The 119724-nt window shown below is 50.3% G+C and overlaps 2 protein-coding genes and 1 long non-coding RNA gene across 8 annotated transcripts in view; all 3 read right to left on the bottom strand.

Moving 5' to 3' along the window:
- Positions 1–3563, bottom strand: part of Hdac7 (histone deacetylase 7) — a 36376-nt gene extending 32813 nt beyond the window's left edge. For both annotated transcript variants that reach the window (XM_055626847.1, XM_055626848.1), the window contains exon 1: positions 3413–3563. In XM_055626847.1, the coding sequence (XP_055482822.1) occupies positions 3413–3431 (19 nt within the window). In that variant the 5' untranslated portion in view covers positions 3432–3563. The remainder of the gene's footprint in view (positions 1–3412) is intronic.
- Positions 3564–26558: 22995 nt separating this feature from the next.
- On the bottom strand, positions 26559–73838 carry Vdr (vitamin D receptor). The gene is made up of 10 exons (XM_055627052.1): positions 73770–73838; positions 55653–55727; positions 52747–53028; positions 44815–44945; positions 38550–38734; positions 38235–38343; positions 36965–37133; positions 30749–30900; positions 30431–30547; positions 26559–29271 (listed from the first exon to the last, which is right to left on the bottom strand). The coding sequence occupies exons 3-10, from the start codon at positions 52962–52964 to the stop codon at positions 29012–29014; spliced, it is 1341 nt and encodes a 446-aa protein (XP_055483027.1). The 5' UTR covers positions 52965–53028; positions 55653–55727; positions 73770–73838; the 3' UTR covers positions 26559–29011.
- A 20527-nt stretch (positions 73839–94365) lies between these two features.
- On the bottom strand, positions 94366–102371 carry LOC129691209 (uncharacterized). 5 transcript variants are annotated; one of them, XR_008722418.1, is made up of 4 exons: positions 102111–102371; positions 99985–100207; positions 95688–96075; positions 94366–95553 (listed from the first exon to the last, which is right to left on the bottom strand). It is a non-coding gene; the product is annotated as an uncharacterized LOC129691209 (long non-coding RNA). The 5 variants fall into 5 exon arrangements; XR_008722419.1 differs by having other exon boundaries at positions 95688–96071; XR_008722416.1 differs by lacking the exon at positions 99985–100207.
- Positions 102372–119724: the final 17353 nt, after the last annotated feature.

Below are 119724 nucleotides of genomic sequence, written 5' to 3'. Positions count from 1 at the left end.
AAAAAAAAAAAAAAAAAAAAAAAAAAAAAAAAAAAAAAAAAAAAAAAGGACAATGCACTTTATACACATCTGGACACCTGTGAAAAGCAGCTCCTACATAGGTACACTTGCTCTGAAACCTATCCATAGGCTCTATACACCTCACACAGAACCATAACTTACAAAGGTGCCCATGACACAGAGGACACACATCTGTGCCACATGTGTGCACAGCCCCAAACACTCCACAGGGCCAGCACATGGACCACAGATCGCCCCAGAAGCACCGCATCGATACACGGTGCCCTGGGCAAACACAAGACGCCCACCACATACCCAGTGCGCACACACATATCACACGGAGGCGCACGCTAAACAGATGCTAGCCTGAATTTATTTTGCCTCTGGGAACAAGCCCAGAACCAAGGGAGCTACGCTGTGCTGATGAAAACATCCCTCCTGCCTCTGCCCCCCCACAACCCGTCCTCCACTACCCCTTGAATAACTGGAGGAAGGCAGTGGAGAAAAAGATGGGATATGAGGAAGCAGAGGCAGAGGAAGGGGCTACACTTGGTGTCTAAATCTGTGTGGAGCCTTCCCCAAGCCCAGCCTACCCCTCTCCCCTTGCCCCTTGCGCGCCAGGAGATAGTATGGGGCGGCTTCCACTCAGCCCGCTAGTCAGTGCTTGGTCAGGCCGCTTGCCTGGATTCCCAGGCCCTGGTCCTACAGAGCCGAAAGGGTTGGGGAGTAGCTAGATGTGGGGGCTCCCAGTGCGCGGGCCACTAAGGAAAGGGCTGTCTGGAGCACCTTCCTGCAGCCTAAGGCCTAAGGCCCCCATGGAACGTTACCACAGAAACAAGGAAAATATTATAAGTAAGACAATACCCGGCGGGGTCACCTGCTCCCCAGGCTTCCTGCTGTGTTACCCACCCCCCATCTCATGGCACTCACAGCCTTCTCCAGCCTCAACCTGGGCCTCCCGGTCCAGCCGGTGCTCTCCTTCCTGCCTCCCTTGGATTAGGGAAGCAGCCTCAAGCAAAAGCTCTGCCCTTCTGTGATTCCAAACAACATCAGGGATGGCCCGGTGGGCCCCCCACTCCTAGTCCCTGCCACCACCCCCCAACACAGGAAATCAAGGCTTCCTGCCCCAGAGGAAGCGCCACATCTAGTGAACAAATCCAACATATACAAATGCACAGTCCTGGAGCTGGTGGTGCCTCCAGGGGGATATGCCTTCGAGCCTTGCATACCCTGCACTCCTCTGGAGGCTCCAGACCACAGCTGACGAAGGAAAAGCTTGGGCAAGGATAGGCAGGCACTGGCAGAGGCACAGGGTCTGGCTGGAGCCATTCTTGGCTGGGTGACCCTGGGCCCTGCATTAGTAGCTTACCTTCCTCTCTGGGTTCGGTGAACTTTAAAACTACCAGTTCTTAAAGAAAGGCCAGGGGGAAAGAAGGCAAAAAAGACATGATGGGTTTCAAAGGTCGCCATCTTCCCGGTCCTGGGAAACATGCCTACAGCTGCAAAACGGTCCCCGTTCTCCATCACAACTGAGCCACCAGGCGTTCTAGGTGAGGTCCATTACCCCGGAGGCAAGGACCTAGTATTCTCTACCTGTCCCCTACTTTCTACTGAACACTGATTATTTGTGGTCAGTCCATCCAGTTCTGAGCTCTGCGAAGTGGACTCAGAATCCCTCCATGCCACCTCCTATGATGTTAACTGTGGGAAAAGCAAGCTTAAGTGAGGTGACCAGCTTCAAAGAGAAACCTTCTCTGCCACAAAGCTCAGCCTATGCCCCTCATAGGAAGAGAGAAGAGAGAGACCCAGCCACGGGGCTGAACTGAGGGACAGGGGGTTCAGGTGCACACGGCCTTCCCAAAGCCCAGCTCTGAGCTCCTAGCTTGGGAGGGACATCAGAGGACAACAGAGAGGGGGACAAGGATCAGCCCCGGCCGGTTCTGGACCTGGTCCAATCTCAGTTGTCTGGATACCACACAGTGGAACTGCTCTGTGCCTCAGTTTCCCTCAGGAGTGACTGTAAAGATGAAAATTACTTAGTTACTGAGGGGAGATGTCAGGGGAATCAGAGAGCAAGGAGGTGGGAGTGAGTGGATGGTTTGCAGCAGCTGGAGAAGACATTGGGAAGACGTGTGAGGGTTGGCACGGAGGGGAGGGGAGTGTGGCAGCCTACTGGGTCCTCTTGGGAAGAAATGGATCACCTAAGTACAAGTTAGAGGTAGAAACCAACCAAAGTCATGGTCTCCAATGGCTGGGCAAGGAATCTGAGCGAAGTCTCCTAAGACTAGGTAAGTCTGGAGGATGGGTTCCTGATTCCAGATGCTGAGCTCCCATCAGGGCCACCGAGGGCCAATGTCCTATTATCACCCTAAAAATTTGGCAGGCAGAGCTGGGCCTCAGGCAGATGCTGAGTTGGGATGTGGGAAGGGATAGTTTGCAGCAAGCCAACCAGCGCCAGATGCAGAAGGCTTTTGGAAATGCTGGACAGCCAGCAAGGACAGTTCAGGGCTCAATGGCCAGCCCCAGGTCGGCCCCCAACCGGCAGCCAGCGGGAAGGAAGTGGGCCGCATTAGGTGACCTGCAGGACCCAGTTTTCTCTTCCAACTTACTGGCCGAGTAATTGTAGTGGAAAGACAGCTCAGTTGCCAGATTTGCCCGGGTTCTCATACGTCTCAGCACTAACAGACCTGGGGCTGGGGGGCGGGGGGAGAACACACATGCAGCTCCCTAGAGCTCGGTACTCAGCCTGCAGCCCCCAATTTCCCGTACCCTTAAGGGTCCAAGCCCTCCCAGTTCAGCTGGGCACAGGTGTCTGGCTCTCCCCTCTGATGGGTGGTCAAGGAAAAGGGGGTGATGCTCAGAGAAATCTCCCAGCCCAGTGTCCCTCGAGGGGACGTTTGCCCCAGCCACGGGATCTGAGTAGGGCCCTGCCCGGTTCCACGAGATGGGGGCGCTGATGTCCAGCCCCACAAGTCCGGCCTCAGTTCAGTGGGTCCTACCCTTTACCCTCCCGCTTCCAAACCTTCCGCCCCGGAGCACCGCCCCCTCCCCGGGCCTCAGCGGCCGGCCGTGCCTCCGGGATCTCGGGCAGGAGGGTGACGACGGGACGTCCAGCCCTTGCACAGGCGGCCCCGGGCCTCCCGCTGCCTCCCCGGGGCCTGTCGCTGCCCGGGAGCGGGCGGATGTGGGCGCCCCGCAGGAGGCCGGAGTCGTCCGGCCCCGGAACCAGCCCGGGCGGCGAGAGGGCTACAGCTGGGCCGAGCGGGCGCGGTCGGGGACGCACGGAGGACCCGGCCAGCCGGACCGGCCGGAGACCCAGCCGCATCCGCAGCAGCCGGAGCCCGGGCGGGCGGCGCAGGGTGCCGCGCGCAGGGCGGGGCGGGCGGGGCGAGGGTGGCCGCCCGGTACTCACCCGCGCCGGGGCTGTGCATCCAGGGGCCGGGGCCCTCAGAGCCGGGGGCTCATGGCGGGCGGGGGGCCGGGGCGCCGGCCTCACATCCCCCCCGGTCGCCGGAGGCTGCAGAGCGACTGTGAGACGGCGAGAGGAAGGGAGGGGGCCGGGAGGGGGAGGGCCCTGGCAGCCTGGCCGGCCGGGTAGGATGACAATGGAAGGAAATGCTTTATCTGAGTCTGAGAGCGGGCCAAGGGGGAGGGGAGGGAGGGGGCCGGCGCTCGCGGCCCTGGGACACACCACCCCGGCAGGCTTTGCTCAGCCGCACTCGGGCTGGCGGCGGGCACCGATCGCGGAGGGGCGCGGCGCACCGCCCCGGAGGCAGCGCCGAACCCGGAACGCGGGACGCGGCCGGACCCGCGCGCGGCCGCCGAGCCCCAGCCGCGGCGCGGCGCTGCACCCCGCGCACAATTCCCGGAAACCCAGATACCTGAGAGCGTGCACCCGTGCCTACACAGCGTACAGGAGCGTGCATCCATGTTTACACAGGCCGGGGTGATTTACACCTCGGGGGAGGACTCCCGAGCACACATCTACGCACATAAGAAGTCCACGCGGAGAGAGCCTACACGTAGGGAGAGCAGGACACGCTTGGAGTCCCGAGCAGGGAATCCCAGACGGACACCCCCGCCCCATCCTAACCCTCACACACACAAGCGGGACTCGCCTCAGGAAAACTTCAGGATCTGATTTGAATCACTGCCCAGTCCAACCCCAGTGGCACCCCCCGCCCCCCAATGTCTGCTGAGGGGAGCAGAAGGGTCCAGCCTGTTCCTATTAAAAGGAAAAAAAAGGGGGTGGTGGTGCAGTTTTTGGAACTTTTCTTTTTTAAAGAGAAATTCCTCAAGGGATTTCCTTCCATCCTCTCCTCTTCCTCTTCCACTCCTCTCCCTCCACAATGACCCTCCTTTGCACCCCCCCCACGCTGGTCCCTATGAGTCAAACTTCAGCAATGTGCCCAGTGTCCCCCAGTGCATTACAGCGGATCACAGAAATGTTCCAGTCTGTGAGTCGGAATGCAGACGCCTCCAGCCCTCCCTCAGCTAATAAACTCAGCGGAGGACTGGCTTTGCACGGTAGCCCTCCCTGCCTCTCCCCCAGTCTCCTCTTAGATGGTGGTGGTGGCGAGGTCAGATTCAAGGGTCAGGGGCTGAGGACCCTCCCACTGTGCTTCCTGGCCTGGCCTATCAGCCCTGCTGCCTCCAGCAATCTGCAAGGTCAGAAAACTGGGAAGGGAAGAGGTCATCCACCAGGAACGCTGGGCTCCACTGCTTGTGGGGTGCTGGCCGCTGAAAAGCAGCTTCCTTCTGACCCCATTCTACTCCCTGAGTCCTAGGAACGCCAAGAATCTTTAGAAAGGGAAACTGAGGCGGACCTAGAGATGTGCTATCATGGAAGCCAGAGTCTTGGGTGGCCTAGAGGGACGGTCACCAGGCTGCTGCTGAGCAGCCTCAGTCACAGGTTTGGTCTCTTGATCTTCCCTTGATTTTCAGCTGCTAAGTTTAACCCCTTTGTACCCATTAATGTGTGCCACAGACTCCTTCCCCAGCACCCACGGCCTCGTTCCATGGGTGCCACTCCCATCCCTGCCCATTGCTTCCTGGTACCTTGCTCAGTGGTAGTTACTGTTACTACCACTTCAGCCAGCTCTGTCTGCTAATTGTTCCCCATCACGTTCTCATTCTTACCCACTTCCCTGCCTTGGCCCAAGATGCCCTCTACAAGGTAAATGCCCTCTGTGCCCTTTCTCCTGTTGTTGAAATCCCTTCGCTTCTCAATACCGCCTCCTTTGAAGTGTTTTGAGATTCCCTCAGCCGGAAGGGTTTTCCTCTTCCTTGAAGGACTCCTCCACAGCCACCCTGAGGTTCTTCTCCACACACTGGCCCACCTAGTCTACCAGTCTTGATCTCTTCTTCCTCACAAGCATTCAAGAAGAGAGACCTAGCTTGAGTGCAGCACCTCTGCCATGGCTGCGTTTCCCACAGTGCTTTGCACAGAATTCAGACTCTGTGAGTTCTTTTTTGAATCGTGACAGATAGTCACCACCTTCAGGGATCGTACAACTTCTGTCCAAGGATTTACCGGCTCTGAGTCTGCAAGACACCTGCTCATCTCCTGAGCCGTCTTAACAAACAAGAACAACAATTTCCAGATCCTTCTTTGGGGCCTGTAGCTTCAGAGAAACCATTGTTTACACAAGACCCCCAATCTCTCTCGTTATTTCCCTCCTCCCGTAACTGTACACTGGCCCCGCATACCTGTCTTCCTTCCCTACAGCTGTTTCTGTGCTGAATTTGAGCCTTTGCTCATTTCCACAGGCGTAGCACTCATGTATTTGTTGGTGAGTCTGCCCTTTCTTTTTAATCCAGCCACGGATTTCTGAACGAGTGGAATAAAGATGTGTAACCACTTCTCCATGCTCACAGCACCCAACCTGTGGCTTTCTGCTCACACCAGGACTCGCTACCCCTAAAAATCATAAGCAGAGAGGAAAACACCTGAGCCTCGTCTGTCTGGGAGGCTGAACCGGACCTCTCCGTCTGCTGACAGACAGACCTCTGACTCCCATAGCCCGGCCTCACCCAGATTCCCAAGCCAGTTTCTAAGCCCTGCGTTCCCTAATGGCATCTGTTAGCCTCCAGGAACCCCTAGAGATAAAAGAAAAATGCAGGCTACCTCCTTCTTGCTATGGTAGTTACCATGGGAGGTTTCTAAAGAGCTCTTGAGTCCAGACTTCTCCCAGCCTGCTCAGCTGAACACGAGCTATAAGAGCCTGGCTCTGAGCCTAGTGGTGGAGGAGCACGCCTTTACTCCCAGCAGAGGCAGGTGGACCTCTGTGAGTTCAATATCAGCCTGGTCTACACAGCTAGTTTCAGGACAGCCAGGGTAACACTGGGAAACTTTTGTCTCAAAAAAAAAAATCCCCCCAAACCAAACAAACAAAAAACAAAGGGAGGGGGAGAAAAGGTGGGGAGACTGGCTCCAAAGGCTCTGCCTTTACCGGGGTCTCTGGACAACCAAAATCCTGCAGACATCCCTTTCTGTTTTCCTTTGACCTAGGGCCTACAGTCCTTTTCTTTCTCCCTTTCCTTTTCTTCTTGCCTTGGAAAGCTACCTTTTACCAAGTATGTACCAAATAGCCCGATTCTAGCCTTTGGACAAATACCAGATTATTATTCTTTTTAAGATTTTTTAAAGATTTGTTTATTTTATATTATGCATGTGAGTGTTTGGTCTGCATGCATAAATGCATACTACATGCATGCTTGGTGTTCAAAGAGGGCAGCAGACCTCTGCTGCCCTAGAACCAGGGTGCGTGTGTCAGAGCTGCTGGATCTACCAGTGGTTGTGAGCTGCCACGTGGGTGTCGGGAACTGAACCCAGGCCCTCCGCAAGAACAGCAAGCGCTCTTAACCACTGAGCCATCTCTCCAGCTGCCAGATTGTAACAATCCTTGTTATGCTCATAAACGGAGTATAGCCCATTAGGGTGAAGAAACCTGACCAAAGCTGTTCAACGTCACAGGCCATTTGCTCATTCAATAAATACTACTGGGGGCCTCCTTAAGGCCGGGGGTTCAAAGCTGCAGAAAGGTATGGAGTCTGTTGGGGCGTTAGGGACCACCCTCTATGCTGACTGGAGCTACAAGTCTTCCCCCAATCAGCACTTACTCTCAGGCATGCCTCACAAAGCCAACCCTAGTGTGCTCATTCTCCAAGGCCCCCAGGGGACCTCAGAGGACGGCCCTGCATGGAATTGGGTTGAGCCTAGGATCAAATACCAACTATTTTTAGACTTTCAGATTAACAGGAGAGATTAAGTCCTCAACTCCAAATAAAAGGTTTCCTGGTACGAGAAATAAGAAGTAGAAGGAACAGGTGGATGACTTGATGTGCAGGCACGAGGACGAGAGTTCGAATCCCCACAACCCATGTAAAAGCTGGCAGGTGTGGCTGCCTGTAATCCTAGCACTCTGGAAGCAGAGACAGGATTCTGGGGGCGGGTGGCATTTAGCTAGCTAGCTGGCTCTGGGTTCAACAAGGGTCTCTGCCTCAGTACATACAAGTAAAAAGCAATTAAGGAGGACATTCATGGCAACTTCAGCCCAACACGTGCCCCTACACACATATGCACCACATACCCCCAAACCCCAAACACACACACAGACACCAAGCAGATACACACGTACACACGCACACGCCCAAAATAGAATAAAAGTAATAAGGGGCCAGAGATTCAGTAGTTAAGAGTGCTCAGTGTTCTTGCAGAGGTTCAGTCCCCAGAACCCACTCAGGTGGAGCACAGCTATCTGTAAGTGCAGGTCCAGGGGTTCAGAAGGTACTCTACACAAATACACATGCACACACACACACACACACACACGTAAATAAAAACAAATCTCAAAGAAAATAAATAAATAAAAATAAATGATTATTTAAATAAATAATTCTCAAAGGGAAAACGCCCAGTGCAATGGCACACACACCTTTGATTCCAGCACTTAGGGAGGCAGAGGCAGACAGATGAATGAATCGAGTTCCAGGACAGCCACGGCCACACAGAGAAACCCTGTCTTCGAAAACAAACAAGAAAAAAAAATAGAAAGAAAGACAGGAAGGAAGGAAAGAAGAAAAGAAAGAAAGGGAAGGAGGAAAGGGGGGAGAAAGGAGACTAATTTAGGTTTTACTGAGCACCTTCTTCGGTGTATCCTGAGTTGTTCAGGGCCTTTTCACTTATATCTCACGATCACACCATTGTTTAGTGAGCAAACTATAGTTCAGAAAGAGGGAACGATTTGCTCAGCACCACAGAGCCCGAGAGTGACAGGATCCCAGCGCATCTGGTACAGAGCCTGTGTAATTTCCCCAGTAGGCCCGAACAGCAGAGAAGCCATGGCAGGGTCTCATGCGCTGGTGTGGCGTGGGTACCTGAGGTTTCTGGTGCTCATTGTACGTCACTCCAGATAACCAGTTTCCCACCTCAATGAAGCCAGACACATGGACTCATCTTTGTCCTCCATCTTTCTTTCTCTGTTACATTGCACAGGGAGGATCAACAGGCTAGGTGAATATTCTGGGTAAAGCTGGGGTTGTGGCTTTGGGGTGCAAGCATGCAGGCAGACCCCACTCTATGAGTTCAAGGTCAGAGACAAGAAGTGTTACATGTTTCTAGGCTAGAGTTGAATGGGTGGATTAGACACTGAAGCCACAGCTACCAGTCCAGATAGCTCAGGCTGGGAGGGCTAAGGACCGTGGGGAATGGGACGGGCTGAGAGCTACCCAGGTCTCTTCCCTCATCCCCTTCACCCCCTCCAGAGTTAACAAAGGTGATGTGGTTTCTCTTGTGGTCTGTTGCCCTAGACACCTGCAGCTCTGAACATACGTGTGTGTGTGTGTGCGTGTGTGTGTGTGTGTGTGTTCGCCAGCAATGTGGTGGGGAGACACAGGGAAAAAGCGCTAGGACAGGAGGGGGAGGGGCAGGAAGCCAGGGACAGTCTCTTCAGCCCCTGATGTGAAGACAAAATGAATGCAAACGTTGGCAGAGGCCACCCCTTGACAACCCCAACAAGGAGCATAAGGAAAAAGGGAAACACTGTGCATATTACAATCCTAGGCCGAGAGGGGGGAAATTTAAGTTCCAGGTCAGCTCAGCCATGAACTTCTTGGGTGCTGTCTAAGTCTCAATTTCCTGCTCTATAAAACAGCAAGATCTTGGCTACCCACTTCACACAGCTTGTCAGAAATCACATGAATAATGTATGCAAACGTTCATACCACTGACTTGTGATTTGTGTCTTTGGGTGGCTTGGACAGTACCAGCATAAGCTTTAGAATCTTTGTTTCCATAGAGTATGAGCTAGTATAATTGTTTACTGTAATTCCTGGATAAATCACACACACACACACACACACTGGAATGTGGACAGAAAGAACATTAAATATAAAAACAAAAACACAATGTGTTGAGGAAACCAAACAAACATCGAAAGCTTGAGAACCTCTCACAAAGCCAGCTATTTGAAATCGCTCTTGGTCTACATGATCTTGGCTCAGTCACAGCCTTTTTGGCCTCAGTTTCCCCCTCTCCAGGATGAATGGGTTGCTTTGGATCATCACTCCTTTTCTCTGGATCTGAAGTCATTTTCAGATCCTATTATCCCAAGTGTTAATGAGTGCGTGGCAGAAAGGAGAGGCTTCAGGCATGAGGAGATCAGAACTGAAAGCAGCCTGGATAAAGGAAGCAAGTCCTGAGCCGTGCTGGGTTTTGACAGGGCCCAGAAGTGTAAATCAGTGCAGGAGAGCAGGGAGGAGGGGGGAGGGGACATTCCAGGTAGAGAGAATGGCATGTGCAAGGGCGAGGCTAGGAAGCTGAGGGTGGCAAACAGATTAGTGAGGCTCAAGAATGAGGTTGGCAAGGGCTGGAGGGAGCCTGGGGAGGAAGTCGGGAAGGGGCAGTCCCCAGGCTGAGCAGTTAAGCTGGGAAAGTGGGGGAGGAAGGTGGGTGGGGGAAGAGACTCAGCCCAGAAATTGGTGCCAAAGAGCATCTAGCCAAACTCCAGTCACCCCTGCCAAGAGGACCCACCCACCAAGAAGGCCCTTCCCACCCCTCCCTGCTCTGCTCTCCCAACCCCACCCCTGGCACCCCCGAGGTGAGCCAGGACCCCTGAGGCCAGGGCCTCCTTCACCAAGAAACAGATGGGGCACCACCCCAGCCTCAGGACAATAATGCAGCAATAAAATAATAATCATGGCTAAGGATGATGACAAAATAAATTGTCTCCTGCCTGCCCTCTGATCAAATAAGTCCCAGAACAACAAAACTTCATGGTGTGACTATTCTACTTACTAGAATCTGCTTCTTTGAACTACAGGAGATTTATAAGGTCACCTAATATACAAAGTTCTCTGACCGGACATGACCTCAAAGCTATGGAATACTCCTAGCCCCCCTTGTATACTCTGAAACTCTCAGGCCTTTGGAAGGTATGCTTCCCTTCGGGGTTCCTTGCAGACAAGGAAACTGAGGCCCGAGGGGAGACGGCTTGCCAGCAGCGACATGGTTAAGGAGCGGTGGGGCAGGCAGAGGACTCCTGCTCCTCCTGCCTTCTAGGTCAGTACTCCTTCCCCAGGGCAGCGGCCCAGTGCCAGCAGTGATTACAGTCAGGGAGGCAGCCACTGGGCCATACTCTAATCAGGAGAAGAAATTCATCTGAGTTGCAAAATGCCTTTCTGCATCCAGTTTGCAATTACTCGCTCCAATGGGCCCCTACAGGGACACTGTGGTCCACCCACCCGCCGGCTTGACACTGGCCTTGTGGTATCTCCCGGTGTGACCCTCTGCTATCATGGCTGCATTGGCTGGAGAAGGAGCCCGTTCTGGACATATGTCCTCTTTGTGGGGCATGGCCTCAGAATGTCAGAGGAGAGAAGGTCTTGGCCAGTAGGGGCCCTCTCTTTACTCCCCTAGAAGTATCTTCTAAAGTGAATCTGAGTTGCGTTTGGATGTGTCAGTGGAGCGAAGGCAACAAGGAGACCATGGAGTTAAAGGTCAGAGGGAAATGGAATTGATGATGACCAAGCTGGGATGAAAATAAAGGTGTCCATGATAAGCTCTTATGACGCCTCATCTAAGCAGAGCCCCCCCATCTCTTTACAGAAAAACCTACCGCTGCATACTTCAGGATACCCTCCTAGGGGCAGGATAAGCTACCGTGGAGGAAGCCACCATAACCTGGAGAGAACACAGTACAGTCTAGGACAAGAACCTGGAGCTCAGAGGAATGCCCAACAGGGACACCAACAGCATGGGCTCTAGAGCAGGTGGTGACTTACAGAGGCCTCAGCGCTCCCAGGGGAAAGGGCTCCACCAGGAGGCCATCAGGCCATTGTGGGTTGGATCGGAGCAAGAATTCTGTTTTTACTTGCTCCTGCGGCCTTGGTTATTGGAGGGAGGCTTCACAGTGAGTCTAGCAGTCCCTGCCCTGCCAAATCCCCTTCTGCTGGGCCCAGGGGTCGGGGTAAGAGAACAGCAGGAGAGGCTTCGTATTGGCAGAACCTCTCCCCGTTAGGAGCCCTGTGGCCACAGCTCCAGGGTGTTCCCTGAGCGTTTGAAGACATGTCGCGGGATGCAAGGACTGGAGGTATCTCAGTGTGGCTAAGAGTAAAGATTTGGAGTCGGTCTCTTCCCCTGTGTAAGGCATATTGTTTAACCTGGAGGAGGCTTGGCTCCCTGTCCGCAGACCGGGGCCAACAGTGCTGCCATATTAGGGCTGCGGGGAGGCCTTGGCGATCAGGACGTGCAGTGCTGAGTTCAGTGCCTGATGCTTGTTGTGTTCTGCTAGGGCTGGAGTGCGGGCGCCAGGAGCAGAAGACAGCCTCCTGTCTCTTCTGTCTCCCTCCGTCTGTGTCTCCCCACAAACCCTGTCTCAGATGAGGACTGACCTAATTTTTGCAAGTGAATCAAGTTGGGTGTGTAGGGTCCTTACTCCAACACCCTTCTGAGGCACACAGGGTTCCCTCGCAGGGTTAGGGAAATAGAAAAATGGGTGTAGCATTTCTGACCCTCCTGAGATACTCAGGGATTTTCTTGGCCTTGAGGGGAGAGCCTGGGACAAACTCAGAGGACACCACGTGAACCACAGAAGGGGCCTGGCCTCTTGTCCAAAATGTGGCACTGCACATCTGGAGTGGCACTGCACATCTGGAGTGATCTGCGCATCTGGCTATATCCCTGGGGCAATGGCCACAGCTGCTGACATTTGAGGGAGGAGAGGGCTGGTTCCTCAGCAGGGCCTAGGGGGCTATAAATAACCAGCTAAGAGGGCCAAGGGAACCAGGTTGACCTTTGGGGGGCAGGAGCTACAGGCAGTGTCCCCCTCCCACTTGGGTCTAGAGCCAGAGTTTTAGCAAAACAGGAAGAGGCAGTGGCAGTTGCTGGGAAAGGAGGAGTGGCGTCCCTTCCCCCACTTGCCTGGAGCCTTAGGATCCCAGCCAGGACCTGGGAGAGGTGGAGTCAGCTAAACTGGAGGGAGGGGCAGGCGTCGCAGGCCATGGGCCTAGTCCCTGCCCTCCTCAGCTGGGCACAGGAATGAGGAGAACTGGCAGAGAAGGGCAGCCTGATGGCAGCCTGTGCTCCGCCCCGCCTCCTTCTCTTCCCTATCTCTTCCCCACCAGCGGATGAGAAGGTTAGGCACGGAGCAAAAAATGTGCCTAAGATCCAAGTCATGTGTTAGGAGGCCCAGGGTTAAGGTGAGCTCTCCTGCAGCTCCATCCTCAACAAGTTTGTAGGAAGGCTGAGCCTGGGTTCCAGTGGGTGAGGAGGGGCACTCCAGACAGGAAGAAAGACAACCTCCAGCCTTGTAGAAAGGAGGCTGATGAGGGGCAGAGGCTGGTCTGAGAGGAATGGCGGAAAACTGACCTGAGAGCTGCGAGGTCCTTTGAGCTATACACAGCACAGACTCCAGGAGGCTAGGCCCCTGCTCTGAAGCAAGAGGGGCTTGAAGCACTTTTCCAGGAAATGTGTGGCTCTGCTTTGTGTAGGGGAGAGTCTGCAGGCGTCTCTGCTGCAGTGGCTGCTCTATCTGGACCTTGGTACCCACATCTACTGGGGTTGTCACTGGCTCCTCGGCCTTTAGCCCGTGTTCCCCCTGCTGGACAGTCTAGACCGGGACCATCCAACGGAAGCCGAGTAAGGGCAGCACGTGCAACTTTACATATTCCAGTTGCCATGTCAACGAATTCAGAAGTAGATGATTAATTAAATAGTGTCTTTACTTAATACCTGGGAAACATCATTTCAGGTAATCAGAAGGGAAAATTGTCCTCTTTTGTTCATACCAAGTCCTTGAAATCCCCGGGTGTGCGTTTCACTTGCAGCACGTTTCTGTTCTGACTGGCCGCTGTGGCCTCGGCTCCTGTAAGGATAGCACAGGTTCATGACTGTGAGCTAAGCCCTTTGTCCTTTCTTAGTAGAAAGCCAGGAGTAGCCAGCAAGGTCTGTGTCATAGGTGGATTTGCCTCAGGAGAGTGGGCGCTCATCTGGCTTTCAAGCGTGTGTCTCTAGACCCGAAATTGGTTCTAACAGATATGTAGTCAGGGAGACTGAGTCACACAGAAGCTGGCATTCTCCTCCCCTTCCCAGGCCTCTTCCTCTGGGCTGAAGATTGGTAGGATCTCACTTCCTCTTTAAGAACACTAGCCTGGGGCTGGAGAGATGGCTCATCCGTTAAGAGCTCTCACTGCACCTGCTGCTTTTCCAGAAGACCCTGGTTTGGTTTTCAGCACCCACAGGACAGCTAACAACCACCTTAACTCTAGGTCCGGGGAACCCAATGTCCTTTTCCTAACCTCACATGCACCAGGCACTTACATATACGCAGGAAAACTAATTTTAAAGAATCTTTAAAGAGGAATAGTAGCCTCTATTTCCTTTTCCCCCATCTCCAAACAATCCAAAGCCAAAGGCATTCAGGGGAATTAGGGAATGGGGGTGGGTGGGAGGCAAATTTGTAGGGAAATGAAGAATCAAGCTAAGGACAGGTTTGAGGTGCTGGCAAGGCAACCAGAAGACATGGAGGGGACAGTCCTTCTCGGGAGCTCAGAAGGAGAGACTGAATAAAGCAGTGGGCCGAAGAATGGCAGCTGGGGGAGGCTGAGAGGAACAGGCAGAAACAGAAATAAAGCAAGTAGTGCCCGGTCAGCATCCCGGGGGGAGGGGGAGGGAGAATGCACATGAGAGATTTGCAGTCACTTAGCTGACAGCTTTTAAAACCTTTCCCACAGAGAGAGCACCCACATTGATAGGCAGCCCCAAAGCATTAGCAGACTGAAGTTCAAAGCACAGAAAGAAGACTCCCCAGGCAAAGAGGAAACACAAAGTTAGGGGGATGCTCAGCTCGAGGGCGCACTAAATAGTGCCAACCAGCAGAGAAGGCAGGTGCTGTTTCAAACGCCATCGAGAAAGGCGGCAGGCACCCACTGTCAGCGGTGGCAGAGTGCTTTTGAAGTCAGCTTGGCAGTAGAGGGTGAGATCTAGGAGATGTTTTTACCCCTTTGCTGAGCTACCCCACCCAAGCGTACTCTAAAACAAACATGTATACTCAAAAGCTAGGGATGGAGGCAGAATTTGAGCACAGTGACGTTCCCCGTCAAGCTGTTTGTAACACGGAAAAATCAGAAAGAATTTGAATACACAATTGGAAAATGATGAAGTAAAGTGTGGTATTTCCACTCAGTAGAAAATTATGAAGCTGTTAAAAAAAAAAAAAAGACGTTCATGAATGCGATATGGCATCATGGGAGAATAAGGGGCTGTGCGTGGCCTGTGATGGAAACTGTGCAAGAACATAGCGGAGGGAGGGGTGAAGAGGACGTGTTCTGAGCTGGATATGGTTGGTGCAGACCTGTAATGTCAGCACTGAGGAGGCTGTGTCAGGACAGTTCCACGTTCAAGGCCAGCCTTGGCTACATGGAGAGACTGTCTGAAATGGAGAAAGAGAATACATGTTAATTAACTAATAGGAAACATGCACAGTAGCTAATGGCTGCGGGGCGGTCTGAGTGTGCATGGTTTCCTTATCGGTTAATAACTGAAGGGCTGTGGAAGCAGGATGAAAGCCCGAACCAGAGGTTATGGGTTCATTCATCCAGAAAGTCTGTTTCTTCAGCCTAATCCTCGTGTCCTAGCACTGTGGATACGAGCTTCACTTTCCTGATGGCAGAAAGCCCACAGCAAGGGGGACCGGGCCAGGACTCACCCAGACTCCCTGCCTGGGTGCTCTGACCATAGGCAGAAAATGGACCGCCACTGTCTCCTCTACTGCTACCGAGGACAAGACCATGGGCTGAGCTGAGAGGAACAGGGCAGAGGGCCCCCAGAACAGGTCCTGTGGAAGGGCGTGTCATGTGTCCGAAGTAGCAGCGACAGCAAGATCAGGGAAGGGTTGGGGGATTCACAAGGAGAGGAGGGGATGTGAGGGCTGCAGTGGAGGGGAGGTGGGGCTGGTTGTGGTTGACCACCTGCTGTTTCACCTCACCCTGAAGGTGACAGGAGATGTGTGTGAGCCATCCCCTCACTCTTCCCCACAGGAACCCTACCTGGGCCCCCACCTACAGACACCATCCGGCCTGAGAAGCCCTGGGTTCCTCCCTGTTCACCCGCCTTCTTACGACAGACACGGTGAGGCCTTGAAATAACACATCTTCATTTTCGCCATTATTTCCACATCATTTGCCTATGATTCATTTGTTGTCAAGAGGCATTCAAACCTCCAACCTCCAGCTCCCAGGCACCCACTAGTCCCTGTCCCCTCTCTCTATGTCCCAGTGCTCTCCTCCCTGCAGTGTCTTACCAGTGCCAACACTTCCCACGGAAGCCCCTCTTCCCACATGCAGGCAAGGTCTGCACTGGGGGACAGGCTGAAGGGGCTGAGGCCGCTCCAGGTTGCAGTCACCTAACTTCCCTGCCCTAGGCTCTGGCCTCCACCCGGGTCTCAGGTACCTCCAGCCTTTGAGCTTGAGACGGCCTCACGGATGCAGGAAGTTCTGGGAAAGGGACAAAACATGGCTTTCCCTAGAAGCAGAAACCCCAGGCCCCTCCCAGCTCCAGAGGCTGAGGTGCCTGAGAGTCCCCGCCCCCTCACTTTATCTGGCTGCTTTTCCTTCGTACCTCAAGGCCCGGCCGAGGCCCCTTCCCCATCATTATTTCCAGTGTACGCAGAGTACACATTTCCCTGCCCTGTGCACAGGCTGAGCACGGCTGACTCACACACCGTCCTTTCCCGCCAGGGCTTTGAGCCCCCTGGATCCTCTCTAGGGCTATGGAAACATCAGAAGCTAGAAGGGGTAGAACAGCCAGGGGAGGAAGAGGGTGAGGGGTGCGGAGAGGTGGGGGAGCTGAGGGGAGAGAGTGTGGTTGGGTTATCTGATGTGGGAGCCAGGTGTTCAGGGTAGGAAGAGCCGCCTGAGACCCTGCAGGAGCAAGAGAAAGGAGGCAGAGGCGAGGACGCTGGAGTGCAGAAGAGGACAGCTCTTGGATAACTCCTGTCAGGGACCCCTGCCATCCTGGTCCTCGGTCTCCTAGACACCGAGATGCCCCCTTCCTCCCCAGCTTCTTCACCTCCCAGAGAGACAGTCAGCCTGTTCTCAGTAAATGCGGCCAAGGGAGGGGTGACCGTGGAGCGTGTGGCAGTGGGGACAGGGTCTAGCCTTATCCTGAATCAGAGCAGTTGGAGACAGTTGCCCGCCTGTCATCTCAGTCAGGGGTTATGGGTGGAGAGGGCTTTGCGGGAGGAGATAATGGCGCCGAGATAACAGCGCCCAGGGTCACGTCCCTCTCAGCGAGCCCTCTACCACCGGGTCCTCTGGCCTCTGCGGAGGCTGTCCCTGCTCAGCCCTGATTCTGGGGGGCAAGTGGCATGGCACTGGCTGGGTCCAGCTTCCAGGTCTGATAGAGTATCCACCTAGGGTGTTAGCGGGTGGAACTTGGGAGCTTCAGCTCCTGCCTCCTCCAAGCCTGGTTTGGGGGAGGTGCTTGTGGGAGCTGGTTGGAAGGAAGACATAACTGGGTAGAGAGGAGCAAGCGTCCCTGGAGAAGGAGGAAAACATCACAATAAAGGCTGACCTTTCTCAAGCACGTACTGACAGACTAGGCACAGCTCTCAGCCATTTAGTCATCGCAGAACCTTTCTTCAGAGAACAATCACTCTTCACAGAGGAGACAGAGACCGTGCCCTGAGTACAGGTGGGGCTGTATGCTTTTCTGCTGCCCTAGACAAAGCCCGACCAGGCATCATGCCACAATGCTTCCCTATGGTGTCTTTATAAAGACTCTGTGTTGCCATTCACAGGTGAGGAAACTCAGGCGCAGACAGCCCAAGCCATTTTCCCCCAAGGTTACTTAGATGCTACCAAGATAACCACCTCTTTTATTTTTTAATTGTTATTATTATTGTTATAGTTCTGGTTTATTTGAGACAGGGGTCTCATTGTAGCATTGGCTTGCCTGAGGCTCAATATGTAGACTGTAGACACTTTGGCCCGGAACTCACAGTGATCCACCTGCCTCTGCCTCTCTGGTTCTGGGATTTGTTTGTGTTGGGGTGGAAGAGAGTGGTTGGGCGGCAGGTGTGTGTATGTGTGTGTGTGCATGTGTGAGCAGGCGTGTGTGTTACAGTGCAAGTATGGCAGCATGCAACTTAGGAGAGTCTGTTCTTTCTTCTTCTACCATGTAGGTCCCAGGGACATGGAGGCCACCAGTCTTCATGGCCATTTTGCTGGCCTAGCCAGGAAGACCAACTCTTGCAGCCGATGCCCTTATTCACGAATTGGCTTTTCTGACCCAGCCTGGGGAGACAGGTGGAGAAGGGGGTGATAAGAACGCAGTGCTCATCTGCCTAAGCGGCCCGCATGGCCCAGGACCATGCTGAGTCTGCTGCAGGGAGAGCTGTAGTGGGAATTTACCAAGTAAACCAGCGAGCAACCAAATGAACAACGACTGGCGATCTTCCAGGGCAAAGGATTGTACCGGTGCGGTACATCCGTCTCCTCCGAGATTAAAACGTTCCATCCTGCAGGGAGCTTCTCAAGCAGAAAAGTAAACAACAACAGCAACCACAAAGTAGCTTCAGGAAGTCCCGGAAACTGACTAGACTCACTAGGCCCCTCCCTGCCAGGGCATAAAGGCTACCAGGAAGAGTCGGTAACTGTTAAGAGCTGCTTTGAAAAGATTAGACCAACTGAGGCGCCTTTAAAGGACACTCTCTAACTTGTAAGACAGCCTGTAGGCTGTACCACGTGCCCCAGATTCCCAACTTTGTGAGCTGTCACCCACGCTAGGGTGGGCTTTGGGGATGCAGTTGTCTTTGAGCTGTTTCTGCTCCTGCAAGTAAACCCCTCACTCATATTCCTGCGAGTAACTCCAATAAAACTCACTGGCTCACCAAGCTGGACTTCGGTGGGATCTGTACTTTGGTCTGTTGTGGGCTGAGGAGACGTGTGTGAGGCATCTGCCAAGAAAAGTTCTGTGACACAACAGTAGGGGTCACTACCTCCCTGTCTGCCACCCTCTTCAGTTTCTGCTCCAGCGCCTCAAGCCCTTCTCTGTAGACACAGCAGAAAGCAGGGAGTCCCTCAGGGTGGGGTTCCTATCAGGGAGGAAGCGGAGCTGGCTTCTCCCCATCTCTCTCTCTCTCTTTTTATCATTTCCCCTCACTCCCTTTTTATCACCCAGGGCTGATTCAGAATCCACTCCCTTGTGCCGCTAGGACTCCTGGGTGAGAGAGGGCACTTGCACTGATGTCTGCAGGACGGGGGTGGAGCAAACACAAAGGACACCGGCCTCTCATGCTGGCCCAATGGCCTTCAGCTCCCAGACCTCGCCAGAACAGGCGCTGGGGTCTCCGATCAGGATCTCTTGATCTGTGTAGCCATGCTAGAAGACAGTGGGAGAAATGGCAGCCAGGTGCTGGCTGACCAGGGCAGAGCGCTGCCGCCCCTCCGCCCAGTTGCCTTAGGTGTTCCCAGATGGCTGCAGGAATTTCAGTTACGTGGGTTTGGGTGAGGGCGGTGTGGGCCCTGCAGAGTCCTGGGAGTGAAGAGGAGAGAAAGGAGAAATCTTTTCCTCCAAAGAGGGAGTAAGGGCTGTCCAGATGGTCGTTCTCCTCTGGGGTATGGATGTCGAATAAGAGCACTGCCCAGCACTGCGGGGCTCCCTGGATTGCCCTCCGTCTTCCTTTGCTCAGTTTAGGACCTAGGAGGCTATGCCTGTCTTCCTGGAGTCCAGCTCAGAGGCAGTTTGCAGCTGGGAAGTTGATACTTGATTTTCCCCTTCTTCAGGGTCCTGACCCTGGGCTCAGATCTGGTCTAATTCTGCCGGTATCTGTATAGACTTGGGGTGTGGCGGTGGGGCCCAGAGAGCATTGACAAGCTCCCAACATTCCTGCAGAGGACCTAACCTTTCCGAACATTCTCTTTACCCACTCTTTCCTCACCAGTGCTGTCTTCAACACTGAACCACAAAAGAGTTCCCAATGAGCACACCAGGGCTGACCTGCAGGAGGAGCCTTGGCTCCTTCGACATCCATCTAAGTTTTGGAAGATTCGAGGCTTGGAAAGATATCATGGATATTAGATGAGGCTGGAGAGCTAGCTTAGGCTTTACGGAGAGGCAGCTGGCCTGTGGGCTTTCAAGCCACATGGTCTTAACTGTTTAGTTTCCCAAGTTCAAGGGAAGGACTTATGTTCCATGAGCATTTTCATTTCATTTTCTTGCAGGGACCCCAGTAAAATGTTTTTTTCTTGGTTGGTTGGTTGGTTGGTTGTTTTGAGAAAGTCTCTTCATTCAAAGCTCTGGCTGGCCTAGTCCTTGGAGTCCTCCTGCACTTGCTCCTGGAACACTGGAATTACAGACCTGTGACATGAAATTATTTTTATTTTTATTTTGTAATTTCTGGCTGAGGACCAAACTCAGGACCTCTACCACGGAGCCAAATACAGCTTTTTAAACTTCATGTTTATTGTGAGAAATAGCTGTTCCCAACACTCACAAGAACTGGGCGGCTCTTGTGTTACATCCATCCGTCTGCTGGATCCATTCAGCTGGATCTATGGAAGCCCCGCCTTGTTCCAGTCTGGAAAGCAAGCTTGAAACAGCCACCATACTTCTTCTATAGCGCAGTGAAAGTGTGATTTTACCCAAATGGGCAGGTGGGCTGGGTGGGAGCACTGGCTAGCAAGGGTCAGAGGAGAATCTGGGAAAGCTGTGAAGTCCGAGCTGGAGATTAAAGGGCAAAAGGAGGTTTGTTTGTTTGTGTTTAAGATTTATTTATTATGTATACAGCATTCTGCCTGCGTGTACGTCCGCAGGCCAGAAGAGAGAGCCAGACTTCACTATAGATGGTTATGAGCCACCATGTCGTTGCTAGGAGTTGAACTCAGGACCTCTGGAAGAATAGACAGTGCTCTTAACCTCTGAGCCAACTCTCCAGACTAAAAGGAACTTGTCTTATTGGGAAACCACAAGGGTAAAGAACAAAAGGGCTCTTTGGGTGGGGGGTCAGTGTGAAGAAGGCATGCCGCATGGGCCCCAAAGTCTAGTCTCAGGGCCTTTGTGGGTCTTGGAGAATCTGCAACAGCAACTGATTTTGTAATAACACTACCCAAACACTATTTACCTTTCTATTCCTATTCCTAAATATACAATGCCTCCCCTCCCCCAGAGAGGCTTCTGTTAGGTCCAGCATTACAGAGCTTTGGAAAACAGTGTTCTTTGTCACTTAACTGGTGCTGCTCGGAAGAACGGTCATTTAAATAACAATTGCTTAATATTACTGTCCAATAGATTCATTTTATTGTATTTAGAAAGTTAATAATATGTACTTTAAATTTCTCAGTTTTGATTTCTAATGTCATAAATATTGGTAGATTTTTATTTTTTGAGACAGCCTCTCACGTAGCCCAGGTTGGCCTTGAACTCTTGATTCTTTTGCTTCCATCTCCTAAGGGCTGGGATTCCAGCCCTAAACCATCACACCGGCAGCTAGATATAATGGATATAAGTGAAAGATCTTAGGGCTCCTTCTTATGAGGCAAGGGAGTCCTCTGACTAAGCAGCCCAGAACTGCTGGACTGCGGGACCGGCAGGCTCTGCCAGGCACACGTAGAGAAGCTGCGACCTGTGGGACCAAGCAGTGGTTCAAATTTCAACACGGCACAGGGACACAAGAATCCTGGGGAGGGGAAGGTGGGGTTCACACCACACTCTGAGATATGTGAGTGTGGAAAAAGTGGTGCAACCAAAGCCAATTGGCCAGATCCGATTCTTGAATCCTGCACCAGTCTCCTCTCTCTGAGCATGTGCTCCTGTTCACCTCAGTCATGAGTGAACGTGTCATGAAGTCAGGAAATAGGGGGTGCTGTTTTTTTCTTTTTCTTTTTTGTTGTGGGGATGAAGTTGGAAAAGAAAGGCTGCAGCTGGAAGAGGTTGGGCACTTAGATTCCTTCTCCAGCCAGCCCCCAACAGCCTCGCTTGGTTGGGTTCAATTTAGCTCATTAAGTGGCTCACCTGCCCTCTGGTGGCCAGATGGCCCAATGTCACCTTCTTCAGACGCTGCTAATTAAGGCTGAGCTCTGATGAGGCCACAATCATCAGTCTGGGGACAATCAAGTGACCAAAGAAGAACCAGTGATCAGAGCATGGGAGCATTGTCACCTAGTTAGTGCACATTTATTTGACCACCCTGTGGCCCAACAGTGATGCCGGCAGGCCTTTATGCTTGATGGCTTCATGCCAGGCACTGTGACGAATTCTCTCTCTTTCTCTCTCTCTCTTTTTTTTGAATTCCGTGATGAATTCTTTACACAGGTTGCAGTATCGCAACAGCAACCTGTCAAGGTCGGTACTGTTACTGTTGCCAATTTATAGAGGAAGAAGCCAAGGCTCAAAAACATTGTGCAACAACCTCAGGACTGGGTGTAGTTTCCGCCCTGAACTGTTACACTGTGGCTTCCACCGCTACTATCTTCAGTGGTCTGTTTGTGGGTCTGTGCTTATAAACTTTAGAAAAAAACATGCAGTGAATCCTGTGTGTGGCCCGGGGCTTCTATCATTCTCAGCACAGGCGGGTTCAGAGGTCACAAGGACAAGATCTTGACCTGAGGAGGCTCCAGTTTGAGGTGTCCAGCGTACTGGGGTAAGGGAACGGGGATACCATCAGGTGCCCTTAGCAGCCGAACCTTGGGCCTGGCTGTAGGGTAGTAACACCCCCTAGTGGTACAGCTCAGGCTAAGTCTCTGCTGAGATTTCTCTGCTGAGAAGAGGCTCTCAGAACGGGTGGAGGAGGTGTCTCCTTCCCTGGGACCACAAGGAAGCCGCTGGGATACTTCTGTCTTCTCTCCAAGCCCCAGTAGCTCTAAGGGAAAAGGTCCTGTCTGGGAAAGATAAAACGAAAAGAAATATACTCTACTCCTACCAGCCTTTGGCATATCTCAAGGTTGTGTCAAGGTCAGCCCTGATTCTGGGGACAGCCCTTATCTAATGGCTCATTGATGTAAACGCAGAAAATCCACCTTTCTTAATTTGAGGTCAAAGGCCAGCCCAGCTCCAGGCTCCCCTCGAGAGGCGTTGGGACCTTCATGGGGATGTTTCTCAGCCCAGCTTTTCCCTCTGTCTTGTGCTACACCAACAGGGCTCTCTCCAGTATGGAGAAGACCTCTCTGGCCTTCAAGCTACCTTTTAGGGTCTACATCCCTTGAACCTCACTCAGAGTGTGATTCTGTATCTGACATGCGTGTGTACGGAGACTCGGAGCAGCTGTCTGGAGCAGCGCGCCCCACGCCTCTCTCCCACTACATTGAGTTTGACATTAGTCTGTACCGTATAGTAAGGTCCAGCCTGTGCGAGATGGCAGGACTCTGTCTCTAATAAGACACTAGGGGAGACTGCTTGGGGTAGACCGTCCCTGCCCAGTGGGACACTGTCCCTAATGGTAGCTCTGAGGCCGCTGAGCACTGGAGCCTCTGAGAGCTGCAGTTTTTCAAGTTGGAGGGTGGAATATTTTGGTTTTCTTTCTTTCTTTTCTTTTTTTTTCACAGTTACAAGACTGTTTTTTGAAATGTATACTAGAAATGCCTTTGGTTGTTTTGTTTGTTTGTTTTGCTGTGTGTGTGTCAGGGTCTCACTTTGCTGGCCTTGAACCCACAGAGATGATCTTGCTTCTGCCTTCCGAATACTGGGGTTAAATGCATGCACCACCACACATGGCCTTTGGTTTGATTTTTGTGTGTATGTGTGAATTTCTTGATTTTTTAAAAAAAAGTTTAACTTTTGTTTGTTTGTTTTGGTTTTTGATTTTACAAGACAGAGTGTTTCTGTGTAGCGTTGACTGTCCTGGAGCTTGCTCTGCAGACCAGGCTGGCCTCGAACTCATACTTCTTCCCAAGTGCTAGGGTGAAAGGTGTGCACTACCACCGCCCACCTTGATTTAACTTTCTATTGGTTCTTTATGAATCTCACAGCACACACTCCAATCCCACTCATCTTCTGTTCCTTCATATCTACCCTCCGTGCTTGCAGTCTCCTCCGCCAAAGAAAACAAACAAACAAAAAACCAGAACAAACAAAATCTCACCGTGGAAGCTTCAGTGTGTCACGGCGCGTCCCACAGTCTACCCTTCTGTCTACACATCTTCACTTGCAAATGTTCGTTGGTGTGGTTCAAGGCCTCTGGCTTCTACTACACCATCAATGCTGGATTCTCACCGGAACTCCTCTCGGATACGCTGCTGTTGCCCTGGGTCATGGAGATCCTGCAGCTTTGGACCTACAGAGATGGTGGTTCCTCATGCACTCCAGCATTTCATATATGAGGTAGGCATTGGGGCGGGTGTTGGTATATAATGCTCTTGTGGAATGTGTACACTTTACCCTTGTTCATTCACATGCTGATTTCTCTCCCCCACTCTCTGGTTTCAATCCGGATGTTGCATTGTGATACTTTTTCTAAGCATCACCTGTCTCAACTTTGTGTAAACATGCTAAAATAAAACAAACTGCCACAATGTTGAGCAGTAGAGAGGAAGGAGTAGCTGGGAGAGGAGAGGAGCCAGAGGACAGGAAAGAGAGGGGAGAAAGGCAGAAGAGAGCTGGGAGAGCAGAGCTAGCGGAGATCTTGGAAAGACATGGAGAGATGGACTGGACCTAATATATCACTAAAAGCAAGTATAATGTGGGAAATCTAAATGTTAGGAAACTATGAAGGCTTGAAGTTTTAGGATGGACTAACTATTGCCCAGCATTGTGTTCTAGGTTAAGTAAATAAAACCCGGTCTCTGTGTGGTGTTTTGGGTATACAGCTATTTAGGACTAACAGCAGCATTACTAAAAGATAATTAATAGTAAATTTTAACAGCAACCTACAACAGGTAGGTCAACTCAGAGCCCTGGATCTGGGCCTGGGTGGAAGCTGCACCCACTCCTCCAGGGCCAACTCTCTGCTTTGCCCAGGCAAGGGGTGAGGACAGCTCTCTGGCTCTCGTGACCTGGGTGGAAGGGTTGGCTCACCTGCATCCCCGACACAAGGGCCAGCTCCACTGTGCTGTCCAGGTAAGGTGTGGGACCGCTCTCCTGAGTGCTTGCTCAGGCTGCTGAGGTGAGGAGCAGGGTCAGCTGACACAGGCATCGAGGGGAGGGGCCAGCTTAGCACTGTGCTGGAACATCAACATGGCCTTAGGTGGCAGCCCAGACTAGGAACATCTTCATGGCCTTTGGTGGCAACAAGGGCCTTGGACATCAACACAGACCCTAGCAGTAGGACCATGGACTTGGATATGGCCGCTGGCAGTAGCATGGGCCTAGATGTCACCATGGCTTCAGGTGGCAGCATGGGATACTCAGATCAGTATGTCTCCTTGCGTCAGCATGGTCCTCAGACATCCACATGGTCTCAGGGAGCAGCCCAGACCGTAGACATCCACATGGCTGTTGGAGGTAACTCAGACCACGGACATCAACACATACCTCAGCTGCAGAGGGACCATGGACCCAGCCATGCCCCTCAGTGGCAGCCCAGGCTAGGATATCACCATGGCCTCAGATGGCGGCACAGGCCCTTCAGATCAGTTTGGCCCCTGGTGTCAGTAAGGCCTCCGGCCATCAACAGACTCAGGCAGGAGCCCAGACCACTGACATCCGCATGGCCCTCGGTGGCAGCTCGGGCCACAGACATCAGTACAGACCACAGCTGCTGCTGCGATAGGGCCACAGATCAGACAGGGCCCTTGCTGGCAGCAGGGGCCTGGACCTCACCACGGCTTCTGGTGGTTGAGCAGGCTTCTAATCTTCACCTGTTCCTCATCACCACTGCATCTCCAGTTCTGCCTCTCTCCACAGCACAGAAACCACTGGGCTTCCCTCTCTCCTCCCTCTTTCCACTGTGTATTCCATCTTCCCCTTCTTTCCGTCACATACTCGCTCATCGAAGTGGTACCCACATGGAGCCAGGATGGGTGCTTTGGTGTCTTCCTTTAATTTGATTTTAATGATTTTAAGTTTAAGTGATCCATAGGGGCGGATAGGGATGCATGGCTTTAATCCCAGCACTCAGGAGGCAGAGGCAGGCAGATTTCTGAGTTCCACAGAGTGAGTTCCAGGACAGCCAGGGCTATACAGAGAAACCCTGTCTTGAAAAACCAAAGCAACAACAAAATTATGTGGTCCAACAGTGCAGGTAGAGAACAAAAGAAAGGCTTGGAGTGTGAAAACTCAGAATCGCTCTGCTCTGGTTTTCATGCTCCCTAGATGGTGTGTGCTCCTGCATGTGTGAAGCCACTAAGGACCTGTGGAGTCACTTCCCACTTTCACATCCCACAGTGACGGGCCTGACTCAGGCAGCTCTGGTCTCTAAGTCGGCTTGTTTTTAATGCCGAAGCCCCCAGCCTGGTCTCTAGTTCCTCTACAGACATCTCATTCCACCAGGACATCTTAGCTTGTTGTCTGAAAACTTGGCAGACGTTTCTGCAAATTAAAGTAAATCACATCCCCAGGTTTCTGAACCAACTTTTAAAAAAATACACAAGCGGGGCATGACAGTGCTCTTTGCAATCCTCAGTCCTGAGTCTTCCGTTGGGAATTCTTGCTTGCTATGTCTATCTTACTCCTCTGGGCCCTTAGGGAGTCATATTTATGCACAGGGGTTACTGTTGGCCTAGCAGATGTCTCTAGTGAAAGAGGAGTCACGTGGTTTCCATTCTTGATGTTCCTTGGCAAGTGCCACACCTGATGAAGCCGGACACATTAGGCCAAATACTTCTAGCTGGCAGATCACTCTGTGGTCCAGCACCTCCACTCTCCCCATCGAGGACCGAGGACCGGAAACCTCCCTAGTCCCCTCCTTAGGGGGGTGGCAAGACTGCCTATCATTTGTCACACCTCTTAGCTCTCTAGGGGGCAGTAGAACATTACAATTAATTAAAGGCTTCCGGAAAGACAGCTGCCCAGGTCTAAAGGCCACCTCTCACTCCCCACCAGTGTAGCTTTGGGCAACTAGGCCCCTCCACCACGTGGGGACAACAATGGCGCATCCTTCACGGGAACCTTATAAAGATCAAGCAAGTGGCTTTTCACGAGGCGTTTATTTACAGCGGTGTTTGTCACAGGGTAAGTGCTGTGTGACTATGAGCTGCTTCTATTACCATCGGCAAAGCTTTTTCATTGGTTTATTTGACAAGCTCCTGGAAAAACGTTTTCTTTCCTCTTTGGAAATCTCTTGGGAAGCTCATCAGAGCCTTCTACTGATGCTTGATGTCCAACCTCGCCAGATTTCTCTATCCCCACCACCGTTGTTGGCCTGGTTTGGACTCGGCTTTCTTCCACTTAGGCAGTAGGGGGAGCCTCCTATCTCATGAAATCCTGCTGGCTTTTCATGGTGGTGTCCGTTTCCCTTCCGGCCTAATAATACACCTCAGAGGTGTGAGCTCTTTCAAGGCCCACCTTTGTACATCCAGAATAAACAAACGAGACAATGCCCTTCCCTCTCAGTTCAGCTTCTTGGATGCAACTGGCCCTGTTGTCTTTTCCTCCCAGCTTCTGACCCCCTCTGGGCTCTGCCTCAGTGGTGGGGGGCCCTTGGGCGAAGTAACTGATAGTCTCTGGAGGCGCTAATATCCAGGGCCTCCTGACATCCCGGCTCAGCTACCAGAGCAGTGGAAACAGGTCCAAGACCGTAAGCTGAAATTTTCTCCAGGCCTGGGTCTATTTCTCATTGTAAGAGCCTGGGTAATCCACGCTCTCCTCTAATGTCAGGTTCTCATTATCAAGGGGTTGAACTAGCTTAGCAGTTCAAACTTTCCCTTCCATGAATAATAAGCTGGATCAATGTGTCCTGCAGTTGAAATCAAAGGTCTCTCTCTATTGCTTTGTGCAGTAACAACAGTCATTAATGTACAGTGTTTTCACACACACACAGGCGCGCGCACACACACACACACACACACACACACACACACACACACACACACCAATTCTGAATCAGGCGCTGCCACCCTCAGCGTTAGAACACAGTACAAGGTGCAGTCTAATTCTGAAAACAACTCTGATCTAAGCCTTCTGTAGGCCATTCTGAAATACGGGAATGAGGCTTTCAGATGTTTTTCCATTTGAATTCTGGGAACCATGGGGCCAGGTGGATGCCAATGGTTCTTGCAAGGTTACATCTGTTTTCAGGGGATAAAAAATGTGGATAGAAGGACACAGCTGGGGCTCACAGGGCCATGTTCCCACTGACCTCAGCACACTATTGGTGCATGCAATACAGCTGTGTCCCCCAAATTAAGCATTCATTTGAAGGACATTCTATGAGTCCCCCTATGAAAAAACCATTTCTGTAAGGGTCCCCCGCACCCACAACCCATAATCAGCATGTTTATCTGGTGTAAGTGAGATTGTGGTTCCAAGGACCTGGGCTGGGCTGCTACAGAGGAAGAGATGGAGTTTGAAGCTATGGACCTAGCATCACCTGCCCACTTCACAGGCCTCTGTTGACAGGTGGGGGGTGGGTGGAGAAGCTGAGATGGCTTCTGGGATACTCTTGGTGAGCAAATTGTGAGGCCCTGGGAGGCCAAAGCAAAAGGGTTTTCCAGGATAGGTGGTAAGGCACTGGCAGGGTAGGGGTGAAGACAGAGCTGGGGTGTTCTCAAAGTTGGGGACAATTTGGTCCTGACACAAATTGTCAGGTGAGGGGAGAGGTCCCAATAGCTCCAGGCTTCGGAACCCTCGGCTAGGCGGCAAGGACAGATGGGCCTCCGTTCATTGCCCTGCTGGGAGGCTGGCTTTCTCCGTTCTTCATTGCTTGGGCCCTGCATTCCCTGGTTCTGGGGACAGGGAAGAAACCCAGTGTGCCAGCGGTACTGGCCCTGTGGATGACCATGGCAGAATCTCAGGGAACTGTAGGGCTAGGCGAGTTCTCCTCGGTTAGCGTGGCAGTGTATTTGGTCATCTTGGCAGTGAATGAGTTTAGAGTATAATAGCAAAGGAAGGAGACCCCATAGTGACCTACTACCCTGGGACGGAATAGCACAGACTGGCAGCAGGATGAGATGGGGCCAGGGGGGGGGATTGTGGGTAGGTTGTGTACCCTTTGTAGGCGGGGGTAGGATTTCCCAGCAGGCTCTGAGCAGGTAGGGCTAGAATTGGGGGAGGTGCAGGTACCTATCCCTGAGGAATGGGCACATCTCTCCTGCCTGCCTCCCTTGACACAAGCAGCAGCCCCTTGTGGTAGGGGCATCCCTGGGCCCGTCTCTGCCTTCAGCCTCTGCCCTCTACCCCCACTTGAGTTTCTTTGTCAAATAAGCAGCAGGCCTCTCATAGCAGAGGTCTCAAGGAACAGGCAGGACCTGTGGTCTGCAGGAGGAGAGCTGGTGTCTGGCTGGGCAGGAGAAAGGATGGGCCAGAGGGAGGACTGAACTCTGGAAGGGGAAGGAGGCACTGCTGAGCTGCCATCAGCCGAGGGCCTGGGCACAGGGCCCTGGAGGAGAGGCCCCACCCAGGCACCACCTCGGGCCACCCTGGTCAGGAGATCTCATTGCCGAACACCTCCAGCACGAGGGGCGTGAGCTTCATGCTATTCTCCGGCTGGAAGGAGAGGGAGCGGTACTGTTTGGAGTGTTCCTCGTTGAGGCTTCGAAGGTCAGCCAGCTTCTGGATCATCTTGGCATAGAGCTGGTGGCTGCCTGGGGGTGGGTGGCGGCAGCGGATATAGGTCTGCAGAGTGTTGGATAGGCGGTCCTGGATGGCTTCAACCAGCTTGGGGTCCTGTACCCCAGGCCGGTCTGCGTCACGGGAGATGGAGGAAGACACAGGGATGCTGTTTCACAGTATCCATTCACACAGGCACCCCAAGTCAGCACCCCCCCCCCCCGATGACACCCTCTGCATTTGGGACCAAGTCCTTTCATGGGCTCGTCTGGTCCAGTCTCCCCTCGCCTCCCTCCTTCTGTCTCTAGGTTCTGTCCTCGCTTTGCTATTCAGGTCCTTGGTACTCAGCAGATCTCCCTGTTGCCTGGACATCAGCTCTTATCTCTTTCGCTGCCTGACTGATTACCAGGGAACAGACTCAGAGCCCCTCCTGAAGAGGGCAGCTCCTGACATCCGCCATGCCCCAGGGCCACATCAGGGTCGCTCCTGTATCATCCTGCCATCTTCACACTCAACTCTCTCGTCATACTGCAAACGACTTGATACCAGCATTCGTCCCCCGCTAACCTTCACGGGAGAGAGATCTGTGCCATGTGCTGTGACTCCCTGTGCCTCTCCCCACTGTCCAGCCATAGTAGCTGCTCAGTAAATCATTCCTGCGTGTGTGACTGAGTGAGGGCATGCCAGCCGGGCAGCAGAAGGGAAGCTTATGCCTACCCTTTGGCCTTCCACCTTGGCACTCCTGGGCACAGTCCCACTAGTTTGTCCCCTGTGGACATATAGTCCAGGCTGAGTTAGGGCCGAGTCCTTTGGGGTTTATCACCAATATAGCATCTCCAAGACTACAACAACTTCCTTCCCAGTCTCTTCCCCACACTGGGTCACAGCCCACAGCCTCCAAAGTCAATCCAGGCAGAAGCAGCCACTATTCTCCAGGGGTTTCTGGCCTGCCTGGGGGTGACTGGAAAGTTCACCTGAGGCCACACGAGAACAGAGTCTAAGACTGGCAGCACCCAAGGCCTATATATGGTTTGTGGAACCCTGTTCATCTGGTTTCTCAAAGCGCTATGATGAATCACCTTGGCCTCTGTGAGACAAAGCCACATGTGTTGAGTGACCCCTCCACATGCCACACAGCCTGTGCAAGCCCAGCAAAGTGAGCACTTCCTTATTGGCCTCTCTTGTTCGCTTCTCCTCCAGAAAGTCCTGCTGTCTCTGAGCAGGCCTTTGTCTCGTACGGTCAGTCCCTGGCATGTCCCAGGTTTCCCACTCCCTCCCTGCTGGGCTCCGTACCTGGAGAGACGATGCAGATGGCCATGAGCAGGACGTGTTCTTCCTCATGGAGGTCCAGCTTCTTCAGCCCCACCTGGAACTTTATGAGGGGCTCAATCAGCTCCAGGGTGTGCCCAGCTGTGAGAGAGAAGAGCCAGGGTGAGGGCCGAGGCATCCACCCTACCTGAAACCACCCCTGGGAACTATCCCTTCCCTTCTCTGTCTTTGCTGTTGCCCAGGTCCCCCGTCAGAGTGCCTGGTCACAGCCCCAGGAGTCCAGAGGCAGGAGAGAGCCAGAGTCTGGGAGCTGGGGAAAGAAGAGGTGAAGCCCAACCGCACCTCTGGTGACATCGGAGACATCATACTTGTAGTCCTGGCTGCCACAGTCCCAGGACATGTCATCCATGGTGAAGGACTGATTGGAGCGTAACATGATAACCTCGATGGCGCTTGACTTAAGCAGCACAATCTGGTCTTCAGAAGTGAGGTCCCTGGTGGGGAAGGCAGGGAGGGAGAGGTCGGTCAGGGAACCAGTAAAAACCTTCAAGTCACAGGCACCTGTGGCCTGTCATCAAGGCATTCCAGCCTGGCTGGAAGGTAAGAGAGTGTGTCTGGATGGGGGAGAACTCAAGGCGGGTCCAGTGGCTCTCTGGCTGATAGCTGAAGCTACGGTGGACAGGGAGGGGCAGCCAAAGGAAGCTCCATCAACGCCTCCTGTGTGGGCTTCTCCTCCTCCAGTCATCCAGCCCTCCTCAGCAGCAGCCTTAGCCAACTCTGTCTCCAGGACACATCGAGCCCTTGACTTCACTCCTGCTCCCCGCTAAGACTGCTCTGGCCGAGAGCTCCATCGTTTTTGTTTTGGTTGTATGTGTAGGTGTGGAGGCCAGAGGTGGATGTCCAGTTTTTCTACTGGACGTCTTGTTTGGGGGCAGGGTCTCTTGCTGAATCCAGAGCTGGCTGTCTCAGGCTGACTACCTGGCTGCTGAGCTGGCACTGGGGTTCTACATGTGTCCTACCACATCTGACTTTTGGGTGGGTGCTGTGGACTCAGGTGGGTGTCTGAGCTCAGTACCTCATGCTTGCGCATCATGCACTTGATCTACTGAGCCGGCTCCATAGCTGCGGAGGTTTGAATGAGAACCGGTGGGCTCATATATTTGAATGCTTAGACCCTAGGGAGTGGAGCTGTTTGGGAAGGATTAGGGGGTGTGGCCTTGCCGGAGTAAGTGTGGTCTTGTTGGAGAAAGTGTGTCACTGGGGGTGGACTTTGAGGTCTTAAAGAGCCCAAACCAGGCTTACTGGTTCGCTGGCTGCCTGCTGCTTGTGGATCAGGACGCAAAGCTCTCAGTTACTGCTGCAGCATGCTTGTCTGCTTCCTGTCATGGTGATTATTGACTCATGCCCTGAAACTGTAAGCAAGTCACAGTTAAACGCAGGAGTGACCTTGACCACAGAGTCTGTTCATAGCAAGAGAAACACTAAGACAATGTCCCTCTCCATGGTTTGTGCAACAGCCTTCTACTTAGAAACCCGGACTCAAGCCTCTCATTCATCTTCCCTGTTGCTGCTACAGGGCAATGTTATTCTTGTGCCCAAGATCCTCCTTAGGATCAAACACTCCAAGATCAAGCCCAGACTCCACAATTTGGCTCTGGTTGGTCTTTCCAGGCCTCTTTCCCATCACAAAGGCCACCACGCCTCCATGGTTGCAACACAGGGCCACTCTGCATCCAAATGCTCTGCACTCCCACACACCAGGCCTTTGAGGATGCACAGTTTCAGTGAGGAACAGCTCTTTCTTTTAACCTTATTTTTACATTATTTCTCTTGTGTGCACGTGGAGGCGTGCATGAGCCGTAGCGCATGAGTGGAGGTCAAAGGGCAACTTGGGAGTCTCTTCCCTCCTTTTACCATGTGGGTCCCCTCTGGGGTTGAACTGAGGTTTTTCTTGTGAACCGTCTCACCAGGTTCAGAAACACCTTCTTTTAAGCTCCATGACACCTTTCTGGTCTTCAAACCAGTGTGTTCTCCTGTGGAGCTCTCTGCCCCCAGCAGTCTGGCTGAATCGGCAGGCTCAGTTCTTTCTCCAGCACCAGGGTATCTCGATGGTGCTCAGCTTCGACCCTTCCCTTCCTGTACTTGCCTCTGCCTCTGCTGGTTTTGTGCTCTGGATCCTGGGGTTCTCCGCAGCCCGGGGTGGCTGGAGTTCCCGCTGCCTTCTGGGAGCTGGGATTACCACTCCCAGCTCCAGCTTCTGTTTGTAAGCTACCTGGGAGCCAACACCACCTCTTAATTGCCTTATTGTTTCCCAGAGAATGATCACTGAGCCCCAGGTACAAGAGGATCAATAAACATGTTGATGTGACTTGCGCTGTTCTGAGCAAGAGAAGGGCTTGTCTGAGCAATGGCAGGGAAAAGCAGGTTGATAGGCCAGCTTGCTTCTGGCTTTCCCTCCTTTTCCTTTCCTGACTGTCTAGACTCCCCTGTAGGAGTCTTCCGCAGACAGGCTAAAATGCTTTCTGCAGCACTCTCAGTACGTAGACGCAGGAAACAGTTGATAGATGACGGGAGGGAGAAGGCTTCCATGGCTAGATGGCTGGCCAAGGATCAGGACGGAGAAATTCCACAGGTACCATGGTTGCAGGACTCGCATTGGAGACTTCAGGGCCAGCTCCACTTCTGCATGCTTGATGAATGACTGGGATGCGGCCTCTGTAGATTTCTCTAAGAGCCACACTCACAGCCTCTGGGTCCAGCTGTGAGGCCGTTAGCTAGCTCCTACGTCTTCTCCTGAGCTACAGCCAATCGGGGCAGACACTTGTGCCTGTCCTAGCAACACACGGAGCCACGGGATTCCTCCATGGTCTATGAGAACTCCCAACTGTGTGGGTTTTTTATTATTTTTAAAAATTATTTATTGTTACTATTACTATTGTGTGTGAGAGAGGGGAGGTGCTCATGGCACACTTGTGGAGGTCACAGGGACACTTTTGGAGAATCAGTTTTCTCTTCTTTCCTTTCACTTTGGATTCTGGGAACCTGACCTCAGGGTATCAGGCTTGGGCTGGCAAGCACTTTCATCAGTCTTGGATTTTTTTTTTAAGAGAACTCCTGTGTTCTTCTTTCATCTTTTTAATCTTTGACAAACAGATTAACAATATGGTATCTAAATGCTCTAAATACTCAGTGTACATTCAAAAGTAAAAACTAACGAGGTGTAGTGATAGCATTCAGGAGGCTGAAAGAGGGGCATCATCATGAGTTTGGGTCCAGCTTGGCCTACACAGGAAGTTTCCGGCCAGCCTAAGCGTGGTGAGCCCCCCTGTCAGACACAAACAAATGCTAACAACCGTCTCCATTTTAGCTCACTCTTAAAATCTTTGTAAATTAAGAAAAAGTATAAAAGCGAAAAGATAAACCCAGCTCATTTCTTAACAGGCTGTATAATATTGATCACAGCAGCCTGCTGTCTGGAAAGCTGGATTTCAGTGGGATCAGGGTTTCTCGTGATCCGGGCACGCTACTGCTGTGAGGGAAGTGATGGTGACCCAGCATTACACCCATAGCTGGGAAACGCAGGGGCTTTCTAAGTAAGCATCGTTCCCAGAAAACTGGAAAGGGAGCCTGTTCTCCTGAGGCGAGTACCGGCTCAGGGTCTGGCCAAGTCCTGTGTCTCCCAGCCTACCCTGAGTCTCTACTCACAATGTGGCCACTTCCGGGCCCCTGAGGTGTTCCCTGGAACTATGTTGCTGTCTGGCCCCTCCCTGCACGGTGCTGTACCTCCAGCAGGTTTCCAGCATCGTCCTTATCTGTTGGCAGCCATTGTTCACATGTCTATCTCTCCCATCAGACACTGAATCCCTGGAGGCCAGAGATGGTGTTCTAATCGACTCCTGTCCCTCACAGTTATACAAGAGAGTGGCTGGATCGAAGGTTAAACAATTGTGTGGGGAAGAGCAGAGGGCAGGTAGGGCACTGGGCCTCCAGGCCTGTGACTAGATAAGGAGCCCCCGGAAAAGGAAGCGGCAGTGAGGCCCCTGAAGCTGCGCTGGAGCAACGGCACCTTCCACTGCTCGGGACAGCAGCCGTATCCATGGCTGCTCCTGGCTGACACCACCTCCTCCATGTATTTCATTCGCACAAGGAGAGAGGCTTGTGGGGGAGCCGGAGCAGACTGAAGAATGGGAGGTATGACGGAGCAGGGCCAAGGGCGCGCTACTGTGCAGTGCACGCCCAGAGCAGCCTATCCTGTCCTGCCCTAGGCTGGACCCGTGCCCACGCTGCAGTCCCATCCCATCCCCACTCCCCTCACCCACACAGAAGTCTCACCCTGCCTCTCCCCACCTGTCTCCCTCACCTTCGGGCAACAAGATCAAAGCTGCCAGGGATGCAACTACTGTTCTCAGAAAAGCACAGCCCTGTCGTGTGGAAACCGCAGACAGACCCAGATTGCTGCCGGGCTGGCTGCTGTCCAGGCACAGCATCCCTCTGTCTACTCAGGGTATCCGAGCTCATGTCCTCCAGCCAAGGCCTGGTCCATTTTTTGTTATAAGGCACTGTGCTCTGAGGCTTCTCAGGCCGCCATGAGGAAAGAGAAGCCGACTGGCCCTCTCCCACACTATTGTGAGGAAAGACAACCCTAACAGAGGAGAGTGCCCCTCAGAATCCGGTGGAAGGCAGCTGCTGCCAGAGGTCTTCAGTACCTCAGGAGTGTTTTGTTTTATTTCTAGTTATTTACACAAAACAAGACTTTGGAAGGCATGGAGTTTGCAAAAAGCAACACGAAGCATGATAGATAGAAGGAGTCGGAACTTGTGCTCAACAGAACGTGTTTGCCAGATCCATGTCACGGCTCTGTGGATGAACCAGGCCTCATCCCGCACGGGATGCTCGGTGTGTCCACCTGGCTGACGGAGAGGCCCTTGCCCCCATTGCCACAGCTGAAAGCCCAGTGTAGTTGGTGTGTGTGTGTGTATGTGTGTGTCTCAATACTGCTTGTTGTGTTTCTCTTCTGCATGTGAGACTCACTGATCCAGTCTGAGTTGGTGAGAGGTATAAAGCAACACACAGCCAGTCGTTTCCTGGCAGAAACCAACTGGGAGGGGCTGCCTGAGCCCTGTGAACCACCATTGTTGAGAGGTAGTGTGGTAATTTAGACAGGAACTAATTGAGTGCTTTCCCTCACAGTGAAAGGTTGACAAGACCAGGAGAGGCACCTCGTGTTAGCTTCTAGCTAAAGGTAGCCAACGCCGAATCACTTCCAGCTCCGGGGACTCAGAACTGGACTTGAGTTTCAGTGTCTAGGAAGCAGTCTGGCCTCAGCTGTTGCTACCTGGGGAGTGATGATGCATCGCTTTGCATTGACAGGGTTCTTCCTGTTTCTTGACCACATGATGTGCGGGTTTTATGGAAGTGTTCCCATTGATCTTTTGGAAACTATGAAGGTATCAAATATACATAAATATAGATCTAACTATACTTCAATATATATATTAAAAGTGACAGTGCTGTATTGTTGTAAGACTATTTAACACTGAATGGATATTCAAATATAAGTAACAAACATGGCAGAATGTTATTTTTATGCATGTGTGTATATGTAAATATATATTTTCATATATGTGTGTGTATATATATATGTGTGTGTATGTGGTGTGTGTGTGTGTGTATTCAAGTATGTACAGATATGTGTGAGCATGTGTGAAGGTCAGAGGTTGATGACACTAAATATCCTTCTCTATCTCTCATCATTTTATATATTGAGGCACGGTCTCTCTGAGCCCTAGGGCCAGCTGATATGGCTAGTCCAGGTAGGCAGCTTGCCCTGGGGATCCTATCCCTCTATGAATGCTGGGATTACAGGACTACCTCACTTACCTGGCTGTTTTTTGAACCTTTATTTTTATTTTGTATGTGTGGATGTTTTGCCTGTGTGCATGTTTGTATATCACGTGCACACAGTACTTGTGGGGGCAAGGGTAGGGTATTAGATATCCTGAAACTGGAGTTACAGATAGTTGTAAGCTACCATGTAGGTACTGGGAATTGAACTTTGGTCCTTTGGAAGAGCATTAACCGTTGATCCAGCTCTCCAGTCCCGATCTGGATCTCTTATGTGGGTACTAAGGATCTGAATTCTGGTCTTCACGTTTGTACAAGTGTTCTTAACCACTGGGCCATCTCCCCAGCTCCGTATGCAATCATTATTAAAACAAACGCTGGCAAGAGTGAGCAAAATCTGCATGAATGAATCTGTAAGGCAAAATGCCTACTGTAGTAGAACTCTTTGTGCCTCCTTATGCTGGTAGGAAGGGCTTGGTGTGATTAGGAGGGGGCATTTTTGCAGATTTGAGTGAAGCATGGTCAGGTCATGCTCTCAGCACAGTGCTGGAGAGCTAAGTGTGCTAAAGTATGGTGCTGGCCTGGTCCAGAGCTTCCTGTGTGGGGGTGGGTGGGCCTGAGGCTGTGTCTGGGGGAAGCAGAAGAGGGCTGCAAGCACCTTCTAGGTCCATGTGTGACTGTGACAGTTTCCCACACCTTTCTGGAGCCTCTTACCTGAATCCTGGGATCATCTTGGCAAACCCGATGACCTTCTGGATGCTGTAACTGACGAGGTCAGCCAGGTGGGGCAACATGGAGAGCTGGGACAGATCCAGAGTCACAGAAGGGTCGTCAGCGTCCTCTTCATTCAGATCCAGGTTGAAGTTGGATGGTTCCATCATGTCTGGGGAAGATGGGGAAAGAGAGGGAACTGCTGGATGACAGGCACAGGCCAGGCTCTCCCGTGAGGACCTTGTGGAAGCAGAGTCAGCTGATTATCCAGCAGTGACTGCCTTTTCCCAGGGTCACTGTTCCTCCTCAGGCGCCCCCTGGGTCTCTCCCCATCTCTTATCTTAGCTATTTAAGACAGTAAAACCAAGCAGCCAGACATAATCAGGAAAAAATACTTCTCAGCTATAATTTCACAAAGCATGCAATTTTCCCAATAATCTCAATTTAAAAAATGTGTTTGGGACCCCTCAGCCCACGGGGCCAAAAGCTCCCTTTGTTATGGTCAAGTAACTACAAGGCAGAGAATATCTACATTTTCCAACGATACATTGGAATCAAGTAAAAAGCAGATACTGGTATTTGCAAAGACGGAAGCCTCAAAGACACTTATGCACCGACGGGCGCTGCAGAAGATGTATAGCTATGTGTGTGATCTAAGAAACTATTTGAGCTGAGCACAGTGGCGCACGCCTGTAATCCCAGCACTCAGAAGGCAGAGGCAGGCAAATCTCTGTGAGTTAGAGGTCAGCCTGGTCTGCTAACTGAGTCCAGGACAGCCAAGGCTACACAGACCCCACCACCACAACAAAACAAAACAAAACAAAACAACCAACCAACCAAAACTCTTTGAAACTCAGAGTGAAAAGCCTCCAGTTGCTGCATGAGGTCATGCTCTGTAATACCAGCTCTCAAGAGGTGGAGACAAGAGGTGGATGGACATTTAGATTTTTTTTTTTTTTTTTTTTTTTCTGAGACAGGGTCTTACTTTATAGCCCTGGCTGTCCTGGAACTCACAGAAATCTGCCTCCTGCTAGAGTTCAGTGACTAAGGGCGTGCCTCACCCCTACACACACGGGGGGAGAGAATACAGTTATGTGCAGAGAAATCCCACTTCCGTGCATTCCTTATAAAAAACAATTGGAATATATATATTTAAATTCATATACATATATATGTGTGTGTATGTATATGTATATGAATTTAAACTCAGAACATGGCTGTTCTGACAAGAGATCACATCCAAAGACCTGGGCCTGGACGCTGTTCCCCTTACCCAGTGAGGTGGTGTACAGGTCAGGGCTGGAGGAGGAGTCGTCCCCGGAGAAGCTGAGTGTGGGCCTTTGAGTGTAGCTCCTTGCACTCCCATCTGTACGAACTGGAGGCTGCAAGGAAAAGACGGGTTTTCAGAGGTCCCTGTGGGAGGGCCATTTTCCTGCTCCTGAGAGAAAAGGCTTCAGGGAAGGTCTGCAAGGGGAAAGGCTCACAGCTCAGTCTCCCCCCTGGTTCCCGTCTTCATCCCTGCTCCCCATGCCTAGGCTCTACCTGATTCTCCACTGGCCTGCCTCAAGACCCGGGCTAGCAGACATACCCGGAAATCCCTGAAGTCGGTATAGGTGGGGTCGTAGGTCTTGTGGTGGGCATCCAGCAGGATGGTGATGATTCGCTGCTGCTCCTCGGAGAGCTTGGGCCTCAGGCTGTCCTTCAAGGCTTCTTCCTCCTTCCTCTTCATGATCATCTCCCTCTTACGCTGCACCTCCTCATCTGTTAGGATGACTGTGGGAGCAAGAACAGGCGTCCAGAGGGTTGGCCCAAAACTCCTCCAGGAACCCTTCCTCTGCTACGAAAGGACTGGGACCCAGCTGCCGTGCTAGCTCCAGTGCCACACCAGGAGAAAACTGCGGTTTCTACAATGAAAAGGCAGGTGGGTGTGGGAGGAGGAGAGGTTTGAGAGGCATGCTGTCTGGCAATCGGAAGTCCAGATTCTCAAGGACAAATTGAGGGACCTTGGGAAGACAGCAGACTTCGAGCTTTTTTTTTTTTTTTTTTTTTTTTTTCTTGCTCATAAAAAAGGTGAGCAGTTTGGAGCATATGGTGTTTTCTACTGTCTCTTTATTGGAGAGGAGGGGAAAAGAGGGAGGAAAGGAGGAGGAGGAGAAGAAGGAAAACACCCCAACAGATCACCTGTTGGGGAATTGGATGAGTGCCTGGCACAATGTTAAAGGTCAGTCCTTGCCCAAGTCTCACAACCCATGATTGTGTGGGTTTTTCCAGTGTTGGAAGCAGGGAGATGCGGAGAAGATCCCCTTGAACTGGCCATTTCCATGAGTAAATCAGCCATCTGCTCTACTTTAAACAACAACAACAACAAAAAACCTTTTGTTTCTTTGATTCTCTGCAAAAGAACGTGTCTGCCTTCCAGCCTAGACATACTTGGAACTTCTGCTCATGGGCTGCCTTTGGAATCCCTGAAGCCTGCAGCCTCCTAGCCAAGTCGCTCCACTTGGCAGCAGAGTGTAGAAGATCCCCTGTCACCTGCAGGCTGGTACAGGGGCATCTGCAATGGTGCCTGCCACCCTGTGTCGGGGAGGCTGCTTGCAAGGGCAGGTGGGAGCAGGGACGCCTGGCACAGACCACCCGCCTGGCCAGGGCTCGCAGAGCCTGATGCTACAAGTGGGCACTAGGGCCCTCAGCCTGTACCTGCTTGCTCTGAGCGCAAGCAGCCAGGGCATCGGCCCACAGACCTGTGGCGTTTCACAAGAGCAGAAGGAACCTGATCCCCAGAGTACATGGATTCTGGGCTTCAAGAAACATCCATTGACCCCAGCCACTCATGGAGGAAGGGTGTGAGAGAAGTCAATGGGGAGCTGAAGAGATACCTGTGGTAGGCGGGAGTGGACAATTAAAGCCACAGGCATAGCAGGAAAGGGAAGCCTTTGGGAAACATGGAGTCCTCTTTCCACGACCAAGGTACACAGTCCAGAGAACAGCCCTGAGAGGAAGCCACGCCCAGGTGTCTGACTCATCTACCCAAAGAGCTGCCAACCCTCCTCCCACAGAAGGTGTCTGCTCAGGCCCCAGGAGGTCAGGCAGGGTTGGTGGGGGGAAGGAGCTAGGAGGCTTGGAGCATCCCAAGGAACAGAAGGGCCAAAGGTTGAGTCCTGCGGAAGCGTGATCAGGTGTCCTGTCCCCTCTGGTCATGTGGGCCGGGCAAGAGATGGTGCTGGGGGGGGAGGGGGGCAGGGTTCTTCCTGTCCCAGTGTGGGCGTCCACAGGCATGTGGATCAGCCAGATGGAGTTCAGTAACCCTCCCAGGACTCTGTGATGTTACTCTCCTTAGAGACTTCTGCAACTTCACCGCTTGCCAGGATCAAACCAAAGCTCAAGCGTTTCGTGCTCTGGCTTCTTCTTAACTCATTCCAACCTCATTTCTCGGCATCCTTGGACACAGCTTCTGTTCTAGGCATGTCGGCGGCGTTGCTGGGCTGTAAACACGACCTGCTTACACTTGTGCGGGATGCCCGTCCCCCAGGCCTGCTCTGCACAACAGCTCTGCTGTTTCAATCTTCCACCAGGGGCCAGCTTTTTGCCCTCTTATCCAGGAAGCCTTTCTTGATTGTCCTTTCTGCTCTGAGTCCCCGTCCTTGTTCTTCCTGCTGAATTAGTGTTTTCCACATGCACTGGCACCTGAGTCTCCCACTCTTTTAAGATTTGTGGCCGGGACAGGTTTTAATAACACTGACAGAGAAACTTAAGAAATTCACGGCTTCCTTTCCTAGAGCACAGGATGCTTAAGGACAGGGGTTGCGGGCTACAATTCTTGTGTCCTCTCACAGAGCTTAGACGGGGGGAATCCATGGGGCTTGCCAAATGGTCTGACACCAACTGTCAAGTACAGCAGCGCGGAGTGTGCCTCTGCCAGTGACTATCTGAGTCACTCTGTGGCATAAAGAAGGTCGTCAGAAGGACTGACTAGGCCGTTTGTACTCTGCTGTGTCAGGAGTAGCACCAGCAGTTTGCAGGGTCCCTGGGTAACCTACCAAAGCCAACTTCTTTTTTGTTTGTTTGTTTGTTGTTGTTTTGCTTTTTGAGACAGGGTTTCTCTGTATAGCCCTGGCTATCCTGGAACTCACTCTGTAGACCAGGCTGGCCTCGAACTCAGAGATCCATCTGCCTTTAGTGCCGGGACTAAAGACATGTGCCACCACTGCCCAGCCAAAGCCGAACTCTTTGGTTTAAGCAACTGTGACTGAAGTGCTCTCAAGACATGCTGATCTGTAGGGGACCACCCGAACAACCATCGGGTTTTCTCAGATGTCACCTTTAAACTCTGCAGGCCCAGGGATAACGCCAGAATTGTGCGCTTCGGGGGTCTCTGTGTCACTTGGCAGGCTTTCGACATCAGCTAAGGTACGTGTTGCCTGTGTTTATTGGTGCTCGTCTCTGGAAGTATGGTTTTCTTTCTTTAAAAAAAAAATTACTTAAAAACACTTAGGAGTGATCTGCCGGCATTGTGCATTAAATGCACGCCTGGCGCCTGCAGAGGCCAGGAGAACAGTTACGAGGGAGGTCCTGAGCTGCATGGGTCCTCTGAAGAACAGCCAGTACTCTTATCCACTAAGCCATCGCCACAGCCCCATGGCCTGCTTCTTCTTTTTTTCTCACTACATAGGTCTTGGCTATCCTCTGCTTACTGTGTTAGACCAGGCTGGCCTCAAAATCACAGAGATCCACCTGCCTCTACATCCTAAGTGCTGGGTAAGTGCCACCAGACTTGGTTTTAAGATTATTTTTGATCTTCTGGGACCTAGAATTTACGTTGATCAAGTTTGGCATAATAAAAACATAAAAATATCGGGTGACTTTTTGTTTGTTTGTTTGTTTTTGGATACTAAGAACTATTATAAGTACGTTTTGCACATTCGCTTCCATATAACGGTCTTTTAGGTAAGTATCATCATGTCCTCATTTTGTGGCAGAGGAAACTGAGGCCCAGAACGGGGGTGTAGCTTGCTCAGGGTAACACCGTGAGCAATGGTCGAGCCAGCATTCCCACTGAGGCAGTCCAGTCCTGGAATGCATAGTCGTGCCCACAAGCCCTTCTGCCTCTGATTGGACCCAGCTCAGTGGGAGTCTGTCTCTTAGACACAGAATCCTGACACAAAGCAGCCCAAGTGAAGAGTGTGAATGATTGAAGGGACAAAGTCTGTTGGTGATTTACTTGAAGGAGATGAAGAAGACTTAAGCAGCTTTCAGAGGCAAGCGGCACGGTTCTGTGGGAAAAGCCAGTCCATAAAGCGCAGGCTTGCCAGGCCTGAGGACTTGCGCTCAGTTCTTGAGACCCACACGATGGAAAGAGAGAACTGACTTCCGCAAGTTGTCCTCTGACCTCCACATGTGTGTTGTGGTACACGCTCCTGCTTAAATAAATAAATATTCAAGTTCAAAGTCAACCTCTCTTCCAAACTGCCTTGACTGGCAGCCACATGCCTGTGTGCTCAGGGATGGCTGGGGACATCTGAGATTCCTGTGCAGTGCCTGCGAGGCAACTCTGACTCGGGACAAGCACACGCCATTCACATACTCACGTATACTGTTGCCCATTTGTGAAATAAGTTGCTTGGAGGGCTTATCAATCTCTTAGGGATTTAAAAAACCATTTTCTTGGTGACTTGATACTTTCTTCCCAACACAGACAATATTAGATCTATATAGACCGCTACGGGCCAGGAGAAAGAGCAAGCATAGTGGAGGGCTGATAGGTATTCATCTAACACATTCACCAAGCACCTGTGTCCCAGGTGCTGTGTCCGAATGAGGGGACTGGGGAGGAAATGTACCCATCCATGAAAACATTAAAGTTGGACAGATGTAGCAAGCTTCGGGAACTCAACTCCACAGCGAAGACCCTGAAGCAGAGGGTTAAGGCCAGCCTGAGCTTGCATAGCAAGACCCTATCTCAAAACCAAGAATAAGAAACAGACTTCAAATAGGAAACATCTTGGATTCTAAGGAAACCATCTAGGACTTGAAGACAGAGGAAAGGGATTGTTAGAGGGATGAAGCTCTCTTTAGTCTGTTCCTTAGGGCTCCAGGCAACAACATGGGTGATGAAATGAGCTCTGAGGCACTGAGGGTGCCTAAGGGGTTTCCGGAGGATGGAGCCCTAGGCCAGACCTAGGGGAGAATAGATGCTGATGTCACATTAGCCCAGAGGCTTTTTCTTAGCTGTTAAAAAAAAAAAAAAGTAATATTTACATGCTTAGGGGTGGTTGTGAGAATTTAAGAAAATGTATGTTCCTGATGCAGTATTTGGCACACAGCAGGTTGCCAATAAGCTGGCTCCTGCCTTTTCAGCTTTCTAGCTACTTCCTCTTCCCATGATTTCCTGTGAAAAGTCAGCTCCCTGCTCAGTTAGAAGGAAGGCTGAGTTATACAGTGCCCTTCCTGGTGTTTGAAAATAGTGAGATACTTGATTTTTTTTTTTTTTCTGGGAGGACAAGCAAAACCTCAGGGGACAAAAACCAGTGCAGGGGTCGGCTCTAGGGGGTTCTAAGCCGAGGACTTCAAGCCCAGATGTGCAAAGCTGGGCCACCCAGGACAGGACCTGCGTCCTTGGGAACAAGTTCCCTCCAAAGCAGTGAGAGATGGCTCTGTTGCAGCTGGAGCTCTGGCCTCTCCACCTTCCCATCAACAGCTCAGCACATTTCCCCGCTAGGATCACCAGACTGAGGACAAGACAGGGCATGTGAGACTCCATGGAGGACCAAGAGGAGACCTAGGGCTGCTTTGGAGGAGGCATCTACTTCTGACTGGCTGGCACCAGTGTATAATATCACGTGTCTGTGACAGGGGCTCTTGTTTTGGCACTTGAGGTCTGGGGTGCTCCTTGTGGCCCCCCTGAGGGCTTTAGGACCTGAGTTGGGTTGTAGCTTGCTTTCAGAGCTCAGTCCTGAGCACAGTCAAGAGTAAGTAACAGCATCCTCCTGAGCCTCAATGGTGGAGCCCAGGGGCATTCTTGGATGGCAGGGACCTTAGGTCACTGAGTAATCTCCTCCGAAGGGGTAGCCTGTTCTACAGAGGCAGGGTACTTCTCTGCACTCACCCAAGCAAAAGGCACAGAGCAGGCCTCACTAAGAATGTGTGAGAGCACCTAGCCAGCCTTGGGCCTCCTCTGCGTCTCACTCTCCAGTATAAACACAGAGGTTGGGGTGGGGCAGTGACTATGGTACCAGCAGAGACACGTTCAGACCTGCATGATTCTGTGGTACGAGCAGCAACCACAGTCTGGAAACTCCAGGGCTGCCAGTGTTGGCCGGGAGCTGCGATCAGAGCTGAGGAGCCTTAGTGATGGGCCCAGGAGGAGGGCTGAGGTTATTCTGCTGTGCCCCAGCAAAAGTGCATTTATTTCCCTCTTGAAAGAACCTCTCTCACCCCTGTCTCCACCCCCCAAGTCCTGTTCTGTGACTTTTGTCCGCTCCTGACTAGTCTTCTTGATCTTTGCCATCTTCCTCCCTCCTCACATCCCGTAGCCCAGAGGGCAGCGCAGGGTAACTGCAGGCCCACAGCTTGGCGAGGCACAGGCTACGTCCTAGAGCCAGGCTGTGACAGCATTGTGCAAAGGCTGGGGGCCTTCTGTAGGGAGCCGGAGTCCGGCTCCAGCCCAGGAGGCCCAGGAGAGCCCCTCCCAGCACCTGCTGAATTATAGGGATTCTTCCTTTACCCGCTGCCCCTCAATACATTCCAAACCGCAGCTTCTTCAACCGCACACACACCCTGCTCTTGCTCCAGGATCTTTGGGGCTACACAGTAGGTACAGGCAGACTCTACGGAGAGACCTGGGTGACGTTACTCACACTCCTTCATCATGCCGATGTCCACACAGCGTTTGAGCCGGCAGGCCTGGCAGTGTCTCCGGTTGTCCTTGGTGATGCGGCAGTCCCCACTGAAGGGGCAGGTGAACAGTGCCTTCCGCTTCATGCTCCTCCTGCCGAGAGAACACAGTCCTGCCCTGAGCCGCTGACCTCCGGCTCCTGATCCCCCAGGCTGAGAACAGCCTTCAGGGGCTGTCACTGTGGGGACCTGGCTACAAGGCCCTGGATGTTCACTTTCCATTCTCTTGGGCTACTCTCAGTGACCCTAAGCCCTGCCCTGGGCTAGGTATACCAACCAAAGACTAAGCAGTTCACATTCTTTGGAACATGAGGATTAAGATGACCACAGTCCTCAGACAGCTGGACCGACTCAGCCCATGGATGGGAAAAGACAGCAGAGAGGGGCAGCGATCACCAACGGCCACAGACCCTTGGGTCCACTCAAAAGACCATTGGTGTGGCTGCCTCACTTAATAGGTGAGGTTAAGAAACTCTTCAGGAAGAAATTAAGGCTTTGGATCTGAGAGTCTTAGGGATCCAGGCTCAGCTTTCAGCTTCTTGGACTGCTTCCAAGCCTAGAAACTCCAGGTGCTCAATAGAACTGAGCCCCCAACCAAGCAGTCCCAGACAACTGGTCCTTGAGCACAGCTCAAGGCCAAATGGGCCCAGGATGAAGGAAGAACTTTCTGTCGGCTTTGGATTTTGGGTCCGGTACTCTCCACTGACGACACCTCTTACCCATGGGTGATAGCAGAGCTAGGGTTATACTGAAAGTAGATAGTGCCACGCTGTTAGGGGTGGTTCGGCCCCCAAGTGGAGGTCACCCCGTCTCTCCTGTAAACACTCAGGGGGAGACTGAGTATTTACAGGTGAGCCAATGTCCACCTTGGTGGGGAAAAGAAGCTTTCAAATTTTGAGCTTATACCTCTGCTACAAGTGCAGTGCTTTCCTAGAGGACAGTAGAAATACAAAAGCAACTCAGGCACCATCAGGGCTACCCAGGAATGAGGTCATCATCACCACACTGGTCTATTCTAGGATGTGAGCCACATGTTCCTCCCTCCCTCCTTCCTCTCTTTCCCGCTGTGGTTCCTGAGGTTTCACCTGTTACCACAAATGCCCTACTTGAAGACCAGATGTTTCTAATTCTAATTCTAAGTGAGAGCAAATTCTCACTTCCTTTTTGCTCACAAGTAGGCATTTTGCCTCTGGTTGCCGTGGTACGGCTCTGTTCTCCACCCACCGTTCTGTCTACCTAGTTCCTTGCTGCGAACTCTCCCAGACTCTGGGTGCCAAGAATCACCCCTATGTGTGCCCTTCACAGCAGCATGGCAAAGCTGAAACCAGTCTCAGGTGAGGCACAGGATTTCCTGGATACCAGATGGAGTATCCAGAGCCCTGCGGAGGCTTTTCTGCAACTCCTCAGGCTCTAGAGGTCTTGCCTGCGACCCTCGCTGAGGGGCTGTCACTGTGATAGAATACGGGGACAGAACAGCTTCAGAGAGAAAGGGTTTGTTCCTGCTTGCAGTTCCAGATCACAGTTCGTCATCGCAGAGGCAGGAACAAGAAGGAACTGGTCACATCGCATCCATCATAATTCTCAAAATGCAAGAAACAGCTTGTAACTACTCTATGGAGCTTTTAAATTATAACTATTATTTTAAAATATGTTAACCAGCTCTTCCCAAGTTCCTGTAAATATGGAACCTGGGAAAAGGTAATGGTGTCTGGGAAGACAAAGTTTTGACTTCATGCTCCAGAAGTCACAAAAAGTTTGCTGGCTTCCTCATTTTCAGAACCAGAACCAGATCCAGAGCCAGCCTTTTAGGTCCGTCTTCTTTAATACGGGTTTGCTGGGTCATAGGCTCTTCCTGGCTTGAAGGCCAGGTTAGTCTCTTAGTTTATTATTCTCCCTCTTTCTGAGGGCACTATGACACGTGGCTGTCATCTAGCCTCTGCCCAGAAGGAGTCAAGGCAGCCAGACCACCAAGCCTTGGCTCTGTGCTTTGTCCTAAATACCCTGTCTTCCCCCCAAAGCTAACTGCTTATGAGCTAGTTTGGTTTTGAGAAACAAGAGCCTTCTCTCATCCACGGGAGCCCGGTGCCTCTGCTGCTTCTGAATCTGAACCCTGTCATTCTCTGGCTGGCAGGCAATTATACCCTGCTTCAGGAAGGGGCCCAGGGGTGGTGCAACCAGGCTAAATATAGAGGCAGTTTCTAGAAAGCCAGGGGTTAGAGAGGACATTGACCAGTTCTCATGCCAGAGGCCAATTCATCAAAACGTAGAAGACAAGGAGTTCACAAAAACATCAAGTGCCAAGGGAGAGGGCCTCAGGCCGACAAGAGGGTGGATTCTGCCAGCAGCATGGTGTCAAGTTCCTCTGTGTGTGTGTGGAGAGAGAAAGAGAGAACATTGTATTGTGTACTTTAAATACAGACCAGTTCTCTTTGGCACATACAGCCTAGTAAATCTGGAGCAAAGAAGGCGATGTCACCTGACACAGACGTTTGTAGCATTACTAACAGGTTCTCAGAAGATGCTCTTCAGAACTTTAAGGAAGGTTAACCTGGTCAAGACCATAACACTGCTTTCCGGAGGGCTTGAACCCTTAAATGCCCATCCTGAGGGGAGTTCAGGAGTGTGAAGAAGACTGAAGACTGTCAATTTTATCTGTTCGCTTGAGTCCCTGAGACCCTGGATGCTGACGTCCCACACTCATGATTTGGTGCCAAGCCTAGGACTCAACACGTGGCAGAGAGACAAAGCATTGTCGCCATATCCTTAGCTCCTGATGTCCAGAGCCACAGCCATGGCAGTGATCTCTGTCCAGTCCCAGGGTCTTTGACTGACATGAAATTCCCTCAGAGTCCATTGGCCCAGCTTTCCATTTTCATCTGGTGTTTAATTCTTTCTACCCTGAGCCTCCCACCCCCAGATCCCAGCTAACCCATATTCACACATATCCAAGTCAACATAAGTAAAGACAGGAACAGGTTTCCTGACCTCGGAAAGTGACATACTATCAAGGATGGGCTGTTACCCACAAGCATCTTCCGTATCAGCATTTTGCATCTATCCCCAACACCCGTAGTACTTCCGAGGAATGCTTACTTTCTTTATTCTATAAACAAGATCAGGAGGCATAGTGAAGACAGATAGCTTGCTCAGTGCCCCATAGTTAGTGCAGACAACAACTTAATATAGTCAGGACCTGTGGACTCCAGGGCTTACACTCTAAGCTCTTCACCAGGAATCTATCATCTCTCAACCCCAAATGGAGCAACAATCAAATCCGTGCCTTCCCCACATGGGAGCAGAAGCAGAGGCTGTCTGAAGGGCTCCTCTTGGGGTGACTGGCAGTCCCCAGCGGGATGGACTGGAAGTCTGGGGTAGCATCTACCCAGGTGATCCTCCTGCTCTATTTGCCTGGGCACAGAGAGAAGCCCCAGGGAATGCTGAGAGTGAATTCATGCAAAAAGCTCAGATTAGAGCACAGATTCCCAAAGACATTAAATAACACTGACCAAAAAGAAATGGAAGCATCTCTCTATCTTCGCAGCTGTCTCTCTGGTCAACCCTACTGACCTTCCTTTCTATGTTCTGGCCTCTCTGGGCACGTGACTCTTGGGGCTATCTGTCAACAACTACACAGACTCTTTCATCCATACCTGGCATCATGGGTAGAGGGACAGCTGACCTGGACAAAGATCTCTTCGGCTGCAATGGCCTCCTAGTGAGCCATCTACTTGTGTCCGTAGAAGGCCCCACTCGGCCTTTCCTCTCATCTTTTTTACTTACTCGCCTTCATTTACGTACTTTGTGTTTGAATCAGCTGGGCAGTTCCCCATTTCTCTGCTTCCTTTACAACACATTCTTAGAAGACCTACAAATAGCAGATGAGCAATCTCCCTGAAAGCAGAAAATTTCCCATGTTCCTGGATCCTTGCTAACTTGCCTTTTACCCCCTGTACTCTGGAAGACCCATAATTAACAAGGGCCTCTAAAGGCCTTGGGGCTAGCAAATGAAAACACTTTTTTTTTTTCTATCTTGGAGCTCACAACATTCAGCTTCCCAATGTTTTTGCTTGTCTCCTTAATTGCAGTATCAGGGTTCAATCTAGGGCCTCATACAGGATGAGCAGGCACTCTACCACTGAGCTAGACCCTCAGCTTGCAAGGTTTTTGTCAACAGATATTAATAGTGTGGGGGAAGGCAAAAAAGAGACAAACAATGAACTGTTTCTCAATCTAGTTTTCAGGAACCCCTCATAAATTTCCTCATTAACCTTGATCTCTTCCTTCATCACAGGGTCCCTGGGACATTCTTCTCTGTCTTTTATGCCTTTTCTTTTACAACAGGCTTTAGAAAGAGCCATTTAGGACCAGAAATTTATCCATATCCACCTATAGATGGCCCATTATAATTATTTTCCTATATGGTAGACCTACATATTTTCTCCTTCAGACTCTTTCTTAGGCTCTGCTTGTTGACGTATAGTCAAGAAGCTTTGAGAACCCACAGGCTTACATTTATAGGCCTTTTATTTGTGCTGCAAATACCATGTTTGGTGTTCAGGTGCTCCAGAAGAACATGGAACAGACTACAGGACCAGCATCAGCCTCTAACTCCTGACAACAGATCAACTAAACTGTGGCCCAGATGTCAAACTTCATAATCACTCTTGGGCTTGATTGAGCCTTGGACTTCCTTGGTTCACCATAATTAGGACCTCAGCAGTTAGAAGCCAAACCGAACACTAACGGCTGAAGGGGACAGCCAATCCTTGGGCTTGGGGAGTAGCCTGTGAGGCAAGACCAGGGCAAGTCTTCCCCATAGCTGCCATGATGGGCTATAGAGAGCCCCTGAAGAGCTACAACTTGGTCTCACACACCTCTGTAGTCCCAAGGAGGTGCTGTCTGACACAGAAGAGGTACCAGCTGCCTCTTGGGGTATAAACAGGTATGTGTTTATGAAGTACTCAAGCAAGTATTTGAACTGGACTAAGTTGGGAAAAAAAATCCCATATGAAATGTAGACATGTCAAAGAGAGGAAAGAAGGTGTCGAGAGAACAAGGAGAGGGGAGGGGATGTAGCTGCAGCTGATTCCTGTCACTACAGGAAGGGTGATCTGCCTCCTGGGGGAAACACAGAGTCAGGTTCCTGTGAGCCTTGGCTTACAACGTTGTTTATCACCTTGTTTTATGTATGCTGTCTAAAGTCTTCTCATTTGAAATAAGTGTTGTTTTATTAGCAATGAGCCACCAAAAGACTGCTTCTCTCACTGAGGGAATTCAGCTTATCTCACACGTGTGGTTTCTCCACGAGGCACACCATGGCTTCTTGAAGTTTGACAGCACCTCAATACAAAACTTTTTTTTTTTTTTTACCCCAAAAGACAACATGGTGGTAAGTCAGCAGACGGCTAAGAGGGCACTCTGACTGGAGACGCAGCATGGTGGCAGAGCACTGGCCAAGCAAGCTCTCAGGTCTAAGGTTCTTCATCATGGGGGACAGTGACAAAAACACAAAGACGCTTGTTTTGAGTGAGAGCTAGAACGGAAGGCAGCATGGTGTCCTCGCACAGCCTTTCCCGGGAGGGTGTGCGGCAGGTGACTCAGCTTGGCATAGCTCTTCACCGGGCATAAAATGACAACCAAGGTGTGGCAAGGACTGATTCCGGTAAATTTTAGTAGCTGGGAACATGTTCAAATACGGGAATCATACGAAATGTATCAACAGTATGTATATGAGTTTATTTACTTTTTATTTATAGATCAAACGCGATTCAGGGGAAACCACAGTGGCCTCCCTGGGGGTGTCAGTCATAGACACCTCAGAGTTAGTGTTTGTCTAGTGAGAAACTGACCTTCGCTGTATCCCATATTTTATATCCTGTATCACTATATCCATCAAGCAGCTACTTAAGGGTTCTGTTTTCCACCACTGGGTCCCAGGGCAAAGGCACACAGGAAGAGCAAGGGGATTTGGGGTAGGGCTCCATCAGTGAATGAAACAGCTCTAGGAGCTGTTGGAACATCATGTTTATAGAGTGGTGGCGTGTGGTCTTTAGTGAGAGTCCGAAGTTTGGCTTTGTGGAAAACTTATTAGGACAGAATGCCACCAAGGGCATCAGCATTGTGATCACGCCACATTGTACTCTACACTTTCTAAAGCTCTTCCCTGCACATCATCTCATTAGATCTCAGGTTAACAAGGCAAAGCAGAGGATCCAGATGTCAACACATGTGTAGAGTTGGTAAGCTGAGACACAGCGACACTCAGAATGATCGAGCCAGGGTGGGCATTAATTTGATGGCATGGACAACGCTCACTGTACTTCTGACCAGTTTTACGACAGTGTTGGCTTCGCTGTGCACCCAGACTCCCCTTTACCTCTCTGAAGGTGGCTGCCACACCTGCCCTAGCAGGAGAGAGTCCAGGTGGCATCTGGCACAAAGGATTTGAACTCTGGAAGGCAGCAGTGTGGGCTTCATGCAGCCACGAGGACTGATGGATGTGACTACAAGATAATAACCAGGGACACGTTGGTCTGGTTCCCCAACTAGGGAGCAGCTTTCCGGGAAGCTGAGAGGGCAGCCTGTGCCAGGGCAAACAGGCAGTTAGCACCAACAGAAACCCTAGTGCCCAGAGATCAGAATTGCTTCAGGCCATGGAACACTGGCTAGAGGCTCCCAAGGAGAGGGTTGGTGAGTCAGAAGCCTCTGTGATGGAGGACTGTCCCACACCAGGGACCTGCCCACAAGTTCAAGTTCATGTACTCCCGGAGCCAGGTGAGCTTACCGCTTCATCCCACTTCATCCTGTCAGGCCGGCCTCATCCTCCGTTCTGAGCTTGATTTGCTCTTGCCTTTCCTGACAGTGTCCTGGTCTTCCATCTACCCACCTGCAGTCACTACTTCTTTTCTAGAGTTACTTCCAGGCTATTCGCTTTCCAGTGTATGCCGAATGCTAACCCTTCAAACTTCCTACCTCCCGAATCCTCTCCTCCCATCTAACCCTTTCCAGTCCTCCATCTCCAGCTTTGGGTAGAAGGCTCTTCGGACCTTCCTAGTATCGTCCCCATGCTGTCTGTGCCCGCCGTCTTGGGCTCACATAAGAACAGTACTGGAACTTGTCTTGCCTTATTTGGTTGATGTCCCTGGCTGATATAAGCCTGCCCTTTTCTGAAGGGAAACAGAGGAGGAGTGGATCTGGGGGAGAGGGGAGGTCAGGGGGATAGGAGTTGGGAGGAGAGGAGGGAGGATAAACTGCAAGCAGGGTGTAATTTATGAAAGAATAAATAAAAGAAGAAGAAGAAGAAGAAGAAGAAGAAGAAGAAGAAGAAGAAGAAGAAGAAGAAGAAGAAGAAGAAGAAGAAGGGTGCTGGAGGAGACACCAGCCTTGGCTGACCTAACAGGAATGGTGTAACCCCCTCACTATGGCTGCCTCTGGCTCAGGGTAGAGCAGGCAGTGGATGAAGAGCCCAGCGTAGATCAGGTTTGGTAACCACTCGAGGGTTACCAAAGTCTCTCTTGTTCCACGGAAGAGTTTAGATTGGATAAAGAGGCAAACAGAAAGGCCAGGCTCTGGGGCTTTCCCAAAGACATGCCTGGCTTTTAAATGAGGAAGCTTTAGGCCTCAGCATAGAGGAGTTTCATTCTAAAGGGCAGATCGGTGGCTCAGCACCGTGGGTCAAGGGCAAGTGAGAAGACACAACCACCTTAGAAAGACAATTTCTGAGAGGTCAGAGGACATAGGGGGAGCTGAGAGGATGCAAGGAGGAAACAGCCGTCACCAAGACCCTGTTGCTTGAAGTCACTGGGAGAGTCGCCATGTCCCGAGGGAAGCATAGGGGCTCCTGTGAGGGAAGGGCTTGCTTCTCTCCTTCTCTTCCCTCTGGAGAGGGGACTCACCTGAAGAAACCTTTGCAGCCTTCGCAGGTCATAGCATTAAAGTGGAAGCCGGTGGCTCGGTCCCCACACACTCCACAGATCCGAGGCACATTCCGGTCAAAGTCACCAGGGTCAGGCAGGGAAGTGTTGGCTGCCATCGCCTCCATCCTCGTAAGGGCAGCAGGCAGGCCACAGTCAGGGTGAGAGTCACTGCCGGAGGCAGCTGACGCCCTCAGCATAGCCGTCGGCCACCTTTCCCTTCCTGGGGGAGAGCTGGTGGGAGTTCTTTTGTGGAGAACCTTCCTGGAGACAGAGCAGAGCGTAAGTTCTTCGGAGCCCTGGCTGCATGGCTGTCTTCACCAAAACAGCAAGAACGAGGCCCAGGATCACACCATATTCAAATCCTACAGCGGCCAGCTCCTCCGGAGAGGCACTGGGCATCTCTGTACCTCACTGCCCTCATCCGAAGAGATGTTCTACTTTTGGGGGTGATCCGAAGAAATGTGTGTACACCGCCTGGCACCGGCTCCAGCCCAGCCGACTTGAACACGTCAGAGCCAGTATCTCACCCCTTGTGGCCTTGTAAAGGAAAACGGGGAGCACAGTGGTGTGCAAACCAAGCTCTGGTCACTCTAGGGCCTGGTCCTTGCAGCCAGGCAGCTCAGGGTCCCATGTCCTTCGTGGTATCGTTTCTATTCTTGTTCCAGATACACTTTGGATGATTTTGGATGTCCCTCTGAGTAATGTGAGTCATAGTCAATTAGCTAATTTTGTCTTCGGAGATGGTTTTTGTAAGTGGGCATTCTCATCTAGACATGGATTTCACACTTGAGGAAAAGGGACAGACTGGGAACAAAGAGTGACGGTACTGCTGTGTCCTTCTCAAGAAACGGCTGACCTTTCTCTTCCATTAGATAAATTTGGCCCCTGGCTTTGCTTGCTGCCTCCTGGCTGTCGTCAGGCTTGGAGCTGACTCCAGGACACCTCGGGTCTCCCTTAAATCCTCTTGGACTCAATCTCCCAGTTGTCAAGAACCCTCTCAGAGCCAATGTATGTCTGAGTGGCCTCTTTGACCCAAGGCGAGTGGATCATCTGTGTCAGGAGGAAAATAGCAGACAGATGGGGATGAGGGATGGACACCTGCTTCTGCCCCAGGCTCAGGTGCAGGAGGTGAGGGAGGTACGTTCTGGGGTCTGTGGACTCTCAAAGCTCATTAGTTTGATTTTATTGCATCTTAACACCCCCCCCCCCAAAAAAAAGAAAGCAGCCTTGTTGCAGTGTGGATGTGACTGCTCTCCCAAGGGAAGCCGGGAGAAGCCCCACCCTCGAACACTCTGCCAGCTGCTATGCCTGGCAAATGTATAAGGCAAACACTTTACTTTTGCTCTTAATCTCACAAAGAGCCTTGTGACAGAGATGGGGAGCGGGCAAGCAAAGCCATGACACTGTCAGCCCCCAAAGAAAATCACACAGATGCTTCCTCGTCGGCTCCCTGTCCCTTTATATACCAAAGGTGACATCGCCGACCTTCCCTTTGCAGCTAGTGTTAGACTTGTGAATTACGATTCAGCAGGCATATGCACACACACATGAATATACCATATGAACATACTTCGATTTAAAAAAGAGAGAGAAGAAAGAGAAGCCCTGAAGGGATGAAGCCGCCGAGGGACAGGAAGGCACAGCATTAGGTAGGAGCAGTATTCTTTCTCTGGGTGGCAGCTATCTATCTCATTTCTATTCAGACACAGTGTCCGTGCACTTCTATACATGTCTGAAAGCTCTCTTCCAAGTTTTAAAAATTCCATGTACTCGTTCATCTCGTGTGTCTCTGCAGGGAGGTTGTGTGCACCGCACTCATGCCATAGCACACTTGCAGAGGTCAAAGGGCATCTCCAGGGGTGGGTTGCCTTTCTCTTCGCACCATGTGGGTCCCAGAGAGTGAACTCAGAACATCAGGCTTTACCTGCTGAGCCATCCCAGCAGCCTCTGAAATTCTTGCTAATCTCTAAACAGTTATGAATAAAGTGAAGAGTGACTCGTGTCTGGCAATACTACCTCTATGCAGATGTGTCCAAACTGTTGCCTCGTGCACCATATGTAGCCAAAGATATCGATAAATGTAGCTCAACACAAAACTGTTATCTTACTTAAAATGTAAGATTTGTGTGTGTGTGTGTGTGTGTGTGTTTGCGCGTGCATGTGTTTAATTTTCTGTCTTAATTGAACATCTCTCAAGCACGAATGTGGCTGGTAATGTTGTGTGGCAATGTCAGAGGGCTGAACACACATGTGGGACAACCCCACGTCCGAGGTGACTCCTACCAGTTTCTAGAACATGGCAGGCATCTAAGGTACGGGCAAGAGCTCAGTGCCCAATATCGTTACGGGGCGACAGGAGAAGCTGTTTGCGATGTCTGTGGCTTCAACCCAGGTCATTGAGTCATCACGGTGCTATGCACAGGAGAGGCATAACCTTCACGTCAGGTCTCCTGGCTCGGGGCTGGGAGCCATTGCACTAGGCTGAACAGAAAGGCTAGAGCTGGCAGCAAGAGAGCCAGAGCTGACAGGATCCTTGCAGGAGGGTAGCAAGAACACCCAGCTTTGCTTGGGGTCATTAGTGCAACTAGAAAGCAGTGCTTCACCAGAATCCAGACGCAGAGAGGAAGGCTCAGGACTCGAGGGCCTAGAAGCTGAAAGTTCCGGGAGGCACAGGAAGAGAGCAAGGTGGGCAGGAGGGAGAGAGAGGAGATGGGACACGCGTCGAGGAAAGATCAGACACACTGGAGGACCCGGCTGACAGGGCGCTCTTTCTCCCACCCTACGCCACACACCAGAGAGTCACAGCCGCGGACGATTTTGCGGTGACTTCTTGCCCCTCAAGCACAGAGAGCGAGCTAGGGAGCCTGTAGCTGTTGAGGACGTACCTGAAGGAGCAGGGACGACTAGGGCCTCAGGATGCTGTCCCGGGAAGTCTCACAGATAAGTCTGACCGAAAGAATCTGAAAGGAACAAGGGGAGACGTTTTATGTGAAGTGTCTTCGATCTCCCAGCCAGTCCTTTAAGGAGCCCAACACACCATACAAGACTTGCTAGGGGACTTAGGTCCTAAGATAAAAACAGGAAAGGAGTGACTTTGGGGGCGTTGGGGCTGTTGCTGCCAGGGGTGAGGAGGAGGGGCTGGACAGCAGTCAGAATGGCTGTCCCTCAAGGCAGAGGGCACAACACAGTGGGAAGAGGTGAGGGTGGCAACTAGTGCAAACTGCGGCCTCCTGCAAAGCTCCCTGTCTGAGGGAGACCTCGTACTTGGCTGCCCACTTCCAGGTCTGGGGAGCACTCTGGGAAGGGTAGCACAGGGCAGTGGTGTGGCTGAGCGCAGGACCGCAAAGGAGACTTCTGGCACTGCGGACTACGAAGGTTGTGACTGCAGCTGGGGCCCTGGCCTCTTGGGTACCTTCAGAGGCAGGAGGCCGTGATCTGTTTGTGGAGAGTGGGAGTAGGTGGGAGTGGGGGTTAAAATTACAGCAGCACACAGCTTTCAAACAGGATGTTTTTTTGCTACTTTTAGCTCTTTCCCCGACATGCGAAGCCTGAGGTGGGACTGAGCCAGGTTCTGGACTCTGGGTCTTGGTGGCAGAACTGGCTACCAGGGTGGGGCTGGGAAAATTTCCCTCTTCCCACATCTGTCCACAAGACAGACAGAGACAGACAGACCCACACACAAAATACTTCCTCCCCGATACCAATAGGATGTGGTGTGGAAATATAGAGACAAGAGGGCACTAAACCTGGACCCTGAAAAAAAGACTTTAAGCCAAACCCCAAGTGGAGAGGGTCTATCCCCACCTTGGTTGCTGCTCTTCAGAGATCTCTGTTTCATATTGGCCTGACTAGGTAGGGGAGGAAACTGCCCAGGGGACCCCTCAGATCTGGGTCCAACCCTAGAATCGCCAGCCCCCAAGCTCTGTGCCAGCCCTTGGGGACCCCCAGCTCTTTAGGAACAGCAGAGGAGAAGGCAGTGGATGTGGGGCTGAGACAGCATGGTCTGAGCGAGGCTGTGGGAGGTGTGTCTGGTGGGGAAAAACAGGCCGCTTGGCCCCAGACAGGTTCCCCGTTTCCATGGCTTTGAGCCTGCTGACCACACAGCCCCGCAGTATATGGATTGGCTAGGCTCCCTTTCTGCTTCTTAGGGAGTCTGGAATGAGAACCACGGGTAAGAAAAGGCCATTGCTTTCCTGTCTTCAAGCCCTAGGCTTTCAGAGGTCAGAGTTCATCCAGGTAGACCATCACCTTGGAACTTAAAAAAGGGGGGGGGGGCTGGAGACCATCTAACATGCTCTAGGCCTGCTAAGCAGTACAGTTTATTTTATTCAGCCCTCACGATGGTCTTGAGATAGGCGGGGGGCATGGAGAGAAGCCTCATTTTACAGATACCAAAACCAAAGTTCAGAGCATCTTGAGGGATTTGCCAGGGGGTGGGCGGTACCATGCAAGGGCAAACGAGGGCAGGCTGGTTCTAGTGCCCGAGTTGCCTTCTGCAGACTCCGCCCTTTCCCAGCGACAGTCATCAGAGCAGACACCTATCGCTCTGTCCTGGGCTCTGCTCCAGGGGCCTTTGCAGTACTCACTCATTTAAGCCTCACCCTCATTAGCAGGCACTGTCATTATCCCTCTGAGGGATGGGAAAACCGAGGGAAGCTGATTGTGTTTGGAGCTCGGCTGAGTCTCCGTCCACCCTGCCACATTCTCAGTGGGAAATCTCTCAGCCCTTTCCCCGACCTTAAGCCCTGCACAACCTTCATGTCTCCCGAGTCAGGAGACAATAGAGAAGACAAGCCCTGGGTCATAATGATGGGAAGAATGATGTTGATGCCAGACCCCTCATCTGGGAAATCCTGTCTGCTGCCACATAGTCATCTATTGCACAATCAACCACTGCGTGGTCTTTTCAGGAGAAATTATGTTAGTATCAGCTTCTGGGTCCAAGTGTGAGTTGCTAGGAAAGTGGGTCAAAGACACGGGCTTAAAATGGGGACCAGTGGAAAAACATACTTCATGCTCCCTTTCTCATAGATCTCCACACACCCACCAGCAATCACATTCTGAGCACAGAGAACATTTACTGCTTTTGCTGGGGCTGTCCCAGAGCAACCTGCTCCTAACCCTGACCTAGCCCTGACCTTGTCTTAGCAAGAAATGAGATCACACAGTTCCTGCCAGACACCGATGTCACAACCAATGCCTCCCCTATGTCCCCACTCACTCAGTTCAGACCACAGGTCCCATGCTCCTGCAGCAAAGACCCTGAGCTCAGATAAAGCCCTGTACACATGCTAGATCATCCTCAGGGCCCTGAGGGTGACTGAGCTGGCCACTGAGGCCTTCCCCAGCTCTGGCAAAGTCCCATCATGATGAGGATGTCACTGAAACTGACCCCTGATCCCCAACGTCCTTGGGAGGCACACACATCTTCAGATGCTAACGGACAGGAAGAGCCTATATCCCAGTGAACAGTATGATCCCCATGCGCCTCCAAATGGAGAAAGAGTGCTCAGGAGAGGGGTCTTGAACAGCTTGGGACTGCACTGATCAAAACTCGGCTTTTTAGCGCTTGACACTGGCTCAAAGATCCTGCTCTTTCTAGAAGAAAAAGGGAAACCAAATCATTTCCCTACCGAGGAGAGAATTCTTCCTGATACAGATACCTACACATTGGTCTGCATTCACATGCCCATCTCTTGCTTTTTTTTTTTTTTTTAATTTTTACTGTCTTTCTGTGCCCAGGATGAGATCTGTATGACCCTTCCACCTTTTCACTTGTTGTCTCTTCATTTTAGCGTGTCACTTAGGCATAGTGATATCAGGGCCAGCCCACAGTGACACGCTTTCTTCCTCCCGCCCCATTCCTGCTCTCTGCTCTCGTTCTTTGTCTAGAACTCTCTCAGCATTAGCTGGGGCAGGAGGCAGGCAGCATGCATCATGAAAATGAAGGAGGGGAGAAGGGGTACTGTACAAGCAGACCATATGTAAATCGCCTCTTGTCTGAATGTCTCCCAGCCCTCACATAGATTAAACATGGCTGAGAAGCACAGGGGAAATTCTTCTGCACGCTGCAGTGAAACCAATAGATGCCATTCATGCCAGAAAAATCTCAGCATTGAAAGGTAAGTTACTAGGACCCCGACCCAACCATCTTAGTTCCTTTCTAGAACATTCTGGTCAGTTTTTCCAAGAAAGAACCATCTCTCATGTCAATCCACTCTCTTTGGATGGATGCATTTTAGAGGGTTCATTACGCACAGAAGCCATGTAGCCTCCAATTGCTGTGCTGGGCCAGCTCCTTTCAGATGAGCCTGGTAAGCTGTTCTCTCGGTATCTTTTGGGGGAAGGTTTGGAGGGGCCACCATATGGGATCATTGCTCAATTAGAAAAGGGGGCTCATCCCTCAAGAGACTTTTCTGCCACTGGTCAGCAGATTGTCATAAAGTAAAAAGACCTACAGTTATGGTGTGTGGGGGTGACAGGGGAAACTGGAGATGCATTTAAGTTTTATCCATCCCAGATAGGTTCATGATTTGTACAAGGGCAGGAAGGAAGAGGGCAAGCGCAGGCGGTGTCTGCCTCTGGGCCTTCCCAAGGAAGGAAAGGGCTGGTGGCAGCCTGCGTGTGGCGGCCTGTGTTCCAGCCAGGGCGGCCTGCCGCCTCTGTCCTCAGCACCGCAGCACTGAGCACATTTGTTATGCTCACCAAGCATATTTAACCAGGAACTGAATAATAATAAATTCATTGGCTGATGATCCGCACAGTTGACAGGAAGTTTACCCTCCGAGGTGATTCTTAATCAGCCATTTGGAGAATATCTCTGAGAACCTATAAAAGTCATGGACTGTACCCCAAAGCATCAAGGGTTAGAGAGTCATGACAAAGAAATGGGGGTGGGGGCTACAAATTCCCATTTTCCAAGAGTGTCTAGGCTGATGGTCCTATCACCTCTGGGTATACAAGCGGAGTCTTAGAGCTTGGCAAAACTCAGAGTTGGGAGGCCCTAGGTGATGCGGAAGGAGAGATGTGGCTTGCTTAGGTGGATTTTCACTTCTTATCAGCAACAATTATTCCTGCAAGCTGTTTTTTTCCAGTGGAAACTCTGCCCTCAGCTTTGTCAACAAGATTTCTGGGCTGATTACTGCTCTCCAGGTAACAGGCAGGAGGCCGAATCTTTGCTGGAAAGTGTGGGCAGCCCCAGGGGCTGGTGGAGCACCCAAGGAGCCAGCCCTATCACAAGACACAAAGCCAATATCTCAGGCGTGACATCTGGGGAAACTGAGGCCCTCAGAAGGAAAGGGACTTATCTAAGCCTACAGAACAAGAAACTGTGTTCACTCACCACCACCCTGCCCAAGTCCTAAGAAATCTAATTGCCAGCCAGAGCAACTCCGGAAGAGACTGTTGGGTGGGAAGACGAGCCATAGAGGTTTTCATTTCTTGAAGGCCGCTGTGGGAAGGCCCCTGTAAAAGCCCTGATAACAACATTGTGACCTTTCAATGTTAATCCCACTCCTACAACAAACACAGAGAAACAGAAGGGCGGATGAGGTGTCCTCACTCCCTGCTGCCTCCACACGTCCAGCTCTTGGCTTCGGCCTTCACAGCCCATGGGCAGGAAGTCAATATAGCTAGAAGCCATTTAGGTGGAAGTGGGGTACCCTTGGCCCGATCTTACTCCAAGTGGGCCTTCCCAGGATACCAGGATGGGAATATTGCTCAGGGGTATCGGGTATATGGAAAAGTTGGTGAAAGGAGGGTTTTGTTTGTTTGTTTGGGTTTCCCCCACTGATTTGGAGACCAAGAAACTAAAATTGGGGCAACCCCAAGAATACCCACTCCTCTGAGTATCCAACCCTGATATATTGCTGATTTAGCCGCAAGCTAAAAGGGGCTTTGTTTTTGAAAGTTCCCTGGGGACAGGAGATAAAACGTTTCTTCTTCTTCTTCTCCTTCTTCCTCTTCCTCTTTTAGGATTTATTGATTATATATAAATTGTTCTGCTTGCATGCTAGAAGAGGGTACCGGACCTTATTATAGATGGTTGTGAGCCACCATGTGGTTGCTGGGAATTGAACTCAGGACCTTTGGAAGAGTAGCCAGTGCTCTTAACCTCTGAGCCATCTCTCCAGACCATGTTTCTTTTTCTTCTTTTCCTCCTGAGAACAATAGCATTTCTGTCACCCAGATTCTCCTTGCGTCAGGTGACAGGGCAACACTCCGGGTGATGTGAGCTCAAGACACTGGTGGTCCCTGGCATTAGATCTTATTTACATCCAGCCTCGACAGCTGGCTGGACACTTCACTACCTAATGCCATTCTCTCCTTCCCTGGTTCCTCATTCGAGTGACAGGGCAGTACTCGAATGTTGGCGCTGCTGTGATGACCAAAAGAGATCCCCAAGAAGCCACCATCACAAGCTGCATTTGTCACATCAGCCAGAAGGATGAGCTGCAGGTTCTAGACAGAGTCTGGGGAGGGCAGAAAGCCTGCACTCCATCCTAAGACCTCCACCCCAGGTACTTCCCAGGTATTGCTGAGAAAGTCACACATTTGCTGGGCTGCAAAAACCACTACCCGGCCCGGCCCGGCCCGGCCACTCGCCGTGGCTTGCGAAGCGCTGGATGCTCGGAGCGGAAGAAAATGGATCATCTCCAGAGAAGCAGAGCAACTGGCCTACATATCTAGACTTTCTCCACAAGGAAGATAAAGTCTGTGGTTTCCCAGTTGCCGCTAATTACTAAGCCAAGCCTGTAATCTATCCATCTGTCGCCTTTCATGCCTCTGCCCTCACCACAGAGGGACTGAACTCATGGCAGTCTCCCAGTTGTCCCTCTTCCTGTTATCGGGACACAAGCAGCTTTCACCCTACTCCTGCACACACACAGGGCAGGTGCAGCGAGAGGTGTGGAACCCTGAAACCCCGGCTGCCTCTGCTCCAGGAAGGTCCTATGAGGATGGCTGATTCAGGCTTTCCTGTTCATCCTAGGTGGGCTAGAATCAGTGAAGGGCTCTGGGCTTCTCTGAGACAAGCAGGCTTGGCAAGGTACAGTTCCATCAAGGGACCAGCTTACCATAAGTGTCTTCTCTACCTTCTGGGCCCTTCCTGAGGAGAGATGTCCCCTGTGTCCATGAAGCTCATCAAGGCCCGGGCCAAGCGGGAGGACCTCACTCAGCCTAAGAGAACACCAACAGTCACCCCAAGCAATACCAGCTCCTCCCCAGTTTTCAGTTAGAGTGATGTCTCCCTAGAAAACCTCCCCAGATCTTTGATTTGCTCAGGTTTTTGTCATTCGTCTGTGTAGCCCCCTCTGAGGTACCCATTAGAGGGCATGAGGGCGGGGCTTGGGGGCAGTGGGGAGGGGCAATAGCATTTCTTCTTGGTCTCACAGTGGCGGACATTGGCTTTGGCTTCTGTAACCCGATGTTTGTGCTGAGGGCTGAATGTAGAGCCTTGAGCACGCCAGGCGAGTGTTCACTCTACCACTGAGCTATTTCCCCAGCTGATACTTGATCTTCGGTGGTGACCTCTGCCTAGCCTTAAGTACCGACTGCAGGGCAAAGCTCCGCCCGCAAGCTGCAGGTATATGACAATCGAGATGTAGTGGCTCTGACATTCTCGAAGCCACAGGGGATGATAAACGGGGCCCCTTGACTCAGCGTGACCCAGGCCTCAGTGCAGGCAAGCACAAGAAAGGACAAACACATGTCGGGGAGTCCCTGGCCGCATCCACGTGGGATGTGGTATAGGCCCAGAGCCCTAGGAGGATTCTCAGAGAGCCATTAGTCACTGAGCTATGAGGGTGACTTAGAGAAGAGAGAGTTCTAGAACATTTCCACCCAGCTCCAGGCCAAAAAAAAAAAAAGGTTTCCTGAGTGAAAATCGAAAATGGTTTAACAAGGGCGGAGGGAAGCTGGTGAACAAGGCAGCTCTCACATTACCAATCAATCCTTCTTCCGTCCATCAAGTTGCCCAGAGTGGCAAGATATGGTTGCTGGGTACAGGGAGAGCAGATGCCACCCAGTTTCCACATCTCCAGATCTGCCAGGCCGCTCAGCTTACCCTCCCTTCTTGGCCAACAAGTTGCCTCCTTGTTGCCAGTAATCACTTTAAGGAAGGGGATCGTGTGCAAAAACACACAACGTTCACAAACAACTTACAAGAGTGGTGAACCCTGTCTGTAGGCCTGTGCTGACCCAGGTTGAGGCCAGATGTCCAAACTCACCGGTGGCCCATACCCAGGTCCCCCCCTTTCCCTTGTCGCGCCAACAGAAAATAATGCTTGAATTCAAATCGTTGGACCAAATGCTGTTGGAGGGTTCTTCCCCAGGGCCACAGGGTGGTAGGAAAGACCATCCTTCCCAAGCCTCTCTGTCCGCCTCGCCCAGCTCCTGCCTATTAGCTATCACCCTCTTCTTTGGTTTTCTTTGGCACCTCCAGCAGAGGGAGATGGAGGAGACTGAACACACAGTACAGCTTTTAATAACTGCCGCCTCAGGACAGAGGAGGGGTTAACCCCTGGCTCTCTAGAGGGATGGCTTTTCTCTCTTCTCTCAGCAACCTGTAGCCCACAAGCAGGGACCTGAGCAGGGGTGGCTCACAGCCAGCTTCCCCCTGAGCTCTAGGCCCCGGGTACAAGGCGGAAACCCCCCTGTCTTCCACTTTGCCAGCAGAAGCAGACATCATGGAGGAGGGACTGAAAAGGCAGCTCACAGCCTGGCTCCATGTACGGCTTTCAGGGAAAGTCTGCTGCGCTTAGGGCTCTCCCCATGCCTGCTGTCACCCGGAGCCAGGCTCTGCGGGGACCGTGATCAATGGTGCTCACTCACTCTGTCTTCCCTATCCAGTCAAGGCCGGTGGCCATGGCCTTCCCGTCCGCAGGGAGGAGAAGTGATCATCCCTCCGCCCTCTGCTTCCCTTTCTGTCCCCGAACTCCTCTTGACCTGAAAAACAGCTCTGCAGCCGGGTCCTGGATTGAAGTTTAACAGAGACAAAAATAATTCCCTTGAGTGAGCTATTTTCTGCCCAGCTTTTGGAATAATAGCTCAGGGTGACAGGCAGTGGGGGTGGAAGCTGGCCACGGCCACCATCCTCTGGGGTTCTTTCCATGGACCCCCTGCCTGCTGCCCCTGGAGCCAGGCTTGGAAGAGAGGTAGCAGCTCTGTCATCAATAGCACTCAGTCACAACTGTCTATCAGTACCTGCTGCCACCTGCCACCACCGGCGACCAGGGTGGGAAGTGAAGGTCAGGCTCTGTGGGAGCCAGGGATGGTAAGGCTCCACGCACAGCTCTTGGTCTCTTCCGAATGGGAAGAGGGGGGATAAAAACCCTGCTCTTTCACTGAGGCTCAGGTAAACTACACAAATCTCACAAGCCCATGGGATCAGCTGAGCTAAACCATTTCCAAAGGTGTTATAAACATCGTCACACTCCACAGAAACGTTAGCTGTTACTTTACTATGATTCTGCTAGGTACTGAAGAGGAGGGATAAATTTCAGGAAGAAGGCAGAAGCTAAGAAAGACACATTTAAGGATCTGAGAAGCATGCTTGACTCTGTGCAGACACCTAGGGGCACCAAGTCCAGCCGGGGAGAACCAAGTGCTGAGCAGGAGTCCGGTGTGTAGCTCAGTGCTGGACCACCGAGGCCGGGGGTTCAATTCCCAGCCCTCCACATTGGCATGGAGAGTGTTTGTTGTAGTGAATGCCGAGCATTTTGAGCATTATGAGCATTTTATTCATAACAAAGCCCCACTGTTTGCATGCTTTTGCTTGCCTACCTACCCTTCTGTTTTGCCTATAGAACCCTCTCTTTAACTGTTAGCTCCTTGTGATTTTGTTTGCTTGCTTGTTTTGTTTGTTTGTTTGAGACAGTGTCTTATATAGCCTGGCTTCAAAGTCCCTACATAACCAAGGATGACCTTGAACTTCTGATCCCTTTGCTTTCCTTTCCCAAGTGTTGGTATTACAGGTGTGCACTACCAAGCCCAGTTTATGCCATGATGGGGAGTCAAACTCAAACTGAACCACAGCCCTAGCCTTGTTAGCCTTTCTAAGAGTTTCTCTTAATGACTTTCCCTCTAATGCTCATGGTGGTGTGTGTGTGTGTGTGTGTGTGTGTGTGTGTGTGTGTGTGTGTGTGTCATTGAGATGGGAGGTTGAAAGAGAGAGAGGAAGAAATGGAGGAATGGAGGAACTTCAGGTGACAGCAGACCTTACTCTTCTGGTGAGAAGCTTTCTCCATCTAACAGAAGATGCCCTGAGGGCCTCAGGAGGCCGCCCACCCCCACCACCAACAGAGATTGCAAGTTTTAAAAATTCATTATTAGCTGGCACACCGCTGTAATCCCAAGAGCAGGAGGATCTCTGTGAGTTCAAGTCCAGCCTGGTCTACAGAGAGCATTCTAGGACAGCCAGGGCTACACAGAGAAGCCCCGCTCTGCACACCAGCCAGCCAGCTGGAAGTCCTTCTCACCCCTTCAGCTTTACTCTCTGCCTCGGACCACAGCACCACAGCGACAGCAGAGCCCGTCCTTGCTGCACTCACAATTGCCTGCACTCTCCCAGCTTCCCTTTCCTTCTCTGTGAAAGGAGAGAAATAACAGTACACACATTCTAAGCCTAGGAGGAGTCCATGAGGCGATTCGTGCCAACGTCTTAGTTCTGGGCCTGGCACACAGCACCTGCACAGTCAATTCTGTTGCAGGTGACTGTACCGGACTGGTATAACCACTGCGGTGGGGCTCCCCCAAACCTCACTCCAGCTTTTAAAGATAACTTAACTGTGCCAGCAACTACCCTTCCCTGGCCCTTTTTACCCCAGCACACTCAATCTATCTACATACAAAGGTGTTTGTACCCAGTAAGGGTTCTCGGATGACCCTGCCATGCACTAGGACCCTGGCTGAGCCAGGAATCTTCTGGGATGGGATTCTGTTCTTTGGGACTCACAGTAGGGCGGGGATAGTAGGCAGCTGATCACGCAGTCACAGCATTGTCAGGTCCGAGGTCTCCTCACCCAGGCCTGCCCTCAACTACTCAGGCATTTGGTATTCAAGGGGCTTCTGCTGTGGATATGACTCTCTCTCTCTCTTCCCAGAATCAACATCTGGGGGCCTCATTAGGAGACACCTAACTTTGAATTATCTCCCTTCACCTCCGGCTTCCCAGGCCGCACAGGAGATTGTAACAAAGGCGTCAGATCTCAACCAGAGTTCATTAAGATGGAATTTTACCTGAGGCAGCCCCTCCTCCACTTCTTAACATCATGGCACCCGAGATGTGCAGGTGCTTGCCAAATAGGCTGGGCAGAGGCAACTTCCCATCCCTGGCATGAGGCCGGAAATTCAGAGCCATTTGGAACAAAGAACTCTGCCCCGAAGGTGTTTTCCAGCACCTCCTGGCCAGCTTAAGCTGCCCTGCTCACCCTGGCCAGTCCCCACTGGCCATCTCTGAGGGTTCCAACTCTCAGAACAAGAAAGGGAGTGAGGGGCTGAGCTGAGTGACCTCCAGTACAGAAGAGAAGAGGGCTCCTCTCGGGTTTAGAGAAACCATAATTGAGGTACTGGTTCTTTCATAGCAATTTAATGATTTTGGGCAGGAAAGCCAACCTCTTAATCCCTTTGAATCTCCATTTCCTCTTCATAAATCAGGGAGAGGCATAAATGAGAAAAATATAAGTATAAGAAACTTTTAATATAGTTCCCAGAACATGTTAGGTTTTACTGTCCTTTGGTTACCATGACTTTCAGCTATTATATAATATGGTGACCTTGGAAGGGTCAAAGGTTGCTGTAGGGAGAGAGAGTCAGTGGAGTTGGGGGTGTGGGCAGCATTCGGGGAAGACAGGCTGGGCCAGGCTGTTAACCTGGGCTTGGGCCTCACAGCCAAGGTGAGTGAGGCTCAAGGCAGAGGTGCTTGTCGGCCCTGGAAGCTGACAGGCACAGACTGGCTGGGGTAATTATAGCATTGACTGACAGCTAGGTGGCCCATGCAACTGGCCAGCCAGCCACATTCCTTAGTTGGGTGGGTGGGTGGCTAGGTGGGCAGCTGACTGTTTATATGTCTACCAGGGTGCTGGGCATTTAATGACTCCTTTCCCTAGCATCTCCGGGCAGGCTGTCCAATGCTGAAAGCATCTGGCTCCTTTCCCCGGGGCAACTTCTTTTTTCCCCCATCTTAGCCCTCCAGCTACTCCCAGCTTCCCAGACAAGGCAAGTTCAAGAGCCAAAGAAACCAGGTCAGACTCTCAACAGTTGACCAATGTAGAATCTCTCTTGCCTGGAGCCTTAACTACCCTAGAAGCCCTGGAGGAATCCATTCATGGCCCCTGCCCCAGGGCTGTGACTAGCTAAAGCACATGGTTCTCCTATTCTGTGAAAATGTGTACTTCTCCCAAACCATTTGACAAAAGCACAACTCAGTCTGTTGACTGAGCATCTAGTATTTGCTCAGTGCTGACGGTAGGCTCGGGGGTGAAATGAAGACATTTTGGCAAGTATGTGTGCTTGGCAACCACATCCTCTGCTGGTGGAAGGCCAGAAAGATAAGGCTTCAGCCATATTTAGAGGTCAGGCGCAGATGTCTCAGAATGCCGGATCTAGCCATCCCTAGTGCCTCAGGCAAGCATACCTACCAGCCGGAAACAGGGTCCCTGGGCTGTGACAATAACATGGTCGCAAAAAGTGGCTGCATAAACTTGTCTAGAACAATTCTGCCATTTTAGAGATGAAGTCAATATGGAGTGTTTAAAAGCATGCGGAAGAATGAGACCTTCCATTCACAGTCAAAGGGAGAATTTTGAGTTCTGTGGGGTCTTTGTTTGTTTTTTGTTTTGTCTTGTTTTAACATTTCAAATTCTATGAGAAGCAGCAATGCCATTCCCAGATGAACTAGGAGCAAGCATACTATCATTTCATAGTAGCCCTAAACTGGAAACAACCAGCCGGCTGCCCTAGAGGAAGGACACACAACATGGGACATTTTCACAATGGAATACTCAACTACAGCGTTAACTAATGTGGGAGTGGCGTGTGAAAACCTCGGGGCCGTGTAACCTTTCACGGTACACTGTCTCAAAACCACACTTAAATGCTAATTTATAAAGGAAAGCAAGGAAGGATAAGCCCAAGTTTACCTTGCGCTGGGGGATGGGGAGAGGGATATTGGTAAGCAGGGCAAGGCCAAGGGGTGTTTAAGACACTGTGTGGACTGGGGAGAAGGCACAGTTGGTAAGGCGCTTGCCACCTCTCCCCAAAGCACGAGGGCCCCAGTTTCATCTCTGAGTGGCAGGGAGTTGAAACCCCAAACTGGGAGATGCAAGCAGGCAGACCCCAGGCTCACTGTCATGCTAACCTAACCGATGAGCTCCAGGCCAGTGAGAGGTGGACAGTGTCCCCAAGTTTGACACCTGAGGTTGTCCTACGGCCTATGTGCTGTGCCTGCCTACAACACACACACACACACACTTTAATTTTTTGTTACACTTATTTATTTATTGTGTGTGCACCGTAACAGAGATGTGGATGTCAGGGAACCTGACTGTGGGAACCAGTTCCCTCCTTCTTCCATGTGGGCCCTGGGGACTGAACTCAGCTTGTCAGTCCTGGCAGCAAGCACCTTTTCCCACAGAGCCTCCTTGGCAGCCCGGGCACACATACACTTTAAAACTTTAATTAATTACTGTGAATGCTCTACTCCTAACTCGGGTGGTTAGTACGGCTGTGTAACATCGGCGAGCATGTCATATACCTTTGCATGATATATTATTTCTCAATTGAAAAACAAAGAGCAAAAGAACAATTGAAAGGACCTGGGCTCAGCAATGCTTCCGGCTTCCTTGTCTAACAAGTGACAGAATGAGAAATCAGTTTACCAAATCTGTATAATTCTGAGTTCCCACAGGACCTTTCAGAGTGGGTCTCTGTGCTATCACCCCGAATGACCATGTGAGCCTTTCAAGAGGTGTGCCAAGTACTTGACTTTCGTCAGCTAATCCTCAACAATCCCGAAGCAGGGCTGTGCTTATCCCCAGTTTAAAGATAAGGAAACGGGCGTTTGGAAGGATTAAGAAACTTGCCCAAGGTCACTAACTAGAAAGTGACAAATACAGAAACTCTGACTTTATCTCTTCCCAGTTGCTAGCCGACCTCAAACCCTCCACTGCCTGATAAAGGGCCAGGTAGCATATTAGTGTCAAGGGGAAGCGTGGAAATGAAAGGATCCAAGCGCTCCATCAGCACAGGGCCAGGCTAGAGTCCCTTTTTTCTGGTAAGAGAGCTAGCTGGGGTCAGGAACCTCAAAGGGGCAGTCGGGCAGGGTGGGGTAGATAATGGAGGGGACCTCGGATGGGCTGGTGACCTCTTTAACCCGCACCGCGTCGGTTAGTTTGGAACCGGAAGAGGCTTCCTTATTTGCTCTCCAGGTCATGCAAGTCTTGCTGGATTCTGCACCATGCTGTGTTCTTCAGGTTCTCTGATCCCTCTGACATGGAGTTAAGTGTGTATCTAAGACCACAACAGAGGCACGGAAGTCTAAAGGAGCCTTTTGAGACACTGCCATCCCCAGAGCAACCTTTGACCAAAGGGAACTTACTCTCAGGTCAGCTTGTTCAAACTAGTTGGCAAATCTAACCCTACAGCTCACAAACGAGCCTATAACTCGCAAGCCATGGCACTAGGTGTCTGCCACTGCCCTGGCAGTGCACAGGTATAGAGTTCCTGGGGGCTGCTTGTGTGGTTTCAGCATCTTGCAGACTTGGGTATTGGTCCTGAGTCTTCTTTGCATATTGCAACCCCCGTAAGCCTCAGTTTTGCCGTTTATAGGGTGGGGACAAGAGTCCTTCTTAACCCAGCAGAGTGATCTGGCCAGGAGGCCGTGACTGTTAACTACACAGAATAGCATCTGGTATCTAGTGCTCTCTGAGCCACTGTTCCTAGAATTACGACTCTGGGGCCAGCAGGTGGCACACACTAGACCTGTCACCCGCAAAGGCCTGAGAGCTCTGCAGTGCCTGCAGTGTCACACCATGCAGAATACCTCAAAGCCTCGGCTTGGCAGGCTTGGCATCCGAAGGCCAGTGAGAGGCAGTAGCTTCCCAGGAACCGGTGCTGGGTCCTGCCCAAACTCCCCTTTCCCGCTGGTACAGCTGCCTACACCCTGCTAATGACCAGGACTCTCCCCTGTGCAGAATGAAGACTTTGTGTGGCATCTGGTTCTGGGAACACTGCGTAGTCTATTCTTTGGCACAAGACCTGCAGGGCAGGTTTGCAGGAGCGAAGCGCACAGACTCCCAGCTCCCTCTGCTTCTCCCTCAAGCCTCTGCCGTCTGCCCACTAGCCACCCTGCCCTCCCCCACACAGCTTGAGGGGGGCGCTTCTCACCACCTCCCAGCTCTGTACAAGCGGGTGGGATTCCCCAAGAGGTCTCACTCGCTCCTTCTTTTCATTTGTGGTGATGAGAAAGAATGACTCCCTGCTTGCCAGAGTAGACAGTCACTCTGCAGTCATCAAGGCTCGACTCCCCCGTGTCTTACGCCCGAATCACTCACACACTCGGCCTCTTGGGACTCTCCAGAGAGGCCGCCCTGAGAATCTGGACCACAAGCCCCAGGACTCAGAAGGGAGGCTAGTTTCTTTTCCACATGTCACTACTACCGGATGCTGCTGCCGCCACCAACGCCTATAGCTTACGTTGAGCAAGAAGTGTCTGTCTCCACCCTGGACCATTTCTCCACATCAGAGATAGAAAACTCAAAAGCTAGAGTCCAAGAACATCAGTTTCGTGTCCTACTTAGTAGCATCTCCCCAGCTTTGTTTCCTATCTTGGGTGTCATTTTCCTGGATCGTGACTCCAAATGACCTATGCCCTTTATCTACCACGTGGATAAGATTTGAATATCCTTCCCTTCCTGGCTGTTTACTCACTTTAGAATGGGACATTTTTGTGGCATGTGAGGGTCCCCAGAGGTCTGGGAAGCCAGAAGGGCAAACAGGGAAGCTGGAGGAAACAGGGAAAATGAAGCATGAGGCTGAGTCTTGGCTTAACTCTATCGCAGTTCCCCTGGGGGAGCTGAAGAAGAGTTGACAGGTCTTCCTGTCCCTTTCTGAGGTAGGAGTGGTACAAGAAAAGCCAAAGGCAAGGACAGTCACAGGTGAAGAGCCAAAGGAAGTCACTCCAGTGATGAGCTAGGTCTTGAGACAAGATGGAGTAATTCTACCCTTCAGGAAAGGACTGGCCTTGTCTGAGCAGGCCAGACTGCATGCATGCATGTTGGGGCTTCCTTCAGGATGGTGATGCCCCACCCTCACCCCGGCATTAACTCGATCCCAACCCCCTTGTCCTTTTGTAATCTGTGTGACCTCTCCTGGGTTTGGATGATTAGATGTCCAGCTTCGGCTGGACTGGGTTTATGTCTTGGCGTGGCCACACACAAACCCCCTTCACTCCTGAGAATCACAGGTTGGATAAGAAATCATAGTCACTCTTCTTTGTATATCCATCGGGGCACTGACATGGGGGAAGGTTAAGGACAGAGGGAGGCAAAATTGAAAGTGAGCTCTGGTGGTCTAGAGCTGCTGTTGGGCTGGCTTCAGCCCAGTAGGAGCCTTCCAACTGGAGAGCAGTGAGATGGTGCCAGGGCTGCTGCTCCTCCTGGAGCTCGCTTTGGAGGCCGAGGCCTGGTCTGCTTTGCCGGCATCCCTTGGGGGCCCAGCACCGTGCTGAGATACACACAGGAGGCTCTTAGTGTATCTGGCCACGTCCTCATCCCTGTACCTGCATCCCAAATGGACTCACAGCAGCGACAAGCAGAAGCCTGAGCCTCTCCTCCACCATCCAGCTATGAATTAGAGTGTGATGCAGCTGGCCTGGCCTCTCTGCTGCACAGGCAACAGCAGCCAAGAGGCTGATCTCAGCCAGTTCCTGGGATGTAGGGTGAAGAACTGAACAGTGACATTCTCCTGTCTTGGGTAACTTTTGGTCTAGCCATTCAGATCCTAGGCCTTCCTCTATTGAAAGCCCAGGCTTTGGACACCTGCAGTCCAGGCTGAAGGCAGAGGTCCAGGGGTCTTTGAGAGCTTCCCAAGGGACTCAGTCTCTCAAAGAGATCAATTCAAAGGTAGATGGGGGGTGGGGGTGGGGGGGAGACTGAGGAACCCTGTTACAAATAAGTAGAGTGTCCTGAAGCACCAGCACCTCCAGAATAGACACAGTCTTATGGTTGTATCTGGAGAAGAGTGGGGGATGGGTCAGCTAGACTCTTCCTTTCTCCCATTTTCCAGTCCCTCCTCTGCCTTGGTCTGGAACCAAGTCACAGCTGATCAGGAGCAGCCAAACCTAAAGCCGTGGGACTCAGCCAGAGCACTGAACGGAGATCTCTACTTTTTGCAGCTTGAGGCAATGTCACAATGTTAGCCTCCCTGGGTTCTTCTCATAAAAGCTAGAAAAATTCTACTGTGTGGGGCCCTAGGTCACCTATTTCTGCTCAAGGGTCTCTAGTACCTGAAACAAAACCAGACAGAAACTTTTACTCTTGCTGCCTCCTGTTATGGCTGTATGCCAGAACTAAGGAGTGTTTCAGAAATGTCTGCACAGTTCTCTTCAGTCTTCAGCTGGGGGAAGAAATAGAGATAGTCCCTCAAATGGAAAATATACCCTCAGTTCACAGAGTTGAAGATCCTAGGTCCGGAGAGCCCCTCTCTGCCTCTCAGAAATCCACTCTTACTCCCTAGTGTGGGGAGAGCATTCCTTGCACTTTCTGATCCCTGAACCTTCTGATTCCTCCTGCATGCCTGCCTCACTAGGAGAGATGGGTGGCTGACAAGGTAGAAATGGAACCAGAAGCTGATAAACCCACAGTATTGAGATGTACCTCCAGTTCTAAAGAATAGAAAGAGGTACCACAAAGCCATTGTCTCTTCATGGGCATCTCCTGGGATCATACCATGTCCACCAAACAGACATTGCTGATACCCCTCTCTCTGCTGTCATGAAGAAGATGGCCTTCCTCAGGGCACTGGGGACAGAGCTGAATTCTGTCCAAGGGAACTTCTGCAATGCTCAGAAAATGCCTACCCAACTGCATGCCTGGGCTCTGGCCCCTCTGGCTGCTATTGAGCTCAGACAGGAGGCTGACTCACTCACCACAAGGAGGAGGAGGACGAGGAGGAGGACGAGGAAGAGCAGCAGCAACAGAAGCAGGAGCGTGGTTTAGGTTCAGAAAGCCAAGGCTCTCTCCAAGCAGGCAGATTCAGCCTCGAGTGGGCGACAGTGGTAGTGGAGAGAGTGGAACTGGGTATCTATCACACCAAGTTCCCGCCCTAGATCCTCCCCTGGAATAACACTCACCACTGGATTCAAATCACTCTCCAAACAGAAACCATTCCTTAAAACCCCTTCCTTAATTTCTATGCTCGCCCCTGAGTCCCTCTGGACATCTGTGGACCGGCTCCCATGAAAAAGAAATCCCAGTACACTAGTCTCAAAGTACGGGCGGTTTTAGAAAGTCAAGAAAAACTCCATTTAAAAGATTCCACTCCACTCCATTCTCACAGGTGACGACACACGGGCCCTACAGGGTAATAAACAGGCTACACACTCGCCACCTCCGGAGATCTCAGCAGCATCGACAGCCAATCACTCCCTTTCTTACTCCCCCACTCCATGCCAAAGCTCCCGTCCGCGGAAAGAAACAAACGCTTCTTGTTGTCCAGCGCTGAGCACCGTCCTAGCGAAGGACTCCTACACCGAGCCTCCTGAGCATCGCGGAGGAGGCTGCCCCCTCGCCAGCCTCCCACGAACCTCGGCTTTCTCAGACCCGGGTGCCCTCTCGGAGTCCCAACCTCATGGCACCACAGCCCGGATCTCAGTCGCCAACTTTGCTCCCGAGACTTGGACTCTAGTGCTCGCACCTGGGCGCTCAGTCCTCTAGAACCCGGACGCCCGCCCCCCGGGTCTAACCCCTCACCCTGGACCCCCTTCCCGAAGGCTCCCCGATCCGCACCTGGTCTGGCGAGTGGACACGATGCTGGGCGCAACCGGGGCTTCGGGCTCGGCAGCTGCCTTTTGACAAGCAGAGACTGTTCGCACCTGGCCCCGCCCCCGAAAGGCCCCGCCCCCGGACCGCCCTGCCCGCAGCCACGCCCACCAGCTCCTGCCGTCTCCTGCCCTGAAACTTTCTTGACTTTGGAATCAACCACAGCGCCCTCGCCTTGGCGATCCTGCCCCGGGACGGGGTCCACGATCACGGCCAGCGCGCAGCGCAGGCGTCTGCCCCCCGCGGGACAGTCTTTCATGACACCGCGTGTGCAGATCGTCGTTCTGCCTGCGGTGATGTGTCTGCCACCCCCCACCTCCCCCGTGTCGCCGTGGTTCTACCCGGTCTACTGGCAGACGCCTGCGCCAGGTGCGTCACTCGCACCTGAGTTGACCCAGGACTCGGACGCCCGCGGCGCGCTGCAAGGAGCCGTTCTCCGCGCAGCGGTGGGAAAGCTGGACTCCACCGGTTAGGAGAAGCACCGGGGCCCGCAGTGGAGCCTGGAGCTGCGTGCTCTCTCCTTCCCGACGTTCCTCTGTTGACCACACACAACAACAGAGCATGTTCCTGGCTAATTGCGATCTCATTAGCTCCTGGGGTCTCTGCACCCCGGATCCTCCCTCGCCACCGAAAACCTGGTGTGAGGGAATGAAACAGGCACAAAGTATGCCCCAAGACCTGGAACTGTGGTTGGCTACTGAGAACTCGCTGAAGAAAAATCTGGATAAAAATTACTCATACCCGGTATGAGGTCTGCAGGGCACCTGTACCGCACCGCACCCGATGCTGAAGAGAGATGGTCGATGAGGGTCCCTCCTTTCAGAAGGAGGGTGCATGGAGAAATAAGCGTCAGAGTGCTCTAGAACAGATACCCACGAGATCACCCTACAATTGGTGACCTCCTTCAGTCAGAGAAGATAATGCTGAGCAGAGGTTCAGAGGGGACCGGGAGGAGGGGAACAAAGGCTCAGTAGTTTGCTTAGAGTGACCTGGTTGGCCAGTGAAGGGAGAGAGCCCAGCAAGGCGGCAAGTGCAGTCACCATTCTTCAAACAGGTGCCTTAGCGTGGAAGAAATCAAGCTGTTCTCAGCTCCCTTTTGTTGTTGTTGTTTGTTTTGAGATAGGGTTTCTCTGTATATCCTTGGTTGTCCTGAACTCCCTTTGTAGACCAGGCTGGCCTCAAACTCACAGAGATCGGCCTGCCTCTGCCTCCAGAGTGCTGGGATTATAGGTGTGCACCTCCACGCACCGCTACTTTTTCAGCTCTTGATGTCTGACCCCAAGAAATCAACAGAGGCTAACCAGAAGGAAGCGCTTCCGGATACCGGGGTTCTGAAGGGAAGCCATGAAGCAGCTCATTGAAAGGCACTGTCAAGCAGGGCATGGTGGCACAGCCTTTAATCCCAGCCCTTGGGAGGCAGAGGCAGGCAGATCTCTGAGTTTGAGACCAGCCTGGTCCACAGAGTGAGTTCCTGGACAGCCAGAACTACACAGAGAAACCCTGGTTCAAAAAACAAAAACCAGACAACCAACCAACCAAACAAAGGCACTGTCATTGAAACATTCTGGAAAGGCTTTAACAATGTCAGAAAACATGAGACACGCTGTGTTTGAACTCAAGGATGGACCATCTATGTCAAATGGTCCTTTGGAAGCCTTACCCGTCTGGTGGAGGGTTCTTTATTCTAAATGAAAGACTCGCTTTCCGGAGCATTATGGGAAAGCTGACTCTCAGAAGAAGAAAAGCCTACTAGGAAATCTCAACACCCATCACCTTGGGGCTTTCTGAAGTCCCACGAACCTCTGCAAGAGGCAATGGAAGCTGAGCACCTACGGACTCCATAGCGATCGACTGTGAATTCTTTCCGAAGCAGTGAACTGGAAGTTAGCATATGTAACATGTTCTAGAGTATGAAAAGATGTCTCTGAATGTTTTATTCAACCTTCACGTCAACCTTTCAAGACAGTGTAGCAAAAACCCTCCCCATCTTAAAACTTGTTGACATTTTGGAGTCACTTGAGCCTTAGGTTTCTTTCTGACCTTCATTGTTTCACCCTACCTCTGAAAAAAAAAATTCCCTGTACTTTTCACCTATTGGATCACAGTCTGGAAAAAGCGGCCATGAAGAACTCGGAGGGAGGGTCTAGGTTTGGCAAATTTGCAAGGTTATAGATGTCCTGGTGGTGTTTAACACACTCTGTGACACAGACCTAGTCATGTCCTCCTCCTCCTCTTCCCCCAGTTCCTGGACCAGCACCTTTCATCTGGCTCTCCAGACTCCTCGCTCCTTCATATCTCTATCCGTTCCATCAAACCATTCCAGGCAACAGCGCCCACTACAGTCTGTGTTACTCTATCATACTGTTTATGACCTTATAACACAACATTTTGTATTTATATTGAACAAGATTTTTTTTCCACCCCAGGTTTATTCTCAGGAAGATTGCTTCATAACAGGGGAAAATGTATTTCCCTTGTCTTTTCTGTAAAGATACCATGAACTGAATTCTCTGTTGTCCCTAGGAAGGGTGGTTTTGGTCACTTGGTTAGATTGCCTCTGCTCAGTATTCCTCTCTGACCACTTTCACCAAGGACTGTTTGTGCCTTTGTTCTACACAGGACTCTACATTAGGACTCTGAAACTCATCCATTTGAATACTAATGAAAGGTCCCTGCCAGGTGCACACTCTGTAGGAAGACTCCTGGGCCCAGCCTGAGGCCACCTTGTTCTCTCCATCAGGCAAAGCCTGGCCTCTGGGTATCTCTCCCAGGCCCTGGGTGCCTATGGGAATCCATGGCCTGTCCTCACCTATAAACTCCTTTTTTCTGCATCCTGGGCAATGTCTCTGAGATTGGCTGGCCCTGGCTGAGCCTCTGGCCATGAAGTAAGATTCAAATGAATCACTTTGTCTCTTTGATGTTCCCGCAGACCTTGTGTGACAGAAGGTCTCCTGGTAAAAGGTGCCCTTTGCACTCTCACTGGAACACGTCCCTCTGTTTGTTTTCTTCATTTTTAGGTCTCTTTCCCCTCCTCAATATTTTATTGTTATGGGCGTGTGGGAAGACTGACAGTAAACCTCTCACCCAGCAAACGCCTGGAGAGCGACGCCCTGAGAGCTGCAGAGAGCAGAGTCAGGGAGGCAGAAGGGACCAGACCCTCTTCTCACTTAGCTCCTCTTTTAGATGCTTTTATGAAATTAAGTTTGAAAAGGTTAACTCATCCATCGTTTAGGACAAAAAGAGCCTGGGACTGTTCTTGCTTGCGTTCAGATGTGAAAATGAAATGAATACATGTAGGAGCTGTGAGCAATGAAAACAAATCAATTGAAAGGGGCCTTCCAGGGCAACGGCTTTCAAGTTTTCGCTGCCAGCCAGTTAAAACGCATATTCATCATGACCCAGAATACATACAGATAACTTCTCATGAAACAAGAGAGGCTCTGAAATGTGAATGAAAAAAAAATAAAAATAAAAAAAAAGAAAGGACAGAGCTGCTCCTAGGAGGAAGAGAAAGGTTGCTGCAGATAAAAGCGAGAGCGTAGCCAGAGGCAGGGACATCTGGAAGAGTCCAGGGTGAACATGACCACACTGAGCTGGACCATGTGAGGAGAGGGATGGGGGAGGGAGGAGAGGAGCCACTCACCAAGAAGGAGTGGCCTGAGCTAAGAGACTGGCCAAGAGTCTAGGAGGGTAAAGATAAAACAAAAGGGCCAGGTAACCAAAATGGCTCCATTACATAGGGAAGGACACCTGGGGGAAGGACATCTGGGGGAAGGACACCTGGGGGAAGGACAGCCCAGCCACTGGGCAGAAAAGAATTAGGGTAGGGGGCAGGGCATGCCTGCCTTACCCTGTAACAGGCAAGGACTGAAGGATGCTGGGAGAACCTGGTGGCCAGGTTTGCTTTGATATGTTAGTGGACACTTCAGTTGCTGGTACCAGGTTTCAGACCTAACACCCACCCTCCCTCCTTTTTCCCTCCCTCCACTCTCTCAGACACCAGAACACGCCCCCCCCATACACTACACTCTGGAACCATCAATGGATTGTAGATTCCAATCAGGATGTCTTGACTTTCTGAGTTCAGCACACCATGCGACATCTTATTCAGAGCCTGAAAGCCAAGATGAGAGACTGGCACAGAATACAGGCCGCACCATCAGGAACCCCACAGGGGCTCCATGGTGGCATCAGGGCCTTGGCGATTTCCTCCAGAGTTCTATGGTGAGCATGCGACCCCTGAGACACCTGTGTCTACCAAGGTTTGTTATCTTACCACTGTCCTGCCTTTTCTAGCTCCGGGCCTTCCAGCCCCAGGAAGCCTGTGGCATCTCAGACATCCTGGCTTGCCCAGAATAGGGAAGCTCTGAAAAAGGTCATGAGTGACAGCTGCAGGCTTGGCTTGTTCCTGAAAGAGTCCGGCACTGCCAGGTACCCCTCTAACTCCTCCGGCTCCACTGCTCCATTCCCACCAGCCCGGCTCATGTCTCTATCCTTGGGGGGCTTGGGGTATGTGTTTCCCATCTGCTCCCGCTCCCTCAGGTTGCCAGTCCACTGGCCTACATACAGTGTCTGTCGGTTGGCATGGTGATGCCGAGCCTGAGGGGCCAGGTAGGGAGATGCAGACTTCCACCTTCGCCTCCAAGCAGAGGCAGCCCAGCCCTGTCCCATCTCTCAGGTGTTCACCAGGCTCCTGTCCAAGTCTGCAGCAGACAATGAAGACTCTTCTCCAACCCCCTATCCACCTTTAACACCACTGGAGCAACCCCCAGGCTCAGATTCCTCTCTCATTCGGTACTGTGTGAGGGTTTTGCAAGGATCATGAATAGTCTTGCAGGAAGTGAAGAGAATGGTGTTTACAGTCCATCTGGGAATCTGTAGTTTGTTCCTCTGAAGGAGGGTGGGTATCTTGTGGAAGAGCCTGGTGATAGAGGTATGTGGAGAGGCTCTGCGGTTTAGGAATGAGCCAGCGGGAAGCAAAAGACAGCGGACTTACGGTCATGTGCCCCTAGAGAAGTCAGCGGGGAAAGCTGGCTGCTTACAGACATCCCTCCTCCTGTAGAAGAGTGTCTCCAGGGAGGGTGGTTGAGCAACCATCTCCCTTTCTTCATACGGCTGAGCAAAAGCCCCATAGCTCGGGTCGTGGGCACTCCTACGTGTTTCTCCGGAACAGGAAGGACATTCCGTCAGCAGTTCAGGAATGTGTTCAACATCTCCCCTGGGGCCGCAACTCCAGAAAGATGTGGCCGTTGACAGCTCTCGTCTTTCACCTTTGGCCTTTAGCCTGGGCTAAGCACACCACAAGGGCTGGTGCATTCTGTAGCATTCATTTTATTGTCCTTAGCTGTCAAAGACATCAGTATGGTTAAAGCTTGTGTTTCTGCTCCCCCGCCCCTGCCCCATTCCAGATGGAGTTACCATGGACAGGGCGGCTGTGGTGTCTTGTGCCATGCACTGTCAAATGTCCTACAACCAAGAAGTGACCTCAAGATGCTTTTATTGTGAAAATCTACAAAATCTGGCAAAAGAGAAACTGTGTCTACATGAAAAAAAGAATATAAGAGGAAAGAACGTTATTTCTCGTAGGTATGGCGGAAGAGAAAGTTTATTATAGATATATGGGAGGGCACAGCCAGAGCACAGGCATCTTGGAGAGGTGGACAAGACCCCCGAGCCATGTGAGGAGAAGGGGGAGGGCAAGAGAGAAGGGAGAGAGAGAAGCCAGGTGGGTGCATCAGCCTCGAGGCCCAAAAGAGAGTAGATGAAAAAGACCAGGTAACCCAAACGATTAGATTACATAGGAAAGGGCAGACCAGCCCCTGGGCAGGAGAACTTTTGGGCGGTGGTCTGGATACGCCAGCCAGGAGGACCCTGTAACCGGTAGGGACTGAGAGGTGCTTTGGGAGCCTGGCTGCCAGATCTGATCTGGTATGCTAAATAGACACCTCAGCCATTTGTTCTGGGTGTGAGACCTTAAAGTGCCCATGTATAGAAATCCTTCTAAAACTATTACCAGTAGCTAATATCTCTAGTCATGCTGTAACTCTGGATGGGACTCATCATCAGTTGTGACTATCAGCTCTGATTTCAAATGGTAGTCTTGGCACTCTCTGAAACGTTTGTCCTGACTCCGCTGGTGCCTGTTCTTTGCAGTCAGATACTTCAGCTGTGAACAGATGTGACACTTCTCTCCTGGGTGAGAGGGCCAGAAGGTGGCATTGATGTCCCTCTAATGTAATCAATGTATTAAAATGTTATTTATTCATTTATTTATTTTTGGTGATTTAAAAAAAAAATAAAGCCGGGCTTGGTGGTGCAAACCTGTAATTCCAGGAACTCAGAGTGTGGGAGAAGAAGCTTTAGGAGTTCAAGGCCATTCCCAAAGAGAGTTGAAGGCCAGCTTGGGCTACACGAACCCCGTCCTAAACAAACCAGCAAGCAAAACTCAAACAAAATTAAAAAAAAAATTGCCTCCCTGCACACAGGGGACCACACAAAACATTCTCTCTTAGAGGCCACTGCTTTAGAAGAGAGAGAGGCCACCACCCTCATTTCTCTCTGCCCTTCCTTTCCCACCTTGTTCCCTCTCTTCATCCACTTCCATTTCTCCTTCTGAGTGAGATTCAAGCATCTTCCCTTGAATCCTCATTGTTACTTATTTTCTTTGGGCCTGTGAATTGTAGTATGCTTATCCTGTACTATATAGCTAAAATCCACTTCTAAGTGAGTAAATACCATGTGTGTCTTTCTGGGTCTGTGTTACCTCACTCAGGATCCACCTCACTAGCCCTTTGGTCTTTCTTATCTCACAGATTAAAAATAAAGGGAGGGAGGAGAGAAAACATGAGATAGAGAAGGAGTTGAAATACTTAACCTTGTACATAATTTAAAAGTATCTGTAACTTTATTATCAACAGTACTACCTAATCTTAAAACCAAAGATATATTACTAAGACTATATGCACGGCTTTAACAACGTGTCATACTTCCCAGATACACAGTTCTAGTTTATTTTAACTTTTTAACAAAATATGTTTTAAAGCTAGACTAACCGAGAGATCTTTGGTTTGAGGCAGTCAGCTCTGATCAGCCGAGAACCAGTGGACACCAGATGGTGGGGTTTGGGGGGACATTGAATTAAGAGGCCTGTGCTGGTCACCTCTAACAGGTTGCTTCTCCTTTGTGTGATATGGGTGTCGGCTGAGAGAAGTGAGCAGAGTGCTTTCTGCGTGTGTCTTAGGGGCAATCTGACCCTCCAAGACTTGGGCTGCCCAGTGCTGTTGCAGGAGTGAAAACTAAACCCAAAAATGGAAGCTGCTCAGAGTAGCACGGAAGCAAGAACATTTGGGATCTTCAGAGTAAATCATGTCAGTCATAACTGCTTTTGCTTTTATGCCAACTGTACTCTTTGTTCAGAAAGACCCAGCCCTTTTGGATTGGGGGTTGTCTCTTGGTTTCAAGAAGAAAATGGAGTTTTTAGTCTGTTTTTCGCAGGTGAAGATGAAGTTAATGTAAAAGATAAAGGGTGAATTGAAGAAAAACTTTCGGATCTGTTAGAGACTGCTCTGATTGCTTTGTGGAATAGTTTACAAGTACCCGCCAAGACTTCATAAGGCGAGAGCCAAGCCGAGGCTACCAACCTCTCCCAGTCAGCATCAGGGCTTAGGCTGCTTTCTTTCCCCAGATGGCCTCACTCTGTGGGAGACCTTCTGCCTGACACCAGGGCCAGCTTTCAGAGCCTGGATCTAGCACACTGCAGACGGGTAAGCATCGACTGCTCAGTCCCATCAGAAGATAGATTTACTCTTTAAGCGTCTGTGGGCGGCATGCTGATGGACTCAGCAGTCTCAGAAGGAGCCCCTGATGGTGTGTTGCATGGGCCCAGGCAGCACTGTGGATCCTGATGGAAGGCAGGACTCTGACATCCATGGTGCTGAAGACCCAGATGGACTTTCCTTCCTACATGACAGCCCTCAGGGTCTTAGGATAAATGCTCAAAATATTTGGAAGGATGCCTAATAAATTCCCAGAGTACTCCAGAAACATCCACTTCAACCTTTAACCCCAGAAAAGGGATCTCACCAGGTCAGAACTGTGGTACCCTTAGATTCTACGCGCTGTGCCAACCCACACTGTTGTGTAGGTTCAGCCGGAAGCATGGGATGCGTCTCACTGGCTTAGAGGCTAGAACAAAAGACACGTTGGGGAGGAGGTTGGAGGTCATGACTAGCTAGGAGAGGATAGGAGGGGGCTTCCATGGAATAGGCCCTGGGTATTTACTGGCCTGGGTAGCAGTTAATTGCATGCTCATTTACTTTATGAGGATTCACCACATTCTTCACTTGAGATCTGTGGTCTTGCCTCTATGCATGTTATAACTCACACGAAGTTCACTTAAAACCTAGCTCCTGTGTCATTCTCAAGAGACCCTCTCTGCAGTGTTCTTTACTGTGTTCCTTTTACAAATGGGAAACTGATGCTCAGAGTCTCAGCGTGCCCCTCTTCCTAGATGCAGTATGAAGAGCTGAGATCCCTCCCATAAACACAACCAGTAGGCAATGGACAGAGCGGCATCGCAGGAACCGGAAGTTCCTCTGTGTGCTCCGGAACCTAGTGCAAGGCTGGGTGTGCAGTGAGGGCTCCACACGTGGCCGGCAATCTAGAGTCCCTCGGGGACAGCTCTTCCGGAGCTGCCAAATTCTCTGACACGTTTGGCTCCATTGAGGAGAACCTAAGGAAGGATCCAGATAGAAGGCGACATGTAGCCAGTGTCTGGGATTGCAGCTGCCAACAGTCTAGATTAGACTAAACCGGAGGTGACAGACGGGCTCTCTCAGGAGACAGTGTGGTTGGTCCCCTGAGGATCATAACATCCTTTCAATCTAAGCTTGGCCACTGCCAAGGATGCTCCTTTAACCCACGTTCTTGAGGACAATTGTCACTTAATTGGGGTTACTGATCTCAGAAGAGGGGTGTCCAACTTGGCTGACCTCTGAGTGGTAGCTTCTAAGTTAGGGGAAAAAAACGTGGCAGTGAGGCCCAAACTAGCAGAGTTTGAATTGGCTGGTTTTCTGTCCACACAAGCTACAGTCATCAGAGAGGAAGGAGCCTCAGCTGAGGAAATGCCTCCATGAGATCCAGCTATAAGGTGTTTTTCCAATTAGTGATCAGTGGGGGGAGGACACAACCCTTTGTGGGTGGGGCCATCCCTGGGCTGGTGGTCCTGGGTTCTATAAGAAAGCAGGCTGAGCAAGCCATGAGGAACAAGGCAGTAAGCAGTACCTGTTCACATCCTCTGCATCAGATCCTGCCTCTGGGTCCCTGCCCTGTTTGAGTTCCTGCCCTGACTTCTTTCAATAATGAACATCAATATGGAAGTGTAAACCAAAAAACTGTTTTCTCCCAACTTGCTTTGTGGCCATGCGGTTTGGTTGCAGCAGTAGAAACCCTGACTAAGACAGAGTCCTTTATGAGCCTCACATCAGTTGCACTTTTGACCTCTAAACTCTCTCCACACCCTGTTCTCCATCTAGACATTATCCTTCACGTTTGCTGGCCTACCCTCCCTTGCTTTCAGCCTGCACCTCTGCTCCTTCGCACAGAGCCAATGATCGGTGAGCATACGCCTCAGACCTACCTAGGCAGGAAAACAATATCCCGCTCACCATCCTCTCCTTCCTTCCCCACAGAGGGACCTAACCCTCAGGTGGAGAGAGTTGGCAGAGCACGTTTAAAGGAGCCACTCAGGTTTCCAGGCAGAAATATGTCACCTGTGGTTTCCTAAAGAGCTGGGGTGGAGGTTCTGAAGAGGATGGCGGACCAAGAACTGAGTCCCAACGACTGAATCCTTGATGTGATTTTTTTCTTTTTCCAGAAACTTTATGCTTGTTCTTAGTGGGAATTAGAAGTGAATCTCAAAGGCGAAAGTAAACAAACAAACAAACAAAAAACAAACAAAAAAACAAACCAAACCAACAGCAAACCCCTTGTGTTTTCAAAAGCTGATTGAATTGAGTTAATGCCTTCCCCTGTGCTGGGTGTCCTCGTCACCCTCCCACCGCCTTTCCCATGGTTCCTCGGCTCTTAGACTTCGAGCTGAGACCGCATCTCCTGCCGGCTGCCTCGAGGCTCCGTTCCTGCTTACAGCTGCTGTATTTCCTTTTCAAAACTCCTCATGTGAAGAAGCACAATTCCTGCTTTGTGGTTCCCAACAGTCCCTCCTGTAGTCATTTGTTATCGTGCTTCATGAGATGATTGATTTGACATCAATCATGTCAAATGAGATGAGATGATGACATTTAGATCCCTGGCAATTAAGGATTTATTGCTGTGTTTCTTTCTTCCACAGACCCTTTAAGGGCAGAGCATTCGGGAAGGAGTGGTGACAATTACACGTGTCAAGGTTGAAAAGATAGTTCGTCGTTTCCTTTTTTTGGTTTTGTTTTGTTTTTTTTTTTTTTTTTTGTTTGTTTGTTTTGTTTTTTGAGACAAGGTTTCTCTGTGTAGTCCTGGCTGTCCTGGACTTGCTTTGTAGACCAGGCTGGCCTCCAACTCACAGAGATTGGCCTGCCTCTACCTCCCTGAGTGCTGGGATTACAGTGTGCCCCTGGCTTGACAGTAGAGGTTAGACCCCCCTGAATGACCCTCCCAACTGAAACAACAATCTTCTAAAACCCTAAGCTAACCACCAAACCGGCACTCAAGAAAGACATCTGCAGAGCTCAACATGAGGTGAGCCTGTGGTCCCAGGTACCTAGGATGCAGAGGCAAGTCCTAAGGTGGAGACCAACCAGACAGCTCTGCAGGAGCCCAAAATAAATAAATCAAATAAAAGGACTAGAGGTGTAACTCAGTGGTAAAACACTCGCCTAACATGCACGAGGCTGTGGGCTAGATCTCTAGTGCTCTGAAATAAAGAATAAATAAATATACAACCCTCAGGCTTCACGGGACAAGGTAATGGGAAGTAAAGCTTGTATCAAGGGGACTCTCGAAGTGTGCCTGCCAGCTGTCTATAAGGACAGGGGGCAGTGAGCCTCTACAGAGATGGAAATACTGGCTTTGGCCATTCTAAATGGTAGGAAATAACATCTTAAAGTCATAACCAAAACCCAGTGCTTCTTTGAGTTGGCAGTTCAAAATCACAGGCTTTCTGATCCTAACACCTTCGAGCATAATGTAGTTAAAGTGATCCTAGAAGCCAGACCTAGTGGCACAGGTGGGTGGCTAACCCAGCTCCTGAGGCTGAGGTGGGAGGATCAAAAGTTCAGAGCCAGCCTGGGCTACAGAAGACAATGGAGTGAGACTCTGCCTCAAAAGAGAAAGTAAAAGAAGACTGGGGACTCGGCTAGTAAGAGAGTGCTCGCCTAGCATGCAGGAAGCCCTGGCTCAGTCCTTAATACTTCCCCCAAAAGAATAAATGAAAGAACGGAGTGGAGGTGGCACACACCTTTAATCCCAGCACAGTCAGGCAGATCTCTGAGTTCAAGGTCAACCTGATTTACAGAGCCAGTTTCAGGACAGCCAGGGCTACACAGAGAAACCCTGTCTCAAAAAAAAAAAAAAAAAAAAAGCGAACAACAATAACAACAATCAACAGGGCTGGAGAGATGGCTCAGCAGTTAAGAACACTAGCTGCTCTTCCAGAGGACCCAGGTTCAATTCCCAGCACCCACATGGCAGCTCACAACTGCCTATAACTCCTGTTCCAGGGGATCCAATTCCCTCACATTTTCAGGCAAAACACGATGTGCATAAAATAAAAATAAATAAATTATCTAAAAAACCAATAAACAAACAAACAAATGGAAAAATACTGAGTGATTCCATGCTGCTACAGGCGTTCTCTCACCAGGACGCTCAGCCTCACCCTGGCCATCAAATACTTCACCGTCAAAGTCACAAAACACACAGACACAAACCTCAGCAAAAATCACTCCAAGAACTTCAGATATTAAAATTCCTAGGCATAGCATAAAGTAAGTTTAAATAGTTTAAAGAAATAAAAGAGAAGCTAAAAAAAAAAATCAGGTAAAAAGAAATTATAAATAAGACTTGGGAAAGAATCCAGATGAATTTCTAGAAAGAAAAGGAAAATACTGTGTTGAATCTTAAAACTCTTTGGGTAGATTAAGTATCAGTTTGGCCATAACTGAATGAAAAATAAATAAACTGGAAGTAATGCCCCCTACTGCCCCCCCCCCCCCCCCCCAAAAAAAAAAAAAAAAAAACTGGGATGTAGCAGAAAGACAAAGACATGGGAACATGAGACATTAGAGGATATGGCACAGAGAGAGGGGGAGCCCGGTGTCCTCAAGCAGAACAGCTGGGGTTCTAGCAAGGCCAGGTCATATTCAAAGAGGCAACAGCTAAGGCAGTTCCAGGACCGGGAAAACTCGAAGCCCAGGGAAGCTCAGGATAATTGCCTTTTAAAGTTCACATCTAGGAAAATCTCGAGGCACAGAGGAGATGGCGAAAGCGGTGAGAGAAAGGTCATGTAAGATGGCGTTCTGACTGGGCTCGTGGCTGACTTTTCAGCCACAGTCAGATGTAGGACAAAATCAGTATGAAACACTTAATAAAGTGGTAGCAGCGAATCAAAATGCAGCAATAACCGTAGTGATTTGTCATTTGGTAAATGCTGTGGTGAAAGGTGAAGACTGACTCAAATTCCAGATGTCTATGAAGAGTCTGCCGGGAATCTCAAATGATTGTAAGCTTGTGTGTGCTCAGTGACAGAGCCACAAACACAGACAGCAAAAGGACAAAAAAGATGCAGAACTCGCAGCTATAGTTCAGGTATGTAAGTCACATCAGGTAGCATACCTGTAACTGAGGGGTCCCACACCTTCTTCTGGTCTCTGCCCATACACAGACACACAAATAAAACAAAATAAAAATGAATTTTGAAATAAGTGAAGACAATGAACACACTTAAATTAAGCTATAAGTACAGAACGTTCCACCCAGTAGGAGAATAAGTATTACTTTTGAGTACTGGTAGGATGTTTATGAACATTGGCCATGTTAGGGCACAAACCTAGTCTCAATATTCAAAGAATCCCTTTCATACTAATTGCAGCCTCTGACCACAAGCCAACTAACAAGAAGCAAGACCAAGCAGGATAGGGGAGGTTGCTCCGGCAACACAAGTGAGTAATTTAACTGGGGCATAGTGGGGCATGCTTGCAAAGACAGAGACGGGAGGCCCAAGGTCCAGGCTGGGAAGACAGCTCGGTGAGTAAGAGTGCTTCCTGGCCAGGCATAAGGATCTGATTTGAAATCTCAGTCCCCGGAAGCACCCATAACCCCTAGCAGTGTGGGGGTTGGAGACAGGGATAACTAGAGCTTACTGGCTGCTAGCCTAGCTCCAGATTCCATGAGCTCTGAGTTCTCCTCTGGCTTCGACGGACATGGATGGACACACACATACTCCACCTCAGCACACACAAAGTTCAAGGTCATCCACAGCTACATAAGGAGTTGGAGGCCGGCCTTATTCCACAACAGCAACAACGAACCAGCAGGAGACACGGCTCAGCTTTTAAGGGAATGGATTGCTCTTGCAGGAGAGTTGAGCTTGGTTCCCAGCACCCACATCTGGTGGCTCACAACCACTTGGAACCTTGGCTCCAGAGGATCTGACAGTTCTGGCCCCTGTGGCAATGGCACACATGTGCACATACACATAATTTAAAATAAATCTCAAAACAAAGACAAAATAAAAAATAAAAAAACAAGGTTAACACCAAAACCACAACTATCTTGCATCATTTGACCTAACAAGGTTTTTCTTTCATATTTTTCAAGGCAGCAGCAGACACTCTGCAGGCTATCACTGTCTGTATGGCCCAAGGCTCTAAATTGCTCTGATCTGTAGTTTATCTGTTTTTGGCAAGAATCAAATACTATTTTTTTCCTTTGTATTTTTATTTTATGTGAGTGCTTTGCCGGCGTGTGTGTGTGTGCACTGTGTGTGTGTGTGTGTGTGTGTGTGTGCCTGGTGTCCTGGGAGGTCAGAAGAGGTCATCAGATGCCCCGGAACGGGGATAACAGACTGTTGTGAGCTGCCATGTGCGTGCCAGGAACTGAACAGGGTCCTCTTCAAGAGCAGCTAGTGCTCTTAACTGCTGAGCCATCTTTTCAGTCCCCTTCAGCTGTGCTTTCAAGTCCACTATAATTACTGGTCAAGACATGATCTTGACATTTCTGGCCTCTTTGCAGGACAATCTACTCCCCGCCCCCCACACTGGTCCAGGAAAGGAGGAAGATGGAAACAGCCGTTAAAAGCATAGTAGGCAAGAACAAAGAGTGCAAGCAAAGCGCTATACAATGTGGAGTTTTAAAACACCCTTTTGGACTATAAAAATTGTGTAAAAGAAGAAATATTTAGAATCTGTAATGTTATTAAAAAAGCATGAGGCTGGTCAACCGATATTCTCTGCAAGAGGTTTATTAAGTGGGTATGGAGGGAGGGGGGAGCAGGACATGAAGAGAGAGAGAGAAAAGGGAAGGGGTGCTGAGAGAGAGAGAGGAGAGTAAGAGAGAGACCATGTGTTGGGGTTGGCCCTTTAAGGGGAAAGGTAACCACGCCTTCCAGGTGTGGCCACCTGGCCGGGCGACACATGATGACATCATAGGTAGCTAAGTAACCCAGGAGCAGGTTGTGTCCCAAAATACTAACATTCTTCTCTTTTTCTATAATTAAAAACAGGGAGCTTGGACTGCTTTTTATAAGGTAAGTTAAAATATATAAATTTAGGCTCATTGGAAGCAGCTCTTGGTTGTCATGCAAGAGGTTGAAAGAGAGAAGAATTATAGCAACAAAATGGTCAGATTGCAAGGTCAAGAGTAAGGGAAGCCTCTGCCTTGGAAAATTTAGGGTAGAGGGTTGTCAATAGAGAGAGTTGCCAGCCATGCAAGGCAGCAAGTAGGAACTGGGGAACACTGGGAGAACCTGGAGCTGCTTGTCCTGGTCCTGAAGCACACCACTTTAGCCTTTTGTTAATAAGAAGGGAACAATGGGTGTAGATTCTCTTCTGGCTACTTCCTGCTGACACTGGGGGCGCTGTAGGGAGGTCAAAAGGCTGAAATGTTGGCCAAGTCCAGAAAGAATAGGCTGGGAGGGAAGGTGCAGGTCCAGCTTGTTGGAAGTCTGTGAGGTCAGAGTTGAACACCTGCAGCTTGTTGGAATTTGGTGAGGTCAGAGTTGAACACCTGTAGCTTGTTGGAATTTGGTGAGGTCAGAGTTGAATACCTGTAGCTGCTTTGGCACTGTTGTGGCTATAGGAAACATCTGTGTCTGGCAGGACACTGAAACACATATATAGGCAAAAGATAGAGTTGAATAGGTTATGGAGAAAATCCTGTAGGTATACGTTCAAACCTTTTGGGAGAGCAAACAGAGGTAGAAGGTTTGGATCAATCAGACTTGAACATGGGAACCTCTGTCTACCTGGGGGAACCTTTATTTACCCAATCACTGGCAATATTTAAAGAAGGCTTTGTTTTCGATCTGTCATTGAGGTAAGGTTTGGTTACAGAAGTGTATAAACTTAGAGGCCCTGGTGCCAGCTGGCACTAGGTGTAGAAACTTAAAATTCTCCAGAGGAGATCCTATCTGGAGGGACGGGCATCTGGGTGTCTCCCATTGGGGGCAGAGAAGTCAACGACCTTCCAGAGGCATCCTAGTGGGAAGGTGTGACTCCGAGCGAGAAGGGTGCTACCTGGTCCAATATCTCATCAGCTTTTGGCCAGGGACCGGGGTGCGGATGCCCAGCAGGGCACAGCCAGGGCATGGATGGTTCACCTAGCGCTAGGCCTTCACATGAGCGAGCGAGCAAGGGGGAGAAGGAGCCGTGTGCGAGTGGGGCCCTAAAATGGAGGTCAGCATAGAGGGTCAACCCTAGACAGTTAAGGCTATGGCTGGGGGGGGGTCCCCTCCATTTCAAAAGATAGTATGAAGTTGCCGGAGCTCTGCGGTCAAGCTTCCCTGACCAAAAAAGGCGTTTATGCTGAGAAAATGGAGTGAACTCACCAATCTAGTGGCTGGTCAATAAGGAGAACTCACCAATTCAGCCAGTGTTGCATGCAGTAAATAGCAGTCTGGTAGCCAGGAAAGGAAGTCCCAAAACCAGGAAAAGGGGAGGAGTCCCACCTTTTGAGATCGACAATTAGTGCAGTACTTATCTGGAGTCCAATTGACCTGAGAGGCGGATTTAGGTGGACTTTCTGCAGCTTACAAGAATTACTTTTAAGTTTTAAGAAGGGGATAAAACTTTAGACATGTTAGTATCACAATTGTACTCTGCATTGTAGAAAAAGGCAGTAGGCATACATATTTGTGTTAATCGCATAAGTATTTTTTAAGGTGAGCTCTGAAAAGGCAAAAGCCTTTTATGAAGTAAAAGGGAAACTCACTTGATCTTAATTTTTAGTATAAGCACACATATTATGGAGGCTTACAATCTTGAGCTTAGAACCATAATAGTACATGGTATAGTGGAATGTTTTTTTTATAAGAGTCAGATTAATAAATTAGAGCCCTATTGATAAGGGTCAAAACACTGGACAGTCAATACAACAGTAGCATAACAACAGGAGGAAATATTAAGCCTTTTAACTACTCTGGTAGTCAATGCAACAGTAGCATAACAACAGGAGGACATATTAAGCCTTTTTACCTATTTAAGATACCTTAAATCACCTTAGACCTTGTAACCTTTATAACTTGCATTTACCAACTTTAGAACATTTTTTAGACCCTCAAACATTTATAAGTTGCATTACCAAACTTAATATACATTTTTAGACTCTTAAACATATATAACTTGTATTTACCAACCTTAAGACACTTTTTAAGACTCTCAAATATGTATAACTTGTATTTATTAACCTTAAGACAACTTGAGAGGGACCTTTGTATTTAGTTATTTACCATGAGACATAGTTGAAACTGCTATGAACATTCATTGTCCTTTAGCTAACGGGATGGTGAAAGGTTTCATTTAGGCCTGTTTCTTGAGTCTGTTCTGTGTCTAGGCCTAAAAATAGCAGCTCTAGGATTTAGGCTTAAGGCCTGGTCTCCTGCATATAAAGAGAACTGGGAATGCACTCTGTCTAGGCCTGAAAATAGCAGCTCTAGGACTTAGGCTTAGGGCCTGGTCTCCTGCATATGAAGAGAACTGGGAAGGCACCTGAAGTCTCCCAACACAGAAGTTGGCAATATGTCCATGGGACCTCATTCTGAGGTCAAAAACAGACCTGTTGGAGAGCTGTGGAGGTTGCAAAGTCAAGGAGCCATTCGTCCTCCACCAGGCCAATGAGTTAGAAGGCTGGAAGTGTCTGTGGCTCTTGTGCTGGTTGAACCTCCATGGCTGGGCGCAGAGGACAAGCCTGCTTGGGAGCATTTTGACTTCCAGAGGCCAGTCTGCCAGCAGCCAGCTGTGGCATGTTGCATCAGCAGGGGGACCAGCATCCACTTGGCTGCGTTTGAAAATGTCACCTGGAAGAACAGACTTTTGGCTATGCAAACCTCTTGCCTTTTTGCGGGAACACCAACAGCTTCAGAGCGCAGCTAGGGTCTGGTGCCAGTCGGGATGGCTCTTACTATTTTTACCAACTCTTATATGGTGATTCAAGGACCATCCTCAACAGAGAAAATTGGTTGAAACTGTCCCATTAGATTACAGGAGTCCGAAATGGACCATAGCAAAGCTAGGGGAGCCCTTCTCAAGTCACGGCACCAATATAATGTTATTAAAAAAGCATGAGGCTGGTCAACCGATATTCTCTGCAAGAGGTTTATTAAGTGAGTATGGAGGGAGGGGGGAGCAGGAAATGAAGAGAGAGAGAGAAAAGGGAAGGGGCACCCTGAGAAAAAGAGAGAGAGAGAGTAAGTAAGAGTAAGAGAGTGTAAGAGTGAGAGAGAGCAAGAGGAGAGTAAGAGAGAGACCACGGTAACCACGCCTTCCAGGTGTGGCCACCTGGCTGGCAACACATGATGACATCATAGGTTGCTGGGTAACCCAGGAGCAGGTTGTGTTCCAAAATATTAACAGAATCAACAAGTACATATGAAACATTGTAACCTGTGAATTGCAATTAGCATAGTCCGGGCATGAAACTGTATAGCACTAACGGTTGGTCTGTTTGTGGTGGGAGTTATTTTATGTACTTTGCGTAGTGCGGCTCTCGTGGCAACCCATGAAGACGATGTGCTGGCTACTTTTAGATCAACTTGACACAAACTAGAGTTGTTTTAAAAAAGGAATCTCAATTGAAAAAAATACTCCCATCAGGTTGGCCTGTAGGTGAGCCTGTGGTGTATATCCTTGATTAATGGTGGGTATGGGAGGGCTCAGCTCACTGTGGGCAGGGCCACCCCTGGGCTGGTAGCCCTGGGAGCTATAAGAGAGCAGTCTGAGCAAGCCATGGGGAGCAAGCCAGTGAGCAGCACCCCTCCACGGCTCTGCTCCAATTGCTGCTTCACGGTTCCTGCTCTGATTTCCTTTCATAGAGACTGTGTTTGGGGTGTGTAGGCTGAAATAAACCCTTTCCTCTCCAAGTTGCTTTGTTCTCAGTGTTTTATCACAGGAATGAGAACCCTGAGACCAACAGGCAGGCTGAATTGCAACATGGTTGGCTTTGGTCCTGAAGATGGTGAGGGTGGAACTTAACAGTCCCTGAGTTACAGCTGAAAACGGTTGCATTAAAATATTTCTAAATTTCAAAATTAATATGATGAGTGGCCTGTGTAAGGAGGGGGGGTGAGATATTTAAAAAAGCATAAGAAATAACAGACCAAGCTGGGTCTACTGGCACATACACCTTTAATCCCAGCAGAGGTGTGTGAATCTCTCTGAGTTTGAGGCCAGCCTGGTCTACAGAGAGAGAGTTAGTTCCAGGACAACCAAAGTTACAGAGAGAAACCCTGTCTCAAAAACAAAACAACAAAAACAAACAAACAACACCCCCAAAACTAAATAAGTTAACAGACTATAAATTTTAAAAAATTGAACTAGGTAATGCAGAAATTTTAAAATTAGATCTTTAAAATAAGATAGATAACCCCATGGCAAGACTGATCAACACATGGAGAAAGAATTGTTTAGGGGCGTGATGGGATATAACTAAAGATGCTGTAGAAATTATATGGTTAAAAAACTAGAATACACAACTTGATGCCAATACATTTTAGAAATGGATAAGTGCCTGGAAACGGAATTTATTAAAGCTGACTCAGAAACAGCAGTATGAAGAGTCTTTTGTGCCCTGGAGAGAAAATTTGAACTGGCTCTTCAGATGTTCTCACAGAGAGAACACCACACCAAACAGCTCAATAAAAGGATCATAGCCCGGTGCTGCAGAGAACAGAGCCTGAGCCAAAGGCTTGGGGGTAGGCGATTCATTTGGGAAAGTAAAGTGTTTTATATGGGGGCAGGAGGAACCAGGAAAAAAAATCAACAAGATGCAAATGGACACGGCTGAGCAGTCTGGGTAGAGCATTCCTGGGGACGCTAGAACAGACGTCTAGATGTTCAAACCCTTGAGCACCAGGCCTGAAAGCTGGGGCCTCAGAGTGAGAGGCAGATGTGGGAGCTGAGGAACATGCCGTCAGGTTACGGCTGTGCAGAGGTGCTTGACAGCTGCAATAAATGAGAGGAGAGGATGGGAGTTCAGCTCTGGTGGCACAGGAAGTGAAACACGCAGTAAACTACAGCGAATATCCTTCATTTTACCTTTAATTAAGAAAAGTCTTAACCAAAAAAAAACACACAAACAAAACAAACAAAAGATTCCAGAGGGAAGATAGACATAATTATTTAAGCAGGTGCATTCTATTTATTTTTATTGTTCTTTTATTCTTTTATTCTTTTTTTAAAGACAGTCTCACAAGGCTGGCCTTGAACTCACGGAGTTGAGTTTGCCTCTGCCTCTTGAGTCCTGAGATTACAGGTGGCAGCCACAGTTGCTTGGTATTTACCGAGGTCCTAGAGATCCAAACTCACACCCTGAGGCTTGCGCAAACGCTTAACCCTCTGAACAATCTCCCCATAGTGAGAGCCTATCTCAATTCCTAAGAAAGTCATAACCAGCACATCGTGCTTAGAACGTGCTAGAAGACCGCAGAAAGGCAGGATGCACTCTTGAATTCCAGGCATTATCTTCTCTTATACCGACTTTGATATATGACTTTGCCACAATAGTGAAACTATTTCTCAACTTCTCTAGACTCTGAGATGGTCCTCTCTCCAAACTCCTTACCTTCTTACATTCACTTCCATGACTTTGAATGAAACTGAGACCCCCAGGAAGTTAGCCAAACATCTCCCCACACAGTGGAAGACTTTTCCGTGCTCCGGAACACTCTGTAGCACCTTCTCACAATGGCTTGCAGTTCTCATGCCGCCTCTAGTCTTGAGGCTCTTGCTGATCCATGATTTCATTTCCCTTCACCAGGGCCCTGCCCACTCACTCACGCAAATAAAGACTAACTGTTAGCTGTGGAACAGTTGCTGAAAACTCTCACCGCGTATAAACTGAGGACATGACCACTCCATAGTATGGTTGAGGGGAAAGTTTTTATTGTCCATATGAGGGGGAGTACAGGCAGAGCCATCTGGAAGAGGCCAGAGAAAAGAGATAAAGCAGTGGACTGAACACAGCCAGCAGGCTGGACCTGGCCATGAGAGGGGAGAGAGAGAGAGGAGCCAGGAGAGCGCAGAGCTGAAGTAGCAAGGCTACAAAAAGAATGAGAATGTGGGGATGACTCGGGGAGGTGTGTGTGGCGGGGGGCGGGGGGAGATGTCAGCATGGACGCTGAAATGTGTAATGGGTATTGGTGATACTCAGGGATCCTGGAGGCCAGCGTGCGCTTTGGTATGCCGATAGCCACCGCCAACCGTCATTTGTCCTTCTGCCAGTGTTAGGTGGGAAACGGATTCTTTAGTCCTGACACACCCCTCTTGTACTTTTGGCCACATAGGAGGATCTTCATTTTATTGACCATTCTGTCACTCAATCACACTGATTTTCAAACTTTCTAGGAAGTAATAAAAAAAAAAAAAATCCAACAGTCAAGAGGCAGATGAGCAATAAAATACCTAAAACTTACAACAATAATCTACATGAATAACCTTTATAAATGCCGTTGGCTGGTGGGGCATACTTTATAATTCAAAATAAAAATCTGAGGCAGTAGGGAAGTACTCTCCCACCTGCTGAAGCCCCCAGTTCTCCGTTAGAGTCCGAATGATTGAACCACTGTAAGGATGCAAAATCCTCCCAAAGGAAGCCAATAATCTGAGAAGGGAAACAGGGTCCATGTTTTGTCATTGATCTATTTTGTAATTTTCTTTTAGGTGTAAGGGTATTTTTCCTGCTTATATGTCTGTGCACCACGTGCTTACTTGATGCACTCTTTTTAAAACTATTTTACTTAGGTTTCATCTTCTTCCCTTCTCCACTTAGTCCCTTCCAACACCCAACGCCAGGGAGGAGAGAAAGGTCAGAAGGGAAAGGGGAAGTAGTTCTCTTTGGTTACTTCTTGCTGGTTAGGGTCGTTGGGTTCCTTGGGGCAAGTCCAATCTTTGTTTCAGGATATCTTCACCAACCAGGAGCAGCAGGAGGCATCACCAGCGTTCTTCTGCTTCCTCAGAGCCCCTCTTTCTCTTTTAGCTCCGGCATTTATTCCTCTTTAGAGTCCTCAGACTTAAACATCTGCATCTGGGAAAGAGCCTCCAATCAGAGCCTGCACAAGGCAAAGAGTGGACTGCTGTAGACCATCTGAATCAGCCCCATACCTCACAGCTGAGATTAAAACAAGAACATGTCTATAAAACATAACTGAGTTTTTAAAGACACCAAAATGCCTACCACACTTACCTGGTATCCACAAAGGCCAGAAGAAGGTGTCAGATCCCCTGGAACTGGAGTTACCGAGAGGTGTGAGCTGCTTCACAGGTGCTGGGAATCTGAGGAAGGTCCTCCGGAAGAGCTGCCATTGCCCTGAGCCATCGAGCCATCCCTCCAGCCCCAGCGCTTGTGTTTCACTGTGTTCTGGTAACAGGGAACTCATGCATAGGTGTGAGTGTGCTACCACGGAGCTATAGCCTTTCTCTTCCTTTCACTTTTTTATTTTGACTCTGAATTCCAGGAAGTTGTTCGGGCTGTCCTTGAACTCACTAAGTAATCCAGGAAGATCTGGAACTTGGGATCCTCCTGCCCCAGCTTCTGAGTAGTTGAGGTTACAAGCGTGCACAACCAGGTCTGGCTAGAATAGTTTTACGATGGAAAAAAAAAAGTCCTATTATCAGTTAAGGTTTGGAGATGGCGAATAAAGTAAACATCTTGCATTAGGCAACAAAATCTTGAGTGAGTCTGCCCTTTTCTGCTTTTCAGATCTCACCTCTCTCTCTCTCTCTCTCTCTCTCTCTCTCTCTCTCCTCTCTCCTTGGCCATTCTGCATTTGCTAGTGTCTCAGGTGGGATCCCCTTCTAAGGTCCTCACATAGCTTTCTTCTCCTTGTCACCCAGGTTTAATATCAAATGTCTTATTCCAGAGAGGGACTTTCCAGTCCACGCCATCGGAAGTGTGTTCCCACCACATTATTCTTTTTTCTAATATTTCTTTTTATTTTGTGTGTTTGGGTGTTCCGCCTGCAGGTGTGTCTGCGCCATGTGTCTTGCCCTCGAATGTCAGAAGAGGACATCAGATCCCTGGAACTGAAGTTACAGATGGTTATGATCCATCATGTGGCTGCTGGGAATTGAACCCAGGTCCTCTGGAAGAGCATCCAGTGCTCTTAACCCTGGAGCCATCTCTCCAGTCCCACCACATCACATTTTATGCCAATCATTTTACTTGTGAATTGTCCTCTCTTCTAATTACAACTGAATACCAGATATCTATCCTACGCATTGACATCTCTTTGGTACTTAGAATAATCCATACCACGTGGTAGGAGCTCAATAAACATGCCAGGGAGGTAAGCTGCCTTAAACAGAGGACCTTTAACGTGTGGACCTACAAAAACTCTTCAACTGAAAGAAACAGTATAGAGCGTTTCTCAAGCTTACTGGAAGTACTTCCTGAAGCATGCAGTGGGGAATTTCACAGTTCCCACACTAGCCTAGGCTGTACAGCTAAGTGACCCTTAGATGCTGTCTGGAAACCAGTGTAGTGAATGGCAGAGTCCCGAGCGTAAAGATGTGTGACATGGAAACAGTCCTAGGAGTGCACAGCAATAAGTAGATGGAGACCTATGCCCAAGGCTGTCCCTAAGTTACCCATACGATGTCTCTGAATCCACTCACTGAACTTACTCCCTTCTGTTGAGGCTTCCTTATAAACAGAAAAGTTATTGCCATCAAAATAAACACACATACACACACACACTCACACACTTACTGTATACAACTTCAGTAAATGCTCCAAAGTTCATCCTAACAGTTAAATTACAATGTAACTACGCAGAATGTTATTTTGTAACTAGCAAGGGTTCGTATGCCCAGACATTGTGGCAGTTCGCTATCTGAATGACTCAGTAATTGTCATCTTGTGCATCCATTAAGGGCCAAAGCTGAGGCAGGTTGGGAGGGTGCCAAGGAGGTTGTTTTGTTCACCTACTATCTTCCCAGGGGAAATTCGGGCAGGACTTTGGAAATATCTTCTGGAACTTTTGGACTTGTTTTCATCCAGGCAGGAGAAAGGTAAACTGGGAATGCAGAAGGGCATGGAAGGAGGGAGGAAGAGAGGGAGAGACTGTCTGGGGTAGTTAAAGTAACTAACTCATCTCCTTCTAGGATGAACTGCAAACAAGTTCAATAATTGACTTGAAAATAGTTTTGCTAAATGCTCTTAAACGGGCTTGATAGTTCAGAGGAAAGAGAAAGGATCTTCACAGAAATAAGGCCTCAGTTAAACTGTGTACTAGCTGCAGAACTATTGTGAGTGTGCTTAAAGCACAGGCACCATAAAAATTGTCTTCTGCAAGGAGATGCAAGGAAATGTCAACAAGTGAGAAAAGTTAGGGAAACTTCATTGGGGTGACAAATGTGTCCAAGAGGACTTTCACTTTATTCCCTAGCGAGGGGGCTGGGCTGGGAGGGAGGTGCTGAGCCATCAGGCTTGGAGCCACTTGCTTTCCTAGAGGCATATGGGTAAGCATGCCTTTCCTGCTGGGCTGAACCCACTCCTCAGCCAGCAGAATGAAAGCAAAAGATCCGAAACCTTGTGGAACACTCACATTTCCCAGAGAGGAAGAGACTGGGCTCCCCCTCCCCCTCCCCCTCCAGCCCTCTCACAGCCTGGAGCTGCAAGAGGTGTCACTGAGTCCTATCTAACGTGGGAGACACTCCCACACTTTCCAGAATCTAACCTTTCTGGTCTTACTTTCTGGCCTCTGCCCTGCGAGTGAGGGAGCAACTGCCTATCTTGCACTATTAAAGATGGATGCCCCTGACGGTCTCTTTCTGGGACTAGATCGTACAGTTTGCTAGGGACTGAAGGCATAGAACATGAGCTCTTGCTGAGTCTGAAAATGTTCCAACTGAACCTTGAAGAAAGAAAAGACAAGCAGATTGGGAAAGAGAAGAAGGAAGAGGAGTAGGAGGAGAATAAAAATGTATGAAAGCACTGAGGACTCTTAAGTACGGTTATAGAAATGTGATTCTTCAAACCAGGCTAAGGCTTTATAGTCAGGTCTGGGAAGCTAGATCAACCAGTGAGGTGCTCTCTGTGCAGCCATGATGACTTGAGGTAGGATCCCTAGAGCCCATGTAAGAAATTTAGGGCACCTGTACCCCCACCCCAGCCCTGGGGGGAGATGGTAGATCCTGGTGGCACATACAATAAGCTCTATCTCAGGGTCAGGGAGAGACCCTGCCCTCAAAAAAAAACAAAAAACAAAAAAAAACAAAACAAAACAAAACAAAAAAAAAAAAAACAAGGCAGAGGGCGATACTGGAAGACCCTGCATGTCAACCTCTGGCCTCTATATGTACACACACAGGCAAGCATAGCATGCCCACACCTACATGTGGAAACACACACACACACACACACACATTGAATTCTTCCTCCCTGCTCTGTTCCCCTTTTCCTCCCTTCCTCTGTCCTTCCCTCTCTTTCTTCCTTCCTTTTTTGTTTATTGAGTGCTTACAGCTGTAGAGCCAGGGGTAAGACAAGCTTACCCCCCAAGAGCTCATTAATACAACAAAACAAAATGCCTAATAGAGTGTCAGCAGAGTGTGAAGAGAGCAGTTACACCCCAGTGAGCTGACCGGAAGGCTTTACGGTGGTGGTAACAGCTGACCAAAGGACACAAGGCGTGCCAAGCAAGAGTTCAAGGTGGCTATCTCAGCCCTCACCCCGTGGTGCTGCCCTCATGATCATTATGGCAAAGGGGGCCATATCCTTTCATCCTCACACGAGCCTTTCCAAAGCAGAGCTTTTTACCTGGCTAGTGACAGAAGGGTAAGCCAGAGGGACCGGGAACAAGAGAAGAGCCCAATGTGCCATTTCTTGAGGGGGACATTTGGGAAGGAAGCTTATCTTAAGACCTGGGGAGAGAGCGCTGGCAGCCACCCAGCAAGGAAGCAGGGACTTCACCCGAATCCTGCCATCAGCTCAACTGAGCAGGAAGGCAGATTCTGTCCCCAAGCCTTCAGATAAGAGCCCACCTGGCTAACACATTGATTTTTTTTTTTGGGGGGGGGGTAGGGAAGCTGGTAAGAGCTTCACAAAGAACCCCGTGCAACTGCCAGGACTCCTGAACTCTGGACAGTAAGATAACACAGGGTGTTGTTCTGTGCCGTCTGTGTGTAGTGCCTTGAACAGAAACCAAGGCAGGAGGGTTCTCTGCTCAGCAGAAGAGCACGAACCTGGTGATACGGAGAACTCAGAGACCTTGGGAACGGCCCTGGAGAGTGCGTGAGTGTGAAGGAATTGGCATAGAGAGCCTACAAATTTGAGGTTGAGGATGTCATCAACTGTCATACATTTCAAGGAATTTGGCCTTGATTCTTTTGTTTGGTCTCGAGACAGGGTCTCCTTCTAACACTCAGGCTGGCCTTCAACTTCAACTTACTCTAGTCAAGTTATTCTTTATTAGTCAGGTTAGTTGTTGTTGTTGTTATTATTATTATTATTATTATTATTATTATTTTGACCTTGAACTCACCTGTAGCCAAGGAAGAACTTGAACTCCTCACCCTCCAGCCTCCACCTCTCACCCATCAACAAAAATGTTCAGTGAGGACGCAGGGATAAAAGCAGAGGGTAACACCATCAAGTCCCTTGACCAACATGGCCTGAGGGGTGAGGGACGGGCAGGCAGCCAGCACACAGTGTATGCTCGAAGCCTGAAGAACACGGTTTTCATGCTTCTACCATCAGGGCTGCAGCTGCAGTAGTGGAGAGTGGCCGTGAACCAGGAGGAGTAAGATGTATGCTTGCTCTCTCTGCTTCTGCTCTCAGATCCCATTCTGGTGCCTTTTCTCCTAGACGCACTCAACCACCCAGCCAGCCCAAGGAGATCCAGCCCAGACAGGAAAGCCCCATTCAGCTCAAACAGGTCAGGGAAAGGTGGAGAGTAGACCTCATCGAGGCACAGCTGAGGTTCGGAACAACCAGTGTTCAAGAGGCACATTTCAATTTGCCATGAGGTAGCAAGACATGACCATGTGTGGACTCAACCAGGACCATGTTTAAGCCTGGAACCCTCACTATGGCTGTCCCTGTGCTGGAGAGCACCAAAGACAATCTGAATTGTTTGACAACAAAGCTCTCATACTCACTCCTCAGCTCAGGGACCCTCCTCGGGTCCTGACACCTCCTGAGCCAGGAGAAGGACTCGGAAAATAGACTTGGAGCTGTCGTATGTCATTGAGGACGTGTCTAGCCCAGAACATTAGGGGCTTCCCAGAGATGGTGGCACGAGTCTACGTACTCAGCACTCATGCCTTGAGTTGTGGGCGGCCCGGCCGATTTTGCCAGGCCTGTGAGGCTGGGTTTGGAGGGAGAGGGACAGGAAGGAGGCTGTGTAGGGGAAGGATGTGGTTGACTCTTTCTTTCAGAGCACAGTGTGTTATCTTTTGGGTCAAGAAAATTATAGGGGATTGATAAACTTACTAGAACAGCAAGAATCACACTGTTTGTATTTTTTCAGCTTTAAATAAGGACATTCTTCTCCCAAAATATCCTCCTTAGCCTTAAATAATTTCAGAGAAGCTCGGAGACCACCAGATTCTTAGAAGTGAATCCTGGCAAGAGCTGATGATTATTAGGACAGATGCAGTCCTTGAGTGACTCTGGTCCCAGCACATGAGAACATCTGTCTCTTCTCAGGTTCTAAGAGGGTTTACTTTTCACTGTAGCCCAAGCCCACAGCCGCCCCAGCCTTGAGGTCATTGGGATGAGAATTCCCCAGCTTGTGGAATCATATCAGCAGTTTGGAGCAAGAAGCCCAGACAAAGGCTGGGGAACACTTCTTTTGGCTGAAGGTCAGTCTTGCTTCCCTCCGGATGATTCTGTGTGGCCTGGCGCAGGACTTCAACCTCACACCAGTGGTAAGGATAGTCTTCCCAGAGACTCAACTTGTTTACTTTATACTGTGGCCTACACCCCCTCTTGACCTAGAGGAAACCCACTCACCCCAGAAAAGATTTGTCCCCAAAATTGCACAGTAAGGCTCTCTGGTCTCCACAGGAAGACCAGGCCAAGATGGGGTAAGAGATCAATGTGACCAGTGTAAGTATAGGGGGTAAGGGCCATGTTGAACTCAAAGCCCTGCAGACTCTGCTGTCTGCCTGAGCCCACAGGCTAGACGGACACAGACCCAAGCTGTACAGTCCCGTCATGAATCCCCAAGGGCAGCGAGGGATTGGGCCTTAAGTGCAGATGGAGCATCAGAGCCTCCCTAGTTTGATGTCCAGAGACACTCTAGGCTTGAGCTAGAGTTGTTTAGCATCACAGTCAGCAGAGAAACTGCAAATGAGTAACCGGAAGTTAGAGATGCCTGTGCCATGCCAGCACCTCCATCCTTGCCCTAGCCCCAGCTCCAGGTGCTCCTGGTCCCCAAGGCACCAGGTGCACAACAGTCAGCTCTCAGTTTCCTAAACTCGCTGGAGTGGGATCAGAGCTGCCTCCCACCCCACCCCGGGCGGTTGGGCGGGCACGCAATTACACAGCTCACCTGCCGCGGCGGTAATCAGTAATCGGCCCAATTACTCTAACTGCTGGTGCTGGCAGGAAGACACCACCCACACAGCGCTGCTGAGAGACTTTCTTCCACAGCTGTTTACCTACCGTGAGCGTCGCGAGAACTCTGTGCACTCTCGCTCCCGATGACTCCGCTCCCACCCGAGGAGACAGGACTGGGGAAAGTCAAAGAGGGCACGGAGCGCTTCAGCTCTGCGCGAGTCCAGTCTCAGTGCCCTTCTCAGTCAGGCAACGCGTGTGACACGGGTCAGAGCGGCCAGTGAAAGGCCGTAGATTGTGCTTTGCAGAGATGATCTGAGAGCCAGTGGCATAAATTCAGCATACGTCATCCATTGCTGAGAGAGGGAGGGGCAGCTCAGTATACCTGCGGCCTCGCTAGCCAGCGGGCAGTGACCGCCTGTAACCAGCATAGTCTCTCTGGGCTTGCCCTGGCTGTAGGGGGAGTTGAAATAGAGGCGGAAGTCACCTGAAGACGTCTTGATTGCTGTTTCAGATGAGCGGTCTACGGAGCCCACGCTCCGCATCAGCCCCCGAAGCACCCGGGAACCTGCGGTTTAGGAAGAGGAAAGGGTAGTTTGGGCGCCCCGCCGCTCACCCTGGCCTGGAGTACTGAAAGCTGGGACACTGGCCACAGGCCATTGGATAGACACACTGCTTCAGCACAGCAGCTTGGGTTATTGGTGTCGGCGGACATCATTTTTCAGATGGGGCTGTTCGGTTTCTGAGCATAGGTCACGGTTTCTGATAAACCAAGAAAATCTGGTCCCTTCTGCCGTGTCCCCCAGCCAGGAAAGGTTTCGAATGATGGGAGTGGTCTCTGCGCCCCAGGGTCTCTGATGAGTGTCGGCCAGCTCCGAAAGGGCTGGAAAGGTGAGATGGTTCCAGCAATATCACAAAGCCTCCTTCATTGCACCTGTCGGTGGCTGCCACCTCCAGGCTCCATGTGAACCTCCAGGCTTGTTCCGTTTGAACCTCCAGGCTCCGTTTGATGTTCATGTATTTTTTGGGTCCCTGAAATGCACCCGGTTCCTGATTATACTCCAAGAAGGCTCCCAGCAGCCAAGTCAGAAGGTCAAGAGCTGTAAGAACTGCCTGTTTGCAGAATCCTGGGGGCAGGGTCTAACCTCGACCTGTCAGGGCTTTGAGCTTCCACTTCTCCCAGATCATGACCACCCACATGCTTTCCAACACCCCACCACCACCACCACTGGGCCAGGAATTTCAGAAGTGGTTTTTCCTCCCCAGTGCAGCTGGTGAGGTCTAACCTGAGGCTGGATTGGGAGAAAGCATGAGATTCAAAGGCCTGCCATACATTATGAGTGCTTCTTTTTAAGTTTTCTTTTCTTTCTTCCTTTTCTCTATGTAACCCAGGCTGGCCTTGAATTTGCAATCTTTCAGTCCCAGTCTCCCCAGCGCTGGAAATAAAAATGTACATTACCACCTCTGGCCTAGGGATTCTTTTAAAATATCCCTCATCGATAGGTTTTGATGGGCAGCATAGGAATTTTGGGCACAAGTGTGTGTGTGTGTGTGTGTGTGTGTGTGTGTGTGCGTGTGCACACGCGCAGAGGACAATGCAGGTAGAAGGCAAAGAGGACCTGGCTTCAATGACGCCAGATGTCAAGGGGTCTCATTGTATTGATGATGGAGTTGAGTCAACCCCTGTGTATCCCTCCTACCTGCTGGTATGAGCCTAGTTGTTAGGGGCAGAGGTCCATGGGACAGATTCAAGGAGAATAGATGCAAATGACAGACTGGGTTCCTGTACCTGCAGTGGAGGATAAGGCAAGTTCCAAAGGCAGGTTCCATGTTCACTTTCCTGGGGATGGCAGCGCCATCCTCCATCCTTCTGCACCCCTCCTGCTTGAAACTCAGGGACATTAAGAAAGTAAATTTGGGATGTGAGGGCGATCTGGCTGTGACATCTGTCACACCACTGGTTGCCAGGGTTGATCTGGATGGCTGGGTGCTCAGCCATCCCCACCGCTCTGTGCTTCTCCCCCAAAGCTATGTGCTCAGGTAGGAGAGGCAGCCTTCCCTGGGAGGACTCATCTCCAGTCAAGGCTGTTGAGTAGTTGCGTTCTCTTGTTAGAGTCTGCAAGCAAGCTCTCAAGAAGGGGACGTATGTAAGGTGAAAGCCACTGAAGGGCAGGGCCTTCCAGGTTTGATTTATATAGTGTACTCCTCTACCTCTGACATACGGGTTCATTCAAAACATCCCTCGGCGATGGCATTTGATGGACAGCATAGGAATTGTGGGCACAGTGTGAGCATGTGTGGAGGGCATGAGTGTGCATGAGTGTGTACATCATAAACGCCTATCTATGCTTTTCCATGATTCCTACAACACAAGAACACTCACACTAAAACTATATGAAGAAAAATTTGGTGTGATCATTATATCAGACCACATCTACAGCAAAAAGATAAAGCAGCAGCAAATCTCACACAAGCACTATCGAGCTAAAAAGGATCATTTCTTAGGACGTTAGACCAGGGAGATAGTTAACACTAACCACGTCTAACAATGCATTTTGAGACATATGAGGCTGTGTTTGTCAACTAACAGAGAAACTGGGGAACACTCAATTAGAGCAGAATTTGTCTATTTTAGAAACATGAAACCAAGGAGTAAAATTTTAATTAGAGCATAAACCCTGTTAATGGAAATTATCATTAAGCACCGGTTTAGTGTTTGAAACTCTTCACTGCAAACTGCAGAAGACACATTCTCCTCAATAACACCCAAGGAAGTATGTGTAAAAGCAGTCATAGGCATGGAACAGCATGGAATGATGGTAATTCCAACACTCAGGAGGCTGAGGCCGGAGGGTGTGAGTGTGAGGCCAGCCGGAGCTGGTAGTTAGGTTTATGAAAGTTTGGTCTATATAACAAGACTCTGAATCACACACACACACACACACACACACACACACACACACACACACTCATACCACATACATTCACACCACACATACAGATGCATGCACACACATTATATATCCATACACACACGCACAATATATATAAATTTGCATATAAAATTGTAGCTATAGGTCTTGAGAGTTGGCCCAGTGGTTAAGTGCCTTTGCTCTATCCAGGAGCCCGGGTTTGAATCGCACAACCAACATGGGCGCTCACCTCTTTGGGCATCAGGCAGGCATGTGGTGCAAAACACTCATACACACAAAATAATAATATAATTAATTTAAGTAAATAAAAATAAAATAAAAGGTTAACAAATTACAGCTATAATTCAAATTATTTTAAAATGCATTTTAAAATGCGTTTAAATACTCACTTCTAAATAGGATGTAAACGCTAAAGGACATCGATGAATCACAAAAGATCTAATAATTGAGAAAGTCCAAAGCTGGTTTCTGGGATAAACTTTAAAAAGCAGCAAGGCCCATCTAGGAAGAAGCAGGAAGAAGGAGAGTGAGAGGCTCAACCAAGGGAGGCTGCCATCGAGGGAGGCACTCACTGAGTCAGGGAGGCTGCCATCGAGGGAGGCACTCACTGAGTCAGGGAGGACTGCCATCGAGGGAGGCATTCACTGAGTCAGGGAGGACTGCCATTGGGCACCAGCCAGCTCCATCTTGCTTACCCTTAGGGCTCCCAAGGCTGGAAGCCTGTCCCACGACAGATATTCAGTGGTTCATCTCACGGAGCAGGCAGTCCACAGCCCTGGGGCTGGAACACAAACTGTGCATGGCTGTTTGTTACTCGCGTTTGTAAAGGACCCAAACTTAAGAACAGTTAAAGATGATAATCAGAGCAAGTCAGAGTCCTCCTTACAGTAATATTTTTCTCTTTCACCTGATTGAGACTTGCTTGAATAAGAGAGAAAATGGAGGGGGTGGGCTATAGCTGCAGAGAGAGAGAGAGAGAGACAGAGAGACAGAGAGACAGAGAGAGAGCTCATGGCCCAGGATGTATGATATCTAAATGTGGAGTAAATCCACTTCCCCACAGTGTCCCTAGGAATGTCTGAGGGGGCTGGCGCTGGGCTCAGGTCCCTGTCAGTCACAGCAGGGGTTCCTGGCCCACCCACTGTGCTTGTTGATGCAGATTGCAGATAACAGTGGCTGTGCCCAGACTTCTGAGTGACCAAGAAAGGCAGATTCGCCTGATTTTCACTTCAGCCTACGAAAAATCAAAGGAGTTGGTCCCAGTCTTAACAAACACCCAGTCAGGCAGAGAGCAAGCCCGGAACTCAGCAGAGCTTGAAGGGTCAACTGAGATCAGAAACGACAAGGCATGGGGCTTCAGGACACATGCTGCCCTCTGGATCCAAGCAGGCCTCTGGAGTTGGGGCTCCCATCTTTGTTCACTAAGGTGAGATTACTCCTAGTGTGAGTTCACATGCATGGCTTGTATTTCTAAAATAAGGATTTGATGAGGGGGGTTCGCCAGGCTGAGGGCATTGGAGCATGAGGGCAGGAGGGAACTGGATGTCCTAGGACAAAAAAAAAAAAAAAAACAAAACAGAAAGAAAACCACTCAGCGCAGGGTTCCACCCCGCGCCAGCCCTGAGCCTGTGGTGAGCAGAAGGGAGAGTCCGAAGTTGGGAGAGGAAGGAATGTCTCCTGGTGTCCCAAGCACAGCTGGGAGCCATGTGGCACCTCTGGGCCAGGGCCAGGAGCACAGGCACTTAGGCAGACTAGCAATCAGAGGGAGGGTGGGGGGGTGGGAGAGAGACAGAGCATCTCTGGTTCTGCAAGTAACAGCTTCCGGGAAGCTGCTCCCACGAGCATCCCTAGAACAAATGCAGGAATGCAAGTGGCTATCACTCCATCAACCCCACCCTCCTGCCAGGTCAGCGGCCTTTGAAGCCTTTGAAACCCAGCAACCCCCAAACAACCCTAACAAACACATATGTGGCCCTCCACAGAGCCAGAGCTTTCAGACATGTTGTCTCCCACGAGCCTTATGACGGCCACTGGGAAGCGTGGATTTAAAACCGTTTCTGTTTTTGCCAAAGAATGAAGTGTGGCTCAGAAAAGATAAAACAGTGGCCAGACTGGGACTTGTAACTCCAGGCCCAGCATGCTTTGGTCTTTGCTTCACCAGGTGTGGTTCACAGAGCAGCAACACTGCCCCGTCCTGGGGGTTTGTGAGAAGGAAACAATCTTAGACCATGTGGACCAGAATCTGTATTTTAACAAGGGCCCAGCAGAGCTGTGTTTTATAGGCAGATTGAAGTTTGAGAAGCAGTATTTGCTCACATCAGGCCTCTGCTCACTGGCACCCAGTGATGTCCTTGGGTGGCATACCCAGGTATCCCGGCATGCTAGAGCTGGAAGGAGACTCCCAAGAGCACCTAGCCTACTCCATCATGGCCTAAATGAAGCCTGACAGATGTTCAGGGCAACCCCCCCCCCCCAAGTCTCTACTTCCCTCACAGGGCTTGTGGCTGTCCTCTTGTTCTTTATGCTTCTATTTTCTGTGTGGTACCCGGCTTACAAGCATACTTTCTTTGGCACTGCAGCTCAGTCTGAGAGCAAACACGACCGTACTTCCAGAGCACGTGTCAACAGTGAGCGAAACAAGAATAGATGCGAACACAGCCTTTGCCGGCAGACACGCCTTTGGCTTCTATATCCATGGCAAGGTCACATGGTAACCAGCCTGGCATGAGAGATGAGAGCCTGATAATCTGAGGGCCATCACTGAGATGGTTACAAATATATATTAGAGGTAATAATGTGTGGGGTGATATTCTTAATAGTTAGGTATGAAGTGATATCTATGTATTTGCAAGGATGTGAATATCATAGGAGTGTACCTACCCAGCACAGGTCCAGGACTTGGGTCATTTTCAGGTTGATTTTCTAAGTAGAGACAATGTGGCCAGACCTAGTGATTCAAGCCAGTGGGAGGTTCCATTCTTAAGCGTTCTGCTTTGGGTGTCTTCATTTACAGAGCGAACCAGACATTCGTCAAACCACTGTTTCGCTCCCGTGTTACAGGGGACATAAACACACACGTTAGTATGTGCAATATTTAGTATGTGTCGTAAGCCCACTTCCCCGCAGTGTCCCTAGGACTGTCTGATGGGGTGGAGCTGGGCTTGTGTCTCTACCAGTTACTTCAGGATGTAGCTTTCTGCTTCCGTGAAAACTTCTCTCCCACGTGTCCCGCCTCGTGTGGCTCTTTCCACTCAGGACATACTTTATGTCAACCGTGTGAAGGTTCCTCCGTGTTCCTGGCTACTGTCTTTGAAGTGCACTAGCTGGTGCGAATGGCGTGTACTGGCTGCGGAGGACTGTAGCTCTGGAAGCATCTGGAGGAAGTGTCCTGGCTGCACAGAACAGGCCAAAACTGGTGATAAGTCCAGTCTTTGCCCTTGGAAGTCTGAAATCTGTCCTGTCTTTGTATGTTCCCACGGTATTCTTCTGCCTGGGTCTCAGCCTTCTTCCGTGAGTGGCTCCTTCTGATCCCCTGCCCCCAGTTCCTATCCTGATCATCTTTCCATCACAAACAAAGCCCGTCCCAATCACGGGCTGCTGTCCCCAACCAGAATAGCTGTCATACTATCTGTTCAAGAAAGTGTTCAAGGGAGGTCTTTCCCCACCACAAAGCATTGGGTCTTTTCCTGACTGTATCAGGGTTTTCTGAAGGAACAGAAGTGATAGAATGAATGAAAGATTATGTGTGAGGTGTGTATGTGTGTGAGGTGTGTGTGTGTGTGTGTGTGTGTGTGTGTGTGCGCACGTGTGAATAGGAATGGCCCGCATAAGCTCATAGATGTGAATGCTTGGTCACCAGAGAGAGGCACTCTTTGAAAGAATCAGGAGGTAAAGAATTAGGCTTTATTGGAGTAGATATGGCCTTCTTCTTTTTCTTTCTTTCTTTCTTTCTTTCTTTCTTTCTTTCTTTCTTTCTTTCTTTCTTTTTTGAGAAAGTGTGTTGTGGGGCTGCAAGGGTGAGGGAGGGAGAGCTTTGAGGTTTCCAAAGCCCCAAGCCAGGCCACGTGTTTCTCTCTCTTCCTGCTGCCTGTGCATCCAGATATAGAACTCCGAATAGACATGGCGCTTCTCCAGCAGGGTCTGCCTGTGTGCGGCCATGCTTCCCCCTCTGAAACTATATGCAAACCCTAATTAAATGCTTTCTTCTTTGAGAGCTGCTGTGGTCATGGTGTCTCTTCGCAGCAGTGGAACACTGACTAAGACAGTGTGTGTGTTAAGGTAAGACTTACACCATATCATCCGGGGAATCTGACAGTGGCCGTCCCACACTGGAGAGGCTGAGAAGCCAGCAGTTGTTCACGAAGCTTCTCATCTCCGCAGCCCCACTCTGCTGCTGAAGACCTGGAGAGCTGCTGGTCTCCGGTCTCTGAGGAAGCTGCTGCTAATGTCAGTGAAAGCCACTGTACTGACTGGACAGGTGAACTTGCCTCCAGGAGTGAGGGCAAGCAGGCAAAAAGCAAAGTTTCCTTCTTCCGTGTCCCGTTATCTGGGCTGCCACCGCAGGCACACTGAAGTGAGTCTTCCTATTTCAAATAATCTGGCCAAGAAGGAACCTCACAAAGGAAGCCAGCAGCTTTTGTTTCAGCAGACTCTGGATGCAGTCAGGCTGACAACCATAGTTAGCCATCATGCCCGTCAATATGCCAGTGTCCTTAGTTACAGGATGGATGGGCAGTATATCTCTATAGCATTTGTGTGAATGTATGTGCAAGCGTGGTTGACAGGATATGTGTGGAAGCTGGGTGTGGTGGCACACACCTAAAGTCCCAGCACTCAGGAGGCAGAGGCAGATGGCTCTCCATGAATCGAGGCCAGCCTAGTCTACGCAGTAAGTTCTAGGAAACCCAGGGCTTGGTAGAGAGACCTTGCCTTAAACAAACAAACAAAACCAAACAAGTACATGTATGTAGGTTAGTCACTGTTTGTGCCTGTGTTTGTAGGCAGCTGTCCCAGCAATCCAAAATGTGACTAGAAAAGTGTACAAAGCACTTAAGATCCTCAGACCCCTCCATCAGCTGTTATACCCCAAGATAGTAAATCCCTGTGTGAGCCCCGTGAGCAACCCAAGGAGATTCTCCACACCTCACCTGCATCTTTATGGATATTAATCAATTTGGAAACAACATGGATACATAAGGAAAATAGATACTACTTTGAGGAATCGAAAAGATGAAGTGTTGATCGAAGAGCAAATTGAAAAATCATCTTGAGCCAGCATGGTGGTGCATGCCTTTAATCCCAGCACTTGGGAGGCAGAGGCAGGTGGATCTCCATGAGTTTGAGGCCAGCTTGGTCTACAGAGTGAGTTCTAGGACAGCCAGGGCTACAAAGAGAAACCCTGTCTTGAAAAACCAAACAAAAACCAACCAACCAAACAAACATCATCTTGGTTCCCTAGGGCTGAGGCTGTGGCCGCCTGCCACAAAGATCACTGGGAAGGACAAAACTTGGTGGAGCTCTTTATTCTTCAGCCTGAGAGACCCTAGAGAGGGTGAATAGAGAGCCACATAGCTCCCCTGATCATGATGGCAACAGAAGAAGGACCTGGCCTTCCTGGAGTCAGAAAGCATGGGGATGACATCCTGAAGTCCAATCTAGTTCCAGAGATTTACAGGCCAAAGGGGGCATGACCAGCTGCAGCTCAGGAGTTGGAAGGACAGACCCTTAGGGTGAAAGGCTGCTAGGCTAAGGCTATCATTTCACCAGCCCCTTCTCTTCCCGAGGCTCAGAAGCCACCTGGGAACACATGTCGAGACTTATGTCCCGACAGCACATGTTTAATGTCTCATGTGTGCCGATGGCCTGACCTACCAGATGTCAGGGTCCCTCTGCTGGCTGTGATTTGGAGTTTTCCCTCCACTTGGCTTCTCTGTCCCCACTAGACTCTGACTTGTGTTCCTAGGAGAGGGAATGAGGTATCTGAAAGCAGGCTGCATCCCAGCTCCTCTGCTGAGATAAGCCCTGCCAAGCTACAGCTCACCCATGCATCCATTTCCTATTTAGGGAACATTGCTTACAATCCGTACCTTGGGGTTGTTCCATGGTGGACAGAGACTAAGTCATAGACGGCAGACAACTTTGTGCCTGGGGGCCATGGGGTCAGTGGTGTTTTCCCTCCAAGGGGCGGGGGAAGGATCATGTTGAGAGCTCCAACACTGAACACCTGAGGACAGGGACATGTGTCACACAGCTGTGTACCTTAGCTTCCTCTGTGACCTTAGGACAGGGCCCTCATCTCAATGCCAGCCCAGGACCAAGCTGCCTGCTTCATGCCCAGGTCTAGGCCTCTCAGAGTTTCCTTCATTAATTCCTTGTGCTGTGATCAAACACCTGTGAGAAGCAGCTTGAGCAGCGGTTCTTAACCTGCGGGTCACAATCTCTTTGGGGTTGGACGACCTTTCACAGGGCCTGAATATCCAATATTTACATTACGATTCGTAACAGTAGCAAAATTACAGTTATGAAGTAGCAAGGAAAATAATTTTATGGTTGCGGGTCACCACAACCTGAGGAAGTGTATTAAAGTGTCGCAACATTAGAAAGGTTGAGATCCGCTACTCTAACGTCTTATCAAATATCATTGCATTCATGACCAAGTTCTTAACACATGAATTTAGGGAGTACACAGACTTTCAGGTAGGTGTGTGTATGTGTGAGAGAGAGATGTTCAAAAGACACGTGAGTTACTAAGCATCGTTATTTTTGGATAGTGTTTTGAGTCCAGGGGTTGGATAATGTTACCTACCGTGTAGATAGAGCCCAGCTGATGGAGAAGAGGTCTGAAGAGGGCTCTGGATTGTTGGGAGGGATGATAAGAAGCCAGCAAATGAAAGAAGGTCCCTCCTCTCGGCTCTCCCCTCCAGCATAACTGTGGCACTCTTGGGGCGTGTTATGCCTGTGAGAGGTGAGGGAAAGGAGATGTTTCATCTTCATTGCCAAATGGACTGGACTTAAAATTGTGTCAGAGACACACCTCTGGGTGTGCCTGTGAGGATGCGTCTAGATGGCTTGGAGTGTTGAGAAGGGTCAGGTGAGGCTGAGAAGGTATTCTTGGGGCAGACGAACTTAATTCAAACAGCTCAGTGGGGCTTTGGTGTGGTCCATGGGAACAGAATCCCACACAGGGTCTGGAAAGATGGCGGAGAACAAGTAAAACAGCGAAGGTCCTCTCCAGTGAGAGAAGCCTTGGAGGGGGATGGTTTTTAAAACAAGAGTTAGGCCTTGCTGCACGCTGCCGGACACAGCCTGGGAGACAGCAGGAATTGCTGACATAAAAGAGAAAGGAGTTAACCCTCTCCTTTGCATACCCTGTTCACTTTGAACCTGGACTAGGGCCCAGCCCGTAGCCCGGCCCTTCCGAATACTGGATGGAGGGGAAGCACCAGGTGGGCGGGTAGAGGTGAACCCTGCCTTTGGTCTGGAAACAGAATACTCTGTCACTGAGTAACTTTGGAGAGAAGGATCTGCAGCAACGAAAATAATCTGTCGTGCTTCGGTAGAGAGGTAGTTCAGACGTGAGGGTCCGGGGACCAAGCAGAGCGCTTCACAGCCTTGCCCTTTCACCAGCCAACAGGGATGATTCCCACTAGAAGCATGGCTCTGGAACACTGCTGTGGAAAAGCCAGCACTCTGAACCACAGACCTGGGCATGAAGCAGGCAGCTTGGTTGGGGCTGGCATTGGCACGAGGGTCCCTGTCCTTCTAAGGTCACAGAGGAAGACTGTCAAGATGCTTTCCTCACCACGGCCTTCTACTAAATGTGGTCCATTTTGGTGCAGGCTTATTGAATGCCCTACAATAGGGGGATGTGCTCAGGTGTAAAGATGGGCGACACTTGTCTCTGTCCTCAAGCGTTGAGTGTTACAGCTCTGGATGTAACTCCACCGTGGAGGGAAACAGGGTTACTGACCCCAGGTTAGCAAGATTTATTTCTTCTGCCTTATAGCTACAGCTTGCTCAAACTGCAGCCAAGCCCACAACACATAGACAGGCGGATGGCAAAGCAGGGCCCCACCTAGCCCCAGAGACACAGAGCAAGCCTATGCACAGAGATCCAGAGGGAACTCCCCAAGTCCCTACCTTCCTTTCCCACTTGACCACACCCATCACGTGGTCTTCCTCACTCCCAGCCCCGGACAGCAGACCCCTGACCACTTACCTTCTCTAACCTCCCTTTCCTGAGGGTTGATGGCTTGAAGCACACCTGCTTCAAAACGCTCCCTGCCACACACACACACACACACACACACACACACACACACACACACACACAAACACACACTATTTTTGTTGCATGAAGGCATGGCACAGCCCACATGTGAAGGCCATAGGATCACTTGCAGGAAGGACATGATTCTTTGCCTCCACCATAACGGTTCTGGGAATCAAACTCATGCTGTCAGCCTTGGCTGCAAGCACCTTTAACCAGTGAGCTATCTCACTAGCCTGAGATATCAGGTTTCTCACAGAATTTAGAATGTAATCCCTCAAATGACTATTATTAATTGCGCGTGTGGTCTGCAGGGAGAGGTAGGAATTGAACCTAAGGTCTATGCTTGGCAAGTGCTCTCTATCCCTCAGCCATTAGGTTTTTTTAAATTAGCAAATTTTTGGCTTTCCAAGACAGGGTTTCCCTGTGCATCCTTGGCTGTCTTGGACTTGCTCTGTAGACCAGGCTGTCTGGCCTCAAACTCAAAGAGATCCGCCTGCCTCTGCCTCCCCAAATGCTGGGATCACAGGCGTGCACCTGGCTAGCCATATTCTTTTTAAGTTTATATGTCAAGACACTGTCTCACTAAGTTTCCCAGGATAACCTTGCACTAGCTCTTCAGCTCCCGCTGGCCTTGAGGCCTGTGGCACTCTTGCTTCAGCCTCCGAAGTAACTGTACAGATGGCGGGGAACGGGGCGCTCTACCCTTCAGCAAGCCTTTTCAGGTAATGCCGGGAGGGATAGCAGGCCCTGCTCTGGCTTCAGCCGGGGCTGCCCTCCTCCTCCCGAGCAGGTGCCAGCCCAGGGGAGGCGCATGAGCCCTCCCTTCCTGAGCAGGAAAGGAAGGTGAGAGCCACTGACCCAAGACCTTTCCTTGGACCTGGCCCTGAAAGAGAAAAACAGGAGAGAGGCAGAGGGCAGGAGCACCCTCACAGGGTGGCTTCCTAGCCATAAACTCCTAATTGAATCCTATGGTAAACAGAAGCCAGAACTGCCCAGAGGGAGGAGAAGGGCTGGGAACCTATTGTCAGCAGGTGTTAGAGGGATTGGTGGCGTAGTGACTGGGGGTCAACCCAGGACAAGGGGAGCCAGCTCGCCTAGGGAGGACCGGCAGGCCTGTGCGGTACCCATCCCTGCTCCCGGGGCCTCTGGCACAGAAGCGCACGCTGTTGATGGGTGCACCATGTATAAGTGAAGATGTGTGAGAGAGAAGGGGTCATGTTAGTCCAAGGAAGTACCCGGTTTCGACTCCAGCTGCTGACTCAGCCTCCTCCTTTCCTCACCCTCCCTCCTCCCTCCCAAGCTGATGGGAACAAAGATGCCGAGAAAGTTTCCAGTTATAAAAATCGGAGAGGAACAATCAAGAACAAAGATCAAGGCCTCAGATTTTCCATGACATTCGCACAGGGGCGGGGGCACCGTGCCTACCTGGCACAGTCCCCAATCCTAGTGCCTCCTGGGAAGCAGGAAGCTGTCCTCTGTGCATGGCAATGCCTGTCTCCTCTGGGTCGGCCCGAGAAGAGATGTGCTCCCTGGACTTCTGAGCATATCTTCCTAACTCAGGCTCTTTTGGCCCCAATTCCTTCTGTCTCGTTGAAGTCAGGCTTTAGGGGCTGGTGAGCACACCCAGAAGACCCCAGCCAGGCAGCAGGGTTCAGAGGTCAAGGATCAAGAAGGGAGAAGTAGGGAACGGAAGACCCAGGGCAGGGGAAAGAGCGGTGGACTTTCGGTAGGTGGACTTGTAGGTGTACTGAGACAGGCAGGGATCTAAGGGCAGCGAGGACATGGCAGCTTCCGGGGTGAGGTTGACAGTCTGAAGTCAATCTGCTGGACCTCTCTCAGGCCCCTTGTCTCCTGCTCCCAGCTACTGGGACCCTAGGACATCTCCAACACTGGGAGGCATACCCTTCCCACAAAAAGCACCCCACGGCACATCCATTAATGATACCCTTACACTGTTCAGAGCGATACAAATCCTCTCAGCCTGAGGAGAGTCATCAAGCAATAGAAGAACAAACTGGAAAGTGAGGCATAAACTCTTGTATCTTTTTTGTTAAAAAAGAACCTTGCTGAACGTGGTGGCTCACATCTTTAAACCCAGCCCTCCTCGGGAGGCAGAGGCAAGGTAATCTCTGCGAGTTTGAGGCCAGCCTGGTCTAAAGAGAGGGTTCCAGGACAAGCAGCAGTACACAGAGAAACTTTGACCCAAGTAATAAATCAATCAATCAGTCAGTCTCCCTGACACTACTACATTTGGATATGTGTGCCCGAGCAATGCAAACAGCTGTATACCTGAGAGTGCCGAGGAAGAAGCATAGAAAAATAAACCATGGGGCTAGAGATGGCTCAGAGGTTAAAAGCACTGGCTGCTCTTCCAAAGGTCCTAAGTTCAATTCCCAGCAACCACATTGTGGCTCACAACCATCTATAGTGAGATCTGGTGCCCTCTTCTGGCCTGCAAGTGTACATTCAGACAGAATGCTGTATACATAATAAATAAGTAAATCTTAAAAAAACAAACAAAAAAGTAGAGACCAATGGGAAGACAGGAGGAAAGAGGACACCACGATGGCTTGGTGTGGAGAAAAAAAAACCTTGTGAGCTGAGAGGAAGGACTCGAATAATGGCGTGAAAAGGCCCAGACAAAAAACACAAGCAGGTGGGGAAAAGAAGGACAAAAAAAGAAGGGGCTTTCATGTCCTTCATCCAGGGAAGTCAGCACAGGAACCTGGAGACAGGAACCGAAGGACCACCTCCCAGGACCACCTGCCTTAGGATAGTACCACCCACAGTGAGCTGGGCGCTCACCCATCAACCAACAACCCAAGAAACGCCACACAGACACACCTACAGGCCAGTCTGGAGATTTTTCTTCAACTGAGGGTCCCTTTTCCCAGGTGACTCTAGTTTATGCCAAGCTGACTAACTAGGACACTCTCCTTGCTGCTTTTTCATTTCAACGATGGATTTTATTCTGCTCATCCTATTAGAGGCCCAGAGTTACTGCGAAACATTCACTTTTCAGCTTAGCCAGAAAGGACATTCTATTTTAGACCTTTAACATCTTTATCAATAAAGTCACAAGCATGCTACTCTAGGGGAAAAAAAAAAGTAAAGTAAACTGTAAAGTCTTATAACTGAGATTTGGATTTGAATTAGAGGAGAGGTTTTTATGCTTTTATCATAAACCTGTGTGGTTCTGCAATTAAAGAGAGGGAGGGGTGAGGGGGATGGAGATGGCTCAGCACCAAGTCTACACAGAAGGCACATACCAAGTCTGTAAATAGTGCACACACCAAGCACACCTAACCTGCTGGGGACGGGGCGCCTAGTGAATCTGCAAACCTTGGGAAGACCGGGCTCGCTAGATACCCCACAGTCCTGTGCGCTCAGTAGATACCCACAGTCCTATGAGCTCAGGACAGACCCATAGTCCAGGCCATTCTCAGATATGTCAGCCCAGAGCCAAAGCATTCTCAAGTGCCAATATCATTCCAGACCAACCCAGCTTCTGTGCTTCCTGGACTCCTTGTTTTCCCTAGGCCTCCATCCTTCCTTACTGGGTGCTCACAAAGCAGGAGAGGTGGAAGTTTTCGGTGGGCTAAGGCTTCTTGTGTCTAGAGCTGGGGCCAGCCCTGGAGTTTCCTGTAGATTCTTGTTTGACCAATAAGGCTCCTCAGGACACCACCCAGTGCAAACTGTGACCTGCTCCTGCCACTTACTTGTTAGTTGGCCTTGGGCTAGCTATTTTAATTTCCCTAAGTCTCAGCTTCCTCATCTAGAAGATGGGCATAATAAGGCTATTGTGAAACTCAAAGATGATAATATCTAAGAAACTCTAAATGTTTTTGGAAGATAAACAAGGAAATGAAGACCTCAAGTCAGAGGACCAGGTGACAGGATAAGATCAAGGGAGGACACAGGGACTTCTGGTGTGAGGTTAAAGGGTGATCTGGACCTGGGTGGTAGGACATAGCTGTTTCATTTGTGATGCTTTATTAAGCTGCACATATATGTTTAGTACACTCGTGTGCCTGCACTGGAAATTTTACATGCGAAGTATAAACGCAAAAGTATCAGGAAGCAGGTCATCCTATGTTTGTTCCTGCTGGGGGCCTCTAGGCTGCTTGATTCTTGCCCAGCTTCCTGGGCTGGAGAGCAGCAGAGCTGTGGTCTAAATCAGCCGTGTCAAGGGTTGTCTAAGCACAGAGCTGCTACAAACTCAAGGCCTGTTGTTTTCCCTGCCAGGGCTTTCCTAGAAATGCAGTGGGGGCGAGGGTCTAAGGAAGGCTGTCTGTCCACTGAAATCAGTGTCACCTTTCCCCGGGCTTGTCCCCAGGGCGGACTGCTGGGCATAGCAAAGCCCTCTCTCACCCTGACTTGCTGACTGAGGTTGTCCTTCTACTGCCTGATGCCTGACCGAGGCGCCCTCCTTGTCACACCTGCCGAGGTGACACCCCATCTCCTCCCACAGTGCAGTCCTTTCCCTGTCCTCGGGATCAGCGCTCCTTGCTGCAATGGCCAGAGGTGCCCAGACAAGGATTCCCAGCTTTCTCAGCCCCTCCTAGAGCCAACCTCCTCCCCCTTGACCATGAGGCGCTCACCATCCACAGCTCCTCAAGGCTTCTAAAGCTAGACCTGTGTGAGGGTGTAAGGGCTACATCCAGTTTCTCCACCCTGGCCAAACAGGCTCTCCCCCGCCAAGTGGAGGAAGCCCCTAGAAGAAGGAAAATGTGGAGGGGAGGCCCTCTTGCCACCTTGACCCAAACCCCATGCTGGGCCCCCCACACTGGCACCAGGAAGCCCTCAGGGATGAACCCACCCTGCCATCAGAGGCCACAGGAATGTCCATGCGGGCCAGCCAGGGCCTGCTTGGTGACTGTCCATTCCCTCCCCTGTGACTGACTTCCCCTCTGTTTCCCTCTGACTCGGCTTCTGTTTGACTCTGTGCTTTAGTTTCTCTCTCATCCTGGGTTTTCTGTGGGGACACTGTCTCTGTAGTCCATGCCAGCCATCAGTAGACCTACCCTCTTCCCGTGGGGTAACCAGGGCTTCTGACCCCGGCCCTTGACCTGTGTCGCTGGCTGCTCAGGAAGTCTGACCCTGAGAGGTGACTGAGGAGAAGCTTCCCTCAGAGCTACGATGGAGAGCAGGGAGGGAGGGAAGAAGAGACACATAGACCTGACTGCAGGAGGAGGAAGGGAGGAAGGGAGGAAGGGGAAGTTTCACATCTTTAGGTGCAGGGGGAGCCACTGGACTGGGGTGGGTGTTGTCTGAGGCCTTACAGATGGCTGGCGGAGAAGGAAGTTGAGTTCCGAAGGAAGGCGGTCTTGGGTGAAATACTTGTGGCTGGAGCACCGCATTCTGACAGGAGTTCTCCCCGGTGCCTAACCTCAGTCTTGTCTACCTTTCTCTTGTGGGTTAATTTCTCACGTACTTGAAATTCAAGCACTCTGTGGGGCTTTGCCAGCAAGAGCAGCCCATGAAGTAAGTGCTTGTAGGGGCCACGGAGTCTTTCTCCTGGCCTGTGAAGCCACCGGGGTCCCCTGCCTCGCTGTCAGAGACAGAGATGTGGGCAAAGGCAGCGCAAGCTGTGAGGACAATCTTTCTTTCACACGGTCATTTATTACTCTCTTTCCACCTCTCCACCCCTTCCCCTACCAGCTGCTTAAAATATTTCTCAAACAGAAAAAGCTAACCACAGCTGGAAACAAACCCTAAAGTTAGTCTGGGACGTGGGAGCTGCCAAGGAAAGTTGCCTGGGCTTTGGCTGGCTGTGGGAGGAAGGGCCTCTGCCTCAGAGACAGGGCTCCTGCAGGGCTGTGCTTGCGGTACCCAGTACCCACGACGGCGGAGAGAAGGGATCATCCCCACTTCCACAAGCAGCCAGTAAAGATGGCACGTACCAGGCCCTGTACCAGGCTGCAGAGGACACACGCTGGCTTAATAAAAGAGTAGTGAGCCTAATAAGAAGGCTAGACTTAGCTTTGATGACAGTGTGCTGTAGGGAGTGTTCACGGCCCGGAACACCTTGGCTTAAGCATCTCTAAACAGAATGGTTGATTTTAACTCCTAGTGTGGCAGGGACGGGCAAATCCTTGGCACTCACTGGCCAGCCAGGACAGCCAATTGGTGAGCCACAGGGTCAAAGGAGACTCTGTCTCTAGAAATAAAATGGAGAACAAGAGAGACAGACACCAAGGTCAACCTCTGTCATTCACAAACCACCCACCCGTGTGGACATCAACACACAACTCGAGAACAAAGCCTTCTCTCTGGCCGGCTGGATCCCCAGGCCATTGAAATTGAGGACCAACCACATTTGACACAAAGTTCTTGTTACTATTTTCCAAAGAATACAATACAATAACAATAACAATTACTTATATTGAATTATATATTATGTACAGCCTAGAGATAGTTACAAGTACACAAGATACGGCACCAGCCACATCTTTCTTTCTTTCTTTCTTTCTTTCTTTCTTTCTTTCTTTCTTTCTTTCTTTCTTTCTTTCTTTCT

Source organism: Psammomys obesus, unplaced genomic scaffold (genome assembly GCF_907164565.1).
Source record: "Psammomys obesus unplaced genomic scaffold, mPsaObe1.curated_primary_1811, whole genome shotgun sequence".
NCBI classification, from domain to species: Eukaryota; Metazoa; Chordata; class Mammalia; order Rodentia; family Muridae; genus Psammomys; species Psammomys obesus.
This window is presented reverse-complemented; position numbering and strand designations above follow the sequence as displayed.

What these genes read in the sequence shown, in the direction of transcription:
- Vdr (XM_055627052.1), bottom strand. Translation starts at nt 52,964, where the DNA reads ATGCTGAGGGCGTCAGCTGCCTCCGGCAGTGACTCTCACCCTGACTGT. An exon ending in CCGACTTCAGGGATTTCCGG is followed by an intron (nt 38,344 to 38,549) that starts GTATGTCTGCTA and finishes TTTTCCTTGCAG; the next exon opens with CCTCCAGTTCGTACAGATGG. An exon ending in TGTCTCCGATGTCACCAGAG is followed by an intron (nt 30,548 to 30,748) that starts GTGCGGTTGGGC and finishes TCTCTCTCACAG; the next exon opens with CTGGGCACACCCTGGAGCTG.